The following is a 109,912-nucleotide window of genomic DNA, read 5'->3' as shown; positions in this document are numbered from 1 at the left end:
TAAAGTCTTCCTGTCACTCCATATGTCTTTGGTTCTCCTCCTCATGTTTGTGTGAGATTTTCCCTTAACAGGTTTCCATCTGTGTCCCCCAGTTCTTCACCGTCTCGGCCCACCAGACTGATTCCCCTTCATGATCTTAAACACGTCCACCAGGCCTCCTCCTAATCTCTGAACAGGCTCAGCTCCTTCAATGTCCGACCTCTAAGTCCTCAGTCAGCCTCATCGCTCTTCTCGGGACCTCCTCAGGTGCTGCTATGTCTTTATGGAGACCAAAACCGCACCCGGGACTCCAGATGAGGCCTCACCAGTGTGTTATAAAGCTTCAGCTGAACCTCCATGGACTTGTGCCCCTCATATCAAGGCGCTATATAATCTCACATTCTGTCAGCCTTCCTATTGGCTTCTGAACTCTGCCCGGATGTGGACGCTGAGCAGTCCACTACACTCTTAACATAAAGGTGCCAAGGCGGCTCTTCAGAGTGATGCCACAGGGTAATCAGCTTTGGTTCCCAAAACAATCAGCCGTTCGAAGGCTCAGAGAGAACCTTTACTTGCTGAGACCCCAAACAGGCTCCACCAATGAGGGGCATTGACTGCCAGGACTGCCAGGCCTCCCACTGGGCACTTAAAGTTCACCTTTTTATTTCTTACGTGTGGCTCTTTGCGTTTATTTACATGCAATGTTATTGTCCACAAATCTGCCCAGGCCTGTGTGTGGTTCAAGGGCCCCTGTGGGATTCACCAGGTTCCAGTCTGCCAGTCCATCCATCTTGGCATCATTTGTAGGCAGAAACTGTGGCTTTCTATTTGGTTGCTAAATGTGCGATCCATGTCAGCCAACAAATGTTACAAGTGTCTTTGTGTCTGTCTGCTTGCTATGTCTCTAGCATTCCAACAAACGGTGCATCACAAACATTAACACTGCTTTTACAAATCCCATACCAAATAGTACAGAAGAGAGACATATGCCTTGTATTTGTCATTCCAACAGGTGGCGCATCACAAACATTGGTAATGAAATAGATAAAATCCAATGTCTGTCTGTCTGTCTGTCTCTCTTCTGCCTGTTCGCTTTTCACGAGAGAACTACTTCACGGATTTAGATCGGGTTTTTTTCTATAATTTGGTTGAACATTCAGGTTGATTTTGCGACTTCTCTCTAAGTATCATAGTTCGCTTGTGGTACCGATTTATTTACACGAATCCAACAGAGAGGCTGCGGCTCGAGGGGAGGGGAAAGCGGGTGGGTCACGGCCACATGTTGTACCCCTCACAAAGGGGACGCTCTCTCAATCAGATACAGTGGCAGCGTTTGATGGAGCATACCTACCTACCTGCTACTTGTCCAGAATTACATTTTTAATAAAGTTTGTCCTGTTTCACTACTACGTGTTAGCTAGTTTGTAATTAAAGGCATTGCATTTGTCATTCCAACAGATGGCGCATCACAAACATTTGTAGCAAAGCCCTTTATTACTGCAAACGCTGGTGATGTGCCATTTGTTCACCTATAGGTTGACACCCCAGTGTTCATGTCTGGGATGCGCCACCTGTTGGAATAACAGAGACGCACAGGCACTTGCCCCTTTGATTAAGGTGGAGTGCCAACTCTGCTATTTAGGTGAACTAATAAGGGATCACCTATGGGGGGAAAAGCTTGGAAGGTGGCATTTGTGAACGTTACAGAGCCACCGCAGAAACACTTTGAAGACACCGGTTGGACATTCAAGTGTGGGGGTTGGTCCGGAGAGAGGTTAGGAGTGGGCACTGGTACACTGCATTGGCAACCACCACAAACCAACTCAGGATTCAGATTAGGACCCGAGTGCAGCCATGCAATGGGCGACACCTCAGCACCACACCTGTTCAGGTGGACTAACTAAAAAAACAAACTTGATGGAATTGGGAACAAAATAAACTCCTGCGCGCTTAAAGCCACGACAGCGAAAAGAATCTTTTAGAACGCGAAGTGGCAGACCGAGCAGCGCAGGGCAGCACAGCCGAGCCGTCTGATTAAACGGGAGGACCGACAGCAGCGGCTCTCCTCGGTCTGCGTGCCGACCCGCCCTTCGGCTCTTGGTGCCCCTCTAAGCTCAGCGGCGATCAACGAACCAAAACACACGCAGAGAAGGTGAGGGATGACGGCCACCGGGCACTCAGGTGGGCTGCTCACTCGCACCCTCCACTGGTGTCCAGTCATGTGGCACAAACGTGCAGAACGACGCCTTCGGAATCCCTGAGCCCACGCTTGGCAACTGTCAGCTAAAGCCAATGACGTCAGTCGGGACAAATGAGCTTCGACCAAAATGAACCGCCGTGGAAGTCGAAATGCGTTCGTGCAGAGTGTGCGTGGGCACCGGCGGCTTAGGGGGCTTTGGGCTTCATCTGTCATGTTGTGTCGTTCACATCCACAGCACACAACTCCACTCAGGCTCCATTACCTAGGCCAGTTGGAGCTCGACGAACATGGGTGGGCACTGCATGGGGGTCCTTCAGGTGTGCTCGGCATCTGCCTCTGTAGTTCATAAGAAATGGAGGAAGAAAGAAAAGATAGATAAGGGGGCACACAGATATGGAGAGAACGGGCAGATAGCACAAGCCCCTCAGCTAAGGAATGAACTGGTGTCTAGGTGCCAGCAGAGGGCAGCGCTGCCTGCTATGCCACCATGCATCCCACCCAGGAGAAATCCTAAAGAGAGATAGACATGAAAGGCGCTATATACTGCATAGATAGGGAGATGGATATTTATATATATATATAAAAGGTGCTATATAATAGACACACAGATGGGTAGAGAAACATGAAACAGGCTATGTAGTATCTGAAAGGCGCTATATAATAGATAGATAGATAGATAGATAGATAGATAGATAGATAGATAGATAGAGTCACTATATAAAAGATAGATAGATAGATAGATAGATAGATAGATAGATAGAGTGAAAGGCACTATATAATAGATAGATAGATAGATAGATAGATAGATAGATAGATGAAAGGCACTATATAATAGATAGATAGATAGATAGATAGATAGATAGATAGATAGATAGATAGATAGATGTGAAAGACGCTATATAACAGTAAGCTAGACAGTTAATGTGAAAGGCACTATATGATACCAGGGGTGGGTGACGTCGCTCCTGCAGGTTTTCATTCCCACCCAATTCCGTCATTAGAAGCCCACCCTCGTCCATCTCAGACTTGATTTCGTTTCCCGTCTTGTTAGTCTGCAGTGCTGGGCTCTCATGTCGTAGATTTTCTCCTTTCCCAGGATGCCGTCCTCGTGATGTGAGGCCCAAAGCAGATCAGTTTGAGTCTCACGTTCTTCTCTTTCGTGTTTTATTAAAGCAGACGGTGCAGGAAGTCAAGTCCTGAAGTCTTGTGGCAGTGTGAAAACTTTCACCTCAAGATGTCTGTCTGTTGTCTGTGGAAGATGGCCACTGATGTCCCCGTCCTCCTGTCATGTGTCACAACGTCATCGCTGCTGCTCATTAAGCTCTCGGTGGTCTCCCCCATATCTGCCCGTTAAAACCTTTAAAATTCACCATTCGTCCTTTGGGCTTTAACTGGCTGGCTGACCCCGAGTGCCCCCCATGGTTTATTTAATTTAATTATAGGAGGTGGCACAGTGTTGGGTTTTGGTGCCAGCCAGCTCCAGAGTCCATTGTGAGTTTAAATTCTGACCTGGACCCCATTTGGGATTGAGTTTGCGTGCTCTGCTCATCAGTTGGGGTCCACAGATATTCCCTTTTGATAGACTGGTGTCCAAATCAGGGTGGGCTTCTGCCTGCCACCTTATTCTGCCAGGGTAGGCTGCGGCCCCGTGACTGATATGGAGTGTGTGGTGCTTCATAATGGACGGCGAGCGGGCGAGTTACTGTTGAATCACTTTGTAAGCCCCCTGCGCTGTGACCCCCTTGTAGGGCGCTATATAACAGTCAGAGCTCTCAGTCTGCAGGTAGAAATCAGCAATCATGAAGTCCAAATGGCCAAACAGTTCAAGAAAACCGCGCAAGTAAACGATTGAAGGGGCTGGCTGGCCATTCTGCTCTTCCGTGGCCTTGCAGTAGCACTTGGCTTTGGCTGGGGCTGGAAACGCCATAACGTCAGTTAGAACACCGGGAGCCGCGAACGCCTTTAAAGCAAAACCCCCGCAGTGAGCAAAAGCGCAGCAGCTGTAAAGGACCCTCCAAGGCGGCGGGTGCGCGATTTTAGGGGCTTCTCTCAACACCAAGCCTGCCTGCTCGCCTCGACCATTAGAGAAGCGCCGATAGGGGGGCTAATCGGAGCGCAGCGGGCTTTGTGTAGACACGTCCGGCCGTTAAACATTAATCGCGCTGCAGGACTTTCTGCTCGCTCGGCTGGACGAAGTGAAGGCCGTTCGTTTATGAATGCACGAAATTAGAAAATTACACCCCATCTTGTGAAGTCGGGAGGGAGCGGGACAAAAAGCTGACCGTGGAGGCGGGAGGAACAGGTGTACTAACGAAACATCCTACCCATCGAAATGATCTACTCACTGATACTACGCATGCGCAGTTTACTGCATAGGTATTTACTGTCAACATTTTATAAGTTGTGTATTTTTCATGTGTGACTTTGTATCCATGCACTAGTAATGACTGTCTTGTGAAATCTTTGCTGTGTCTCTTTCGGGCATTAAATGATGCATATACAATAAATTGAGAAATGTTAACATCTCCATAAATTTGATAGACGACTTCTAAATACAACATGTTAAATGATAACATGGTATAACGTTATAAGTTTAATGTTACGACTTACAACCAACGGATGAGTGTAACATATACAGTGTATATACCGTATCTGCCATTTAAATAAACTACAGTAGGATACTTCGACAAAGTAGGACAAATCGTCAGAACACCGGCCCTGGACTGGCCAGTTTTGGATGCTCGTCCTTAGCACGCGAGGGACCACCAAAGTCCTGGACCTGAACACGCAATTTGAACCCTAACCCTCAGAAGTTACCCAAAACTTTACAAACCCTCCGCGTGCGCGTGCGCGGAGGTAAGGCGGCGCTCTAATGAGGTGATTGGCAGCTGACGTCCTCCTCATTTTGATGTAGTCACCGCCCCATCATATCACTAATGCCCCGCCCACCACCGCCCCATTATAAATCCTCAGCTCCCGCAGTTCCCAGTCAGGCGTTTTCCATCCGCAGGTAAGACCCCTCGTACCTGACTGAAGCCTCACCTTTTTATTTTTCAGATATAAGGGGGCACAGCCGGTGCGCTCACAGCTCGAGCGGGCTCAGCTTCCAGCCGTCCGTTTGCTTGTACCAGGCGCCCGTTTCCATGCTGTCGCCTCGTTTCTGCCTTGCGTCCGATGTTCTTCTGTACCCTCCTGGCTCGTCCCGAATGGGGGACCTCAGGGTCCTGTAGAGAAGATGCCAGCGGGTGAAGAACTTCAGCAAGAAACGTCGAGCCGAAAGTTCTGCTGCCAAGGCGCAGCTTTAAATGACGGAGGTTTGGAGACGAACGTTCGGCATCCTCATTGGTGTCCCCGGATCGTCCAGGGGTCTTAACGTACCCGTCCATCTCTGTAAGGTGACACTTAGACCGTCTCCATGTTTTACTTAGATGAGCCTGTCCGTCCGCTGCATCTTTAATTAATGAGTTAAACCGGCAACATCAACGTTTATATGTGAAGCCTATTTAAATACATGAAAGGAGGACGAGGCGCTTCACCGTAAATAAACAATAATAAATAAATAAACAAATAAATAAATAAAAAAAATATGCATCAGAACGGGTGATCGATTTATTATTCAAGTCCTTCCTCTAAAAGGCGCTTTATTAACGAGTGCTAATTTAAAACGATCTCTCGTGACTTAGCAAGTGGTTAGTCAGATAACATTCAGTCTGGAACGGGTTAAAATGAAGACTGCCTGACGGTACTTATTTAGTAAAAGGCGCTATATAAATCACATTGTTAAGAACTCTTTCATGATTGCACTTACTGGAGGACGTCATTGTACGACTGGCCAGCGAATCTCTTTGCGAACAGGGCACGGTGGTGGCACACGGCCAAGTCCCCAGGGGACACTGCCAGTTTACCGGTCGCCCCCCCATCCCATCCTCAACTGCTGGTCCAAACGATGCGATTGTGGACAATATGAGGCTCCTTCGTGTGGATGACGTGCTGCTTCTCCGCACAGAAACGAGCCGATGGAGCAGGAAAGCAGGCTGGACCCCCGTGGTGGGTGCACCGGGCACTGCCGCCCGGACAAAATGGAAGGACTGCATTTCTCGTTGGACTTGCTAGCCTCAGATATTAGGAGAGCGGGGGGTCTTGTCAGGTTAGATCGGTGTGTTGTGACCCTCACCGGGACGAGCACAATGACGGTGACATCAACTAGAGATGTCCCATTATGTTATTATAAAGAAAGCTGATTGGTTGACAGGAGACCCCCTGTTAAGTGTTCTTATTCAGAAACTGTGAATTCATTGCGATGGACTGAAGCCCCCTGTGCGCCTGAACTGAGTCTCTTTGCGGTGCTCAGAGTGACAGCTGTAGGTAAACAAATGAACTGCGACCCCGAAACTAAAAGCAGGACTGCTGAAGCCCACAATTCCAGGCTCAGCCTGAACTTCATGGAGAAGACGGGGGTCTTTATTACACCACTCATGCGCCATAGAGAGCTAAACATTATCAAATTATGGAGGTCCATCTCTATAATCTGTCCATCCATCCATTCAGAGCGAATATTGCGGGTGTGCAGAGTATGCGTTAGATCGGGACCCCCGAGCACCAACAATGCGCATACACACAGTTTTGAGTCCTATGAATAATGTGCTGCATGAATAATGGGGGCTCAAAACCAAATCCTTCACACCCCCTGTCAGATAGCCGGTTGCTTAATTTGGGGCAGCACAAGGTGGGCAGTGAAAGTAACTGAACAAACCCCAAACCTTTATAGGCTGATGTGCACGATGGTAACTTGAAGATCAAGCAGTCGCTTGAAGCCCAGTCTTAAAGGCGCTATATACACTGTGCTCGGCCCACCGCCCCTTTATGGGCGCACGACCCGCCATCCCCTTCTGAGTTTCCTCTGTCTTTAAGCCCCGTGCTTGGGCTCCCCAACATGTCTGGTGTCCCTGGTACGTCTTAGGTGACATTTGATGTCTAATTTTCAGACCTGAACTTGAAGTTCATTTCCCGGCCTCTCGAAGTTTTTAACTTGGAGCCTCAGGTCGCCGTCTGGGTTAGGGTTGGGGTGTTCGCTTTCTCCTTTTATGGCGTTTGTGGCAAATCCAGAAAGGGATCAGAAAAGTGACAAAAAATAAATGAGTGACTTGCAGGGGCTGGGAAAAGCAGTGTCAGTGACGTCACAGAGTCAGCGGGCGGCGACCCCAGTGGAGAGACCGGGCGACTTCTCTGGGCATCCTCTCCTCATGTAAAGTCTGCCCATCAGTCACACGGGTGCTGTGGGGGTCAAGTCCTCTGAAACTGTCACTGAAACCTGCCTGTGTCCCATGACAGAGACGAGCCAAGCAAGAGGATGAAGAAGGGGACGCCGGCATTCCCGCCCTTCATCAGTTGGATTGAACCGAGCGAAAGGCACCCGTGGGATGGCAGCTTCACCCGGCATCACCCCCAGCCGCAGAGGGTGCGCCACATTAAAGGCAAGTCATTGTGCAGAATGAAAGACCCCCTCAACTGTCACTCTATAGAGGTGACCACCTCACTGTTATTCAGAGTTGGGCTCATCTACCTCTTATATAGCGCCTTTCATTCCCATCTAGCATGCAGTGCCTTTTGTGTTATCATCTATCTACCTATCGGTTATATAGTGCCTTTCTCTCCGAGCCCTTTACAGTACGACATCATAACATCGTTTTCTTTTTTAATTTCATTTTATTATTTTTGTTTGTTTGTTTGTTTGTTTGTTGTTGCTGAATTTTTGATTTCTGCCGAGTGGATGTGCAGCTCAGCCCTTAGGAGTGAAGTCCAGGCCGAGGTCTGCATAGCAATTCTTAAACTTTTAACACTAAACTACTCAATTGTAAGACATTCTTGGGTTATTATTATTATTAATATTAGACTTTGTTACTCAGTGCCAGCTCATTCTGCCTGTCACCTCCAATCCACTGGCAGCCAACAGGGGGCGTGAGGGTGGGATCAGAGGTGGCATGGGAGCTACAGGAAGTGACCCTGCAGTCAGAGCGGCTCCCAGCCGTGCCGGAGACCCTCATGCCCTCGGCTGCTGCCCATTATTATCAGACATTACCTTCTGAAAGTCTTGCTTTGTGAGGAGCTGCTTGTCCACACCGGTCACTAGAGGGGTCCTAGCTTATTATTCTATTAAGCAGATGGCAGGGCACCTCCTCCTGGTGTGCTCACATCCAGGGTCAGACGGGGTCCTAACACTGGGGCTGAGGGTCCTGCTGTCGAGTTGCTCTCTGTTGCCCCAGCTGGTGGCATGTGGGTTGTGTTGGCCACTCCATTTCTGCTCAGGCCTGTCATTTACTACTCGCTTTACCCCAGTGGACACCATTTAGAGGGCCGGACCCCCATATGTGCTTTCTCTTTCTGTCAGAGTCACTCTGAACAAGGACTGGAGTGTAAGACGTGATCCAAACTGTCTCGGGTGCCCACTCCTGTACAGTCATCAGGACAGCACCCCCAAGTGGCCCACCTGAAGACCCTCAGATTCCTTATAGGTGTTGCTGTGTGTGTTGCAGGTGTCAATGATGCCCCTGTCTGCTCGGTGAACGACGACTGCTTGTTTCTGACCATGCCATGCCACCTCGAGAAGTCCGGACTGGCCAGGAGTTACCTCATGATGATGTCCCCTTCCACAGCCCTGGGCAGCGAGTACGCCTGCTGCTCCTGGAAGCCTGCGATGGCATCGGGCCCTGCAGCGGTGACAGCCACTGGCCTCCCGGTGTTACACGTGGGTGAGTCTGAGGAGATGGCACTGGGACAGAAGTCTGGGGAGCCCAGCAGCCCTTTAAAGCCCTGCTGCCATGCCAATGTCACCAGCCCATGGGCCTCCTTAATGCAAATGAAGGTAGTGGGCAAGTGGCTGGGCATCTAAAAGCCGAGGCTCTCCATCTTCTATTCCAAATCTGTGCCAGCCGGCCAGTGACTGTTCAGGCTGTGAGAAGAAAGCCCAGTGTGATGGCACCTGCTGTGAAAGACACTTTATAAAACACAGACTGGCCTGTGGTCAGCCCTTATATCGAGTACCCACCATGCCAACAGGTGCCATTGGCTCTTAAGGAAAACCCTGGCCATCGTCCTCTTTCTTTGTGTCACTCAGGGCTGCAGTTGTGGAGAGAAGAACTGAGAAATCTGACAGCGAGAGCGGGGCTGGGGACAGCGGCAGAGAAGAGGAAGGTGACGCTGCTGGAGGTGAGCAGGACAAAAGACAACCTCGGGGTCCACCAGAGGGGGGCGCTGCTGTGTTATGCATCTGTTCAGGCAGAGAGCATGGAAGGGCAGTGCATGAGACATGAAAGGCACTATATAATAGAGAGATGTATGGATAGATGGGAAAGGCGCTATATAATGGATACAAGTGAGAAGCTAAACATAATAAATACACATTGAAAAACACCACACCGTGGCCAGCGAGAAAGGAAAGACGCTATATAATAGAAGACGTTATATAATATACGTATTGACGTAATCTTTACAGAACAGATAAATAGGAAACACTGACCATACAATATCTAGCTAGAAATGAAAGGCACTGTATGCGATAGGCCGACAGACTGATGAAAGGCGCCATATTATACACATACTGTAATATAAGTAACAAACACGGACAGGCATGAAGGGGACTGAATGTTAAAGGCAGGGAGACCAGTAGATGAAAGGCGCTATATAATAGATAAATAAAGAGGATAAACCCTGTGCAGGAGGGAAGAGAAGAAAAGCACAATACCATCGATATGAAAGAAGGTGGACAGGCATGAAAGGCGCTATAATGGGCCCATCTGAGAGCCACGTCATAGTAAGAGAGATGTGAAGGCCTTGTATAATCGGCATGAAAGGCGCTATATGGCAAGATGTATACTTGTGAAGGTTGCTGGACGCTGGCCTTGGCTCTTTGCTCATTTTGTGTCTTTCCTGTCCCACAGCAGGGCGGTCAGCAGCTGGCCGGGCGAGTGACCTCCACAGGCAGGCTTCGTGAAGACCAGCGCCGCCGGAGTGAGGAGCTGCTGGTAAGTCGCTGGCTCTTTTAGGTGGCGCTCAGCGCAGAGCGAGTGCCCGGCTCTGTTTATATAGCGCCCCTCATATCCGGCTAGCACTATTTTCAGTTTCAGAAAGCACATTTTTTTGTCTTTTTTGGTGAATTTATGCTTTAATTTCTGTATATTTTACTGTATATAGTGCCTTTCATATTCATTTCTCTTAAATAGGACACATCTTACATTCTTTATTATGCTCATGTCATTTATATAGCGCCTTGCAGGCAGGCAGTGTGGCCTTCTGGTTCAAATCCCACTGCGGACAACACTGTGGCACCTGAGCGAGTCACCTGTCCTGCCTGCGTGCTCTGATTGGACAAACCAAAACAAAAGGGAGCCAGCTGAGTCACGAACATTGTAAGTCGCTTTGGATAAAGACGTCAGCCTAATAAGTCAACTTAAGAACGCAGCACCTTTCAAATGAGCTCAAGTCGGATTTTTAAATGCCATTTCCCGCTGCATATTGCTGCCTTCACCTCAGTCTGCCTTAAGTATTAAAAAATTCAGATCAAAAAAACAAAAACACGGAACACAGTATTATTATTATTTAGTATTATTATTAGTATGATTCCAGAAGAGACAAAGGAGGAATGAGTAAAAGGAGACCACGACTAAATAAAAGTCAAACCTTGGTGGTCTTTCCAGGCCCAACTTTTCTTTCAGATGAGGCGACACCTCCAGGGTCCCGGCAGCCCACCCGCTCTAATCCCTGCCACACTCGGTGGGCCCCTGAAGGCCCTTTAGCCGTCTCCATGGAGCTCCCTCTGGTGGCCTCCACCCCCTTACACCGCAGGGGTGGGCAACGTCAGTCCTGGAGGGCCGCAGGTTTTTGTTCCAAGCCAGTTGCTTAATTAGGTAGCAATGCTTGCCAATAATTTCATTTCACGGCGTGTTGGTGCTTCAACTCTGCCATCTCGGCTCGTTCTCATATCCTACATTTTTTCCGCCTTTCTAAGGATATCATCCAAATGATTTGAAGGCTCAAAGGGATTTAGTAATTTGCAGTCCTTCACTTTCCTTCCAAGCAATTCATTAAACCCAATAGTGCACGATAAACACGCAGAGGTGTAAACGGCGCCCAGCTGGTTTTCTTTTGCCATTTGCAGGTTACTGCTAATAAGGAGCAGTTCAAAATCGAGACTACAGCCAGAGTCTAAACTGAAGAGCGAGTGACACAACTACAGTGAAGCACAAGTGGGGCTTCTTATTAAGCCACTGGCTTGGAACAAAAACCTGCAGCCACTGCGGCCCTCCAGGAACGACTTTGCCCACCCCTGTTGTAGCCCTTGGGGTCTGTGTCACCACATGTCCCCCTTGAAGAGAATCCGCTGCCATACCTGTGTCAGGCCAGTGAGCCACTCAGAGGCTTTGGGGGTCCCTCCCAGCCCCCAGACATCTCAGCTGCTTAGGCCTGTAGGACCCTCTGCCCCCTGCTTGCCCACACTTGGCACTTGGAAGGCGCTTCAGTTGCCAGTTGAAGATCGTCTGTCACCTCCTTCCCACACTGTCACATTTTCTAGCACCTTTCATGTCTTGGTGTCTCATGCAGAGGGCTTCAGAAGTGGCAGTCTGCCCAATATAGTGTCTGTCTTATGTAAATGGCACAGGGCACTTTTAGTGTAGAGTGGTGGCAGAGTAATAGCACCCTCCACTTGTAGTTACAGCATCACAGTTCATCACTGACTGACAAGGCCAGGACGGCGTGTTGTCACTCAGCGAGATGCGGTCAGCAACTCTGATGCCACACATCAAGTGCCATCTTCTGTGGCGCACCCATTTAACAAAGGAGAGGTGGGTGTCCTGTAGTGCAAACAGCACAGAACCGGCACAGATGTCACCGTCTGATGATCGCCTTCTACTCCATGACGGTCGGTGGCTTAGCACCGTATGGCTCTGGCGCGAGCTGCAGCCACCCAGGGACTTGCATTAGACTCTTGATCATTGAAAAAAGCGGCTCAGTGGGGGTTCACACTGGACAACTGGCAGCCTGTAGGGCGACCCTAGACGTGCCCCCGATTCTGGTTGTTTGCCTCCCTTCATGTCTTGCCAATGCTTCTTCTTGCAGGTCCTCGACTTGCTGTGCCAGATTTTACACACCGACTCCCTGACCGCGGTCCAGACGTGGCTTCTCACTGCGAGTGACACAGGTAGGTCCACAAAGAGAGATTTGCTTCACCCTGGTCACTCTGTCCCATTGCCAACTGGCACCTGGCAGACCTCTTCATACCCTCAGCAATCTAAAACAAGTAGAGTGGCCTGAATGGGCACTGGTCTCACGCCAGGAGGGTGTCAGTGGATTAAAATAAAATGCCACCTTGAGGCCAACCCATCAGACTGTGTTGAGTGTAGTGCCAAGTGAGGGGGCACAACTGGACCCGACCTCAAGTGCCCATGGTAATAAATGGCCAGCTGTGCCACCCGGTGTGCCTTAAGATGCCATTCTGCATAGGCCAGGCTTAGAGAGAGACCTGGGGGACAAAGTGGCACTTTGAAGGCCTTCAAATCAGGACACTGTGAGACACTTGGGATGGCCATCTGATCTACTGTGTGTACCATTAATGTCACCTGAAAGGCACTATATAACAGTGATAGACTGACCAATAGATGGCAAAGGTCCAGTATCATAGACAGACAGCTTACTCATCTCAGATGTAAGGCCGACTGGCACAGTCCATGCTGGACTCCAACTCCTGGCTGAGCTGCCATCTGTGTGGCATTGCCCAGCTCTGCCCATGTCCAAGTCTTTCCCAGTCACAAAGGCTGGTGTTAAGTGGAGTGAGTCGATGGGCACACTCTTGAGCCCAATTCAATCAGTGCCATTCTTGGCTGTGCCCTGATGCCACCTCATTTTCCTCTGAGATCCCAGGTTGGTGCACCTTATTGCGCTTGTGCCCTGTGATAGTCCAGGACATGGCACCTGGTTGTCTTGTTACTCATCGTCCATTTTCTGACAGGGCAGGTCCCTGGCACTGACCTGCGGTTGTCACTTTGTCCTCCCATTTTCTCTTTCAGAAAAAGACAAAGTGCTCAGTTTGATCCACCGTGTGACGAGTGGTTGCCAGCCTGAGGTTCAGCCCACCCAGAGTGAGGAGCAGAAGCTTCCGGCGATTGCAGTGCCCTGCACTTCATCTGACTTGCCAACTACACCAGTGAAAAGCCAGAAGAAAGTAAGGTGAGGTCACATGAGCTCATCTTCTGAGGTCCCCACTGCGGGTGTCACATGCTACTGTGCACCTGCTTTGTCCCTGTGATGGCCTGGCACCCCAACCAGCATCAGGTCCTGCCCGGTACCACAAGCTGCTGGCACTGGCCTCCATCACGATCAGCTGGACGAGTGAGTGTGAATGATGGAAGCGAGAGACGGAGGGAGGCCTGCAGCTCCTCAGTCCAACAGGGCTGACTTGCCACGAGATGGCGCTATACTACAGAAGAGTGATGGGTACCACAGATGAGATCTTTTAAATGTTGGACCTCAACACTGAAGCTAAACACAGCTTTTTACACATACAGGAAACAGAGATGAAAGGCGCTATATAGGCGAGTGTGAGCTGAGGTGGCTCACTCAAGTCAAATAGCACCCCGGTAGGGAAGGGGGCTTAAACCGAGACCACCCTACTATAAAGCCAAGGACAAGACCCACAGACTTACTGTGCAGTATATGCAAGAGCCACCAGGGGGCACTAGAATCTTCAGCAGTATCAGTATCAGCACCCCAAAGCTGGAAATGGGGGTCTATGAGGGTCTGAATTGAGGGGCAGTGAATGACAACTAGTGGTGGAGGAGAATAGGGGGATATAAAATTAAAAGACATGAAGGGTGTTCTAAAATATGAACTGGCAGGTGTGGGGAAAGGCGCTATAAAAATGACGACAGAGATGAAGAGTTGGGTTAAACCAACCCAATGTCTCCGTCTGTCTGCAGGTGCACAAATGCCCCCTGATGGCCTTACACCCACATCTCACCTCTGGGCACCAAGTATTGGGCATCTATAGGCTGGACAGTTCTAGAAGGCGCTATATAAGATGAATCACTCAATGTCACAGGCTTGCAAAGGCTGTATAAAGTCATGTCAGAGCGCCTCCTACTGGACATGTGCGGCGTCTCATCTTGAACTCGACTCCTCTGTCTTTGCAGGATCTCCAGTCCCGCACAGAAAAAGCCGAGAGACTTGAACCCTCCAACCTAGTAAGTGTCGGCTCCTCTACTGCCATCTGCGTGCCAGTCATGTTCTTGTCATTTTATTGTTGTCATTAAAATGTGACGTTTGTGTTCTGGGCCACCAAACTACTGAAAACGGAATGAAGTGGCGCCACCTACTGACTGATCTTAAAGCACTGCGACAGTATGAGGGTGGAGATCCTCATGAGTCTAACCGTGGAGCACTGCATGAAGTGCGCTCAGGGAGTAAGCCTGGCTTTAAACCAACAAGTGGCGCCCCCTATCGAGGTGTACGGTCATCAAACTCTTAAAATGTTATGACCACACGAGTCTTAAGAAGCTGGAGTCTGATTAGACACGCACTTCATGAGGTGCGCTCAGTGAGTAAGCCTGGCTAAAATGGACGTGTGGCGCCCCCTACTGAGGTGTACGGTCATCAGCCATCTTAAAGGACCTCGTGTGTCCCACCAGGGTGCACTGCACAAAGCGCGCTCAGTGAGCAGGCCTGGCTTAAACCAACAAGTGGCGCCCCCTATTGAGGTTTAGGACATCTTAAATTGTGGCGACCCTCACGGGTTCAACTGGGGGTATTCCACCAAGCCCACTCAGCGAGTCTCGCTTAAATCGACAAGCCGTGTGTTTTTTTTGCCAGAGTCGCACTTTATAAGTCAAGCCAACAAAGTGCCAACTGTTACCGGAGTGAAGATGAAGCTTAGCAGAGTGACAGTTCACGAGTTTCAAGAGTGATGAGAAACAAAACCTCAGAGAAAGGGTCTGAATCATTTTTAACATGTCGAATGTCGCCGAGTCCTCGTTAAAATCTCACACACACAACGGCAGTGTAGCTCTGGAAAATGAGGCAAGGCTGAGAATGTAAAGGCGCCATCTTATATATAAACGCCTGTGAGTGAGTGTGTGTGTCTGTCTGGAAGTGCGAGGCTATAGCACGACGCCCAAAGAAAGAGACTCTTCGCCAAAAGACAACCTCGCTTAGCTGCTAACGCACAACCAATGCAGCTGATTGACTAAAGTGCCACAATCTGTGGTTTTCAGGCTTACACAGCTAAATAAAATAAACGTCCAACAGCCTATACCCAATCGTCCTGCAGACCACCTACTCGACTTTAATGATCGCTGCCGAGGGCTAACGATAAATAAATGATGGACGAGCTTTATGGCCATGTATTATTTGTCATGTGAAGCGCCTGTCATGGCTGCCTTTTGTGCTCTGGCCCTGGTGACGAGTGAAGTGTCGCCCACAGGACGGTGAGGCCTTTTTAACAGAGCGAGGACATGAGGGTCAGGGAGAGGTGATCTGCAACTCGAGACACCCAAGGGGCATCACAGTAATCAAGTGCTGCAAGGTGCCAGCCTCTTGGGTCGGACCTGGCTTAAAAACTCGCGTGGCATGGCCATTGTGTCACATGTCTGGAGCGCCAGGCGGCCGCTTGGCATTGTGGCACACACTGAGAATGAGTTGCCCTTGTCAAGGGGTCCCATTAATCATCTGTGTGCTTCTCCATCCCAAGGTCCGAGTCAGCAGACCAGGCAGCTGGAAGCTGGGCACGCAGACCTGTGTGGCCGTGAGCTACGAGAGGCAAATCAAATACAGAATACAAGAGACTGGCCCTGCAGTTTGAACGACTTGGCACAAATAAAAATATCTGACACGGACGGCTCGTTGTTTTCAGTTGCTTTTGTTCAGGACCGACGGTCTGTAAGATGATCGAGTACTGGCCTAAGGGAGAGCACTATGGAGGTCGTAACCGCAGCTCTTTAAATCACTTTGGGCTGACATCACACAGTCTCACCCTTCACTCGTTCAAGTTGTTTTTTGACATCAAGTGTGACTCAATCAGTGGAGCGTCTTCACCGTTTAGAACGTTCCAACAGTGCAGGACATCAACCAACTCTCAACTCCTTCAATTTTCTTTCTGCTCCCCAAACTACCAAACCCCTCTTGACACAAATTCAGGCCAATGAACTCCCTTTTCACCTTACAGACCTCGATGATCCCACATTTTCTGTACTCATTTTCAGAAGTGGCCGCTAACACCCTTGACAGTACACGTCACTGCAGCCTGCAGAAAGGGGTGGGGCATGAAGTATGAGGCGGGGCTTAATGTTGGTGACGTACCAATGCCAGTCTAAGGAGGAAATGCAGCAGAACCCAAAGTCCAAGGGATGGGTTGGACCAGAGCCGACTCCACCCACCACCTGGAGTTTAACATGGGCATGGCTAGATGACGTCCAACTCCACCCCATGCAGGTCTTGCGCGCGCGCTCTCTCCTGGATTTTTGGTTCTGCAGAGCAAGCTGCTCAGGTCATTCTGGTGCAGCGTTCACAGGCTGTGGTTTCTAGGGTCATAACTGTCACATGTGCAGAGTACACTGCAATTCTTACCTGCATGTGCTAATCTCAAATCTTCTCTTTTTCCTTAAAACAGTTTAGAATGAGGGAACATCAAGATTTACATTCACATACTTTTATCCAAATCGCTTTACAAAGGAGGTCAACAAAATCAAGTGTCCAGCGGCCTGGGGGGCTGTTTTCAGAACAAGTGTGACTAGACGATGGTACAAAATTGACCAGCACAAGTGAAGCGGTTTAAACCGGACAGAACACCACATGAGCAGCGACTTATCTTGGCTATTAAGAACCTTGCAAATCCAACAATCAGAAAGACATTCACAGAACATGAGAGTCTTTAAAGGCTTCATAGACAAAACGAGGGGAAAGTCAGAATGGAGGTGGGCAGCTCATTCCATGAAGGGCCTGGACTGAGATTTGGTGCCACAGTGAGGTGGTGGCATCACCAGAATCCATGCATTAGCAGACCTGAATGGGTGAGAAAGAGTACAGGACCTCACGAGTGCCTCCATACACAAGGTTGCTGACCCATCGACTGCTCTGAAGGTAAGCATCAAGGAACACAACATGTCCTCCTACTAGAAGTCAGCAGTACTGTACCTTCTTCTATTGAACACCAGCTCCCCATATACAGGCTGGCTTAGGCCGGAGCCTGCAGGTGGCAGATTGGGACTGGCTGATTTGGGCTGAGCCTTGTCTGGTCTGCTTTTGGAACGTAATGTGGGAGCCTCTCAGCCGTTCTCCATGTATGTCACTCCATGTCACACCTAAGAGGACATCACGGTGAATTCTGCTGTGAAGCAGCTTGATAAAATGACCACCACACAGTCAAGCGGGCCTGGGCTCTACTCATGATGGATGACATTTGGTTTTCTCTTAGCTGATGTCACATCTAACGAATGTCACAAGCAGGGAGGACACTTAAACAGGTGTGGGTGCAGGCTGAGTGAGGCTCAATGCGGTTTCTCTTCAGCCACGTAAGGCAGGCATATCACACATCTATAGAGAAATAAATCTCTCTAATAACAGCTGCTCGACTTCAGGGTGGCCATGCAGGAGCGGGCTATTCTAACAAGCTACAAGCAGTGGATTCAGTCAATATGACCAGAGTTTTTTTAATAAAATGAGTTACAGGTACTGAAAATAAATACATTTCAAGTAAAGATGTGAATCTTTTTATGTTAAAAAACCAAAACAGCCGTCCTTTTCAGATCCTACATGTACAAAAAAAAAAAAAATGTCCTCTCCTTACGTGTCCAAGGAAAACGTCTTGATTCTTATGCAGAAACAACTTTGTGGTGGACCTCAAAATACAGTCATCAACATATCTACAGTCAGATATCCTGGTCGTCTCATCTTCCACCTAAAGGTGAATAAAGGGGGGAAAAAGACAAAAAAAAATTTGACATCTTCAGTTTCTCAAGAAGATCACCTCTGAATTCACTCGAGTCCTCTTGATTAGTCTCTCTGGGCCAGATGTGATCCTCAAATACCGGGTAGCGGACAGCGGCGAGATCCACCACTGTAAAGGCTCATTTCCTCCAGTCCGTGCACCGTAAACGTGTTTGTTGTACAATTGAGAACACAAAGGAACCAAAATCTTGACGGCCAGCAAAACATATTGGGTTTGCTAAGGCAACGTTAACAGGAATGTTTCATAGCGCAAGTGTTAGAAATGACGAATTAAAGACCTTCTGATAAGCTGATAACAGGACAGACGACTCCAGACGGATGACGTCTAACATTCTTGACTTTTAGAATTTGAAAGTTCCTGGATGTGTTCACACCACAGAGTACAGTAGATGGAGGTCTGGGTCTACTTGTAGTTGCTTGTAAAGGGTGCCCTACATCTACTGCAAAGTGGGCTCTCAATTACAGTCAACAGCTAAAAACCATGGCGATGACCCACTACACAAACTCCCCCCAAAAAAAGACCACATTTCCCCACCACACTGAAGAGTCGACCATCTTTACTGCAGTAGGTTAAACAAAATCTACTGAACAGGTTCCTACGCCCAGTGTAAGAGTTACAAATCAAATCTATCCTTCCATGCCAATCTCACTTACCTCTGAAGCCACGTCCATTTCCTCCGCCACCTCTTGATCCTCGAAAGTTTCCACCTCCACCTCGGCCACCTCTGAAACCTGGAATTACACAAAAGAGGAAATCGTGCAGAATTAACCAGGGTTGGGTTTCAAGCTCAGCCTGATCGTCTGTGTCGTCTATGCATGTCCCCCAAAGACGCTTGTGATTGGCTGACTGGCACCTCTTAACCGTCCAGCCTTTGGGGACCACCTCTCAGAAATCGATTCGAAGACACTTTCCTTTGGCAGCATATTGATAACTTGGACGTTGTCAAGGTGAAACTTTTATAATCGAATTATGCCTTTTAAAAATGACAGCAGCCTAGCAGTAAGTGGGAAGGTAAAATATCACAGAGGACTCTAAAACTCTCTTACTTCACGACATCAACGGCAATGGCGAGGCCTTTCCAAGACACAACGCACAGCCAGTTGAGAAGGTCGGTAGTTAGAATAAGGAAGCCGACGCTCACAAAGGCTCTTCAGACTCCAGCAAGATACACAGAAAAGATTTTATTTATCCGCGATACTCTGGGTGCGTTACACAAGGCAGGGGCCCAGTCTACAGTACTGTCTCGTCGCAACACGCTTGTAGCCGCCGTTGTATAAGGCGAAGTCAGGCATGGGTAAGACGTGTGTCAAAGAAATCTCAGTCCAAAAGTTCGTTTTAAAAATATTTAGTGAAAGTTAAAGGCAAATAATCCAAACAAGAATAATATAGTTACACACAAAAAAATGAGGCAAAAAAAAAAAGCAAAAATGTATCTTCTATAAACTTAGCTTTTCTTGAGAAGCTTTGGTTATTTCTGTACTTAAACGTTCTTTCTTTCTATACTTAAAGGTTCTTAATTTCTTCTTCTGTATGCCTTAAACATACGGTTCAACTCTTAAATCTTTTATTTTACGAGTTACTTCACACTCAAAAGGCCCGTAGGCCCATAGACATGTGCCCAGACACAGTCACGTGCACAAGCACGAACACAAACAAGGACACGGTTAAAAAACCATATGCCTCTGTACCTTACACAAGGCGAGGCTAATCACTAACTGAAGAACATTGTTAACTCATAACTGTTAAGAAACGGCAGGAAAATATCAACTCAATTCAATTCACGGGGGTTTTAGGAATATTTTATGCATTATCATCTAATAAATATTCATACATTTTATAGAACCAGGAAAATGGCTCTTACAACGTTGTTATGCCAAAGTTTACCAATAAAAGTATGCGATTATTCATATTACAGAGAGGCTGCCTTTACATTTAACTGATAACATACGAATCTCATGCTACGTTTTCACTCAACAGTGGCATTCTTAAACAAAAACGATCGCTGTCCATACTAGCGTTTCACACCGTTTACACCGTTTTGTCATCAGCAACACTAAAACAAATGAAACTACACAAAACGTAGACGTTTGACCACTCGTGCTGTGCACACATCAGGTGGAAAATCCCTGAAGGGACAGTACAGTGACAAAGTCCAGAGCCCCATGAAAATCTGATTCTCGTGTGTTTTACGCTTTCTCAAGACTATCACGACTCCAATGGTGCATTCACAGCACAGAAAAAGACAGAAATTCGTACGGCAACAGTAAAGTGCAGATTACAGCTCACGGTAACAGCGGTTAGAACTGGCGACGGTTGCCTTAACATTAAACGAAAACGCAGCAAACGGTCAAGTGACACATTAATAAAGAAAGGATAAAAGGGTCTGATAAAACGCAGACTACAGCAACTGAAGCACATCTTGTACCAAACAACGTTAACTAACTATAGAAAATGAATGAATGTGTGTGTGTGTGTGTGTGTGTGTGTGAGTATCGGCATCTTCGCTTTGCTGAATTTCGCACCCGTCCACTTTAGTAAATGCCTTGCTATTAAACTGTGCTGCTCTTTATTGAACTAATAAACTTAAGTTAGTTACAATTTGATTAGCAGGCCTCTCAATTTTTCACTATGACAGTAACACTGCTGGCCGCAGGATTTATTGCAAAACCGTAGCAATTGGAAGATAATTTGCCTTTCGTGTGTGCATACAGCATTCAAAACGTCCAAAATGCAATTGAGATGCACACTGGTAATAATTGGCACAACAAGCACCATGGAAAACAAATCTTCTATTCCTGCCTTGTTGGTTTTTTTCTTCCACGAAGGGTTACCATCAATGCCTTTGTAATGAGCAGAATCCAATCAGGGAAGAGCCACAAGACGAGCAGGGGCCAATCAGAGCACAGCGCGTATCGTTTTCAGAAAATTCTGTTTTCGCTTGTCTCTACCACAACGCCGACGCTGCATTTATGAATGTACCTAACACTGGAGAGCAATTCAGAAATCTTTGTTTTTAGGGGAAAAACATGGCAGAGTACTGTGGATGAAAGGTGAAAATGGAGACAAATGTCTGTGTTTTTAAAACATAGTAGTGTGGACTTCGAGGAATATGTGCTCTAAAATAGAGGAGAATGGCCTAAATCTTTAGTTATATGCGAGATTCACAATGCCAACCCAAAGTCAGAAGCATCAGAAGCGTCGGCTTTAAGGCAGGCAGGCAGACAGACAGGCAGACAAAGGCCAATCTGCAGCACCGCTGTTCATATGGCGGTCTTTCAAAGCACAGCTGAACGTTTAGAACAATAGCAGCTCATTTAAGAAAAGTAAAAGATTTATCTGACACCATCAGGTTTACTTTACCAATAATTCAAACACACTTAGTCAGCATGAGACACGTTCACTTTTTTATTTTGTTTTCCGCCTTGTGCCCAGCACCCCTAGGAAAAGATCGCTACTCTAATAAACCAGTAACGGTGCACTGCACGTTGTACACTTGACTGAGCGCGTCCTAGCGATTCTCACACGATCAGCGTCTCTGTCGTCGCTGGATGGTGTTTTGTTCTGTCTCATTTGCCTTTGCACTCCTGACCACTGATTGCCTCTTCCTCTTTTCCTCATTTACTCTTGCGATTCTCTTTCGCTCTGCGTCAGCCTGTCATAAATGCCGAGTGCGCTCGTTATGCTTTTCCTGCTCTTTCTCCGTCCGTTTAGCATTCGTTTGCTCAGAGGCTGATGAGCTTCCTGAGCAGCTCCACACTAGGGGCCTGCTTCTTCTCTTCTTTCGTCGGCATCTTTTCACGTTACAACCGATTAAGTCAGTATTTGTGTTACAATTACTTAGTGTGTTTTCCTTAATGTTTCACTTAAGTCTTCAATTTAACTCAAGAATGATTATAAATTATAAATCAGGCCATTCAGCCCAACAAAGCTCGCCAGTCCTATCCACTTACTTCCTCCAAGAAAACATCAATTTGATTATTGATTTAAAATGAAAAGGTAGGGGAAGTGACGGCAAAGGTGGTAGGGAATGAGAATGGTGCCCGTATGCATGTGCCGCCCTGCTGGCTGCTGCTGACAGTTGATTCTACACTAAAATAAAAAGAGGAATAATTCCAAAACTCCTTGCTTTTAACATAAAGCTCTGTGTATGTGTACCAGATTTCAGGCTACAGGTTATTTGATTGTTGGCCTTGGCAGTCGATCATCACCCCAAAAGTGGACAGTAGACGTCACGTAGTACATGTGTACCTCATTTCAGGTCGTGATTTAAAATCCTGGACAGACAAACGGACAGCCACAGTGGCGTATTATAGAAGAAGATAAAGGGCTCTGAATGTTGGATGGAAGTAAAAATCTAGGTTTCTCTTTTCTTTTATGGTCGAGATATTTTTTTTAAAGAATTTCAACAAACCAGAGTGTCAGTTCTGAGCTGAATTCAGCACTTGTGCCGCTAGCACTGCCAGGTTACTGGTAAGACCCTCCTATCTTCATACTGCCTCTGTATTCCAAAATACTGCAGAATGAAAAGGAAATTCCTAACACAGCATCTCTGCTTCCACAAAGGTTAGGCGTTATAATTACGCATTTATATTTTTCTTGGTTTAAATCTATTAATGTTAAAAGGTTTGTTTAGATATCGTCAATTCAGTTTGACATTCACTGGGCGTTTTGGAAGACTGATTTATTTTGACGTCTTGCTAGTTTTATTTTTATGTAACGTTAATTCAGATGGATCACGAATGTCACAGCTCTGATGTCTGCGATCTTCCAGCATGAACACAGCAGCATTCAGCTTATTCAGTGCCCCCTGGTGGATACCAGTTTGTTTAAGGTAATTGTTATTGTCAGTTAGTTTTTGTTCTTATTATCCAATCAGGTTGAGAATTGGGCGCTGCTCTGGTTTTGACCCTCCTCCTCCTCTTTTCAACTCACGAGTTTGTCGTCTGCCCCTTAAACAGGACGCTTCAGCTCTGAAACGCATTTTCAGTCTTTGCTCTTTGGCTAATCTTTTACTATTCTGTGCTCTCGATTTCATCTTCTGGTTATTTTTACCTTCTGTCAGATGACAATGATTTCTCGAATTTTGTCACATCATTAGGCAGTAAGAAAAATGAATTCCATTACAGGATTTTGTTACATCTGAATTATTAAACACTAAATTACAAAAAGAGGAGAATGAAATGTTATACAGCAAGTAAGACTGACCTCCACCTCCACCTCCTCCTCCTCGGCCAAAGCCTCCCCGGCCACCGCCAAAGCCTCCCCGGCCACCGCCACCTCCTCCACGCCCAAAGCCTCCTCTTCCTCCTCGTCCTCCACCACGGCCTCCACCTCCCCTAGGGGGTCCTTTTTCTCCTGGTGGTCTTGGCAGGAAACGCTGTAAAGGAAGGAGCTTGGCTGGATCTATATAAAACTAAAAGAAAAGCAGCAGGTAAAATAAATTAAACCTCACAGAAAAAAAAAAAAAGACACTTCACTCCACCATCACAGACATTTCAGGCATTAAAAACTGCAATAAATTCACACCATAGCCCCTCAAAGACGACCTTTCAGCAACAGGACTGAACACAAATGCTCAAGAAAATCAACATGGAGAAAGTGAAGAATACGCCAACACCAAAGACTGGATGACGACATTTGTTTGGTATTCAGAATTCCTTACCGAAGCCCCGATATTCAACGATTGCGTTGGTCTTGTTTCCACTCGTTTTTTTTTTTATTTTTTATACAGGATCAGAGGGGACTTGGTCTCAAAACACAAACGATTGTAAAAATATTCACAGTGCCAAAAAGCATGAAACACTGAACCATGGCTGACTATTTTCAGTAATCACTTGCAGACATGGGCAGCACAGTGGCACAGTGGTAGAGCTGCTGCCTTGCAGTTAGGAGCCCCGGGTTCGCTTTCTGGGTCCTCCCTGCTTGTGTGGAGTTTGCATGTTCTCCCCGTTTCTGTGTGGGTTTCCTCCCAAAATCCAAAGACATTGTCCCTAGTGTGTGCCCTGTCTGGGATTTGTTCCTGCCTTGTGTCCTGTGTTGGCTGGGATTGGCTCCAGCAGACCCGTGACCCTGTGTTAGGATATAGCGAGTTGGAAAATAACCGACTGTGTCAGGGACGCCTTGAGGGACTGGAAGAGGGTCTATACCCACCCTAGATCACGTGGTGGCCGCCATCCTGGTTGCTTTGGGGGCCACGGGTAGGGGGCTTGGAAGCCCAACCCTGTAGGGACCCGTGGTCACCACCAGGGGGCGCCCCAATGCCTTGGGGACCCTGGACCTCAGCACTTCCACCATACCAGGAAGTGCTGGGGGAAGAGGAGCAGGGACACCCGGAGAGCTTCCGGGAGAACAGTCGGCACTTCCGCCACACTGGGGCGTGTCCAGGGAGGAGTGCTGGGATACACCTGGAGCCCATCCGGGATGAAATAAAAGGGGCCGTCTCCCTTCATTCGAGGCTGGAGTTGGGAGGAAGCAGGACAAAGCAGGAGAGAGTGGAGGCGGCCCGAAGAGGAAGGCATTGTGTGGCCAGGACTCTGTGGGGGTCTGTGTGTGCGCACGGACTTTAGTATTGTAAATAAACGTGTGGTGGTGTTTAACAACATGTCTGCTTGTCCGGGCCGCGTCCACAACTGACTGGCAGACATTTTTAAAGATCCTTCTTTAGGTAAATGCTGGATTGAAAGTCAAAATTCTGGACGGCCCCTCACACAAACTGCTATGCCCTCCTCTTTTATCGTCAGATTGAGCTCTCAGCAATAAATGAAAGCAGTACATGGGCACATAGCTACACGCGAGTATCCATACACTTGTGAAGTGATCAGCGTCAAAGTCACACTGCAGGAGACTAGAGAGACAGGTGGGCTGAGCAGACCGGAAAAACACCCAAAGTGTGGTCAATGGAACAGAAATCCAAAAAGGGAGAAAATCTTCTGAGAGCAGGAAATGCCAAGTCAAAGCAAGCAATATGCCAGCGTTACACCCATGAATGTCAGCCGTAGCCTTCACTTACACAGTCTTAAAGTTGTGGACAGTGGCAGCGACTAGCTGTGTTGTGTGACATACCCAATGACCCAAAGAGCTCTGCCATTCGTCACAGCAAAAATCAGACGGGCCAAAGGGATAGAAACTGGTGTGTGTGAGAGTTGACAACCAAGTAGCACTAAGCCAGCCATCAAATATGGCAGCGTGGAAAGAACAACAGAAACGGAGGAGAGGTTTGTCTGTCCAATGCCTCCCGTTTGCTGTGCCACTACAGTATGGTAAAAGGCGGGCTGAGGCTGCGGCTCAAATGGCCATGCACACTTTAATATTCTGTCAAAATTGGCCGATGGTGCGACATTTGGAAAATGTGAATAAAGTTGAGGGAGTTGTGTCATTTGTCACCTCCTAGAACAGCCCGTTGTGTAATGGGATATGGTGAGGGTGATAAGTCTTTAAGTGTGACGTGCTTTCTGACCTGAACAGCGACAACGGGAAACGGATGGACTGTATGCCACAAATGACGAGCCAAATTATTAAAAACAATGATTGGTGAAAATGATATAAAACAGGATTCTGTGTGGACTAACCTTTTGAAGTTTTTTGAATGAGGACGCCTTCATATTTTCTGAGAGCTTGACAGAGAAATACTGCAATAACATCAGTTAAGGGCAAGAAAAGAAAAACTCAAACCGAAAATTGTTACAATCAAAACAACAAATAACTGACATTTCATCAGAGAGGCAGTGAATGTGGCAACACATCTTCTTAATACGGAGCACTGATGGGGGTGTTTGAGTAGAAATCATACTGTAATGCAGCTGGAAGATTTAGAGAGAGACACCACTGAGGCATTAACATCTACAATTCCACAGCGTTCACTTGTCAAAAACGACTTTTAATTCTCATTAAGCAGGCAGAAGCAAGCACTAGAATGCAGACGTCTGAAAAAGAAAAAAAAAAAAAAACACACCAAATCACGACGCCCGTCTGTGTGGCTCACCTTTAGGTGTCCTCGCACTTCCCAACGGCTGGCACGTTAGGTTAAGCACCGACTCTAAATGAGCCTTTTGTGAGAGCCAGGAAGCCCAGCATACCATCCTGGAATGCTTCGTACCCTACACTCTTGTTTTGGTGCTGCCAGAGTCGTCTCTCTTTATTGGTTTAGTCAATTACGCTGTTAATTCTGTTTTTGGTTATTATATTTGTGCAATATGACTTTAATCATTTTGTTTTATCGCTGTTCTCATTTGTCCCTTGTGTTTGGACCCTCACGAGGCGGGGCCACCAAGCCAGCCGGCCGATCTTCTGCTGTATCGACTCCAGCAATCACTTCAGCCGCAGTTTCTGTTTGTCTCCAAACATTCTGTGACAGTCCTGTTTTCTGCAGCTTGAGTACTTGCTACTGTGTAATTATTATATAAAGTTCAGAGCTTACAGCTGAAGTGTGCTTTATACAGCAAACCAAACTGAATTTTAGAAAACACGTACTGTAAATATTAGGAATAATCCTGTGTGCTGATTGGCGTCTCACCCGCTCCACGAGGGAAACTGAAGGAACGGACGGATGCTGCACGTGCCATTTGCAGGTTTTGTTTTTCCTAACATGAAAGTTACTATACTGAAAAAAATATGAATCCCAGTTATCTTAATATTTTCCTGAATTAATCATTTTTGAAAAGTAAGACATTCTCTGTAGATGAACTGTTGAGTTATTTTTAGTTCGATTTTGAACAATTTAACAAGAGATATACGCCAGGCTAAATCTGTTGAACATTTCAAAAAACTTCCAAAATTCCATTTCTTTTTTACATGCCTTTCCAGTAATTAAAACATAACGGAATGATCTGATGAGAAGTTCAGCTCTCTGATGTATAATAAGTAGCCAGCATTAATCCATTGATTTGCTTTTTTTTTTTGGTTGCTCATTATATATATATATATATATATATATGGTGGTGCCACCCACACTGGAGGACATGAGAAGACCTTGGAAAACCGTTACTGAGGACTGTACCAACTGTGCCCAGTGGAGAGTGGGTGACCAGCTGGTTGAGGACATTGTGCCTTCTATGGCGCAGACACTGATCACCGTCAGACGTAACTATTTGATTTGCTCGCCTCGCTCTTCTGCCTCTGGCCTTCCAGTGGTTTATTTTGCTCCTACTGCACCAGTCTTAGGAGTTTTTTTTTTTTTTGCTTTCCTCTCCTCCGTCAGCTGATCAACTAATCACATTCAGGAATCAAGAACTCCGCCAACACCCTTAATCAACCAAAACGGCTATGGACTCTTTAATTGGCTTCTGTGTCTTTCACTGCATTTAATAACGTCAAACGCTCTCCACTTAACGTATTTCTGTGTACACATGTCTAAGTCAAATGTAGATATACACTGTACATATATTTATACATATGTAAATTAGATCAGGTTTAGCTATAAGGCTCTTAATTAGAAAGCCATATGAACCGGTTTCTGATAGGAGTGAAGACTTGTTTTGCACTGTTGTGATGTGGGATTTAGCATATAACTTGATAAATGTTTTGTATGTCTTTATTTAGAATTTAGGCAAACCAAGTGGTGAGAAGTATTTGTGTTTTGCCTGTTTTTACGACTGTCTCTTTGTAATTTTCTGACAGGATTTGGGGGGGGTCTTAAACCAGTTTGAGTATATCTTTGCTAAAGTCTTTGTCTCATCCCCACACAAAGCCAGGTTAGCTTAACATATGGTCGGGGGGGTTCGGGTTGCAGGTATTAAGATGTCCTATTTCTCCCATTGGTCTGAGATATGGCTGAGATATGGAACTGGCTTGTCTCAGAGGCCTTTAAGTACCATGATGTCCTACTAGTCCTAGGAATTGGAGAGAACATCTATAAATGTACTTGCTCAGCCACATTCTCTCTCTCTCTAACCAACATATGATGAAGAAGCATCTCTCTTGCTAACCTGTGATGATGAAGACAACACAATGAAGAGCACAGCTCAGCAGTCATATTGAACAGACATGCGGCTGAAAGCTGAGCACCAACGATGCCTTAACTAGAGACATTTTAAGTAACTACAAGTCTGTGTGCCACCTGAGTTACACGTCACCATTTGATCAGGTTGTATGGTTGCCAATATTCAAATGTACTTTGCATTTTGTTATTATTTATGAATATTATCAGTAATACATTATTTTATGTGTAACTGAACTCCTGCTTGTCTTTTTACTACATCTAACTGCCTGAGGTTATAGATATAGAGGGGAAGGTGGGGATACGTTACATACAATACCACCTTATAGACAGTGGTAAGTCTGTGAGATTAGACATTGTGACAAAGGCTACATATTAATAATACAATAGGGGAAAGTAGAGCAAAATATATATTACTCTACCAAGATAAAACAAGCACTTTAGGGTTTACATTCTCTTTAATAACACACAGGTTGATGTTCTAATTAGTATACTTACATTTATTAGAAATGATCATATTAATTAATGAGAATATCCAGTTAACTACGGTATATTTGTATTGGTTTTGAGGATTAATCTGTGGAAATCACCTCGACTTGCATGTAAATATATGATAAGGTGTTACAGAAATAAAGTTGATATTACTACTACTATTCATTTTTCCGTTTTTTTTGTCATTTTTATGCCCAAACATCTGTAAACAACCAAATGTTCAGCAGACTAAAGCTTAAACTGGCCATCCTGTTTAATAATAATGATAATGTTTTAACTGAGCTCAAGTGTCCACCGCCACAAGGTTAAGGATACAAAATCTCTAAGTTGTCCGAATATCTCGTCCACCTTTCCAATTTGTTCTTTGTTCTCCAAGTAGACTGGAGCGTTAAAGTAGGGCACTTTGTTCTCTTCTGTGGTGCATTTGCACACAATGTCATCTTCACACGGATGCATGAATTCACCCAGAGCTTAACAAAAAAAAAAAAAAAAGAGAGACACAAAAGTTAAGTCATCTTGATTTACACAACACACGAGGAGCAACGTGCTTTACAGTAAAAACAAAAGACAAATATCCAGCAGCAGGAAGTCTCAACCCGACCCTGCAAAACTCTGAATGGGCTCCAGGCAGACAAACAAAGTTTTTTTTTAATTTTCAACACTTTTCAGACATAAGGGGAAACAGACAGATGCCCACAGATTAGTCAAGCCTTACCTGAAGAAAGTAACGCGGCCTAATGACATCCAGGATACCTACTTCAATGAAACAGAAGAGATTACTTCTTTGTTTAAGCTAAAAGCCTTTGGTTGTGAATATCTAGAGCAAAACTACACAAACCTAATAAGATGAACTCAGACACGAGGCGTACTGAATATTAAACTGCTGACCACTTACTAAATCGGACATGGACGCTCCTGCTATTCACTCCCAGTAACAGCACATTTACGCACTATTTATGCAATTCTAGGCAGGGGGGCTACATGTTAAAAACAGACGCAGGATTTTCTGGGGAGCAGATGTGCCGTTACACAGTACACGTGGTGAGCACAGAGCCGACTCAGGCCAGCGTTTTGATGTGTGCAAGCAAAAGATACAAAGAAATCACGAAAAGAAAAAAAAGGCATGTTTTATTCAAGGACCATTTAACCGTTTAAAGTTCACATGAAAATAACAAAACTTTACTCTCTTGGGGCGCTTGTGACCCGACACCTATTAGGCATTAAAAAAATAATTTTGGCATATTTTAGGTAGTAAACTGTTATACTTTGGGAAAGACGTCCACTCTATGACCTCACTATCATCAGGAAACATTTCCTGAAAAAATTTACCCATGTTGTCAGCATGACCTGTATGAAGAGTGTGTGTGCGGAGAATTCAGATGTTCACTTTCAGTCACTTAGCCAAACCAAGATGGCGGTCCAGTAGAGGATCACTGACCTGACTGGCGCTCCCCCTCGTGTTACTGCGGCTAATCCACTGGGCACTTGAACAGTCCTCCGCAGGTGCACAGGAGGGTAAAGATGTGACGACAGACCCACAAAAGGGCCAAACAAATTCTTTACCACTTGACGTTAACTCCTCACTAATAACTCGATACGCAGACTCACGGCTACTGCAGATCGACACCAGTCTGCCCTCGCACACAGAGCACAACACAGCCCGACATTAATGTCCAGGGTCATGAAATGCGATATTAAGGCGAGATGTGGGTGCTTTGTTGGCAAAATATCGGATGTTTTATCTCATGACACACAATTACAGGAATACACTTTCATATTTTCCATGACTTTTAAGTACCATTTCCATTGTTTTAAGAATTTCAAGGTCTTTTCAGTTCTTGATTTGGGCTTGTTCATTTTTTGTGACTTTTCCGGTTTTCCAGGACCCGTATGAACCACACACACACACACACACAGTACCTCACAAAAGTCAGTCCACCCCTCACATCTTTGTAAATATTTTATATCTTTTCATGGGACAACACTGAAGATATGGCACTTTGACACAATGTCCAGTAGTCCATGTACAGCTTGTATCACAGTGTCAATTTGCTGTCACCTCTAAATAACTCAACACTCAGCCATTAATGTCCAAACCGCTGGCAACAAAAGTGAGTCCACCCCTAAGTCAAAATGTCCAAATTGTGCCCAATTGGCCGTTTTCCCTCCCCGGTGTCATGTGACTCATTTGTGTTACAAGGTCTCAGGTGTGTTAAATTTGGTATTATCGCTCTCACACTGGTCACTGGAAGTTCAAGATGGCACCTCATGGCAAAGAACCTCTCTGAAGATCTGAAAAAAAAAGAATTGTTGCTCTCCATAAAGATGGCCGAGGCTATAAGAAGACTGCCAACACCCTGAAACTCAGCTGCAGCACGGTGGCCAAGACCACACAGCGACAGGTTTAACAGGACAGGCTCCACTCAGAACAGGCCTCGCCACGGGCGACCAAAGAAGTTGAGTGCACGTCCTCAGCGTCATATCCAGAGGCTGTTTTTTGAAAATTGACGTACGAGTGCTGCCAGCGTTGCTGCAGAGGACGAAGGGGTGGGGGGTCAGCCTGTCAGTGCTCAGACCATACGCTCGCCGCACACGGCATCAAATTGGTCTGCATGGCTGTCATCCCAGAAGGAAGCCTCTTCTAAAGAAGATGCACAAGAAAGACAAGCAGACTAAGGACATGGATTACTGGAACTTATCTGGTTCAGATGGGGTCAAGCATGTGTGGCAGCAACCAGGTGAGGAGTACAAAGACAAGTGTGTCTGCTTACAGTCAAGCATGGTGGTGGGAGTGTCGTGGTCTGGGGCTGTATGAGTGCTGCTGGCACTGGGGGGCTACAGTTCATTGAGGGAACCATGAATGCCAACATGTACTGTGACATAGTAAAGCAGAGCGTGATCCCCCCCTTCAGAAACTGAACATAATCACGACCCCAAACACACCTCCAAGAAGACCACTGAGGGTAAAGGTGCTGGACTGGCCAAGCATTCTTCCAGATCTAAACCCTACTGAGCATCTGTGGGGGGGGCATCGTCAAATGGAAGGTGGAGGAGCGCCAGGTCTCTAACATCAATCAGCTCCGTGATGTCGTCATGGAGGAGTGGAAGAGGATTCCAGTGGCAACCTGTGAAGCTCGTGTGAACTCCATGGCTGTGCTGTAAAATAATGGTGGGCGGCCACACAAAGTATTGACACTTTGGGTACAATTTGGACATTTTCACTTAGCGGTGGATTCACTTTTGTTGCCAGCGGTTTAGACATTAATGGCTGTGTGTTGAGTTATTTAGAGGTGACAGGAAATTGACACTGTGATACAAGCTGTACATGGACTACTGGACATTGTGTCAAAGTGTCATATCTTCAGTGTTGTCCCATGAAAAGATATAAAATATTTACAAAGATGTGAGGGGTGGACTGACTTTTGTGAGGTACTGTATGTATAAACTGCTCAAAACAATTAAAGGAACACTTTGAAAACACATCAGATCTCAATCCTCCTGGATATCTATACTGATATAGACTGGGTAATGTGTTAGGAACGAAAGGATGCCACATCGTTTGATGGAAATGAAAATGATCAACCTACAGAGCCCTGAATTCAAAGACGCCCCAAAAATCAGAGTGAAAAAATGATGTGGCAGGCTAGTCCATTTTGCCCAAATTGAATTGCAGCAACTCCAAATTGTACGCAGCACTTTGTATGGCCCCTGTGTTCTTGTATACATGCCTGACAACATCGGTGCCTGCTTCTAATGAGATGACAGATGGTGTTGTGGGGGATCTCCTCCCAGATCTGGACCAGGGCATCACTGAGCTCCTGGACAGTCTGAGGTGCAACCTGGTGGCATTGGATGGACCAAAACATAATGTCCCAGAGGTGTTCTACTGGATTTAGGTCAGGAAAGTGTGGTGGCCAGTCAATGGTATCAATTCCTTCATCCTCCAGGAACTGCCTGCATACTCTCACCACATCTCTCAACAACCCCCTGTGCTACTTAACTGACCAGATTAATATCCCAGAAGTTTCAATGACTTGATGCTATACTCTGATTAAAAAGTGTTCCTTTAATTCTTTTGAGCAGTTTAGATAGATAGATAGAGATATATCTATCTATCTATCTATATATATATATATATATATATATATATATATATACACATACAGTATATAGAATTCGGAGTGTCAGCTCATTAAAAAGGCAGCCTAGATAATTTAAACCAAGAGTGACTCAGGTTTTTGTTCCAACCCAATGGCTTAACTGGAAACCAATCTTTGTCTTACTTCATATCACGACTTGCTCTGCAATGTCCGGTCATTCTGTAATCATATGGGTGGTCCCCCCGCCCCCCTTTTCTAATCATCCTGATGATTTGAAGTCTAAAAACAGATGAGTAAGTTCCAGAAGCCTCATGTATAAACGGTGCGTACGCACAGAAATGTTGCGTAAGAACTTTTCCACGTTTAAATCGTGATGTATAAAACCTACACTTGGCGTAAAGCCATGCACTTTTCCACGGTACCTCATACCTTGTCGTACGCAAGTTCTCCACTTGGTTTTGCAGACTGGCGGCACCCAGCGTCAAAGCAATGGTACTGTTCTTGTGTGATTACACATTATTTTCATGATGCGGCTTTATAAATACACAGAAACTAACCACATATTGTTTATTAGTGTAATGCATCTGATTGTAATTAACTCGTAACAATATAATGGTCCAGGGAACAGCCATAGTATTCAAATACCATAACTGCTTTAGCGTTGTTACTCTCACTTCTTCTTCTTCTTCTTCTTTCAGCTCCTCCCGTTAGGAGTTGCCACAGCGGATCATCTTTTTCCATATTACTCTCACTGCACCACTCGGAGTATTTATATCACTGTATCTGAGTGGGAATCACAGCAGCAGCTGATCGGAAGAAATTATCGGTATACAGCTTCAAGGACACGCTGTCTCAGCCACTGCAAAACGTTTTAAAGCCTTTCCTGTACGGACCTCGCGGTTCAGAAACAGAAGCGATATCATTTTTAAGGTGAAATTCAGCAAAATATGTTTATTAAATTATACAGATAAAACTTTAACTTCATTTAAATAATCTATATTCTTCACTGGGAGTGTCGTTAAGGATAGAATAATTAAACATGTACTACGAAGATATTTCAATGTTCTTTAAACGTTTTGAAGAATCAGCTAAGCTTACAGATGGCTTAACGTCTATTACAGAGCTGATTGTGTGGCGATCGGTTACTTGGGGAAAGAAAAGCAAGGACTGCAGTGGCGGCTACGCCAACATATATTGAATATAAAACAGAAAGAGAAAATAACAACACAGCTAAAAACACAGCGACAAATTTCGGGAAAAGTTAAATGCTTGTGTCATGAGCACGAGGCGGCTATGCAGTGTCTGTAACGGACGTGGCCATCCACCGGGCATAAGCTACCTTACTGACGGGGGCGAAGGAGCCACCGATTCTTCCTCTGCCCAGTGCCACCACAAGCCTAGAGCCGCCCCTGATTGTACTGCTGCAATAAATTATTTCATCGAAGTGAAACTCATGTTTAATAACGTGCTTTAACTCCTATCATCATGAAAATGACATCACGTATACATCTCAGTATTTGAGTTATTCAGAGAGCTGTAATATCACAAATGTCATGGACTCTGTGACCAGTTGGAGGAAGAGAGCCGGTTTAAGAAGCAAGTAGTGATTCACACACACAGAGCACATAGAAGATCAAATACAAAACAAAGCATTTAACGTGCTACTTTAATTACGATGTGATTTGAGAAACTGGTTAATTAAACGAATTTAAGATGAAGTTTATAATGTTCTACTTTAATGACAAAATAAACGACGTGATTAAAGTGGAAATGTCGAGATTGAAGTTGACATTTCGTGCTTTTTCCCCACTGTGTGCCTTTTTTCTCTGTACCCTAATAATCTTTCATAAGACAGTGGGCTTACAACTCGGCTTCTCACGGCGACTTTGATATGTGACTTCTTTTTTATTTCCAGCACTGTGCGATTTTGTGAACGTGAGCTTTCAAGTTTCTCCAACACGCTACGTCACTTGATCAACTTCCTTTTGTTGATTATTCCACGGTTTATTTGAACAAATTGTATGTTTTTCCTTTGCCTCCACTTGGTATTCGCTGAAATTCTTATATTTTTCCCCCCGTGCTTTTCCCATTGTCTTTTCACAGAAGGCTGCACTTAAGGGCGATTTATATTGATTTGCATATTCAAAGAGGTGCAATTCTGGGAGGATTTGGGGCGTTACATAAAGTGCGTGTACGAGCGTTAGTTTTCACGCTGATTGGGATTTATGTAACGGAAGAACGTGGAAGTAGGAGTACGCACAGATTCTTGCATCTGGATTTTTCTGTGCGTAAACACATTTCAGCCTTTGTGCTTACGCCATGTTATAGTGCGAGTTCTACGCACGGCGTTATACATGAGGCCCCACGTCTTCATTTTCCTTCTACGTATTTTATTAAACCCAACAATGCATGATGGACACACACCGGTGCAAATGGAAACAAGCTTGACGGAGAACTGCTGCTTCCTTGGTCATTTGGATCTTACTGTTAAAGAGGATCAATTTTAAAAAAGAGTGAATGTGGCTGTTTAAACATAAAATAAGCAATTAAGGGTTCAAAATCTTAGCAAGTGAAACAACTAAAATGAAGCAGAAACACGCCACTGGAGCAATATGCGCTTCATCAGCAATAAACAACTTCTCATGAAGCAACTGGGTCGGAACAAAAACTGCAACCACTGCGGCCCTCTGGGACTGACGATCATTTAAAGGGTCAGAGTCTTAAACAGCAAATCAATTACATGAAGTTAATTAGCATCAGAAACTGATCACTGATGAAGACACGGCAACTGTGGCCACGGTGACCCTTCAGGATGGAGATGGGCACCTCGGATTTAAGTTAACATCCTGCTCTCGACAATGTCATTTGGAGGTGATATGTAAAGAGCGTGTTCCACTATCACCAGTACCAATGGTAGTCGTACAATAAGAACCAGCAAGAGACGACAAAACACTAACAGCTGTAATGAATTCCTGTGAACTACGGCTCAAAGTGTTACTCTGGTCCAGCCACCTAAATCCCTTAAATAGATTTGTGTTTTCAGAAAGTCAAGTGAATTGACCCCCTTTATTGGCAAACTAAAAAGATTACAATATGCAGGCTTTCGAGGCAACTCAGGCCCCTTCTTCAGTTGAGACGTAATCATTACACGTCGCCTCGAAAGCCTGCATCTTTTTAGTTCGCCAATAAAGGGGGTCATTTTGCTTGACTTTTCACTACATTCATAACGGCTAATGCGGTACAACACTACAGTACTATAGAAAGTCAAGTAAATTAAAAGAACAGCCGACAGAACCAATAACAGAGGAGCCTGGCGTCTGAAATGAACCACACATATGCCACCCTGTTTACAAGACAAAATATTACTAAAAGGAACGGTAAAATAACAAAATACCTGCAGCCAGGCAACTCTTTACTTACCTACGACATATTCGGGGGGTCCAAAGTCCTGTCGATGGAAACCTCCACCTCCACCACGGCCGCGTCCCCCACCTCTACCTCCAAATCCACCTCGGCCCCCTCCACGGTTAAAGCCACCACCTCTTCCACCTCTACCACCTCCTCCTCGGAAAGACATTACGCCTATGAAACAAGAACAAAAGCAGTCAGTAAGCAGCGCGACTATGAAGAATATTGTTATTTCTGTATTGTTTTCTATATCAGCGGTGGGCAATGTTGGTCCTGGAGAGCCAAAGTGGCTGCAGGTTTTTTATGCCAGCCCAGTTTCTTAATGAGAAAACAATTATTGCTGATGAATGACGTCTTGCTTAAGTGACATTTTGGTGCTTCATTTTAGTGGTCTCGCTTGTTAAGGAAATCTGCTTATTTCAAACTTAAACAGCTGCATTATCTGTTTTAATGGCTCCTTATTTGCAATACAATGTAAAAGACAAAGCAGCCAGCAGGTCTCCATCTTGCGTGTTTCCTTTTACATCTCTGTGTGCTCATCATGCACGGTTTGATTTAATAAAACACTTAAGAGAAAACATGACAGACTGAAAATGATCTCTTTAAGGCTTCAAATCATTTGGATGATATCCTTGGAAAGGTAAAAATCTACGATAAGAACCCTGCATTACAGACTAACAAGCCATAAAATGAAATAAGGTGCAAGACTGGCAAGGGCTGTTTTCTAATTAAGTAGTTGGGTTAGAATGAAAACTCTCCAGGACCGACATTGCCCACCCCAGTTCTATATCATTACATATAGAATGACAATTACACATCTGTATGCTCATAATACTATTAAAGAGCAAAAGATGATCTTAAAAAGATGGAAAAGGGTGGCATGGCACAGCTTGGATAAAGTGAGAAGTTGTGCACTTTCACTTTCGAGCTCTTTCTGCAGCCGACAGGATGATTTTCTACTTTTGACTGCCCTGCCGTGAGCACAGCACGAGTCCACCATTTGTAAATTGAGCTCCTCAACCACACACAAGGCGTGCTTATGGGCACAAGTTCTGAGTATTTGACCATCTCCTTGTTTGTTGGCACACAATTGTCTGTCAGTGTTGCTTTTCCATTCTGTACCATGGAGCATGTGTGGCATGTCAGACGATGTGCCAGCTGCTCAAGTATTGTCAGACTTGCTGATCATAGGATGGTGCCACTGAAGTTCTTTACAGCGCCATCACAGTCCATGGCTCCCTGTATTTTACAGTCCCAGTGAAGACTTTGGTGCAAGGACGGTCTGCCATTGCTGTGTGTGCATTGTGTACCCCGTACTCGACACTTTGCAGATGGCCCTCCAGTTCTTTGTCATATGACTGGCCTCAGCAATGTGCTTCACACTCAGCATATGTCGCTGCTGTTCTTTTCCTTTCCACCACGTCACCCTCTTGTGTGGTTTCTTATAAGAAAGAAGAGAACCTTGATAACTTTGTGCCGCTAACTACATTTTTGGCTACACCAGCACGTATCATAACCATTTGATTAAAGCCAAGATTGAGTAGTCGTGTCGCGGATGGACACAATTCACAGTAATTTTATATAAATACTCTACATGCATAGAGATACACACTGAACACTTTGTAGAGTGACTTCAGAGCTCTTACTTACAACAAATCCACGATACAGCAAAAGGTAAAGCGAAATGTTTTAGCATCCAAACCGATCAGCGGATGACAGGGCTGAATATCGGTCTTTTAGGGTGTCTCACTGGGACTGTCTGCCTGTTCTCCCTGGACACTCCTGTTTTCTTGCACATCCCAAGATTTGTGTGTTCTGTTAATTGTTGAGGAGTAGGAGAGTGTGCTTGTGCCGGCCAGCGTATGCCATGCAGTAAACTGCCAGCCGGCTGAATTTGCTTCATGCTTTGTGAGTGATTTGCTTCTTCCCCATGACACCGAGCTGGATTAGGCAAGTTTGAGAAGGGACAGACTGATGGACATGTCACCACATCCTCAAAGGTCACAGAGAGTTACCACAGACAAACAATACCACTTAGACAAAGTGCAGAAGTCAACCATCCAAGAGAGGCTGTGTGCATTTGACGTACATGTCTGGTCAAGAAGGAAGAGGCCAAAGAAAACAGAAGCACAACTGATGCTTGATGAGCAAACCCTGGGAGAACAACAGGACTACTACTTGTCGTGGTTGGCAACAAATAAAAACTGGCGTCGACCAAAAGTATCACATAGCAACTGTGATGCTGGGCCTACGATACACGAGACACTGCACAACAGAGTCGCCACTCGAACACGCACTCAAACCGGAGCAGCACGTTCGGTCCGACTGACATGCCACTAGGAGACAGCGAACTACAACATCTGACATGACAGAAAGTGTTCTGATCATAAGATGCAATCTGCCACTGCAAACACTCTCATAATGCACGGGAAACATTGGCCAATGAAGCGGAAATTCAAGCTAAAATCATGCCAGGATCACTCAGTGTATGCCCTGGCATTAGAATTGATGATGGAAGCATTACAGTTTGGGGCAGTTCTTCTTCAGGCCCCGGTCAGCTTGTCATTTATGAACTCCACACTGGACCAGAGGGGACTTGAAGAGAATGTAAGGTCATCTGATAAAAAGGCAAAGCTAAACTGGAAGTGGAGTGTGCAACAAGCCAGCTAGTGTGTTTACATGCGCTTTAATAACCTGGTAAGGAAACCAGTTACAAACATGCCATGTAAACCCTTATTCCGGTGACAGAAGCTAAGTTATTGGTCTCTGAGAAACCAGGTTAACAGGCACAGATTTCTCGGTGATTAACTCGGTTATTTGGCCATGTAAACCCTTAACTGGGTAACATTTAAAGATTGTGTAGTCGGTTTGATTTGCAAGTGTGCGCTTTCCACAGACACATTTAGAAGACGGTGGAAGGATCCACAAGATCAATGTCCTCAGGCTGATTGCATTATTCCTCCTACTGGTTGAAATAATCTGTCTCAGTATCAGAAATGACTACAATTAAGTCGCAGAGCTGAAAGTACAGTGCTAAACTCAGCAGTAAAATCTCGGGAGCAGTTTTGGGGGCAATATGTTAAAAGCAACGTGCGTACTTTTTAAAGTGATGAGCAACCTAACACAATAGTTACTTTACTGAAGCTGCCGCTCCTCGCCTGTGGAACTCTTTACCTCCTTAATCTAAATGTGCTGATAAAGAGAAGCCGGCTATTCCATCCCCCACCAATTTAGAACGTGCACGAACTTCTCTCAGCTCATGCCTTGATTGAGTATCTGGGAGTGAAGTGGAGTTTTAGAGTGAAATAATAGATCGTTGTTTGGAACACACGCATTTCATGTCTGTTCCGTTTCTACAGTAATCTGTGTCAACACATTGTTAAAACAGAAACTTTTTTATATTCTAGTAGTAGATGACAAAATGTAGGCATAAACTATATAATGTATGAAGCCTGAAGTCCAAATAGCAAAGAAACATTTTCACAAGAATAACACAATTGCACTTTTATTCAAACATATAACTGCAGAAAGAAAAAGCCGCCTTAACATGCGACATTGACACCAGTTTACTATAACTGACTCCGTGGTTCAATAGATACAGCCCCGCTTGGAATCAAGGGGTCACGGGTTCGATCCTGCCCTCCCTTTTGAGAAGTAAACTGTTCTTAGTCTTACTGTTTTAGAATAAAACATACATTTGATTTCAGTCTGTAACAGCCGGTGCAATTTATGATCTTTGTAAAGGTTAGCTTTTTTTTTTATTCACTTTTCACTCTCAGTCGCGTTCAGAATCAATCCATACAACCCCATCTGACACGGCTGTTTTCACTAAAGACGCTATAGCTCTGCAGTGTACCACGATGCATACTAACGCCCCCCGGTTCTGACACACAACGCTGGCGAAGCTGCCTTCTTCGTATCTCACCGTCACTTGCTTTTCTTTTTATTCAGTTTTATTGAGTGTTCCTGCCAGTCCCGCATGTTGCTGTATGCTTTTCTTTTGCACCCAGGACATGCAGAAGAAAGAATGGTAAAGACCAACTTCGCGCTATATGCAATCATCAGACACTCCCCATCTGCCCGTGTCGCTCAAACACAGGAACATATATTGGTGTAAAAGTATAACAAAAGTGCACTTTTATTCAAGTGCACTTTTTCCATCCTTTTCCTGTAAGAAGCAGTGTACACACTTCTCTATGCTGTGGTTTCTATTACACACCTGAAAGAAAGAGACAATATATGTGAAAATATCCAGCATACAGCAACATGCGGGGACTGGCAGGAACACTCAATAAAACTGAATAAAAAGAAAATCAAGTGACGGTGAGATACGAAGACAGCTTCGCCAGCGTCTGTGTGTCAGAACCGGTGGGGGCGTTAGTATGCATCGTGGTACAGCACAGAGCTATAGCGCCTGTATTCTGTTTCTTTTGTACTCCAGGGCACGCAGAGGAGAGAATAGTAAAGAGCAGTAAGTTCGGCGCTATATGCAATCATCAGACACTCCCCATCTGCCCGTTGTTTTGTTATACTTTTCATACTTTTATACTGCTCAAACGGGCATGCTCAAAAATACACGTGTAATGCCACGAAAAGTGCACGCAGACACTTCATTTCGCAAACAAAACAAGTGCACTTTTATTCAAAACTACCTGTATAACCAAGAAAAAGAAAGCAAGATACAGTAGGCGATTGATACGACATCTTGCATGGTGCAATGCTAAGAAGTGAAGATTTTCATTCCGTGCTATATAAAATCATCACATTCAAATATTAACAGTTCCCACACACCCAAGGACCGTCCTTCCTACATTTACGACACGTGTACTTGTTGCCGTGTACACACCTCTCTGTGCTATGGTTTCTATTACACTGAATGAGCACCTGACACTGTACTTTCTTCCCTGGGGGAAGGTCCCGCATCAGAGAATTTCCAGTTCCTGCATAAATTCACACCCGATCTGACGCTGTTCGTTTTCAAATAATATTGCATTAGTGCGATTATATTTTCACATATATTGTCTTTCTTTCAGGTGTGTAATAGAAACCACAGCATAGAGAGAAGTGTGTACACTGCTTCTTACAGGAAAAGCGATGGAAAAAGTGCACTTGAATAAAAGTGCACTTTTGTTATACTTTTACACCAATATATGTTCCTGTGTTTGAGCGACACGGGCAGATGGGGAGTGTCTGATGATTGCATATAGCGCGAAGTTACTGGTCTTTACCATTCTTTCTTCTGCATGTCCTGGGTGCAAAAGAAAAGCATACAGCAACATGCGGGACTGGCAGGAACACTCAATAAAACTGAATAAAAAGAAAAGCAAGTGACGGTGAGATACGAAGAAGGCAGCTTCGCCAGCGTTTGTGTGTCAGAACCGGGGGGGGCGTTAGTATGCATCGTGGTACACTGCAGAGCTATAAGCGCGTCTTTAGTGAAAACAGCCGTGTCAGATGGGGTTGTATGGATTGATTCTGAACGCGACTGAGAGTGAAAAGTGAATAAAAAAAAAAAAGCTAACCTTTACAAAGATCATAAATTGCACCGGCTGTTACAGACTGAAATGAAATGTATGTTTTATTCTAAAACAGTAAGACTAAGAACAGTTTACTTCTCAAAAGGGAGGCGCAGGATCGAACCCGTGACCCCTTGATTCCCAAGCGGGGCTGTATCTATTGAACCACAGAGTCAGTTATAGTAAAGTGGTGTCAATGTCGCATGTTAAGGCGCTTTTTTCTGCAGTTATATGTTTGAATAAAAGTGCAATTGTGTTGTTCTTGTGAAAATGTTTCTTTGCTATTTGGACTTCAGGCTTCATACATTATATAGTTTATGCCTACATTTTGTCATCTACTACTAGAATATAAAAAAAGTTTCTGTTTTAACAATGTGTTGACACAGATTACTGTAGAAACGGAACAGACATGAAATGCGTGTGTTCCAAACAACGATCTATTATTTCACTCTAAAACTCCACTTCACTCCCAGATACTCAATCAAGGCATGAGCTGAGAGAAGTTCGTGCACGTTCTAAATTGGTGGGGGGATGGAATAGCCGGCTTCTCTTTATCAGCACATTTAGAGAACAAAGGACGCTGGTGGAGAGGTGTGAAGGGATTTAAGAAGCAGTTTAAGGTGGGACGGAATTACGAGTTTTTTCGTAGGCTCTGGTAATTCTAGTGTTAAAGGAGTCGTCTACAATTCAGAACGAGATTAAAGACTCGTTTCTATTCACTTGCTTTCTGTGACCTTCAGTAATACTGATGATTTCCTCGCTGTGATTATGTAATCTTACTTCTATTTATTATTTACAGTATTTTTTATTTATGTTCATTGTATGTTTTTCTTCTTCTTTTATTGTAAAGCACTTTGGCCACAGCATTCCCATGTTGTTTTAAATGTGCTATAGAAATTAAATGACATTGAAGTAAAAATACCTGCGTTATGATTGTTGCAGCAGCACTGGTGTAAGGCATTTACGACCATACACTTACCAGTATGCTGCTCCTCTGGGGATCAATCAGAGAGCCAAGCAGAAAAGGAGGTGCTGCATGAAGTCCGCAAAATGAAAATCTATTAATAAATTGTGTCAGTTTAGTTTTGATGCACTCCTGATGCGTCCTTGCGCATGGAAACGGAGGTTTGTAAGAAACCAGGTGTCTCACCTTATTCCAGTGTGTGTGTGTGCGCATCTATGCGGTGAATGATGACCCCGACTCCGAAACAAAATCAAAAAGAAAGGGTGGATGGTTGGACCAAGTTAAAGTCTTGACCGCGAGGGCATGATAGGCAAGAAACACCCCGACATCACACAGCTGAGGGGCTGCCAAACTGAATTCCAAACCTTGTTGTTGACCGATAAACAATTACTGGAAGTTATTTCTGGAAACGTGTGCAGCAACAGCTGTACTTTTCCCCCCACAAAAACAATTACATATCTGATTTTTTATTGAATAAATGACAGCGAATGACATTTGTCAATAATACTTGTTAAATTGTGACTCTTATTTACTAGTACTGTTAAAATGATGACTATATAGCCGCACAAGACAACACGACGAAGAGCATACACCTCATCACGGGGTGCACTTACTTCTTCACAGCTCAGTTCATACACACACGCGCACTCCCACGAATTCGGGATGGGATGCCACTCGTACTTGTGCTCTTTTTGTGGTGCTGCGAACAGCTAAAAGGCATCCAAAAAGTGAAACCCCCAACTACAAGCTCTGGGCCTTTGACTGGCCGCCACATGCCGTCCATTGGAGACCCGCAGCGCTCACCGCACAGCCCGTGTGTACAGCAGAGGCGTATTAGTTTACTGCGAACAGTAAACTGACTACTCCAAAGTTCCCAATGATGAAGAATGTGCAATAAAAATAAATCTAGAGTTATGGAAGAGATTCAGCATTAAAAAAACTTACCTTTATCGAAAAGAGCACCTGCTCCAAAACACGTGCGCTCTTCGGCAGCGAAGCGCACTATCGAAAGGCGATGACGTACATACAGCGCGACTGAACGACTGCCGTAAAGCGAAGCGCAAGTGGGTTACTATGGCAATTACAATACGCGCACAAAGGGTTTCCTGTCACGTGAATGAGGCGGACCACTGGAATCATATGACTAGAATGACGTCCTTTTTCTAGGATCAGTCACGTGATTGAAGATTTCAGTCTGAACAGGAACGCCTGTGGTTTGCAGATGCAGTTTGCATCCAATAAGTTCTTCACTTGAACAGGACGACAGTTGAGTAAGTAAAACATTGTGGTATTTTATTCGTTTAGCTTCTTCTTGTTATTAGTGGCTTGCGACCTTTTACTTACCGTCTAGGCAGGACATAAACTGGAAGACTCGGCCTTGACGTCCATGGGGGCTCGCTGGCTTTGGGCATCTCCAGACAAACGCGACTTTTAAAAACGAATTACTGTGTCATTAAATCTCTCCTGTAATCACATCTGTCTGCTAGAGAAAATTGATTTGCAAAGCAGTCCCACTGCCAGAACACGGGGCCAACTGGGGTGTCTAAATGGCGGTGGGTATGATTATTTTCAAACGTTTTACAACAAGAATTAGATACGAGGGGTGTTGTAAGTGTCCTTAGCCTTTCACGAGAGGAATAAAAATTAAGGCAAAAACCTTTTCGCCAATGGCAGCTCATTTATTGGCGACTTCACCACGGAAGTGACGCTTTTTTTCCACATAGCATTACTTTCTGTTTGTTCAAGCAAGTAGCCTCGAGTTCGGCTCTAAAGTTGCTCTTTCACCGCATCATTTAAGTCATCACGCGTCTAAACAGTTCGCTACGTAAAGGTTCTTTAATTTCGGGAACATCCAGAAATCATAAGGCTCTAAACCGGGTGAATAAGGAAGGGTTCCGACCAGTCGGATTCGTTCCGAGTTTTAACGGTCCGCTTTGCAGTGTCCGCCGGCGCATCGTCATGGTGGAAAAACGACGTGTTCAGAGTCGGACAACGGCGACCTCTCAGGCTCCCCCACCGGACCGCTCGTCATAACTTCCTATGAGTAAGAAAGTTTATTTATAAACCGAGGAAGGAATAAACTTGATCTCCAATCTGTGTGAACAGTGGCAGCGCACCAGAACTAAAGGCGAAGAACGTTTGCGACGCCCGTCGGAGGTAGTTAGAACTTTATTTACCCTCAGAGGGATATTTGGCATTTTCTAGGCGCGGAATAAGTAAACGGATAAAGAAGTACATTGGTGATGGCCTAGTTTTATTAGTTGGTTCCAATGTAGTATCGGGTAATGTAGGTTATAGTATGTGCTACATGAGGTAACATACGAATAACAGCATAGCAAGTCTGTGTTGAGGTATAAGGCATCGAGTGATTCCACCCAGCGTCATCAACTCATTAGCCGCTCGGACATGTGTGGCACCATCACCGTGCTGTTTCAGGTCCGATATCCTTCAATGACAAATGACTTCATACCCAGGGACATGGCTGACCCACTGACACCATGTCTCGCTCTCAGACCTGTACCTGGACAGCTTCTTTAGTTTTAAGGGCAGACATCACTGTGTGTTGTGTCTTGTTCTGGATGTTCACTTATACTGTGTGATGTGACTTTTTTTTTATTTTTTTAACCATCAATATCTAATGTACTGTAATGGCAAAAATGACACTGACGCGTAATGTCACTTGGCACACAGTACTTGGGGTATGTCACTTCCAACATTAAAGGAGCACAATCTCCTATTATTCAGGACAGATATCTGCCTGTTCTTCTATGGTATCAGTTCAGCTTTTTATTGATGTGCACCACCTCCACATTCACTCCTTGAGTAGTGACCGTGTCTAGAGGCTCTTCGGTGTGGTAAAAGTCAGTCTTTGGTTTTGCTGATGCTAAGCTGCAGTCATTTCGTTCTCCTCCCAACTCGTGTCTCGTTCTCCTCCCAACTCGTGTCTCGTCCTCTGATTTGATAGCAGCTGCTCTGTTACAGGCAGTTGTCCATTTCACCCCGCTGTTGGGCACTTGTTGTTATGACATGCAATGGTTGTCCTCAGAGGTTGCAACTGTACGACGATAGACAGGAGGTTTTCCAGGGCAGTCTTTCCGTTGCATAAACAACAACATTTATTTCTATAGCACATTTTCATACAAACAGTAGCTCAGAGTGCTTTACATAATAAAGAATAGAAAAATAAAAGACACAGTAAGAAAACAAAATAAATCAACATTAATTAACATAGTATAAGAGTAAGGTGGTCCAATGGCCAGGGGGGACAGAAAAAACAAACAAAAAAAAAAACTCCAGACGGCTGGGGAAAAAAATAAAATCTGTAGGGATTCCAGACCACAAGACCACCCAGTCCCCTCTGGACATTCTACCTAATATCAATGAAACAGTCCTCTTTGGATTTAGGGTCCTCACAGAAGGACTTGATGAAGATGGTCATGTAGACTTCTGCCTTTTAATCCTTCCATCATTGTTGGAGCATCATGAAGCTTTGAGTAGGTGGAGGTGGCGCAGGCCACCACCACAAAGAAACCGGAAAAAGAAACAGAAGAGAAGTTGGGGTCAGTACGGATTTTAGAGCCACCATGAATAGTTATTATGATGAATTGAACATATAGAGTATCAGGATTAAGTTAAAGTGAAGTTATGAGAAGGCCATGTTACAGTAATGTGTTCTCAGCAGTGTTTTAAAGTGCTCTGCTGTACCAGCCTGGTGAATTCCTATCAGCAGGCTATTCCAGATTTTAGGTGCATAACAGCAGAAGGCCGCCTGCCCGCCTCACCACTTCTTTTAAGTTTTGTTCTTGGAATTCTAAGGAGACACTCATTTGAGGATCTGAGATTACGATTTGGAATATAAGGTGTCAGACATTCTGATATATAAGATGGGGCAGATTATTTAAGGCTTTATAAACCATAAGCAGAATTTTAAAGTCAATCCTGAATGACACAGGTGATCAGTGTAGTGACATCAAAACTGGAGAAATGTGTTCGGATTTTCTTTTCCTAGTTAGGATTCTACTTCTACTGTGACTTCAAAGTCAGACTTTTTTTTTCCGTTTTGTGATTCTAGTGTTTAATTAATTAATTTATGCATTTATTGAACTTCTGTAGAAAGCTAAATATCCTTCATGGGACAGATACATTTTATTGGTCCATCTAAATAATGAGGAGGACGAGGGCTAATAGTAATGCAGAAGGCTTGGGTTGGTGGGATGAGATCCCTGGGTGGGCTTAGATTGAATGAATGATAGTCCATTAATATTCTTACCTGCTTGTGCCAATCAACATGCTACACCCTGGCAGTCACCAGCACTATGATTTAATTAATGAAACTAACTTACCTTGAAACTTCTACCTTCATTAAGTCGATGTCACATTTTGTGACGTTGTCTGTCGTGGGGCATGTGAGACTTGTCGCCTGCTGATCTCGTCACTGCGCCGTGTTAAATTACATGACTGAAAACCTCTGGGCATGTCTGCTTTACCGACTGGGTTAAGACAGTTTCCGACAGCCAGTAGCGTGCTGCCTGACAGACCCTGCGCTATACTGGCATTGTGTGATGGGGTTAACAGCTGTGGCCAGTTCTGCTGCAGTCACTGCCCTTTTTTCTTTTTCCTTTTTGTCGTGAAATGTAAAACACGAGACATCAGACAGACAAGCCTCTCTTCTGTTTGTGAGGGTCAAAGCCCCCGTTGCTGCCTGACAGAGCTGGCACTGTACGTGTGCCAGGGTGGGCTGGGCATTTGGGCCATGGATTCTGGTCTGGTCATGTGCCGGCCGTTTCATGAAATACATTTTATGTACTGGTTACTGTTTGACATTAAAATGAATTTTCTAAACTACTAAACATTATCTGTCCGGTACTGTGGTTTATGTAGTCCTATATAATATACCGTATTACGTCAGCAAGTTGTTCTAGTTGTCCATACACGACGTTGCCACAAACAATTTGGTCAAGACTGCCTTTTGCTGATTTCTGTTTCGATATCTGCTACATTTCGGTTAGCACATTATTGCAATTTATTTTATCTCGTATCTATAAATTCTTCAGTACTAATTAGTTTATGTATTATGCATTCTGTGATCGTCGGCGTGAGTGATAATTGGTGGTTTTCAGCTGCGATTATTAGTATGATGAAATAAAGTTATAAAGCACAGGACAGGAATTTTTCATATTAGGACGGAACATTTCTAGTTTATTGTTCAGTTAATGGACCATTTCAGTCACGTGAGGTTTTCATTCTAACCTGCTACTGGCCTAGTAGGGTACTGGCACTTGGACATTGACATGTACTCTAATAACGTGTAAGCTGTGGTATTAAATTTTATTTCTTAGCATGTCTTCAAATTTGAAGTTGTACAGTATTTAAACAACTGTGTGCAGATCAAGTTTGCCAACAGTTTAGATAGGGTTCATATCATAGGCTCATAGCAAGTAGCTAATCACATCGTTTACGAAAATGACAATGAATAACGGGCGTAGTGGGTCGACCTCGTCACCTCACTCGTTGAAGGATACCCAGTCCACTCCTGACCTGTGCTATGTGAAGAGTTAACAGCTGTAGCGAGCTGAGCTGAGCTGCGCTCCCGGCCCTTTGTCCTTTTCTATTCTGTTTAGGAATGTAAAACACAAGACATGAGAGTGACGAGCCCCTCTCCTGTGTGCGAAGTTGAAGACATGCGTATTCCTTATTCCTCGTCACTACGTCACGAATATGAAGCTGCAAACTTCTAGATGAGCTTTCCCTGGTTGTTGGCTCTCCAGATATTGAGAAAAATTCAAAATGTCGTCGCCAGTCACAGACTAGTTGGTCTGAGTTGTTGGGTATGTCACATTATGGTGACCGGCTTGACGGGAGTGTGCTGCCGACTGGCCTGGACTGGCTCAGATTAAGTAAATGAAGGAAGTCACTGGAAGCGTCGCGCGATGTGACATGGGCTTCACCTGAAACTTGTCCGCGCGCAGTTCACAGCACTTCATATCCACTCCATGCACGTTTTTGGTTGTTCTCATTTGACCTTTTCTCTTTTTTGGGTGCAGATTGGCTTCACCTAAAGCAGTATGGCAGATGTAAGTATTTCATTCATCAGTCTTGTAAAATTGAAGTGGACATGTCTTTTCTCAACCTTTTAATTGATTTGTCATTGTTGCTTTAAAATTGTCACCTGTGTAGAAAAAGATAAATTGTTTTGTTTTATTTCTTTTGACAGAAAGATTTCGTTTTGCCTTTAAGGTCCTTTGCATTTTCAATTCATGTTTAGCATTTGTTTGTGCTTTTGGTTTTATTAAAGGTGACTTTTATATTCTATTTCTGTATTAATTCAATGTTTATTTCCAGAGAAACACTACATTTGACCCTTTTTTCTTTTTGTAAAAAACAATTTAACTTAAACATATTTTTATCTTTCTTTTTTAACAGCAGGACCTTAAAAGGTATCTTTATAAACAGCTTCCTAGGTAGGTGCTTTTCATTTTGTTTCAGTTTGGTGTAGCGTGTGACAACTCGGCTGAAATCAAACTAAAAAAGTGTCAGTTCAGGGTGTGATGTGTCGATGGGTACAGAATTGGCTCAGACACAGGAAGTAGAGGATGATGATGGTGAGAGGAACCTCATCAGAATTGAGTGAAGTTAGGAGTGGTGACCAGCAGGGGGCAGTGCAGGGGCTGCTGCTATTTTTAATATCCATAAATGATTTAGATAGGAATAGACGGAACAAGCTGGTGAAGTCTGCAGATGATACCAAGAGAGGTGGATTAGCAGATAATGTGGAATCCGTTATATCATCACAGAAGGACGTGGACAGCAGACAGGTTTGGGCAGACTTGTGGCAGATGAAATTTTATGTCGGAAAATGTAAAGAATTACACATAGGAAGTAAAAATGTGAGGTTTGAATACACAATGGGTGGTCGGAAAATCGAGAGTCCACCTTATGAGAAGATTTAGGAGTCACAGTGGAGTCTAAGATATCAACTTCCTGGCCGTGTTCAGAAGCCATTAAGATGGCTAACAGAATGTCAGGTTATATAGCGCCTTGATGTGTGGAGTACAAGTCACAGGAGGTTCTGCTCAACCTTTATAACACACTGGTGAGGCCTCATCTGGAGTCCTGTGTGCAGTTTGGGTCTCCAGGCTACAAAAAGGACATCACAGCACAAGAGAAGGTCCAGAGAAGAGCGACTAGGCTGATTATGGGGGGCTACAGGGGGTGAGTTATGAGGAAAGATTTAAAGAGCTGAGCCTTTACAGTGATGAAGAGGAGACCTGACTGGAGTGTTTAAAATGACGAAGGTTATTAGTCCAGTGGATCGAGACGGTGACTTTAAAATGAGTTCATCAAGAACACGGGGACACAGTAAGACACTTGTGAAGGGGAAATGTCACACAAACATTAGGAAGTTTTATTTTACACAAAGAACGACAGACACTTGGAATAAGCGACCAAGTCGTGTGGTGGACAGCAAGATGTTAGGGACTTGAAATAAGTGGAGAGGACTGGCGAGCTTTTTTGGGGCCGAATGGCCTGTTCTTGTCTCAATTGTTCTAATGTTCTAAAAAAAACTAAGATGTCTTTTGTGAATGAGCATCAGTCCTGCGTGATACGTGTATGAGCCGACCTAAGTGTCCACCTGGCCGACTGCTGACAGGTTTGATGCCCTTCAGTCTGATTCGCCATCTGATTCTTGCTGACTCTGCCAAACGTTTTGTCCTGATGCACACCACTAGCACTACTGTGTCTGTCTTAGATGGTATTAGCTGTCTGAGGATTGTTATGAGAAAAATAACCAGGAACTGGAAAACGCTGGACAGGACGTAGTCAACAGGCAGGCAGAAGTGAAAAACCAAGAAGTCTAACACAAAACCAGGCAGGCAATAATCAAAGGCCTGACCAGAAGAAGCTATATCAAATATGAAGTGAAGAGGAAAACCAAAAAGTCAATTCTGATGCTATGGCTTATGTAGAATTCAACTAACTACATTACTGTAGACTCCACTGAGGGATGAAAACGAAGTGAGCTGCAGCCCAATTTATACGTCATGCCTGATGAGGCTGTGGTCACATGACAATAGGAACCAAAATGTCTTTCAATTCGTATTGAATCCAAAAATAAACTACAGGAAGTGATTCCTCGGAATTCCAAACCTAACATGAACCCAAAACACGTGTAAACAAGTACAATAAATTATAAAAATGTCAAAGTGATTGGGCTGTTTCACATTTTCATATGTTGTTTGTGCCGTGCCTGCCAGCTGTAAGGTTTCATTTTCTTCTTTTTAAGTAAAGTAAGCAAAGAGTTTGGCTTTTAGAGGAATATTCCACTCAAAAGTTAATGTTTTACATGTTTACTTACCCCATGTAGTTTATAGTGGTCAAGAAGGGAAATTTTAATCTCCTGGTTTTGTGGAGAAAGGACATCGTAACGTTTTTCCTAGAGCAGGACTCTATTGTGGCTAACGCTGGACAACTTTAAACGACATGGAAAAAAGAGAGAGGATCTCGCATTACGTGTGTCTAACGTTGAAACTTTGTTCTTCTCCTCCTAGTGTTGAAGGACTTCATGCCATTGTAGTGTCAGACCGAGATGGCGTTCCCGTTATTAAAGGTAACCTTGACTCTGGGTGCACTGTGGTGACTTGTCTCCTGTTAAATATCGTTCAGGTTCTTTATAAACCGTTTCAGAGTTTAATCAGAGTGCGTGTCTCGTGTTGTAAGAATCACTTCACGCTTTAAAATGGTTCTGGGGGGTATTCCAGAAAGCAGGTTATGTGACATACCCGGGTAAGTTTAAGGGTAAGTTAGTGGATAACTTCAACTTTCGGTTCCAAAAACGGAGGTAACTTTCTGGGTATGTATGTAACCATAGCAGCTTACTCTCTGAAGATAACCTGCAACCGAGCAGGTTATGTTCCAGGGTAAGTTTGTTTCAGAAGGTTACTGAGCATGGCGTGCCCTTTTGATGACGATCCTGTGGACGTGGAAGCACAAATTATCCGAGGTTTTTCCGCGGGGAGAGAGTAATAAGACCGCGTATTGATGTCTTTTCATTTCCAAATGATTTTTTAAAAGAGCGTTATCGGTTTTCAAAAGAATGGTTAATTTACTTGACCCATCTCTTGGCACCGCATATTGCACATGTCACAAACCGCGGGTCTGCGCTTAGCACAGAAAACATTCTGTGCATAGCACTTCGGTTTTTGCCTCAGGGCATTTTTTGTGTGGGCGATGCAGAGCATGTTGGAATGGCAACTGTGTGTAGAGCCGTTCGCCCAGTATGTCTGGCACTGAAACACTTCTTACACATGTTTGTACAGTTCCCTGGCCATAAACCTCTAATTAACCTCTAACCTGTAATTAAAGAGGAATTCCATAGAGTGGCAGGTTTGTCCTTTGTAGTAAAATTCATGACGCATATTTAATATGTAGTCATACTATTTATATCTATAGATGTATTCATCCTGCACACACACTTGATACTTCCCTATATGACCTTCTATTTCAGGGTTTCCAAATGTAATCGGGTGCATTGACGGCACCCACATTCCTATTAAAGCTCCTTCAATGAATGAGGGAGACTATGTTAATAGGAAATCTATTCATAGTATCAATGTGCAGGTAAGAACTGGATTTTGTGTTCAATAAAGTCAGCCTGCATAAAAACATTAAGCATGTTGAAGAAGCCTTTAAGTGACAGAGATAGTAATTTATTAAGTCATATAATGAAAACAAATCATAGTGGTAACTTACATTTCATCATGCTACTTGTGGTGCATGGTGTGTGTGACGAGTGCCCCTGGAATGCCAGCAACCACTGGTCGCCCTTTATTAAGGGACAGAGCCAGCTCCTGAGATGGGGTGAGGGAGGTGGTGGTGGGCCCCCCGCCAGTTAGACGGGCTTCAGCTTGCTTTCTATTAGCTACATGACAGACAGAATATACTAAATCGTGTTTAATCAATAGTTCAGTGATCGTGTAATCAACTATTACCTTTTTGCAGTATGTTTTTATGTTTCATTTTGACTTGGCTCAAAGTTCTTCTGCATCCAGACGGATTACACCTTATTAAATAAGAAACCATATATTCCTAGTCAATACACATTGTTATTTTAACCTAAAGAAATGAATGGCAGGAAAAGTGAATGCATTCAAAGTGATTTAACAGTGAAAAGGGTGCGGAAGGGGTGTTTCATTATTTTACAGTATAATAAAAGGAAGGCGATGTCAATTTTGCAATTTAATACGCTCACGCATTTACTCTGTCCGTTATTTTTTGCCAAGCCAACTCTCTTTCTTTAGCCGATGCAGCCGTATTACTTTTTTTCATTATGATAGGCTTGAATTCTTCAAACGCCTGCATTAACACCTCCAACTCCACCTCTGTGAAATATGCCGCTCGTTTTTTCTCCTTGATCTTCCGTTTTGACTCGTGAAATCGGCGATCCATTGAAAACGTCTTTATGTATGCACGGTGCACGCGCATTGACTCTGGGTAACCAGTAGGAGGTTGATTGAACTTACTCTTCTCAGGTGTTTTGGAACAGACATACTCATGGTATGCGGGTTTGGGGTAAATCAACCCAGAGGTTATGATTTACCAAATGGTAAGTTAACCAAGCTTTCTGGAATACCCCCCAGGTGCCTCCTGACTTGGCCGTATAACAAAGCCCCCCACATATGTTGGATTCGTCTTGATGTCTGGTTATACAAGACCTCCAGATTTTTGGGTTTCCACCCCACTTTTTGATTAATGACCAGTTTTGGCTGCAAGTTAACTTCTTTTGCCTTAATTTTAATTCACTTGACTCAGGGCCCCTTTGTTGTTTCCTTTTCCTTAATTAGCAGTCGGACAAGAAGGAGACACGAAACGAGCTGCCACATGACCAGCTCACCTGTGCCCGTCACACAATATCTGTAAATCGAGAACCGTGAAGGTCTCAGTAAGGCTGATCTGCTGAGGTCACCAAAACACTTTAATGGTGGTCTTAGAAAAAATAGAAAATCAACAGTTTTGGAAATGTCTGTTGTGGCAGAAGGAGAGCAGGAACAGGCTGTGGATTTGAATAACGAGTGTAATTAACAGCGAGAATCTGGCTGGAGTTTGATGTTCTGGGTTAGCTGGTCGTCTGTTGGCTTCCTTTCACGTCTCATTTCTGTTTGGCTGCCAGTTAATGAAGAAAAGAATCCACTCGGCGCACTGAATCCTTAAAAACCGGGGGCTATGAAAATGAAGGGAAAAAGAATTGAATTAGCAGTGAAAACTGATTAGGAAAAAGGGCCAGTGCAGCCCCCCAGTTCGACACCCCTGCCCTAATGGAGTTTCTCCTTTCACAAAACTTCAAAGTAATGTGCAGGTGGAGTTTGTTTTATGTTCTTTCACAAATGTCTGTATACAGTCGACCCTCTTGTGTTCCTAGAGCACCCACAAATTGTGCAAAACCACAAATTTTGGATGTGGTCAAAAATGCCTATTTTTATAGTTTAAACCCTAAATATGCTGCCAAAACACTTTAATTTCATTTCAAACTCAGCTTAATACATTATTCTAAAAAAGGAATGTAAAGGTAAACCCTGTCCTGCTGTGTCTCCCGCAGCGCTTAGCCCTTTATGTACTGTAATTCACACAAGCATGTTTTCTTTGGTATGCACAGGGTAAGTAGGGTAAATACGTAATAATTTAATAAAATTACAGTAAAATGTACGGGTACTCACTCGCCAATAATGAATGATCTTGATTGAAGATGATGATGATGATGAGTTAGCTGTGCAGTACGATGAAGGTATGTAATGACGATAACGAACGACTGCACAGCAAAGCAGAGGATTTACAGCTCCTCGGGTGGCGCCTCTTCTTCAGGTGCTTGGGCGGCATTTTAGGGCTTTAAGAAGAACAAAACGAAAAACACGAGAACACTCGGTGAAACATTCGAGAGAGCTACACGCAATAAACTGTTATGATGCGGGAATGCCGGGCTGCATCTGCCGGAGAAGTGTCACAGGGCAGCAGCCAATCAGCAGCAAGGAGAAATGAATAGCGCTCTCGGATTGGCTACTTTCAAACCTCCTGCCTCTGAGTACAGGGTATTTCACCATCCCAAGCCACGTTTTCCTCTACCATTGCTTTGTGTTCTCTCTACAGTACAGTATTACCATAAAAAAGGCAGAAAAAAATTGCGGAGGATATTTGTAGTCTCGGCGGACAATTATTAGTTAGGTTCCAAGGAAAAATCTGCGAATGACTGAGGCAATGAACTCTGAACCACGACTTCGTGGGGGTCAACTGTATATAAAATCCGATGTCTGTCTGTCTGTCTGTTTGCTTTTCACCAGAGAACTACATCACAGATTTAGATTGGGATTTTCTCTAGAATTTGCTTGAACGTTCCTGTTGATTTTGTGACTTCTCTCGTCGCTCTAAAAATCGCAGTTCATTTGCAGGAATGATATATTCGCACTAATACGAGAGAGAGGCTGCTGGCCGGCGGGTAGGGGCAAGCGTGACGTCAGGAGTGGGCAGCTGGGCCGGCCCCTCCTCAGTGTCCTGTTTCACTTCCACGCGGCGGAGCCACGGGGCACGGCTAGTATGATCATATTTTTGATTATTGATTCTTTACTGGTGGTCCTAGCCCTCCCAAAGGGCTGTAAATGACAAATTTCAAACCTAAGTGCGCGGGGTGTCATTTGAAGACTATTCCAGGGTCACTGGTTATGAATATATGACTTTTGATCCTTTACTAGTCCTCTATGGACTTCCATCAGAAGGTGAAAAATGCTACATTTGTGTTACAAACATTTAAACTGAGGCACACATTTGAGTACTTTAAATATCGTTTAGTGTGGACTTCTACCTCATAAAAAACTTCTTATTAAGACCCCGGTTTACGGCGGCTCATGCTAATGTGAACTTCTCATCCAGGTGGGTGCTGCACATTGGCGCTGGTTGAAGTGGCTCCCCACTCCCTGTGTATGTACATGTAAAGCCTGACAGGTGGCTGATGAGAACGGAGTCATTTGAGATTTTATTAATCCATGTTTAGAGTTTGTTTGCTGCTCTTCAGCACTGCGCCCCATTGTCGTCAATTGTATCGGACATTTTGTTGCGTCTGTTCAACAGACAACAACAGACTAATGGTTCTCCTCTGATAGGACTACATACAAGAAGAAGTACATAGTGTTAAAAAAAATGGCAGAATATTTCTTTAAAAGAAATTTGTCAGGATTTCCTTGTGATATCTAAGAGTGTGCTGCACACATTTTTGAAAACTGAGAAGCTTCCATTTACAAGCCTTGGCATATTTCCAAATCGGCGTGTCTCAATGCAGGAGCACAGAGTGTTTGGCCGCAGCCACTGAACGATTGGCGGAGTCTCGCCCGCTCACCTTCAGAGAGCTCGTGGTGTTTGTATTCCTGCCATCGTCGCTCTTCACAGTCCAACAGATCCGCAGATCAGCACCTTGATATGGCAGCAGTGAAGGTGCCAGGCGTTTGAGTCCTTCCGGGTAACACGGCAGGTTGGAGCGTCGCCTTAGCCGCTGCTCCTGCATTACCCATAATGCATTAGCCCCTCACACCGACCTCCGCTCATATTTTGTGTATTCATCCTTAAAGACCCTCCTCATGCCGCTGCTCCCTGTTAGTTGGCCATTTTCAGGTCTTGCCTCATCACTTCTTGTGGGTTGACGTTTAACGCGGCCATTTCCAGATCTCAGGTTGATTCCCATATTTCCATTACTCCACCTGTACAACAGTCTTCTTATGTTGAGAATCCTTCCTCTCCTAAGTAGCCTGTCTGCCCAGATACCCTTCATAACATCATGACTTCACACTGGTGTTGTATTTTCAGCGTCTTCTGCTCTTCCAGTCACCTTACATCAGGTGTATCCAAACCCCCCTTGAGATGTTAGTAAGTTCCATCTTGAGTACCCCTAGGACCTCAAGAGGCAGAGCAGTTTTATTGAATTCAAAGCAGCGCAGGACCCCCTGTGGGCACCCGCCAGGCTCCATTCACTTGCCTGCCAGGGATGCCATACTGGAGGGAGGGAGTGGATTCTTCTGGACAAACTGCTCCTCTCATGCTGTCCTCTCTCTTCTGCAGTGGCCAACGATAACGCTCCAGAATATGCGCTGAGGCCCGGCTTCCTTTCCACTTTCGCACTAGCAACAGACCAGGGCAGTAAACTTGGGCTTTCAAAGAATAAAAGCATCATCTGCTACTACAACACCTACCAGGTATTCATTTATTGGTTTATTTTATTTGTATTTAAGTAATCGTGTAGCTTTAGTTCTGATTTACCGTATTAAATAATAATGGAATTGAATGGAAAGCTGCAGTCGCACTTGATTGGAGGGCCTTGTGTGAGCTTCGTGCTGAAGGGCTGCCTGTGGCGTATCTGAACACGGCTCTTGTATTGTCTTGATATGTTTAAGTGTCTGTGATATCAGTCTTCTATGCAGTGTATACTTTAAGGACATTTAACTTATTTGGCTGATAATTGTATCATTTGGGTACAGTTGGCTACGTTGCTTTGTTCTTTCCAGTTGGAGCTCAGGCAGGTGAAGTGACTCCCGTGGTCACACAGTGTCAGTAACAGAATTTGAACCTGCATCCTAAGGGCCCAAAGTCACTATGCTACACAGGCTGCCATACCTCGACCATCTTGGACCCAGATGTGACAGGAACTCCAAGAAGCGGGTGCAAGTGGGCATGTCTAAAGCCAGGCTGTCCATTTTTAAGGCCTGCTGGTGCTGCAGCCTGTCACAGCAGCATTGGCTGTAAGGCAGGAACCAACCCTGGATGAGAGGCCGATTCATTGCAGGTGGGACACACACACACACATGTACTGGGCTGACTTAGGGTCACCGAGTAACTTGTCCTTCTGTCATCTCCGGGAATTTGACATGAGACTGGCCTAGCCAGGGAATATTAATGAAAACTACACACGGACCCTGAACAGTCCGTATCGGGACAGTGGATACGAGTGTCATTTCATACAGTCAGTGACCCATAATGACAAAGTCATGTCGAGTTTTCTGAGAGGTTTGGAAATGTAATGAAGATCAGGCGGCCGCCAGCTCAGATTAGCTGAATTACCAGCACGTGTCAGATCATCCGCTTTGGACCAAAACTGTACCCTCAAAAAACTTAACTCGACTTGATGTGGGACTAATCAGGGATATCTGCAGAAACGCAGACCTCTAGATTGGACCAGTGACCTCGGGGGTCCAGCCTGCATAGGACCAAAGTGCTTTAGTAAAATAAAACCGGCGACCTGACACAGCAGGTGTGATGAACTGAAATCCTCGTTCTGTGTTTGTTTGGAGTTTGCGTGTTCTCCCCGAGTCTCAAACGTGTGCGTTTGGTTAGTGAGCGGCTCATGTTGGCGTCCCATCCAGAGCTACTGCTGCTAAGGTGGGCTGCGGCCCCAGTGAGCCCACCTTACGTGACTTTGTTTTTTGTCTTGTAGATTGTGCAGTTTAACCGCCTGCCTCTTGTCATAAGTTTCATAGCCAGCAGCACCGCCAACACAGGTAATTTGACCCCATTGCTTTTTGTTCTGTTTTCTTTCTTCTTCTTCTTCCTTTTTTTTTTTTTTATTACCTTTAGCTTACCAAGCACTTTCATTTTTATTATTTTTATTTTTTTTAACCCCCTTCTAGGATTGATTATAAACCTGGAAAAAGATCTCGTTCCTCTAATTGAGAAGTTGCGACAAGTGGTGGAGGTTTCCTAAAGGCGGCTTTCGTCACTGCGCCCCTGGACGTTGTGGTTGGTCAATGGCTGTCTCTTCCATTTTTGTGTGCACTTCTTGTTGCTCAACCAGATTTTGAAAATCGCCAGCCGAGCCGCATGGCATGAAGCTGCTAGAAGCCGGAGGAAGAGAAACTTGAAGCAACTTCCCCTCTCGGCACCAAATTAATAACTCGTCCATCTGCTTTGAGGATGCGCTGAACCGCAGGCCCCTCGCTGTGTCAGGCTTTTCTTGTCATTTCTGTCGGCCGGAGGCACCACTGAGGGACACGTGGGGTTAGGGGCGCCGGTCAGCTCGATTCACTCGGACACGTCACACGTCACAAAGTCTCTCCTGCTGTCCACTCGGTCCTTTTTATGTATTCTGTTAAAATAAACCTTTCCTCGCTCCCCATGGCTGCAGGTTTTCATTACAAGCGCTTACCTTTCATTCTTGTGCATTGAGCTTCGCTTTATGGTGTGTTGTGAAAAAGTATTTGCCCCCTCGCCATACCCTCTCTTTCTGCATACCTGTCCCAATAAATGACTCCAGATCTTTAGCTAAAATGTAACATGACATGACGTGAACCAGAGGACATATGCAGCACCATTTCTAAATGGCTACCCATTACATTAAAAGCACTGAAATGGTCACCTCTGTTGCCTGTATCGAAATACACAGGGCCGTGTAAAAGGATTTGCCCCTTTCCTCTAGTTTTACTTATTCATAACACTTGATCTCCAAATAGATTTGGTATAAAAAAGACCACCCGAGTAAACCCAATCCGCAGTTTTTAAAGGAGCAGTTGGTCGATTGAAGGGGGAAACAAAACACCCATGTGAAAAAATAATCCGCTTAACACAGTACATGGTTGTGCCCCCGCGCTTTGGAGAAAGTTTGGCCCACTTTTTTTCCCCCCACAGCGGTTGAGAGTATGCGCTGCACCCACCACACAACGGACCACCTGGATACAGAATTGCTCGAGTTCCTGCCACATTGCAGGGTTTTTGACTGTCGCTGCCCTGCTGCACTGGAGCTTCAGATCCCAGCCGTGTGAATTTATGCTGCTTCACCCAGCATCCCCACACCATCACACCATCAGACTACCAGCGCCATGTCTGACTGTGCGCTCGAGTGGTTTGCTAACGGTGGAATCTCGAACTGAGCGGAGAGAGGCCTGCACTCCCTTAGATGTTCTTCTGCTAGGCCAGATTTACCACTCGTCATAGCTTCTCCTTTTCCGAGATGATGGCTCTCACGGTGGTCTGCTGGGGTCTCCGTTTTAGTGATGTTTTTAAGGGGTGGGGTGCCACTTATTGAGACCTTTTAGCCAACTCTACCTTGCTGAGACGGTGCCGTTGAAGTGCCGTTTAGATGCAGTAGGGCTGGCAGCCATCAAGCTGGGGTGTCATTTAGCCTGCTGACTGAGTGACTAAGGGGACTGTTACGTTTTCAGATGGATGATAGAGGTAGTGGTGAGTGAAATGATCATTTAAAGACCGTGGATTGTGTTTACTCGGTTGTCGAGATGAATAAGCAAACAGAGGAAATCGGGATGGGGGCAAATACTTTTTTTTCCAGGCCCTGTATTATGACAGTTATGGCTCCTGGTGCTTCTCACGTGCTAGTAAGTGTTGGCTGCACTCCTGATTTGACCCTCTGCCTCAGCATTGCAGCGAGGAAGACAATTTGGGAACCAAAGGTGGATGGGGTGCCAGCCAGTCCCTCACTCACTGGGCACAGGAGTCAAAGACAGCCCTGGTGCTGACTGCTGTGCCATCTCTGTGTGACCTGAAACCCAACACGAGCCAAGTGTGCAGTTCAGCGTTTTATTGGTCAGTCACTGTAAACAGTAAAAAGAGGTAAAGCACGAAGAGCAGCTTAGTCGAGGTGTGCGCCAGGGTGGTCTTCCATCAGCACGAGGACTCAAACGCAGATTTGTAAAATGATCCTGTGCCATTGCGTGGCTGCGGGGAACCACCTGAATGCTTGAAGCTTTAATTATCGGCAGGGGATCGGAAATAAAAAAACAAAAAACCTCGGGCGGGTGTTGAGAAGCCCTCGGTACCCTGCGCCGTTCCATTCTCCAGGTCCAGTGACGGAGGCCATCGAGCAGACGCGAGTACATCTGGAAGTCGCCACCTGTGACGTCGCGTGTCGTGTCCGGTGACGTCGTTGGCCGCAGAGTCGTCCTGTTCAGGTTCCTTCAAGTGGGGTCTCAGTTATTCTTCTCCCGCGTCTTGATGACAAAAATCACAGTGTCGTCTTCAGATGCCTTTTTTGATTTGTGACTGTAAAACAGAAAAGGCACTCATTTAATTAACGTCATGTTGTTGTCAAAAGGTATTAAACAGTGTGGTGGGCACGTGGACCACAGGCTGTGCCACTTGTTAACACCTGGCATCCCACTTTATTCCCATGATGAGATTTGGGAAACTCTGAGGTCCTCCACTGGATACGCGACCTCGTCAGCTGGCCGTGTGAATGGTGACGCGCCACAGATGACCTAAAACCTCCTACAGAGTCACTCGTGTGGTGCAAGCGCTCCTCATACGGAGAGAGTATCCGCGACCAAATTGTAAAAGTGGGATGGTGCCACACTGACCCACATTAATCATTCGGAGGGCGCAGCACACTGGGATGACCCTTGGAAAGGTCAGTTTAAAAACCAGTAGGGGGGCTCCTGAGGGCCAAGGAGGACGGGGGATTCAGATGACACCGTTGTGAGGCCCTCCATCCCTTAGTGATGGTGATGATGATCAACCCCAAATCTGGGCCCCCAATCCATGCCTCGCAGTTAACGGTCCCAACGTGGAGAGGACATTTCTGAATTCTTCATCCACCACAGTGCTGTAAAATTAAAGAAAGTAAAATGAAACATCACTGACCAGCTTCCAGCGCAGGATCTTGATCCACTCGTCCGTCTCGACGCTCGTCTTGGCACACAAATAGAAGGTCCTTTCGGGAAACACCAGGCTGAGAGCAGAAATGAGAAAGCCCGCCGTCCATTACTAACCCCGCGACACTGGCCATTCCACACTTGTACCCCTATGCCACCATCACCCTGGCTGGAGAAACGCTACACTGGCACAGCAGCCTGTTACATTAACTCTGACAAAACGCTCGTGCCATCCTGCCCTGCCCTGCCCTGCCCACAAGCTGCTGCAGCAGCACACATCGTATACGAACGCGGCCAGCGCAGGACCCGTTGTCCTCGTCACAGTAAACTTAACTGGAGGAGCAGTTCCATTGACTATTCTTTAACCCTGGAAGACATCACCAATGTGTCCTTCCTCGATGCCACAAAATCGAGCCCACCTGCTGAAAGTTAATGAAGGATAGATGGCACCACGGCCCTCAGCTAGAAATCGATTACTAAAACCTGGGACGTCTGGAAAGCAAACCTTTGATGCTGAAGTGACGCACGTGGCCAATGAGCCTCGGATCAAAAACAAAAAACGAAGGATCGGGGAGAGTTAAAAAAAAAAAAAGAAGTGGACAACGAGAAAAAGTTCAAGAACAACATCAAGAAAACGAGAACTCACTGAAGACGCAAGAATATCTAGAAATGGCGTCCCAGTCCAGTTTAGGGACACAGTGGAGAAAGGGGACCAAATTGGTTTATGGTGTAGGGTGTCCACAAGCTGTCAGACACTCCAAATCGATAATGGAGGGCACATCGATGCCCTCCTGCCTGCCCGCTGAAGCTCCACGTCATCACAGCTTTAATAACGAGATGGCATCGGACTTGGCATTTTATTTTTCAGCTTTGCTCACACGTCCAGCTGTCGACAGCCATCCTTCAGCCACATGCCCCCCTCGGCTCAAAGCTGCTGGCGGCTCTCCAGTTTCGTTTTGATCTCCTCCTGCACTGTAAAGCGCCAGGGACCCCGATCACAGCAGAAAGAGCAGCTGTGTACAGTAAGACCACCTCTGGTGGGCCGAGGCCGTGGCCACCTTAGGTGTACTGCTTGTTTTTATGGTGTTGGTTACCGGCCATGCCATGTCCTGTCCTGGTAGTGTTCCTGCCTTGCGCCCTCTGCTGGCTGGGATTGGCTCCAGCTACCACTTGACCCAACTCAAGGTGGGGTGGGTTTAGAAGATGGATGGACAGATGGAGGGGTTTAGGCGCTGACTTGACTGTGACAGGCGCTATACACAGCCTGGCCAGTGCCTCACCTGTGACGCACATGTGGTCATCGCTCTGCTGGACATTTCATTCATGAATGCTATGCCATCTACTCATCTCGTGGGTAAGCTGTTCAGATCGGCGTGGCATTTGCTACCGAGTATGACTGGCACTTTGAAGGCAGGAGGAAGTGAAGCCATAGAGGGGCTAAATATAACTGCAGCATCTCAGTCGACGGCCCCCCTGGCTCTCCCACCCAGAACACATCTGATTCCTGTGATTGGCTGGTGCTTGCTGTGACAAAATGCAGCTCTAAAAGGGATGTGAGGATGTCGAGCCACCCCCTCCAACGCCCAGGTGCCACACAGTGTACCAGGCCCACCCTCCCACATGACTGTATATAATAATAGGAGAGATATGGTGGGCCTGCTAGGGGAGGTCTTGTCTTATCACCAGAGGGGGCAGCGAATGGCTGCTTGTTTTGGTGCAGGGAGACGATTCTGGGGCATCACGAGGGCTGGCATGAAATGCAACACTGAAGTGGCCCACATCATCAAATGGTCACCCGCCACATTTTACACCACTCTGCACTCATTGACCGGCGTGTTGTTTTTATATGAAGTGACCAAATGGGACCCCCACAATGAGGAAATGGAAAAACAAACAATGACTAGGAGGGCACAAGATGGCAAGGGTGCAGCACAGCCACCCTTGACAAGCAGATGTGCCTGTGATGTCACTCAGCAGGTGGGCAGATGACACAAATTCAAATCAGTAACAAGAAACAGCAGGCTGCCAGTATTAAAACAAACCTCTTTTATATAGCGCCTTTAGGTGGGTATAAACATCCATCCCTCCTTTTGCTTAGTCAGCGAGAAACACTGGGCACAAGCGGGCACAAGTCCATCACAGAGCACAGTTGGCACCAATGGGCATCACAACAACAAGTGAGACCACCATCATGGGTGACAGACTGGGAAGAGGAACTCTGGATGGGATTTCAGACCACTTGCTCATCTGGGGGGCCGATTAACACACACGTCTGAGATAAAGAAATAGAAAACGAGCACAGAGAGAACACGCCGACTCCACACCGAGCGCTTACTGTCATGGCGGGGGTCTCTCACGAAGCCCACAGTGGCACTGGAGTCTGTGGATGTTGGTAGGAGGTCACCAGAGTGCCACCGGCAGACGCAAGACCAGCAAGTCCAAGCCCCCCCACCCCAACCCCCCAATAAGTGAAGACAATGAAGCCGAGAGGCGACTCACCAGAAGCAGTTGGTTTTGTCCTGAGAATAATCGAACTGGACGGCCGTGCATTCGGTCAAATCCAACGTGCGGATCGGCTCAGTGAACTGCAAGGACAAAGGCGTGTCACACAGGCAGGCTGGCATCTCGGTGGCACTCCAAGTGCAGTGGTCTCAGGACCAGTTAGGTTATAGAAGGGCCTTAGTGGTCAAAATGTCACACAATGTTTCCATGGCAACAGTGTATGACTCCCCACCCCCCTCACAATCCTTTTTAGGCCACCTTTTCCTTTCTCTGGGTGATTGGGAATCAGCTGCCCACCTTGTAGGGACCACCTGTCAGCCCAACTGGGATCCAGTGGAAAGCATGCTGGGATTGACCATGAGAGGTAGGACATTCTTAATGGAAGCCAATCTGGGGCCATCAGACAACAGGCACAGGAAAACAGCCCACCCCGGTGCCAGGCATTTACTGTATGTGCCCAGTCTTCACACACTCCTCAGTGGCACAGCCCCAAGACACTTGCTCAGCTCACCATCTTGTCCTTGTAGTACTTCAGCTCATTCCTGTTCAGAGTGAACCAGCGGGTCTTCCAGCTCTGCAAACGGAAAGAGCAGACATGAGAGCCGACCGAGCCTGGAGACATGCGGGCAGACATCCTGCCATACAGCAAAGGCGTACTGGGAGGGCAACTCCTCAGAACTTAATATAGAAATATGGAGAGGCGCTATAACACACATAGGCAGCCTCCCTCTGCCATCCCAGAGGGCCAAGTGTTGCGATTGGCATGAAAATATGGACGCCCAGAGGAGTCATGTGCCACCTGGCGAGTTTACCTGGCAACCCCAGGACCAGCTGAGTGTTTCGGGCTGAAGGTTTGTAAAGTGACAGGGACGTCACTAGAGGGAATGAACTGGCAACTTCCAGTCTGCCCCTGACCTATTGGGGAGCGTGCTGGGAATGTGGCGAGTCACAAAGGCCGGGCACCCCATTAAAACACAAGCAACTGCCAGGTTAGTACCACCTGAGTCCTCGCCAATTGCAACCACACTGATTGGCTGGCATGGAGACGTTTTGTAGTCTTTACATCTCTAAGAGGAGAAAAATCTACAGACTGGCACTATAAGGGGCACATCGGCATATCTGGTTACCTGGGGGCACTTTACTACTTAACAGTTTCATTCGGAAGAAATTTTAATTTCACAGTTTTTACACAATTGGGGGTCTCTTCCGTGGTATGTCACTATCGTGCCCATGGTGGCATTGCTGTTTCTCTCCATCTGGGAGCTCCTTTAAAGAGTTGTGCTGTGGACCTTAAGGGGCCAGGGTGCAATAAGGGGGCGGCACTTAATAGAAAACTGTGGTGGTGGGCCGACAGCCTCTTGCCAATCACATCTATGGGTCCGCAGTACTGGGTGGGACCATGGCCTGAAACAGGAGGTCCCCTTTTGACCCCAGCGCTTGTTGTCCTCGTGTCCAGATGCCACACCACCCTACCCTATGTGCCGCTTCTGCTCCAACGTGTTGTACACCCCAATCCCAACACTTCAGACCTGCCCAAAAGGGGCACAGCCCTCAAGGGTCAAGGCAGAAGTGAGAAGCCGAAGCTAGACCCTCACACACCTGAGCAAAGGTGAACAAGCACATGGACTCCCTGTGGCTGAAATGAGCTGGCGTCCTCATAACAAAATATCAGTGCCCGCCTCGGGATGCCAGGTGCCCCTCCTTGCAATTCCTACATATGGCAGACTCCTCATCAGCAGGGCTTCGACCCCCTTGTTAGTTTTTGAAGTTCTTCCTTCACTTGAGGAGCTCATTTCCCAATTTGTCACTTTGTCAATGTCACAGAGAGCCAGGATCGACTTTGTGCCCACCTTTTCAGGCTCCATCAGTTTTTTTTTAATCGGATTATTAGCAGGCATTGGTGTCAGAAAGAGGGTCCAACTGAAAAACCAGGCAATGAGCTCTGGGGTCTTACCTTCACGATGGCTCCTTGTTTGATGAGGTATCCTTCCTTTGTCCCCAACTATGAGACAGAAGAGAAGAGGGACATCATGAGCTCCCCAACAAGTAATGTCACGGTGGCCTAATGTGGCCCAGTGACGCAGCATAGAGACACCATGGTGCCACTGCTCGTGAAGACTGAAGACTCGGTACCTTTGTGGCCAAGACAGAGAACATCGAGACCTACCCCTACAGCAGACTGGCACATTAGCACTGGTGCCCATTTCACCCACTTTAGGGGCTCAGGGGCAGGAGGCTCATGTCACGTACCTTTACTTATCAGGATGAGGCTGTGGGTTCTGGTAATGGAAGGTGATAAATGGACCAAACTTGGCATCCACCGAGACACATGCCAGGAGAACTACTAGGCACAAGGCTGCCCTGGGTATGGACCACTCAACATAACATGACGGGGTAACAATGAACAATTCATTACATTTATATAAAGCGCTCGCCACCGTCTATGTGAAGCCCCTTCAATCACCTGGGCAGCCATTTGATGCCAGTGTGCTCACCCCACAGTAGGTATCTGCTGGAGACAATTAGGTGATTAGGGGTCCAGAATGGTAGACAGTTTAGTCAGGACATCAGAGGACATTCCATTCCTGATGACCTCACAGAATGTGGTGGCCTGAGGGGGACATCAAAATGACACAAATGACGCGACCTCAATGCATTTCAAAGGACAGGCCGCTTATTTTTTGTATTCTGTAAGTATGGTGGGTTCAGGCACGCAGCCCGAATGCCCCCCAGATGATTACAGATGAGTGGCACACATGTTAAGACCCAAAGCATTCGTCCAGTCCACCTGTGTGACAGAAGCACTTGATGGGTGGCCAGTCAGTAGTGTGGCACGAGACAAAAGCAGAGAGGTCAGTGTTTGTGTGGTCAGTGTGGTCCAGAGACAAGAACAGGAGGGCAAAGCTTAGCCCTTGGGGTCACCAAGACAGTAAGGTCACTGGGACTGGACGACAAGTCATGACTGCCCACTGTACCATTTTTAACATTTGTCAGATGACCCAAATCTTCAGTCGAGGGTCCCTTACAACGAAGCAGCAGTGCAACAAGCCAGTCTTGAGAAGCCAGCTGGTGGCGCCACACACACACACACACACACACACACACACACGCGCGCACGGTTCAAGTCACAGGGTGAAAGATGGCTGATGGCCCACTGGAGGTCCAGTGGAGTCCAAGGTTTAAGACTGAGAATGGACACCTCAAGGGCACACCAGGGCAGGGCACCATGAAAGGCCTGCCACCCTGGGCTCAGCTTACCAGCTTTAACCAGACACCCTTCACTTCCCACCTGGCGACTTACCGAGGGAGCGCTGGGAATGAGGTCATCCTCCGTGCGGCCGGTCTGCATGGCGGTGTGGACGCGGACCGACTCGTAAATGGACGGCTCCTCCACCTCTCGAGGGTACGGGTTTTTTAAAACAATGAGGGTGCCTAAAAGAAAGAGGAGGACATGTGAGACCCGCCGCAGGTCAGCATGAGGGGCACTTCTACTTGTCCAAGTGTCCACTCCTGTGTAGGACAAAGGGGAGGAACATCAATAAATACAGAATTAAAGAGATCTCCCCCTACCTGCCACTGTCGACCAGTCACTCACGTTTAGTGGGGAGGAGCTACAGTGGATAGGACGCTGGACGCCCCAGGTCTCCAGCAGGGGTCAGCACTGGGGCGGCCGATCTTTATAATATGCATTAATGAACTGGACGACTCTGCCAGTAACTGGTGGACGATGACACCAAACCAGGAGAAAACCACCTTAATAAAAGGACAAGTGTCTGTAGGGTCGCCATGTCTCGGTCATTCCAACAGACGGCGCTTCACAAACGTTAGCACTGCTGTTATGAATCCCATGGCAGAGACGTGTGCACCGAGTGGTGGTCTGCAAGTGTTAACGCCGAGGTCTGCGTCGATTACTTCAGTGGCACAGCCAGAAGTGAATTAGGTGAAGAAATGGGGGGTCACAGTGGGCCGGCCACGCTATTTACGTCCAGGCTGTGGACAGAAGCCAGTAAGAAAGCAAAATGGGACATTAGGTTATATAGCGCCTTGATGTGAGCAGCACACGCTCATCTGGAGTCCTGCAGACAGCTGGGGTCTCCATATTAGCAGCGTTCAGGAGAGCAAGTGGGACGAGTCAGGACTACGGAGAGCAACCAGTGAGGAGGAGGAGGAGGAAGAGGAACGATCAAAGGAGTCAACAGGAATGAAGTGTTTGAAACAACTGAGGGAGTCAGCAAGGTGGCTCCCAGCTGGTGTCCATCCGCTTCTCTCACCCGAGCAGGGCCCATCGCTGAAATAGCCCCCTGGACCGGGCACCAGTCCACCACAGGGTCACCACACATACATCTGAGGAGAGCAACTAGGCTGCCTCAGGGCATGAAGGAGAGCAACCCGGGAGGAAGACTGAAGAAGTCGACTGTCCTCGAGTTAAGCGATGACAACTGGACATCTGGTGACATTTGAGGTCCTCCTCACTGGAATGTCAACAGCACAATGGGTTGTAAAGGCAGCATCCGGTGAGCACACCAGGACGGACCCTGCCCACCAGCGTTAAGCGGTCATGTGGCTTGGCGTCGAGTCCGCACTTTAAGTGGCATTATGTCAACAGCAGCGGGCATGTGGTGTGTCATGTGGCGCATACCAGTAGGACACTGTGCACATGTGACAATCAAGACCCCCTAAATCTCTCACACAGAGGTGGGCAGAGTCGGTGCTGGAGGGCCGCTGTGGCTGCAGGTTTTTGTTCCAAGCCAATTGCCAAGTGCTTATTGCTCAAGTGGCCCTTCTGCCTCATTTTGGTGGTCTCGCTCGTTAAGGTTTGGAACCCCTGTTGCTTTTTTTCAGTCGGTTTTTAAAAGCTCCTTATTAGCGATAAGATACAAATGACAAAGGAAAGCAGCAGCCCTCCATTGACACCCGTGTGTGTTTATCGCGCACTATTGGGTTTAATTAAATGCCTGAAGGAAAGTGAAGGACTGAGAAGTGCTCCTCCATTTTAGGGCGACATCCTTAGAAAGGAAAACAGGAAATCCGGGATACGAGAGCAACCAAACCTGCAGCCACTGCGGCCCTCCAGGACCAGCATAAGCCCACCGCGGGTCTAACAGCATGTGTGGTGCCACCTGCTGGTGACAGAAAGACGTACAGAGGAATGACAAACGTGCCTCACCTGTTTCGCTGCCGATAAGCGGCTGGTTGGCAAAATGGCCGACAAAATCCTTGAGGGAGGAGAACTCGTTGAACCCAAACGTGTAGGCAGAGCCCGAGCGGGTGACGTGGAAGTGCTTCACCGAGTCCTTTGCTCTGCAGAAACAAACATCTTGATATAGATAGGGGGGGCTTCAGTCTTTCTGAATAGAGCCCCCTTTCCCAATGAGCCCCCCACAAGGTGATGAAGAACACAACAGGTAGAGAACGAGGGCACACCGGAGGGCTGACCTGAAGACAAGTTAAAAGCTAATCAGGGTCCTAGTAAAGCCCACGAAGGAATGGGGGTCCCAGTTAATGTGGAGGAGCCCAAGCATGCTGCTCTGTGAGCAGAGCCCCCCATACCCATGAATACGAGCAGCTGCCCACCCTGCATGAGGGTCCGACTACGCTGGCTGAACCCAGTGGTGTAAATGAGGACGCACCTCACCGACAAGGCGTAGCTGTGTGGGCCTTCATTGCTTTTTCTCAGCAGGTAACTGCCATCCTTCCCGTTGGTGAGCAGCAGGGCCTCAGTGGCGTGTCTGGTCAGGTCATGGTGGTACCAACTAGGAGAAAATAAACTGAAATTAAATGGCAGCAAGCTGGGTGGCACCTGGTGGGCAAAAGAAACTTCGGGGTTGAGAGAAGGTCCAGAGACGGGCCGATTCAGGACCACGGAGAGCCACCGAGGAGGAACGGCACCTTTCAGATGAAGACCACCAGGTGGCCCGGCTGTCACTGTGAAGAAGGCTCTTCAAAAAAAAAAAAACTTCACCCAAAACGTTAGAAACGATCTCTTCACACGGACAACCACAAACCCAGGAATATGCGACCAAGAAGTGACAAAACCCTGAGCAGATGACAAGGGACAGCCACCGTAGTCTAAAGATTCTCTCTCTGTCATTGTCATCTGGAGTACGAGGGGTGCCAGGCAGACCCCATTTACTTTTCTTGTCGTGACTGTTATGATCTGCCCAGCTCTCTACCCTCAAAATGAGCCTCAAGCTTCCCCGAGGTCTGCCATCAAGGTGAGCCGTGCCCAAACTCAAGTAGCAGGCAACAAAAAGGGGGTAACTGGGGTGCTGAAAAAGAAAAAAAAAAAATGTAAAAATTCAACCCAGTCCAAAAACATCAAACCATCCGCCTTCTAAATCCACCTCCACAGGGGCAGAGCCGCAGGGAGTTCACTGTTCCCATAAAATAAGTTTCAATCAAAAGGCAAAGAAAAGCGGAGCAAAGCCCCCATAACCTTACTGTGTAACAAAGTCAAGAGAAAGAACAAACACAACAAGTCAAAGGAGAGCCAATGAGGAGATGCCAGCACTGGGGGGGCGTGGCCATGCAGCTCTAAACCCCACCCCCAGTGCTCTCGAGGACAGCCAATGAGCAGAAGCCATTCTTGATGCCACGGCAGCCATCTTGTTGGCTGTTAAACAGCACTGGGGCGGGGCCTACAGCTGCACTGCTTGGTGGCTCCACCCCCCAAGGCTCAACGTATGCCTCTAAATGAATCTTATTAGCAAAATACAGAAACATGAAATAAACAAACACACAAAAAACAATATAAATATATAAATAAATATAAACAACAAAAATAAAAACAAACAAACAAACAACAGCCAAGCATGGAATGAGAGCCTAATGCTGCCCACCACGCAGGCATGAAGCACAAAACCAGATGCTGAGAATTCAGGTGCCCACCCGACCAACCGATGGGTCCCTTCAGCTGAACTGGTACATCAGCCTGATGGACAGACTGGATGGCACAAATTACAGCACATCGGTTTTACCAGGGTGGTCCTCTCTTCAGTGCGTCTTCTCCCAGCCACCTCCGCCCCCGCATCTTCAGTCCGTCTACTTTACCCTTCGAAGCCCACCAAAGTCAGCCATTTGCTGCCCACAAGCCTCGACTCACTTTAGCGCCTGCTCTGACACGCGACAGACGCTTTCAAAAAGGAACTTGGTCGTCACTCGCACTTCTTCATCATGGCGCTTTTTTTGGTACCCGCCAACAAGACAAAGTGCCCGATGAAAGCAGAACGGCGCCAACTTCTCTTTTTTGCTTTTTTTCTCCTGCTTTGCATTTCACAAACAGCGGAGCACTCAGCGTGAAAGGTGCTGAAGAAATAAACGAGCTGGGCAATGCCTCCTCTGCCAACCAGGGGCAGCTCCGGTTCGAGAGCCGCCAAGCGTGTTACACTAAAATGAAAGCCCCCCACTAAGCTGACCCTCGTGCCGCGTCGCTCACAGATTTCATTTCAGTTTCGGTTCAAGTGCACTGAGTGACACGTCCATTTGTCTGGACACACGTGTGACATACAGCACAAGGGGGGGCATGATGGCTTGGGGACTCATCATGTGATGGCCCCGCATAACACCGTGGGTTACTGGAGGGTGGCGGGCTTGACTGGAGTGGTGAATGGGACCAAGCAGATCAGCAGAGATCACTTCAGAATGTCACTCCACACCACACTCGGCACTCCCCAGCCCCGTTCCTGCACGTCTATGGTGGGCAGAGGGTGGCAGGACTCCCAACAGCTTCTGGAGCTTTGAGCCCAGTGGCGCCCCCTCCAGATCAGACACTCGGGTGCCCCTGCCCTGGTACTTCACCCCTCCTTTGTTTCTCAATATTTTAGTAGGATAGATGACAACTAAGTGGCGCATCTCGTGGACAATGAACTTCAGGTGGCACTCATGCTAAATTAGAATTGTGTAACCAAGTCTGTGCCCTGTGCCAACACAGTCCAGTTTGGACACTGCATTCTGCCATCTGATGCAAACTGCAATCCTGGTTTACTGAGGCTGAGGAGGGCAATTGAACTGGGAGGGCAGGGGGTCAAGCTTCTGTTAGATTTCACCATGCCAAGGGACATCACTGAACATTCACAAATCTAACGGGTGACTCTGAAGGTGACATTAGGGGTCAGTGTACTCCGTTACCAACTGCCTGGTATGCAAGCAAAAACCTGGATAGTTTGGTGGTCCCCCCCCATCCGATGACCGTGGCTCCATGTGATCCTTGGGTGCACAGTTGGATGGGTCGCCCATGTGGTGCCCACATTAAACACACATGGAGCCCCTATGGACTCTCTGTCTGGGGAAGACCTGGGGACTTTGGCATGCAGTAAACAGTTTATAGGGGCTTTTAGAGGTGGGCTGAAACAACACCCACGCGTCCACCATTTCTGTTACTGGGCTGGTGCTGACAGTGCCACATGGCAATGGGTGGAATGCCCAGCTACAGCGGGAGGCTCTCAGGTCCACTTATCACCAAGCAGGTTAGCCGCCTGTTAACCTCCATCCATAATCAGGCTGAGGAGCAAACTCAGGGTTCAGGAGCTGTGTGGCAGGAGTCAAGACCACCACGCCATGCCACACTACGTCCCTGCGACCCACCCTGGTCGAGTAAAAGGGGTGACGTCTGCTAAACAGGGTCGTGGAGGAGCTGGAGTGTACCCCAGAAAGCAAGGGGTTAAGGCCGGAACACAACCCACAGGGGGCGCCAGTTCATCGCAGGGTAAACACACTGACAACGGGGGGGGGCCATCTTAGAGTCGTCAGTCCGCCTAACCGCCATGCCTTTGAACTGTGGGAGGAAACTCACAAGGAGACGAGGAGAACATGCAGACTCCACACTGGGGGACCTGAACCCTGGTCTTCTTATTACGAGGTACCAGTGCTACCACCCCCAGTTTTGGACGTTTCAGGGTCTTCAACCCACTTTACAGCCATCTTGGAGTTTTGAGGATGTGAGCTTGGGGTCCCCTTTGGAGTTTTGAGTGCGTGGAAATACTTCTAAAAATCAGAGACAGGAATGGGTACACAATAAAAGGAGCTTGGCACAACAGACCAGGGGTTTGAGCCCCCCGTGACAAATATCAGGCTGTCGGGGTCAATCGTAACCCTGGCGGAGCCCACCGCAGTCACGTCAGAAACCTGAGGAACCTGCAAACTCCACGCAGACGTCGACAATCAGCACAACAATGACTCACTGGTCAGGCACTGCGAGGGTCCCTTTGTGTTAACTGGTTTCAAACTGGTTTGTCTGTCTGTGTGTTCAGTGCCTCTGCGTCTTTTACCTTTCGGCAAATACAAACAGCCGTGGGCTTTTACTCGCCGTGTAAAGTCTGCTTTTTATTTGTGAAGTTGTCGCGGTGCCCGAATGTGACAAACGGGAGGAGGGCAGCGCCGTGAGTGACGAGCTTCACAAACGTAAACCTGATCTACCGACTAACCGACAGCCAACTTGCCGTCTTTAACCCTTTGTTCCATTTCACCCTGCATTAATTATCGAGCTTGCATCGGCGTTTTCAAAGAAAAGGAAGTGCAGCCCAACGCTTCGCTGCATGCGTCGCCATCTGCTGCGGTTGTTTGTGAGCCGCGTTTACTCTCAAATCTGTGGACGTTTCTCCTCACTAATGCCCGTTTCCCAATGACGGGGTGCAGAACAGCGCAGTAGCCTGCCACCTTCACTCTTGGCAGTACTGGCACTTTACTGGGCCCTCTGCCTGATAAAGAAGCCGTTCATCCCATTTAAGACGGACTCTCTGGGCACCAGACAGACATCTTCGGTGTTATATGACATCAGGTGAACACAATCTGACAGCAAGAGCCCAGAAAACCAGGCATCGCTCCGAGGTGCCACTCTGGCCCTTCATTCTTGAAGGGTGTTGTTGCGACAGACGTGTCTCGCTGACGAAATGCGCCGAGAGTTGGAGCTTTTTAACTAAGAACCTCTGGCGGGTTGGCTTCACTCTCTGAACACGTCGTGCTGTGCGTGTGGCGGTCGAGTCGGGAAGTCCGTGTGTCGCAAGCCATTTTGCAATGAGCCCGGCTGACCGGAGAAGAATTAAGCTCACCAAAAAGGCCCACAACTGCAGACTTTCCTTCCCTTCCAGTCTGCCAGAGGCGGAGCGGACTTTCCAGTTTGACGACTCGGTTACACCTGATGATCTGCCTGACTCTTTACGGAGAAAGCCACTGGGCTGCCATTACAGAATTTTAGTCATGCTGGTTAGGTGAAGTGGCGCCTGGACGGACTCCAATGAAATGGGCTGCTGAGGGTCAGGCTTTTCTATCCATCCATCCATCCAACCCGCTATATCCCAACTAAAGGGTCACGGGGTTCTGCTGGAGCCAATCCCAGCCAACACAGGGCGCAAGGAAACAAATCCCGGGCAGGGCGCCAGCCCACCGCAGGGCACACACATAACACACACTAGGGACAACAACTTTTATTATTTTATTACAGCGACACTCCTTACTAAATCTGCCCAATTGTGCCGCACACCATCCGTTAGGGATACTCAATAATTCAATGATATCTCAATTAGCGCATGCTGTCCTCCGAGCACGTGACAATAAGGACATTGCAGAAAGCTGTGCACTCGATCTGCGACATTACAAGACGACATACGGAGGGCATACGACGTGCCAATGCCCAGGCATGCAGCACATCACAATCAAAGTAAAGATGGCAGGAGGAGAAACAATTTGGGGCTTAAACGTGAGGGTCCTGACGGGGGGTTTGGGGTGGATTATGTTTTTTTTTATGCCCACCATACCCCCCAAGAGAGCTCCTCGATCGCGTTGTAAACTGCCCACCAAGCCTAACCTTTCTAAGACCGTGCACGCTGCCTGAACTGACGACACAAAGGGGGTTTCAAGCCAGGAGGTTGAAGGACGTCTCCTTTCGTGATATTCGTCTGCTGAACATTGAAAACACCGCATTCAAAGATAACCCGATACCGGCCACGCGCAGTGACCACCGAGGAGGTCTGGCCATTCAAACATTCTCTCTATTCGCTCGTCTGTTTCGTCCGGGAACGCGACTGGACGGGACGCCCGGCTATGGCGAGACGCGCTCACGTGCATTCACAGCCGCCTGCTAAGCTCTCGATGTACAAACGGTTTCCGTAGGAAGCGAACTCCGGTTTCGTGTGCAGCGACGAGGCCAGACATGAAACCCCTGCGCCATCTCTAAAAGCAGACGAGGCCCCGGAGTTTCATCCATCCATTATCCAACCCGCTATATCCTAACTACAGGGTCATCTTCCGTTAATTCATCTTTTGAATGCGCTTTCTCCGTTATTCGATCCCATGTCGGGTAACGGAAGCTGCAATTACAGCCACGCCAGATGGAGAAGCTCGCAGACACTGCCAGCCATTCGTCCACCTCCAGGAGAGGGTCGCGGGGCAGCTGGAGAAGACCCCGGTAAGGCAGGACCAATTCCTGGTCGGGCCGCCTGTCCACCAGCGTGAACGCACGCGCACACACACGCTTTCGCATTCCCTATTGTTTCAGAAGTCCTGTGGGTAAGCAGCCCCCTGTCTGGTCAGGATGCCAGTCTTTGCAAGTCGCTTTACTCTTACGGATCTCCCTTAGACTTGGAGCGCCAGCGCAGATTTTGCAAAATTAACCAAAAAAAAAAAAACAAAAACCGTGTGACATTTTGAGGCACACTTGTGCGGGTGTCACCGCATATTAGACTGTCGCAGTGAATAGTGGCAATCGAGTCCACGTCAGGGATCCTTCTGGCCCATTAATTCGGCGATTGCACGTTTTATCCTTTGAAGAAGTTAAAGTCGGGGTGCCGACGGAGCGCGCAGGTCCTCGCGTTCACGCCTCTTACCTTAAAGACTCCAAGCCGTCCTCCAGCTCGTCCTCGGTGCAGTCGCTGCGGACGGAGTCGCCCATTTCCTTGGAATTTTTGCCTCAAATCGAAACCAACAACAAGTGAAAAGGCAAGTCCCGACCGAGAGGGTCTCAGGTAGGCGCGCGCCCCGCAACCAGAAGCGCAGCGTTCTGTGAAATGAGGAAGTTTGGCGCCCCGCCTCTCGAGAGAACGCGGCGCGCGTGGCCTCATGGGAGATGGAGTTTTGCGTTCGCTCGCAGGCTTTCACGTTTCAGTTTCATCGCCGCGTCCGTTCATTCAATTCCCAAACTCGCTTACCCTGGTCAGTGTCTTAAGGGGGGAGAGCCGCGCCCACGGACACGGTACGGGGGTACAGTTTCTGCTTTCCAGTTGATGTGTTCCACTTTCCGGCGTGGCGGTGCCCATCCATGCAGCTTTGGGCACAAGGCAGGAAATAACCACACTAGGCCAGTCAGGCGTGTCTTTGGAGTGTGGAGGGAGAAACAACATGGAACGAGGAGCTCGATGAGCTGCTGAGTGGCGTCTGACGTAACTTGGAAACTTGATTTCCCAAATTCCTTCAAAGGGTGAGAAGAGCAGAGCTCATCTAATCGAGTTCAAATACAAAATTTGACTTGAATAGGAGATGTGCATTGCAAAAAGCCTCCATTTTAATATAGCGCCTTTCAAAATGAAGATGCCAACTCGTTAGAAGTCAATGAACATGATGTCCAGGGACTGAAAGACGCAAAGAGCATTAAAATGCAGAAGAAACGAGTGAGAAAGAGGAGTGTGATGGCGATGGCGTGTACCGGGGTCTCCAACTCCGATCCTGGAGGGCCGCACTGGCAGCAGGTTTTTCTTCCTGCCGCTTTCTTCATTCTCTGCTGTCCACTGACTTCTTTTCTCCTCCATTTTAATTGCTGCTGTGTTTTTTAAGACAAACCTCTTTGAATTGCCTCGCTTTCCCTAAAATGTCAGCCAAACAAGACTGAGATGTGATGTTAGTGAGCCAACAGGTGACCAGTAGGTTGGGGTCTCAAACTCCTTTCATTCCAAGCAGTTTCTTAATCAGAAGTGGCTCTTGCTGTTAAATAAAACCCGTTATTTCAGTGCGTGGTTTGTGGCTGCTCTTGTTCTGCCACAGCAGGTGTTTCCAAAGCTAAGACCACCATCAAAAGAATTTGTGGACCTGAGCAGATTGACGTTACCGAGACCTCCACTTCTATTTATTGTAGGATGGACGTCCGTCGGCTCATTTTGTATCTCATTTATCGTTTGATATGTTAATAAGAAATGGAGGGGTCTCGGTCTTAAACAGCACACCGTCCATTTATTAACACTCAGGCAGGGGGTGAAAGCCTCGTGAGGAAGACGTCAGCTTCTTCGTGAAATGCCTTGTGATGGCACTTGCTGTGAAAAGAACGACATCCAGGGAAACTCGCCTTGGCCTTTGCTGTGAATGCGTTCTGAGACTTTTAGGTCACAAAGTCGACATTTCAGGGGTCTGGCATCACAGTCACATGCTGATCAGCACTGCGTTCTGTACAGGGGACAGTCAGGCCGTATATAGCGCCTGTCACATCAGGGTGACGAGGAGTTACACGTTGATAAGGACGTGCATGGGAGATGTGGGAGCCAAGGCCTGTAGTAACATTTTTATGTTCTGTGTGTTGTGTTACATTTAGTTCAGAGTTCAACAGTAGTTTATGAGTTAAATACCCGGGTCAATAATGATGAAGGGGTTAATGGGAACTAGGAAGTATTGTGAGTGTGTGCGTGGATTGATAAGGCCCTGGAAACACACGGCTTCATTTAATAACTGTGGAAAATAAACGTTTGAGTTACAAAGGAAACACCAAGGACTGGACATGAGTGAAAGTTACACCTTGGTGTGCACCTCCAGGAGAATTTCACTACACACGTGACAATAAGGACCCTGTCAACATACCGAGCTAGCTAGCCAGCCCCACCCAGTCGGCTGCCACTCAGACATATAACTCCACTCACTCTGCCTCCAACACCAACAGCTTGCCCCACCCACCCAATCTCACCCGCCCAGTTGGCTGCCACTCAGACTTTTTTCCCCACCCATCCTCCTGTATCACTATCTGTTATATAGTGCCTTTCTCATCTATCTATCTATCTATCTATCTATCTATCTATCTATCTATCTATCTATCTATCTATTATATAGTGCCTTTCACTCTATCTATCTATCTATCTATCTATCTATCTATCTATCTATCTATCTATTATATAGTGCCTTTCTATCTATCTATCTATCTATCTATCTATCCTTTCATCTATCTATCTATCTATCTATCTATCTATCTATCTTATCTATTATATAGTGCCTTTCAATCTATCTATCTATCTATCTATCTATCTATCTATCTATCTATCTATCTATCTATCTATTATATAGTGCCTTTCACTCTATCTATCTATCTATCTATCTATCTATCTATCTATCTATCTATCTATCTATCTATCTATCTATCTATAGTGCCTTTCATCTATCTATCTATCTATCTATCTATCTATTATATATGCCTTTCAATATATCTATCTATCTATCTATCTATCTATCTATCTATCTATCTATCTATCTATCTATATAGTGCCTTTCATCTATCTATCTATCTATCTATCTATCTATCTATCTATCTATCTATCTATCTATCTATTATATAGTGCCTTTCACTCTATCTATCTATCTATCTATTATATAGTGCCTTTCACTCTATCTATCTCTATCTATCTATCTATCTATCTATTATCTATCTATCTATCTATTATATAATGCCTTTCATCTATCTATCTATCTATCTATCTATCTATTATATAGTGCCTTTCATCTATCTATCTATCTATCTATTATATAGTGCCTTTCACTCTATCTATCTATCTATCTATCTATCTATCTATCTATCTATCTATCTATCTATCTATCTATTATATAGTGCCTTTCACATCTATCTATCTATCTTTCTATCTATCTATCTATCTATCTCTATCTCTCTATGCTGTTTCGCTGTCGGTCTGTGGTTTGATTGCGTAGGTCTTTCGTGGGCGTGTCTGTGGGTTGCTGGCGGGAGGTGGAGGAGGTGGTGGCGTGCCGGGTGGGCTCGTGAGTATTTCTTATTCTTTTTTCCTAATCTTTATATTTTTTGTTTTTTGTTTTTCTCTAATGTGTAGGGGTTCATTTTGCTGTCTACATATTGTTTTTCTTATTGACCCCAGTATTGTATTTGCGGCGTGGCCGCAATGGCCGCGCCGAGACAAACACCGCCTGGCTTGATGCCGCGCAATTTTGAAAACTTAACACGCCGGCATGGCGTGAAGTTGCTGGTTGATCCGATGGTCTCTGTTGAGGCGTGTGTAGTGGAAGTCGGCAAGTTAATCGGCTGTAAAAATGTACGTTCAGCGTCTCGGATGAATAAAAGTGTTGTCCTGTTTCTAAATGATGAGAGTTTGGTGCATACTCTTGTTCAGAATGGTGTGATTATTAACGGTACCTTAATTTCAGTTTTACCTCTTTCTACTCCTGCACGGAGAGTGATTATTTCAAATGTTCCTCCGTTTCTAAAGAATGATATTCTCATCAAAGAACTTGAAAGATATGGGCAGATCATATCAAAAGTTTCAATGATTCCCTTGGGCTGTCGATCACCCGACTTAAAACATGTCGTTTCTTTCAGGAGACAAGTTCACATGATTTTAAACGATTTACAAGGTGAACTTGATGTGGCTCTCAAATTCAGAGTAGATGGATTTGATTATGTGGTTTTATATCATCCGAGTCCATGAAATGTTTTAAGTGCGGTCAAGTGGGGCACAAGGCTAGCCAGTGTAAGCGTTCTGAGGAAACTACAGACTCCGCAGTACCTGGTGTTTCTAAAAGTAGCCGAGAGGACTACTCGATATTATTTGACGATGAAGGCAGTGAGTCTTCCGTCAGTTTTTCTGATGTGGAGGAGGACTTAATGGAGGGCCCTGGTCAGAGTGTGCAGGATCAGGGCAGTTCTTTACCTGCTATGATGGCGCAACTGGCACCTGAACGTGCAGCTGAGCCGGCGGATGCGGCTGAGTCCGCGCCCGCAACTAAAGTCGTGCAGAGTGGTGAGAGCGCCCCAGAGAAGGACGCTGCGGCTGAGGCCGGATCACTGCCTACGGACGGTGTTACTGTTCATTCTGCACATACGAGTGATGGTGCTGAGCAGCCTGTGAGTGTGGCTGCCGTTCATGATGATGGGGCTCTGCCCAGCGCCGAGCTCATTGAAACAGAAGCTGTACAACAGATACGAGAGGTTGAGGAGAATGTTAGGGCTGAGGTGCGATCAATAAGATGAGCACCTCAGCAGACAACAGCGAGCAATGTTCAAGAAATGGAGGATGACACAGAGTGGGTAAAGCCTGTGACAAGAAAAAGGAAAGACGGGTCCGCATGTAGCAGTGTTGCACTTAAACACAATAAAGTTGAGAGCTCAGTCTCCGCAGCTGACGACTCAGAGAATGTTCAAGATGAGCCTGAGGTGCCTGCAGACGTCGGTATTGTGAGTCAGGATGAAGGCGGTGGCTCGGGGACATCAGTGAGGTCCAATCTGTCACCTCAGCTGAGCTTCCGTGGTGGCTACAGTAACGACAACATAATCCGTTTTGTAAAATTTATTGAGGGCAAGAGGGGTGTGAATGTGAGTCACCATTCCCCGATCTCCAACTGTTTTTGAGCTCAGCTAAGGGGGTCCTACGCCAGGCTACAGCTTTAGGCCTTAAGAGAACTGAAGCTGTGCGGCTGAAAAATGTGATGAGCAGGGTGAAAAGATCCTTAAATCCCAAGCCAGTATGATGTACTGCTGGACACGTCCTTCCATGTCTTTTTTAAAGTTGTTCTTGGTGACCGCTTTTCTTTTTTGCCTTTTCATGCCTTTGTGTAATTTTGGCACAATTAACATCAATGGAAGTCGACATGACAACAAGCGGGTCGCGGTGTTTGATTATCTACTTAATAAGGAGCTTAGTGTTATTTTTTTACAAGAAACTCACACAGACCCTGCTAACCAGGCAGACTGGCACAGAGGCTGGCAGGGACAGATGTTTTTGAGCCACGGGTCGAGTGTTAGTGCCGGGGTCGCCATTCTCTTTTCTACTTCTTTCTCACCCGACTCGACTAGCGTGACAGAGGTAGTTAAAGGCAGACTGCTGAAAGTGGAAGCCTGCTTAGGGGGCACAACGTGGGTCTTCATAAATGTTTATGCACCCAATGAAGGAAGGGAGCGTTTGCTGTTTTCTCTTTGCTCCATGACTTACTTGTGCAGTGCAAAGATGAAGATCTTGTTTTTGTGGGGGGGGATTTTAACTGCACAGATGACGCCTCCTTAGATAGAAATGGCCTGGAGCCTCACCCCAGCTCCGCTCACTTGAAGTCAGTCCTCAGCAAGGCCGACCTTTTGATGTCTGGAGGGCATTACACCCAGGAATTCGCCAGTACACGTGGGTGAAGTGTTCGGGGCTCGATCTCCATGGCGAGACTAGATAGAGTGTATTGCTTGAATCACCACAGCAATCTTATAGCGAACTGCTCCATTCATCCTTCTGGCTTCTCTGATCACAGTCTTGTCCTTCTCAAAGTTTCACTTCCATTTCGATCTTCCTTTCCGTCATACTGGCACTTCAACAACAGCCTACTGAAAGATCTCCGTTTCATTGAAGTTTTGAATTCTTCTGGAAGAGGTGGAGGTTGACGACAAGTTCCTTTTCATCTCTGCGGCAGTGGTGGGGCTGTTCAAAAACTCAGATCAAAGTGCTGTGTCAGCAATACACGCAGAATGCAACTCAGAATATGAGGAAGGCAATGGCAGAGTTGGAGGAGGACATCTTAGAGCTTCTCTTCGTCTTTAGACAGCTCTTTTAACGATGGCGTCTTTGAAAATCTAAAACAAAAACAAGATCTCATGGACTTATTGGACAGACGGGTGCATGGTGCTCTTGTGCGCTCAAGAATTCAGGAGTTGGTCGAAATGGATTCTCCTTCTCAATTTTTTTTTGGACTTGAAAAGAAAAGATCACAGAGTAAAGTGATTCACGCTCTGAAAAATGAGGATGGGCGCATCATCGAGGAGCCTGAGGCCATCAGAGCTATTGCTCATGATTTTTATAAAAAGCTGTTCTGTGCCGAAACAACAGAAGATTCTTCTGAGACCAGGAGCCTCCTAGACAACCTGCCACAAATCCCCAAAACGGAAAAAGAGCTTCTGGATACAACCCTCAGCTTACAGGACTTGACTACGGCCCTCAGCGAACTAAATACAGGAAAGTCACCTGGCATAGACGGCCTGACGGTCGAGTTTTTTAAGACATTCTGGAATTTATTAGGTGTGGATTTATTGGCAGTCTTCGGAGAGAGCATAATGAACAATGAACTGCCATTATCCTGTCGGCGGGCTGTTATTGCTCTGCTCCCAAAAAAAGGAGATTTGTCCGACCTCAAGAACTGGCGTCCTGTTAGCCTTTTATGTACGGATTATAAGATTCTGTCCAGGGCTCTGGCTACTCGCCTGCGTAGAGTAATGGGGTGTGTCATCAGGTCAGATCAGACCTACTGTGTGCCAGACCGCTCCATCTTTGACAATATATTTCTGGTGCGAGACCTGATTACGACTTCAAAGCTTCTCGGTTTAAAGGCAGGAATGATCTCATTGGATCAAGAAAAAGCTTTTGACAGAGTGGATCACCAATATCTGTTCAGAGTCCTACAAGCTTTTGGGTTTGGGTCCTCCTTCTCCAAATACATTGGAATGCTTTACTCAAATATATATGGCGTTCTGAAGATTAACGGTGCCACAACAGCCCCTTTCTCTGTCACCAGGGTATTCGCCAGGGCTGCCCACTCTCAGGGATGCTCTACTCTCTGTCAATTGAGCCCCTCCTAGAGCAGCTCAGGCGTCGTCTTTCTGGTCTCAGCATCCCAGTTTGCCCCACTGCTTGTTTTAAGGTCTTGCCTACGCAGATGATGTTACTGTCTTTGTGTCTTCTACATCTGAGGTAAACACTTTAGTCAACTGCTTAGATGTTTTTCAAAGACTGATGACAGCGAAAGTCAATTGGCTCAAGAGCAATGCTTTCTTGCTGGGTGACTGGGGACTCGCATCTCCTCCAGCTCTTCCTGAGACCCTCCAATGGAATAGAAACGTGTTTAAGTACCTGGGGGTGTATTTAGGCACAGATGGCACTGCTGTAGACAATTGGGTGGGGTGGACAGATCTGATCCAAGCAAGGCTGAACCGTTGGAAGTGGCTTCTGAGGGACATTTCATGTAGAGGCAGGGTGTTAATCCTGAATAACTTGATTGCCTCCATGTTTTGGCACAAGCTCAGGTGTGCTGATCCACCAGTAGCTCTGATCAAATCTGTACAGACGATCATCCTTGACTTTTTTTGGGACAGTCTACACTGGGTCCAGAGAGGTGTGCTGCACCTACCAGTGGCAGAAGGAGGGCAGGGACTGATTGACGTCAGAAGTAAAATCGAGGCCTTCAGGCTCCAGACGCTGCAGAGGCTGTTCTATGGTCCAGACGGCCTGCCTTGGAGAGACCTGGCGTTTGTAATTTTACACAAAGTGAGCGAGTTAAAATTTGACAAACAGCTACTCCTCTTAGACGTCTCCAAACTAACTTTATCAGTTTTGCCAAAATTCTATCAGTCAATGTTGCTTACTTGGCATAGTAAACTTATGAGATCTCGTTTTGTTTTTGGCAATCTTCATTGTTTTTTAGAGGAACCTCTGATTAGGAATAATGTGTTGAAATCTCCTCTGCTTTTCTCTTGTCACTTCACCTCAATCCTTATTAAAAGTGGAATCACGAAGATTGGCCATCTTTTAAATAACCACACTAGCACATGGCACACCGCAGCACACCTCACATCGGTCCTGGGCGTGAGGTCTGAACGTCTTGTACACCACTTTCTGTGCCAGTTTAAGGAGGCCTTGGTGAACTTAGGGCAGGGTCACTGTGCCAGAGCGTCTCTCCGGACAATCCGATCTTCAACTCAGATGTCACAGAACTCGTCATCCAAGTCAAACCCAACGTCACAGACTGCACTGACCGGCCAGGCTCCATTCTGAAAGTTGGCAACTTAATAGACAAGCAGTTTGACACGATGGGAAAAATGAGCTCTACCAGGTGTGTGTTAAGGTGACTTTTTATAAATTTCTTAGAGACTTGCCAGACACACGCTGGAGACAAGAACTGCATGTTGGAGTGAATGAAACTCCAGCGTGGAGAACTTTTATAAACAACCACTGCAAAAAAGAATTGGCGACCTGCAATGGAGGATTCTTCATGGGGCTCTCGCCACCAACTCCTTTTTATCGGTTATTTCACCAGGAACATCAGATTGTTGTCCGTTTGTCAACAGCGAGAGACTGTCTTTCATCTTTTTGTTAACTGCAAACGGCTCGAACCATTTTTTATATTTCTCAAGATACTTTTGGATAGAATAGGACTGTCATTGTCAACTGTTGGATTTATTTTTGGTATTAAGTATACTCAGAGACAGAGAAACAAGTGTGTGCTGGGAAATTATCTACTGGGCCAAGCAAAACTGTCAATCCTCAAAACCAGGAGGAACAGAGAAAAAAACTCAAAGACCACCGATGTGCTCCTGATGTTTAAAGTGCTGGTGAAGTGCCGGTTGAAGCTGGAGTTCACTTACCATCAACTCATTGGAGACATGCAGACCTTCTGTGATTTATGGGGGCTTGGGGGGGCTTTGTGTTCTGTTGAGAAGGGCAAGCTGGTGACTGGGTGGTGACTTCTTTAAATGTCCTTCAAAATATTTAAATACTGGATGATTGAAAGCTCAGAATAGGAGACTCCTGGGGAATACAATGCTGTGTGTATAATGGAGAGCGATGTACGGAGTAGGAGACGAGTACAGGGGGAGTGATGGTGGAGTAAACTGATTATGAATTGTGTGTTTATTATGGACAATTATTTATTATTTATGGATCAGGAGGCATTTATAAGGGAATAGTGGGTTAATGAACAAATTATGAATTACTTATTTAATATGGAAATTCTGTACTTTATGTGTGGAGTAAGAAGTGTGCACGGGGCAATAGTAGTGGAGTAATGCAACATATTTATTAACTGCATACGACTGCTGTGTTCAATTTTTTTTTTTTTGTTGTTGCACGAAGTAAAGTTTAATTTTTAATATTAAAATAATCTATTAATATGCAGAGTGGGAGGAGTGTAAAGGGGAGTAGTGGTGGTCTTTGTATTATAATGAATTGTCATCTTTTTGATTATATTTATGAGAGGAGCAGGAAGAGTGTAAAGGGGGAGTAGTGGTGGTTGTGTGATACAGACTTTTTTGTTAATATCCTGAATATTGGGATTGTTTGTCTTATGACTGTATTTTTTGTTATTGTTCATAATAAAGGTCATTTTAAAAATAAAAAAATAAATATCTATCTATCTATCTATCTATCTATCTATCTATCTATCTATCTATCTATCTATCTATCTACTGTATCTATCTATCGCACTTGTCCTGTGAATTGGAGTTGTATACTCGGACAGAGTCCAGTTAGGGGTTTAAGCTGCTCACCACTGTGCCACCTCTCCACCCAATGTTAATTATAGTAATTCATTATTTAATTACTTTCTCAAGCACTACATTATTAGTATTATGAAAAATTATTAAATGATTCATTTCTTTCTTGATATGTGCTTGGTATGGAAACTATAAAAGTGTTATTGTTAATGACTTCATTTTCAGCTATTTCTCTTTCATTACTTTCTAATGCCTAATAATAAATAATATTCTCTATCTATCTATCTATCTATCTATCTATCTATCTATCTATCTATCTATCTATTATATAGTGCCTTTCACTCTATCTATCTATCTATCTATCTATCTATCTATCTATCTATCTATCTATCTATCTATCTATCTATTTATCTATCTATCTATCTATCTATTATATTATATAGTGCCTTTCACTCTATCTATCTATCTATTATATAGTGCCTTTCACTCTATCTATCTATCTATCTATCTATCTATCTATTATATAGTGCCTTTCACTCTATCTATCTATCTATCTATCTATCTATCTATCTATCTATCTATCTATCTATTATATAGTGCCTTTCACTCTATCTATCTATCTATCTATCTATCTATATATAGTGCCTTTCACTCTATCTATCTCTATCTATCTATCTATCTATCTATCTATCTATCTATCTATCTATTATATAGTGCCTTTCACTCTATCTATCTATCTATCTATCTATCTATTATATAGTGCCTTTCACTCTATCTATCTATCTATCTATCTATCTATCTATCTATCTATCTATTATATAGTGCCTTTCACTCTATCTATCTATCTATCTATCTATCTATCTATCTATCTATCTATCTATATTATATAGTGCCTTTCACTCTATCTATCTATCTATCTATCTATCTATTATATAGCGCCTTTCACTCTATCTATCTATCTGTCTATCTATCTATTATATAGCGCCTTTCACTCTATCTATCTATCTATCTATCTATCTATCTATCTATCTATCTATCTATCTATCTGTGGGTGGTCCCCCTAGAGACAGGAGGGTCCCCCACAGTTCCTACTGGTTCATTGTGTTTATTGCTCTTCTGTGTTTGTTGGAGTGCTGGATGTTCGGCTTTGTGTTCTGACGTTGCTGTGCCAGGCAGTTCCATTTTGCTTTTGTGCCCCACGCAGCCTCAGTGTGATTGGCAGGTGGTTTTGTTATAATAGCCATTACATTATAAATCTTTTCTATCTTATGAAGAGTCCATGAGGCCGTTTTCTGTGTAGTTGAGGTTTTTGACAGGATTTCCCCCTCTAGTGGACATTTTTGGAAGTGCTTCAGGGCTTACGTGCTCAGCAGTTCCCAAATCATCGCTTTGCATTTCCACAATTCAAGCACTTGTACATAATCGGTGTGTGCCTCACAGCCACTGAAACGCACTGCCACTCCAACACTGCGGCGGCGCTGCCCCCACTGACAGTTGACCAGACTGACATCACTTGCTTCTCCCAGGCAGTTGCTCCGCCCCTTCCGCTATGTCCCGTATGTCAGATCCCCCCAATATCATCGACTGCGCAAGTCAACTTTGCTTTTCTTTTTCTTCTTTTTGGTTTATTTTTGGCCACACAGCCAAGTGGGGTTTGCCATGCGGTGCCCCAGTCTTTCTGTGCTCTGCGATCTTCCGTTACAATGTCTATATTCCAATTTTGGTTCATAATGTATAACTGGTTTGAAAATGTGGCGTAGTCAGAAGGAATAAGCGGCTTGTGGAGCTCAGATCTGCTCCTGGTGGTCCCGGTGCTCTGGAAATGAGTGCCCCCTCTGAGAACAGCACAGGCTCCAGCAGCTGGTGGTGCAGAGATGTTTGGCCAGTTTCACTCATTCAGATGAACAAAGAAGATGAACTTCATAGTAGGGGACCAGGGGGCACAGGCGCCTTAACGAGGGGGCTAACTTAACAGTGCCAGGTAAGCCAACATGTAAAGCTTGGGGATGTCAACATAGCAAATTGAACCCTGGTCCCTCACTAACCAGTCTGCCATCTTGCCAGCCTTGGTGGAAGCACTTTACTCGCTGGAGTCACTCAGAGAACTCGCATGGGTGCCTGGAAAGCTGACCAGTCCAGCTGTCAGTCAGCGGGCACACAGTGCAGCCTGGCAAGGAAGACCACAGAATGCCACGGAGAATGTAGGGGTCGTCGACATCAGGTAGCTCTGGCAGACCTGACATTAAACAATAAGCCAGTGCTGCTACCAGGCTGGCACAAGAACAGTGGATGTCATTCTCTACAATAAGTTAAAGAGGCTGGCATCAGCAGTGACAGCCAAATGTTATAATGAATCCTCAAAGCCTTCGTCACCAGGCAGAGAAGGGCAACTGAGGGGCAGCAGACCCAGATGCGGACTGTTTAAAATATTTGGCAGAAGGGCATCTACCCGTTATGGAATTTATTTAGTCAGGTTTAGGTTGGCACAGACAGAAAGGGCAGCACTAACCCTGGATGGAGTGAGTGGGCACTTTGTCTGGTGTCTCAATTGGCATCTCCAGGTTACTCAATGTGCCAATGTATCACTTGGCATGCTACACTTGTAATGTTGGCATGTCAGGATCTTGTGTTCTGCCCACTGTGATTGGCTCCACAGCACCTGCACATAGTGGCATGCTTGGTGCTCACCGTGTGCCTACTCACTAGTCATACCACACTAGTCATCTTTCAGTCTTTTGTGCCCCCTTCCTGCTATGGTGTGGCACAGATTGTGCTACTTTGTGTGTGTGCGGTAGTGCCAACCTGCTCCTTTGGCCCGGTGGTACCAACAACACAATGGGAACCCCCTGCTGCTCGCACTCTTCATTTTGGGTCAGACCACCGACACGAGCGCCCCCATTAAGGACGGGCCACCTTAAGAAGCCCCTCCACACTTCGCTTGGCTCTTTGTCACCGGCAGGCTGGCATGGCGGCTCGTGTTTCTCATAGACGTGTGAAATCGAAGCTGTGGGACCAGCGGGCAGGAATGACAAATGCCGGACATTTCTGAAAACCCGATGACAGCCTCATAGATCACCGGCGGCTCCGCTCCGCCAGTCCACGCCATCCGCGAAGGGGCAGCGCAGCCAGCTTGTTTGGTGACATTCGTGGACTGCGACGGCGTCATCGGCCATCGCGGCGAGCGGGATCCGCAAAACGAACGATCGCATCCCCGGAGTGCCTGGCACGTCATCTCGGCGCCCCGCAGCTTCTGCCGTAGCGAGGGGTCCACGAATGCGGAGCTAAAGAGAGAGAAGGAGAGAGAGAAGGAGAGAGAGAAGTAATGAAGACGCGCCCGGCCGACACGTCACTCCGACTGACAGCTCGCTTGAAGCGTGGGGGGCGCCAGGCGGTCAGCGCACTCGTAAAGGGGGCACGGAAATGAGAAAAAAAAAGACCCCAAAGGCAGAGGGGCACAAGAGACCGACATCTGGACAAACAGCCAGCCAGCCCGACCGACCGACCCCTCCTGGACAGATAGCCTGTCTGACACCACGGAGCCCCGGAGCAGCGCCAGCGGCCCGCCTCACTGGACCGGTGGAAAATTGAGGGGACAGAAAAAAAAAAAAAGGAAATCGTAAAAAAATAAAATTCACGGAAAGCGAGAGCTTGGAAACAGACTCGTGTAAACAGAGAGGTGTGAAAGGCGCTATATAACAGATGGCAAAGAAAGGCACCATATAATGGATAGATAATATGAAAGGCGCTATATAACAGACAAATAGACATGAAAGGCAATAGGCACCTAGACAGTTAGGCAGGTGACACTATAAAACAGAGAGTGAAAGGCACTATATGACAGATAGATTATAGATGGACATGTTGAATGGGAATGTGGCGCCCTCCTGTGGCTATTAGTGTAACTGCTAGAAGAAATGGGACGGCACACCGAGCAGGCCACTGGAACAGATATCACATCTTTTAATGACTGTCACCTGTTGTCACCTTGTTTCCCCCTAGTGGCTGAGGTGTTGGACTGCACATGACAAGATCACAGGTTACCAATCTGCTTAATTCGTCTTAACGGAGTCAGAAGAACAGCTGCACAGCATCAGGAAATCAGCTTGGCATGGTGGTCTCCTTGGCAAGGCACTATATAAGATGAGCTAGTGTGATTGCCAGTTTAACTCTTTGCGTCACCTGAGGGAGTCGTGGAATGGTGTAGGAACATGGAAAAAATAACATGGCATGAACACGGTGTCTTGACACGGACCTCATCCTGGTAAAGGGGTTTATGAAGCATGGCACCTTGGAACCCCTGTGCCTCAGTGACTGGACTGTGCAGGCTTTGTGCTGCCACCCCCCAAATGACACACTAAGAGAGTCACGATGCCTGCTGGTGCTCAAATTCAAGAAATATTTCAACGGCTGTGTTGTGTGCCTCTGATTTGGTGCCACTCCAAAGGCACAATGAGATGGGCACTTGTGAGGGCACTCATACAACAGTGGGCAAATGCTAATTTGCATTAAGCCACACCCCAATCCCCCACCCACATTCACACAGGTGCCACCCTTGCCGGTTCCAGTGAGGCTTAGTGATGCCCTGGGTGCCACCTGTTGGTAGCCAGGACTGCTCCTGCTTCTATTAAAGCACTGCCAGCAGTGCAGGGCACCATTTGCCCCGTACTCAATCTTACATTCACCTTTTCTTTTCCAGAGGCACAGAGGAAGTTGCCATTGGAGATGTCTGGAGTTCAGCAGCAAAAATGGCAAAATGGGCACCTGGGACACCCTTCATTTGTGTTGCCTAGAAACGCATTGCCCATCTGTCCTCTCTGCTACTGGGTGCCCTTATACCTGTTGGCACTTCATTTCATCCATCCAGCCTGCTTATTCCAGTGGTGTATGGCGGGCATCTGCCATGTTCATTTTAGGCACCTGGGCTCTCCTTCTTCTGTGAGCTCTTCAAGGCGCTATATAAAACTGAAGCTGAATGATCAAGTGGGCTCAGCCAGGCCGAGTACTGACCTGAGTGCCAGTCTTGATGCACACTGTTTGTCCCATGCCAGTCTTGCTCAGACCAGTCACTCATTGCCCTCGTTGTTGTGCCCCATCAGCCCTCGCCCGCCATCACCATGATTAATGGCCTCAGTGATTTAGCACCTGCTGTTTTAATGCGGCAACGCCAAGTAAACGATATGGCCGTACGGGCACAGGCGAGCCCACGTTTCAAATAGCCGGCTAAATTTAACCTGCTGGAGGAGGCGTTTAAAAGGAGCTTCCACGGGAAGGAAAACACAAAGGCGAGGGGGCATCCTGACGGGCTGCGTCTAAAGTAGAAGCTGTGGCACAATGCCCGTTTCACATCCTGGGCGAGCATGGCACACTTTCACCCAGGGTGCCACTTGCTGTCTCACTTGCACCATTTAAATGCAGGGCAAGGCCAACTGTCCCAGTGGCCCCTGTGGCTTGCTGCCAGTGTTGCTGTTTGCTACCTTGTGAGTCACATGGCAGGACCCACCCTAGACTGGGCACTGTGCCATCCCAGAGTACCAGTTGGCCTGTCCTGCACATGTCTGGGGCAGCTAAGACAGACAGGCACAGGGAGAAGATGCCAGTTATAGACTGGCACCAGGAGTGAACCCGAGACACTGTGACAAGTGATGCTACACCACCCTGTACAGCTGGAGCACATCCCTGTAGCACGGGGCACAAAGCAGGAATCAGCCTTAGAGGAGGTGCCAGTCCATCACAAAGACCTCCTCAAAATGGCCACTTTGGGACCACCAGTTACCCAAACCAGTAAGCCACTGGGAAGAAAACCCAACAGGGAGCAGATGCCAAGTCCACCCGGGCACGGGACTCAAACCCTGGGCAGCACTGCCTCATCTTATATAGCGCCTTTCCATAGTAAGATGCTTTACAGGCCTGCACAGGGACACAAGGTGGGGGGTTTGGTGCCTGAGAAAGCCCTCGGCCACAAACGTCACTTGGTCTCCATTTGACCTGATGCCACGTGACATGTCCCCTTGGCTTGCTGAACCCACTGTGCCCGCTGCCCCTGTATTGGGGTATCATCTGGGTGTTTGTGTCTATTTGGGTCCACTTTTTAAGGGGTCTACCCATCCTCCACATCAGCTGGCTCACTTTCATCTTTTTTGGCAGTGGTGACCCCAGGAGTGCCACCATAAAAGTCACCTTGAACCCCATGTGGCCAAAAAGTAAGTGAAGCACTGAGGGCCTTAATGGTCTCCAGATGAGTGAGGAGCTCACCCAAAGGGTCAGGGGACTGGTCAAGCCCAAGGTGGACTTTCACAAACAGTCCGCAGGTCAAGAGGTTTGGGATTTCTCCACATGGGCTCTCCATTCGTTTCTGAGGTTCTCCTTTCACGCTTCGCTTGTTCGTGAAGTCTGAGACCCTCCTGATTAAAACACAGCCGGGGACTTTGAAGTTCTGCCAACTGTTAGGCCGCCTATAACCTGCGTGATGACAGACGGGCACGACCTTCATGTGTCAGCTCAAAGAGGACAGCGGGGCCCATCCACCGAGCCTCCTCAGTCACGCAGGCGGCAGTACCGGTGGTTCCGACCGCTCGAAAGCCTCGACATGAAATAAACTTGAAACACGTGCTGGGGGTTGGAGTGCCACGTCATTGGCTCGCGACTGAGCCGCCTGACAGAAGTGTCTGCGCTAGCAGCAAGGTGATTGGGTGAAATGGACTTTGATTGTCAGTCATCCCGCCCACTAGTGCGCTGGTCCGCGGCCTCTCGCTGGCTGGGCGTGGCCTCCTGCTGAGTGGCAGCTGCCTGTGCGGCGGACTGTCGAATATGCGCTATGGACATGGCCGGCGAAAGTTCTGAACAAATCGTTTTTGGGAGCTCGGATATAAATGGATGACTTGACTTGAGTGCCGTTGTGTTATAACACTGAGGAGGTTATTTAACGAAAATGAAAGCAATCCGTTTATAAAGCGCTTCGCTTCCAGCTCAGTCGAAGTCCAAGTCCTCAAGGGAATATCTGACAATTAATAACAAGAACATAAAGTATAACGTAAGGGAGTGTTAGAAAATGAGGACAATTCTTAACTGCAGTGTTGCTGTTTAGTGAGGGGAGCAGGCAAAGAACTGGAAAGCCCGAGACACGTGATGAACGGGAGTCCAGCCCGGTAACGGCGAGGCGAGCTCATTGAATGGCGGATCGCTCACAAGCTCACTTCTAAGAGAGCCGGCAGCTGTCGTTTCTAGCCCGACTATTCTGTGCTTTCATTGTCACCAACCCGTCGATCAGGGTCGTGTGCTGCGAGACTCTGGATGCCCACCCGCCCTCTCGAACCCAGGCGAGCGAATATTCCAGGGGGTCCGTGGAGTGCTGAGTTTAGCGCACCTGTGGACATTTTGCTGCCAGTCACCCGTCCAGCCCCGCTCACCTGCTACAAGTATCTTCAAGTCACTTCTTCAAAGGATCACGAGAGGTCGCCAAGTGAAGCAAGGGCAGCTGGGCAGGGCCCGGGCAAAGCAGTGCACCTACACAACATACATAGATTAGCATGGGGCCCACGGGCAAGTGCCCAGCGTGCCCATGCCTTAAGACGACCCTGCAGCTGGGAACTGGTGCTAAACACACGGACACAGACAAACAGGGTCCACCTGCATGCCCTCGAGATGGCATCACGTAATCAGGAGCCCACTGGGATTTCCCAGATCTGTCGTCGTCTATTCGTGGCTGCTCATGGAGTCTGTCACACATCCAGCGAAGGTTCTTTCTGGAATCTTCACTCAGGAACCAGAAATGGTTGAATTTCGGCATCGCTCTGAAGGACCTCTTTGGTTAGCACAGCAGTCATACCTCAGGTGACTGGCGATCGTGACGTCACGTTTAGAGCTCTCATTCGGTCACATGACGCGGTGCGGACGCAGCCCCCCAGGTCCGCCCCATTCATCTGTGACAGTTTAGTACTCAGTGGCGTGTGGGGTCACAAGCGACCCTGACTGCGGTGAAGTGTCTGTGTTTGCCAACTGACTGCGCTTGTCCGGGATTTCTTTGTTCTTTCCAGATGCATTTCCATCCCGTTTCTTTTTATGCTGGCCTTTATGAGTTCAGGGGAGTGAGAGATAAGAAAGGCAATGCCATGACGCTTGTCAGCCTGGCAAGCCCGACGACGTGGCAAACGCTGAACGACAGGTTAAGGTGGCGCAGAGCTCAGAGGACGAGGCTGAGGGTGACGGGGACAGGCAGGTGACGCAGCTGCACAGAGCGAAACAGCACAAGTCACAACACCTGAAACAGAAAAGTGGGCAAAAAAACACGGCGGGCACCAGTACCACCGGACTGCAAACAGCTGAGTGCTGCAGAGTGTGCCAGGAGAGCCACCTGACAATGGCCACAAAACGGTGAGCCAGTTTGAAAAGAAGTGAAATGTCGAGGCAGTTTGGACAGTTGTGGTCATTGGTGGCTTCATATTTATTTAAACACTTTTACAGCCGAGGGGTCTTTGGAGTCCCGGCATACGCATTGTATGTAATGTTGTAAAAAGGAAACGCAAGACGAGTATTAAGGGCCTGGCACTCGGTCCCCGTATCCTGTCGTTTGATTGGGAATTCAAAGCTATGGTCAGACATGGGGACACGGCGACGTCCTCACTGGTGGACCGCAGGAAGCGCAGGAACCTGGAAGTGACCCGGACGTCTGGCGAAGAATTCAAGGGGCTGTCAAAACGAAGAGAGATCGGTTAGGACATCGTCGTGGTCCGCTGCCATGCGGTTACTCGTGTTGCTCGTCGGGCCCGTCAGCTGCTCCCTAATCGCTCGTGTGTGCCACTTGTAAGAATGGACGCTGTATGGCGCCCGACCCGACACAGATTGGACACGGAAAATAAAGAAACTTTTATTGTTCTTCGTCTGTGGGCTACGCCTTCGCCGTACCCACAGGCACAACACAGTCAAGTCGAGTTGGGGAGCCCGCACTGGTACACTGCGTTGCCGTACCCACCACACGACGAAACAGCTCAGGATCCCGGTTGGCGACCCCCCAGGCAGACAAGCGGTCCTGTCCCACCCTCCAGAAATGACCCTCTTATCTGCCACAGCCAGGTGTTACGTGGGCGACCCCTTGGCCTGGTCCAGCCACTCGGGTCCCCAACAACGAGGATCTTACGAGCTGATCACCCTCGGGTAATGGCGCCACATGGCCGTAGTGCTGTAACTGGCACGCCCTCACAATGCAGGTCACGTGACTCATTCGAGACTCCATGAGCAACACAAAGTCACACCAGCAGGACCCACGGATTCAGAGACACAGCACCACTCGGGTCACTGGATGGCGTCCATGTCTCACAAACAGGGGCACCAGGACTCTACAGACTTGAACCTTCGTCCTTTTGCAGAGCGCCACACACCCCTCTACAGTGACCTCATGACCCCCCATGCTGTCCCAATCCGTCTGCTGACTTCACAGGAAGAGTCACCAGAGTCACATGAATGTCACTGCCAAGGTGAGTAAACCTCTCAATGACGAGGTCACCACTCTCTCCGCAGACAGACACACCGCTGATGGCCGTGCCCAGGAGCTCATTTAAGGCCTGGCTCTTTGGTTTTTATCAGGACCCTCGCAAGCCCAGACACTCAGACCCCTCACTCAGTCTCTCGAGACCCCCGATCAGAGCCTCCATTGACTCCGTGAAGATGACAGCATCGTCAGCAAAGTCGAGATCCGTGAATCTTTCTTTACCAACAGACGCCCCACAGCCGCTGGACCCCTCGACCTGCCCAACGCCCAGTCCATGCCAGCATTGAACAGAATAGGAGCAGAGCACACTGCTGGCGAACCACAGAATCAACTGGGAAAAACGCTGAGGTCCTGCCTCCACTCTGCACAGCACTCCCAGTACCAGTGGACAGGCCGGCCATGATATCCAGCAACCTCGAGGGGATCCCGCCAACCCTCAGGATGTCCCACCGGGCAACTCGATCAACTGAGTCAAGCGCTTTACGAAAATCGACAAAGGCTGCAAAGAAACTCTGCCGATATTCGCGTTTGCGCTCCATGAGAACCCTCAGTGCCAGGATGTGGTCGATGGTAGACTTCTTAGGCGTAAAACCAGTCTGCTCCGGTCACTGGTAGGTGGGCAGGTGATCACAGATCCTATTGAGGACGACCCTAGTGAGGACCTTACCTGGCACCCAGAGCGGTGTTAGCCCCTGTAGTGGCTGCAATCCAGGCAGTCAGCCTTCCCTTTCCAGATAGGGACGACAGTTCCAGTCAGTTGGGATGATGCCAGTCTCCCAAATGGAAGCAAAGTCCCAAGCACTTAACAAAGCACTCTTCTCTCTCTGGCACCAGCACTCCTCCTCCTCCTCACCTGACTCTGCCCGCTGAGTGGTGGTTGCTGGTTACGGGTGTAATGCATATGCTGCCCACATGGGCTCAGGACTCTCAAACACAGCACCCCCTGGCGGTGCCTGCAAGACCCAACAGGGCTGCCCCCAAATCCAATTCCCAGGGAGCTCTGTGGGAAGCCGAGGCACTGCGCCACCCCAGGGGGTGGCCATCTAGCGTCCAGGGGGAGGTATTGCAGTGTCCAGGGCTGCTCCCCCTGGGTATAGTATGCAGGGGCGTCCCGGCTGGGCATGGATGCCAGCTGCCTGCCACACACTATATATATATACTGTATATATGCCAGCACTCTAAAGACCCTTAGTATGTAAAAGTGTTTGTTGCATATGAGGGTCAAGAGTGGGCAGCTGAACCAGTTGAACCAGTTGAACGATTCATCCGCTTTACTCCTACCTACTGAGCAGGGTGTTGTGTTGTAGTGGCTAAGGCTTTGGAGTCCACAGGTTGCGGCTTTAAATCCCACTATGGACGAGTCACCTCACCTGCCTGTGCTCCATTTGGGAGAAACACAAGAAATGTAACCAATTGTACGTCACCTGTGTGAAGTGTCGGACGTCACCTCGGATAAGGACATCAGCAGAATAATCCTCACCGCGGTGACACCTCATCTGAGATCCTCAAACGAGTTTCAGAATGCCGAGTCAGATGTCAGCAGTTGTCCAACGTGTGAGACCACCGTATCAAACGTCTTAACGCTGATTTTGAAAAGCTGACGTCCAGTTGTGAAGTTCTGACTCCCAACACCTCATCATAAAGAGACAGAGCAGCACCTGAGGTGTCCATGTGTGACATGATGTGACTTAAGGAGACGAGTTCTTCGGCCCACCTTGTCTGCAGTGCTGATGTGCATTAGGGGCGCTTCTTCAGAAACTATAAGGGGGGTCTTTATGGCCACGTCACACAACACAAGCTCTCCAGTGATTTTCATTTGCACAATCTTGGTGGGTCAGAGGGTGCAGCAGTCGTGCAGTCTCATCTCCCCTGGCATGCGCCATTCAAACAGGTTTAGATAGATAGATAGATACTTTAGTTTTATGTTCAGTCATAGGGTGGGCTCTGCGTATGGGAGAGCCGACAGCCAATGGGCACTGAGAATCACAAGGTGACCTCTCATCCACCACATCTGTCACATCTGTGACACTGAGGAACGTAAAGTGGGGCATATTCGGGATTCCTGTACTCAGGACTGAGACTAGGTGGCATCACCTGATGCCATTCATCAGCGGACCTGAGTGGGCATAAAGTATCTCCGTAAATGTGGGTGCTCTGTAGGCGAGCATCAAGGATTTGAACTTAATATGAGCCGCTGCAGGTGGCCAGAGGAGAGGAGTGACATGTGCCCACCTCAGCTGGTCAAACACCAGGCGTGCCACCATAGTTTGAATCATCCGCAGCATGTTGGTGACACGTGCCAGTGCTCCTGCCAGCAGAGGATTGCAGCAGACCGGATGTGACAGGACCAAAGTTTGGAGTAGGAGTTGGGCTGCGTACTCAGTCAGATGTGCGCTGGTCTTGTGTAGCGCCAATGTGTAAGACTGGCAGACCGTAGTCACATGGTCAGTGAAGGACAGCTGGTCATTGGTCACCACCACAAGTGGTGATGGGGTGCTGCATAGACAGATGTGCTGGCAAAACAAGAAGGTCCATCTTTGCCAGGCTGAGCTGGAGGTGGGACTCCTTCCTTCAGGTGGCAGTTCTGGGGGTGACTGCCAACAGAGGGCTGTGGAGAGTTGGAGACGTGCACAGCAAGGACAGACCTACAGGGGGCGCCAGCAAATCAGAGGGCAAACTCTGGGGACCTGACGACATTGTGCAGAGTTTATAATCCCACAGTCGCTGGAAAAGTGGAAATCTCACCCAGCCGCCCACCCACCCACCCACAGCACCAGCTGTCCCACAGTCAGCTGGCAGTGACAGGGCTGCGCACGTCCAGAAGCCCCATAAAAAGCCAAAACAGCTGTGGGGGAAAAAATAAAAGCACGGGATTCCCCTCAAAGTCCAAGCAGGATGAACACATGTGAGCTGCCCGCCTCGGAGCCACTTGGGCGGGCACCGCATCGACGTCATCAGAGAGCAATGAAGAAAGAGCCAAATGAGCAGACGGCCCACAATGCACCTCTCCAAGAAACACCAGTGTGGCATTCAAAGGCATGACGTGGGTTTTGTCTTCAAATAGACAATCGCAGAACCAGCAGTCCTGGGGCCGGACCCCACCATAATAAAGAAGCCCCCTACACACCTCAGCTGACACTCGCCCTCATTCTCTCCTCGACAGGTGGGAGGCCAGCAGCTGTCACGGGCCGCCGTGCTGTACGACGCAGAAAAGATCATAAAAATAGAGTGGCACACGAAAAACAAAGAGGGGGTCATCAATCTGCTAAAAATACAAAAACACAAGTCAGCGTCACCAGTCCAGCCACTGCCAGGTGACGAGAACACCACGGATTACCTCATGACAATGGTGCCTGGCGAGCGGTGACAAAGTGAACCATCAGTCCCCGAAAGTGACATGTTGGGCAAGCAGGAGGATCTGAATAACTTTGACGAGGGACAAATTGTGGTGGCATCTCTTGAGCAGTGGTCAGTGCCTACCAAAAGTGGGCCAAGAGGGACAACCGGTGAAGTGGTGAGAGGGTCATTGGTGTGCATGAGGAGTGAAGGCCAGCCTGTCCAATCTGATCACCCAGAAGAGCCACTGGGGCACCAAATGCTAACAAAGGTCCTGCTGGCCATGAGAGGACGGTGGATCACAGACTGGTCAGTGTGCCCATGATGACCCCTGTCCACTGCTGTAAGCCCCCTCAATAGAGCAATGGAAGGAGGCGGCTCCGTGCGTTTGTGACGTTTGATGGCAGCAGGATGCACTATGGGAAGAAGACAAGCTGGCAGAGACTCTGGGGTGTTCCTTGGGTCCTGGCATTCATGTGGACGTTACTTTGACTCGTACCCCCTACCTAAAGATTGCTGAAGACCACCTACAAATGTCACAGACATCACCAAAAAGAGGACACTCATCAAGGAGGACATAAGAACAAAATCAACGCTCCACGGGTGGGCAGGAGACGTTTTCCTGCACACAGAGAGCTACCGACACTTGGAATGAGTGACAGGAGGACTCGATGCGATGTCATTTTGGGCTGGGTGGCCTCTTCACGTCCAGATTGTTCTGATGTTCTAAACTTTACTGGGTTTGGCTCTCTGACAAGGTTGGCATTGGCTCTGAACCCGTTGTCTCCTTCATCGGCCACCCTGATGTCCTGTGGCTCAGCTGGCGTCACCATCTACCACACTTTTGCCAGCTCCATGAGTCAGGATCTGAGCAGGCTGATGGATCCTCCTCAGTATTTCATCTGCACACCAAGCCCCACCACCTTTCGTGATTTGTGAAAGTCTGTGACCTCCTGAGGTTCATCACTGCTTTGACATGTGACATCCGGCCCTGACTAGAGAGTGGCTGTCTGTCCAATTAAAACAAGACTCTGGATGGCAGTGGCAACGTTGCCAACCTGATGTGTCCAGATGGTTAATGGGTGCCGCCGTGACCACAGCAGGATGTTTTTACCGTTTCTGTACCACTTTGCTGTAAAGCTTGAGGTTCAAACTCCACTTCTGGGCACCTGCCTGTGCCTTACAGCCCTGGCATGACGTCTCATTATAGAACCTGCTTGGAGTTTGATTGGCCTGCTGCCTGTGTGGCCTGTTTGTGGGTGTCTGGTGCTCACAGCCCGCCGACCAATCAGAACTTGTTACACACGGACAGCTGAGGCCACCAGAATTCTAGAGAAGGGTCCGGCGGCAGACCTCGAGTGGCAGACCCCCAGCATGATGTCTTATGGCTCAGAGGTCTGCACACAGGTTCGAATTCTTTAATTCCTGGCAAAGCGTCATGTGCCAGTCCCACCCTCCTCCGTGACCCTCTCCTTCAGTTGCCCCTCATTCACACCAAACAGGATGGGGGGATTTCAGCACAGCGTTTATAAGGGATGGCCCTGCGTTGCACTTCAACCTCCTGATGTTCTCATGACACGTGTGGCTGACGTGTGCCTGGCATGTAAATGTGTCTAAAGTGACCAGTGGGTACACGTCAGTGGCCTGCGATGAGCTGGTGCCTCATCCAGGACTGGTTCTGCCCTCTGCCCCATCATGCAGGTGGTACAAATGGATGGTTTTTAAATGAAGCTCTTTGCAGGACCCTTGGACAGGACCACCACCACCATCTGCACCACCTGCACCACGCTACCCAGACCTTTCTTCAGCATTCTTCTGAATGCCAAGATGGGAGGTGCACAGGACATTGCCCCCCAGCTTCACGTCACATGCCCTGGCAGCTATCAGTGTCAGAGGAGGGTGTGACCAGCTGGAGGTGACTTCATTTACTCGAAGACCCCGATTGTCCACATGTCCTGGCTCTGCACGTTTGGTGTCTTCAGCAGCAGCAGTTTACACTTTAATGGCAAATCCGGATTAAGATACTTAAGATACAGGGGGACGCCAGCAGGCTAGGTAGCCTCAGTCACTCGTCCCTCCCTGCTGATTCATCTCATCACATGGAGGAATGAAGTCCCCAGGATGTCACTGTCAGTGTCAGGCTAGAGAAATGCACCAGTGGCGCCCCCTGTGTCCACAGTGAAGAACGCGTCCTTCAGAACTTCTGCTGTGTCAGCTACAACCTGGATGTGTGGCGCCTTATATAGCGCCTTTCGCTGCGTCACCCATCACTCAGAACATGGAGGTGACAAACTGAACCAGTGGCCTCCTCGGCCTCACAGCAGCCTTACCTTCAGATGCACCATCTTGCCATGAAAAATAAAAAAAAAATACACTAACAATAAAACCTGATGTATAAGCCACAGCCACGGGGGCAAAACACCACAATTACAGCCCCCCGTTATGACCAGCGGCCTCCCAGTGGCCAGAGGTGTCCTTTGGTGTTCACTTCAACTTCTACATCAGTGCAAGGGAGGAGACTGGCGACCCTAATAGGTGGACCCCTGCCTTGTGCTCGGAGAATGGGTGGGTGAAGGGGGGGGGGCTGAAAACACAGAGCGGGGTATGAGCTGGGTGAACACATGAATAACCACGTGAAGAAATGGGCAGACTGGTGAGCGGAGGAATGAACTGGAACACGGATGGGGAGGTGACAGGAGGAATACGCACAAATAGGGATGAAAGGGTTAACAAATTCATAGCTCGATAGATGAGTGGATGAACAGACACATTAGAAATACATGAATGGAGGGATACAGTAGGTGGGACAACGAGTGAGTGGACAAGGAGTGGACAAGGAGTGGATGGGAGGGAGGAATATGAAGAGGATGAAGAGAGAAATGGATGGATACCTGAAAGGACAAATGGGGGCTTCGACAAGCTGATCGCTGAATGAATGAATGAATACGTGAACACTGAACAAGTGGCTCTACAAATGAGTGAATGAGTGAATGAATGAATGAATGAATGGTTGGCTCTAATTTTCGCCCGTCTGGCACACTCATTGGCCCCATTCCCCATTTTTATTCTTCCCGATCGCCCTCAGGTGGGGGTCACAGTGGAGTTGAGGGCTGGCCATGGCGGTTTGGGCCCTCAGAGCAGCTGGTTGCCTGCCATGTTGACTTGGAGTGCCCCCCGTGATGGCAGCGTGGCTCTGTGCCTGTCTGCATCTGAGCAACTTAAAAATGGTGCCCAATAAATAAGGCATGCAGGGGTTTGTCGCCAGAGTTCTGCCTGAGGCTGGGAGCCGTGCCAGGGACGGCTTCACCCAAAATAAAAACACGCCGCCCTCCTTCCCCTGAGCCTTCCCCTGTTAGGACGGCCCTGGATTCCTAATTTATTTCGCCCCCCCGTACTTCCTGTCTGTGATCTGCTGTTTGCTTTTTTTAGGACAAACCCAACCCGATCACCAAGATGCCAGTGGGAGGGGAGGCGCTGTGAGCGTGTCGTCCTGCGGGTGGCGCTGCACTCAAGCCCTCCATCGTCTTCAGAGTGGCCAGGCGCCTATGGGACTGTGCAGGAGTCTGTTTGACGTCCGTTTGGCTTAATTTTTGTCTTCTGCACTCGTGTGTCAGTAGAAATCGTCACTTTTCTCTTTTCCAAACTTTCACTTTCCAAAAAAAATTCAATGTTACCGAAAATTGTTGTATTTTGTTAAAGCAGGAAACGGTCAAGTACCTGAGCATCAGTTGACCCTAGACGGGACGGCTTTGTGCAGCTTTAGGTCGGTGAAGGACTGAACCAGCAGCACGGCTGGCTCTGAGCCCAGGACCCCCCACCCCGACTTTGTATATTTAAATATTCTTTTTGCTTAATAATATCACAATGAATAAATTACTAGTTCATGTTAGTTCTGTACTTCAGTGGTCTCAATGTAGAACCTAAGGGGGCGGGGCAGCTGAATGACCACCCACAGTTCTTTATATTGGGGCTGGGCAGCCAAGGGACAACCCCCAGGCCTCTATGTAGGGGTGGGGCAACTTAATAACCAGCCTTAGGCTTTCATATTGGGGCGTGGCAGCAGAGGGACCGCCCACATACCTTTCAATTGGGGCGGGGCAACTGAACTGCCTCAGGCCCGTGTGTTGCATTCAGTGGACTCATTTCCTCGCTGTGTGCCATGAACTGGAGTCAAAGAAAAGGGGCGGAGGCCATGAAAGAACCCATCAAAGTGAAGGGGGCGGGCTCAAGCCGCTACTGTGTTTTGATTGGTAAACTGGCCGGGCACGTGACACTGCCGACCTATTCAGAGAGCTGCACAGGAGTTTCATGTCACATTCAGTTTTACATCATAAGTCAGAAATGACTTAAAGTTGTGCATGTGATGTTAACAGACCCCCTAATAGGGCTCAGGTGGGGGGCACAAATCTTCAAGAGATTGCGGATCAGTCATTTCGGCATTCAGAGTTTCGTTTTATGCTGTTTTCAGGTTGCTGATTACCAACACAATCATAGTTTTGATATTTGAATCTTTACTGGTGGTCCGAATCCCCTAAGGGTCTCTCTCAGAAGGTCAAACCTAAGCACGTGGGCTGTCATTTTTGATGATTTCAAGGTCAGTGATATGAATGTGAGGTGATTTTTGATCCTTTACTAGCCCCCATGGACCTTCATCAGAGGGTGACAATATTCAGACTTTAAACACTGAAGCCCACTTCTTAATATTTTGAAATATTTCACATCCTTACCTTTCTTATGAATGCCAAACATGCGGGTGCCTTTCACTCATTTTTCATGTAAACGCCGCACTGCATCACATTGAAATCTCAAGCCCATTTAGCTCAATTCACAGTCACAGACGCTGAAGCCCACCCTAACAGCAGTGGGCACAAGGCAGGAATGAGCCCTGCACAGAATGCCAGGCCGCTCAGGGGCTAATGGAACAGGGCACAGCCGCTGCTGCTGAAGACTTTTTTATTTTTTTTTTGTGTCCTCCAGCACTGACCCCACCAGCCGTCACCTGCTGCATACCGGAAGCCCCCCCAGTTGTTCTTTTGTGCTCGTGTCAGTTTGCTTTCCCTGAGTGGCACAGCCCCTCTCGTTTATTACTGTATGTCCTTCTGCGTCATGCAGTAAATCCTTACATTTGTTATGAGGACCCCGCATTCGGGCACCTCACCCTAAATAAGACTGGTTTAGGCTCTGATGCCAATGCAGGGTTGCGATCTGCAGCTGTTTTTAAATCACCGTTGGACGAATCGTCTTCATAACATTACTGGTGCTGCCAACTGGGGTGACATGGAGAAGCTTCGACCCCCAAACTTTCTGGGTTCCCTTGATCTGTCTGCTCTTTGTTAACACTGAGGGATGGCAGAATGCCCATCTCCGCTGCCTGCTGGTCTACTAAGACCCTGATTAAATGAATGTGAAGAGGGGCACAATGGAGAGCAGTGGCTTTGTATTCCTAGAAAGTGGCACCGATTCAGGCGAGTGAACAGCACAAGTGTTCTCGGGTCTTATCAGGGCGTCTAATTTTAGATTTTCCTGATGGGTAATCATTTTCTCAACAGATGAGAGCTCGGTAGATCAAATTCTGGATGGCAGCCCCTGGTGCGGGATCGAGGGAGCAGATGGCATCACCAAAAGCGGAGCCAAAGCTCATTCCAGAAGTACAAAAAGCTGGCAGATGGGAGCCATCGATCACGTCTCGTGTCTCTCCACTCAGCAACTACATGACAATGACAAGCGAGTGCAGAAGCCTTTGATGAACTGAGGGGGGCACTTTGTGCCCGTTTGGTGGGTCCTTAGTAAACAGCAGCTTGATATGTGTGTGTAGATTATTGGTGACTGGCACCCCATCCAGGGTTGGACCCCATTTTGCACTCAGCTCTGCATGACCCCCAACTGGGTAAATGGGTTATAAAACTGATAGAAGGATTAAAGGGCAAAGAAAGTGCCAGCTTAGCATTTGTGTTCATTGGCACATGGCACACTGCAAAGAAATGACAAAGTGGTGGCCTTAGAATTTGGGCACTGGGAGGTCACTGGGCAAATAAGGTTAGAATGGCTTGGGGGGAAGCCAAAGCTGAGAGAGGTGGCATCATGATGTCAGCACTGGGGAAAATACCCAGTAAATCCTGCCACCTTCACAAACTGGCATAGGGACCACAGCTATAAAAGACTCTGATGGTCTCACGTCAGATGGCAGTTTGATGGCAGACTGCTGATGTATGTTTGTCCTACAACTTGCATGTGCTGTGGCCAAACTATAGAGGTTAGCAGCACCACTTGGCACATCTGGCATGAAGCCTCTGAGCCAAAGTGGCACATCTCCAATACCCGTGCATATCAGCCAGCCCTACTGTGTCCAACCAGGCAGCTAAGGCACAGTTTAAGTTCACCTGGAAAAACAGCAGACCTTCAAAGAGCTTTGTGCCTCCATCTTGATGTCCAAGTTCATCATCATCATCATCATCATCATCATTGTAACTACAGAGCAGAGAAACACACAGCACAGGACTTGAGTGGAAATCATCAGAAACTGGGAAACGCTTTGTCACACCATGGGACATCAGAGTCAGCATCACTCTGTGGGCCTTTAAAGAGCAACTGCAGGACACGTCACGTCAGGAGATGACCACCATGGACACTGAAGGACCACCTTGGTGCAATAAGAGCAGAAGTGTAGATGGAGAGCAACATCCGCCCTTCATTCACAGGCTCTTCAAATCGCGGTCACATAACTCCAGTCCTCGAGTCACTGCACTGGCAGTCAGTTAACGTTTGGCGTGGATTTCAAACTCCTCCTCCTTACATTTAAATTTAAAATGACTGGCACCCTACTTACTTACGGTATCTGAACTTACCAAATATACTGCACATGCCACAGCCTACATTAAGATGGCAGTCTATTGAGGAGTCAAAAGATTAAGAAGACGACAGTGTGAGGTCGAGCCTTCAGCTACGTGGCCTGAAGTGACCTGCCCGCTTGTCTAAGAGGAGCCCCGGTGGTCTCAATCCACGGTGAAGACTCCCAACTTAATGTAGGCTCGCCCATTACAGCTGCTCATGGGAGCTTCAGCTTGGCACGAACAACAAGCACTGCCAGCATTAAGAATGGTCATCACTCACCCTCCACTCTTTCATTTCTCTTCTCTGTATCCTGTTGTGGCACTTGGTGGCACTGACCTCCTGCCAAGCTGCTCCTCCGGCCCAGACACAGGGGGAGCCGTTATATTTATGGATGTGAGGAGTGAAATTTCTTACTAGGATGACAGCATGAGTTCCCAGTGTAGGGGATGCCCAGGATGGGGTGGGCATCCTGTAGGCTGAGGGCAACAGAACTGTGACTTGGTGTGGCATTGGCAGTTAACGCTGAGATCAGAGGTCAGCTTTCTCCATGGATGGCACTGGAGGGGCAGAGTGTTACATGTTGACCAACACATGTAAGAATTTCATATCATCTATCTATCTATCTATCTATCTATCTATCTATCTATCATATAGTGCCTTTCACTCTATCTATCTATCTATCATATAGTGCCTTTTATCTATCTATCTATCTATCTATCTATCTATCTATCTATCTATCTATCTATCTATCTATCATATAGTGCCTTTTATCTATCTATCTATCTATCTATCTATCTATCTATCTATCTATCTATCATATAGTGCCTTTCACTCTATCTATCTATCTATCTATCTATCTATCTATCTATCTATCTATCTATTATATAGTTTCCTTTCTATCTATCTATCTATCTATCTATCTATCTATCTATCTATCTATATAGTGCCTTTCACTCCATCTATCTATCTATCTATCTATCTATCTATCTATCTATCTATCTATCTATCTATCTATTATATAGTGCCTTTCACTCACTCTATCTATCTATCTATCTATCTATCTATCTATTATATAGTGCCTTTCACTCCATCTATCTATCTATCTATCTATCTATCTATATAGTGCCTTTCATATCTATCTATCTATCTATCTATCTATCTATCTATCTATCTATCTATCATATAGTGCCTTTCTATCTCTATCTATCTATCTATCTATCTATCTATCTATCTATCTATCTATCTATCTATCTATCTATCTATTATATAGTGCCTTTCACTCCATCTATCTATCTATCTATCTATCATACAGCACGTTTCATTTCTGTCACAGTTCATCTGGCATGTTGATTAGCATATGGAAGTCAAAGTGTCACTGTCCCCTGCACATGTGACAGGAAATCTCTTATTCTGTTACCCTCCGTTTTTTGTTCCCCCCTCATCTGCCCAGATGTCATTTCCAGTGTCGGTGGACCTGCACGCTCATCATTAGACGTTAATCAGACTGACGTGTTTCTCGGCCTCACTCACGTCTGTCTGTCTGCCTTTTTTTCTTTTAATTGTTGTTAGCTTCACAGTTTATTTCTGTAGCTTTCTGCTTGGCAGTTGTCAAGTTGTACTGAGTGACGATGACGAGAGCGCTGGGGACCACTGGGCACTTTGTGAAGGAGGCTAGCGGGTCCCTTAAATGTGCTCTTCGGCACTTTGACAGTGTGGTGCTTATTTGTGCGTGTGTACGTTGAACGAGATATCAACATGCAACTTCTTGTTCACATCACCATTATTATGATGATGATGATGATGATGATTATACTACCGGTAGTAGCAGTGACATTCGCCGCCTTGTTACTGAAACAAAGCAATTTCAAACCCTCAGCCTGTTTCCTCTCCACGTTATTTTGCGCGGACTGCGGATGAGTCCGAGAGCTCCGAGGGTCTTGGCTTGTTCGCCCCTCCCCCTTACGCCCACTCTGTCTAGGGCTCATTAGTCCCCATTGAACTCGTACCTGCTGCTCGAAGCCCGTTTCCGTTTTAACATGTGTGCTGATGAGAAAAGAAAATGGGCCGATAAATATCAGAAAAGCATTAAAACGACGAGCGGCTCGGTGTAAACTAACAGCCCGGGGCACCCCGTAGTGCTTTGGTCCGCTGATGCCAGCAGTTGGGCCTTCTTTGTCGCCCACACGCCTGCCCTTTCCTGAGCCACACGAACAGCTCGTCACTGTCATGGCCGGGTCATTCCTCGCCGTCACCCTTACATCTTGATCTCAGTCTTCCTTTTTTCCTCACCTTTCCATCCCATCAAGCCTCGCTGTCTTTATCATCTTAATGCAATCACAAAATTCTATGAAACTCAAGTATAAATGATTATTTTTAAGCAGGAATCTTTACACACGATTCCTCTTTACTGTATTCTCGTGTATGCAAATATGGCAATCAAACTATCCAATCACCGAGTTTTGTTTTTCCCGTGAGAGGCGGACCCCGGAGAGCCCCTTTAACGTGCAGAGAGCGAATCTCATATTGGGGCTGAACGGCACACAACGACATTCGCCAACTTTTAACTCAAAATGTTTTATGTCAGCCCTTTCGAGATTGAATGTCATGAACCTCATGAAATGCGTTCAAGCGCTGCTGCAGTCCTTTTTCAACGTTTCATTTTAATTGGTCGTGCTGTGTCAGGATTATTATTATTATTATTATTATTATTATTGTTGTTGTTGTTCTTGTTGTTTGTGCTGTTGTTGGATTTCGTAAATCTTCAAATGTTAAGACCAAACATTGCTAGTTTGCTGAAATAATAGAAAACAATATAATCGGAGAGTCGCATTGTAATGAACTTGTTGCTGTGGCCGATCGATTGATTGACAGACTGACTGACTGATTGATTACATTGCAGATGACGCTCCTTGTCGAAGTTGAACATTTAAGTCGGGCGTTTCGTGCCTCTGAGGCGCATGTCGGTGATGTGGCTGACTTGTGGCTGACTTGCGGTTGCCTTGAGGCTCGAGATGGTTGAAGATTTTGGCCCTGAATGTTTGTTTGTTTGTTTGTTTGTTAAGCGCGGCTGTTCGGCGGGTCTTTCTAAATTATTCTGAAGTAAGTCGGTCACAGAGAAGACAGCAGCCCGGGTCGCCGACGTTTCTTCAAGTGAAGATGAACGTTTAAGGACGGACGGACGGACGGATGGAGAGCACGGAGGGAGTCCCAGGTTCCATTAAAGAAGGGAAGTTTGGTTTTAATTGTGCGTATGGGGGAGTGCGGTGTGTTTCTTTTACTTTGTGAGGGGTTCATTACAAGGTGGGGGGTTTTTAAGTATGTCTGGGGTGTCTACGGAGGTGTGTTCTTTTTTCGCGCAGGTGAAGCTCCCGGTCATTTTCTTTATTCACGATTGTCAAGGTGATGATTTGATTGGTCCTCCCTGTGTGGTGTTTGCATGTTCTCCCCGTGTCTGCGTGGGTTTCCTCCCACAGTCCAAAGACATGCCGGTGAGGTGGACTGGCGATCCTAAATTGTCCCGTGTGTGTGTGTGTGCCCTGCGGTGGACTGGTGCCCTGCCCGGGGTCTGTTTCCTGCCTTGTGCCCTGTGTTGGCTGGGATTGGCTCCAGCAGACCCCCGTGACCCTGTAGTTAGGATACAGCGGGTCGGATACTGGATGGATGGATGATTTGATTGTAATGAATTCTTCTTATTGAGTTGGAATTCATTTGTCGTGTGTTCACTAAGTTGATTCGGTTTTTGTATTTTTTCTTCTGGTATAAATGAAGCCCACTTCCTATGAATAAAAGGGTCTTTTAAAGGGATTTTGATTGTATTTGCGTGTTGAGATGCACAAATTGTTTAGACTCAGAGCGGACTCAACTGGTGGAAAAAAGGTGGTGGCATCAAATTCTACTGTGAGACGGTGGGCATCTGCGCCTGTTGGAGAATTCCAGTTATTCCAGCAATGGGCTGTGTTCCTATAAAATAAAAAGAGAGGGAAGGCGACAGAGTGGCAGGAGCGTCGTTCGTGTCGTCAAATCTGATGTTCTTCGTAGAAGAAGATGGCAGACTCGTCCCATTAAATCTAACGAAGCTTGAGAAGGTCAGAATGGGATCAACTGCCCAAATCCAGGCGTGCAAAGCTTACGGAAACTGTCCTGAATTAAGAGTCCGAATTCTTCTAGGAATGAGAGCTTTCGGTTTTTGACTTTCTGAACACAGGCTGTCGCTTTGTCATTATGGGTTAATAAGTGTAGACAGGTGGTAAGAAATGACAAGTTTGTCTGTTTAAAAATAAATCTCCAACACGATACAGTGAAGTGGTTTGAATATTTCTGAATCTTAGGGACAGATCAAATAACTGAAAAGTAACTAATGACAATAACAAGAATAATACAAATGAGCATAAATGTGTCCTGTTTCCTAAACCACATGTAATAACGCAAGAAAGTGAAGAATGGAAGCTTCCAACAGCAGGAGTCACCTCGGGACGAAACACTCGAGCAGAGCCAGCGAGCTGCGGTGGGAGAAAATCCACAAAACATGCAAACAGAACGGGCAGAGCCAAACCCAGCACTGCGCCACCCGGCCGCCCACAAACAGTCCATCGCAGCTCAATCACTCCGACAGGAAACTGTTAAAAGGTAGAGAAATATGAAAGGCACTATAGAAGAGATAGCGTGTAAGGCACTATATAATGGGCGGACAGATAGATAGATAGATAGAAAGTTGAAAGGCACTATATGATAGATAGATAGATAGATAGATAGATAGATAGATAGATAGATAGATAGATAGATAGATGGCAATGGCACCATATAATGGATACAAAGAGTGAGTGACATCATGAGGTAGATAGCGTGTAAGGCACTATATAATGGGCGGATAGATAGATAGATAGATAGATAGATAGATAGATAGCTAGATAGATAGATAGATAGATAGATAGATAGATAGATAGATAGATGTGAAAGGCACTATATAATAGATAGATAGATAGATAGATAGATAGATAGATAGATAGATAGATAGATAGATAGATAGATAGATAGATGGCAATGGCACCATATAATGGATACAAAGAGTGAGTGACATCATGAGGTAGATAGCGTTTAAGGCACTATATAATAGGTAGGTAGGACGGACTCTATATAATAAATGGTAGTTGTTCGAATTATTTCG

General features: G+C 46.8%; 4 protein-coding genes across 6 annotated transcripts; 2 read left to right on the top strand and 2 right to left on the bottom strand.

The window, feature by feature from the left end:
* The first annotated feature begins 7,112 nt into the window (after positions 1-7,112).
* Positions 7,113-16,052, top strand: LOC120532099 (protein TBATA-like). The gene is made up of 8 exons (XM_039758001.1): positions 7,113-7,128; positions 8,713-8,928; positions 9,294-9,385; positions 10,117-10,200; positions 12,293-12,374; positions 13,240-13,399; positions 14,362-14,412; positions 15,915-16,052. Coding segments are annotated over exons 1-8 (702 nt in total). The 3' UTR covers positions 15,916-16,052.
* Positions 16,053-17,915: 1,863 nt separating this feature from the next.
* On the bottom strand, positions 17,916-43,635 carry gar1 (GAR1 homolog, ribonucleoprotein). The gene is made up of 7 exons (XM_039759815.1): positions 43,530-43,635; positions 36,117-36,278; positions 28,912-29,066; positions 25,739-25,798; positions 23,376-23,583; positions 18,824-18,901; positions 17,916-18,119 (listed from the first exon to the last, which is right to left on the bottom strand). The coding sequence occupies exons 2-7, from the start codon at positions 36,271-36,273 to the stop codon at positions 18,109-18,111; spliced, it is 669 nt and encodes a 222-aa protein (XP_039615749.1). The 5' UTR covers positions 36,274-36,278; positions 43,530-43,635; the 3' UTR covers positions 17,916-18,108.
* Positions 43,636-43,724: 89 nt separating this feature from the next.
* lamtor3 (late endosomal/lysosomal adaptor, MAPK and MTOR activator 3) lies at positions 43,725-58,727 on the top strand. Of its 2 annotated transcripts, none has more exons than XM_039759817.1 (7): positions 43,725-43,855; positions 48,629-48,658; positions 49,011-49,045; positions 51,134-51,192; positions 56,679-56,812; positions 58,048-58,111; positions 58,241-58,727. In XM_039759817.1, the coding sequence occupies exons 2-7, from the start codon at positions 48,650-48,652 to the stop codon at positions 58,312-58,314; spliced, it is 375 nt and encodes a 124-aa protein (XP_039615751.1). In that variant the 5' UTR covers positions 43,725-43,855; positions 48,629-48,649; the 3' UTR covers positions 58,315-58,727. The 2 variants fall into 2 exon arrangements, with proteins under 2 accessions (XP_039615751.1, XP_039615750.1); XM_039759816.1 differs by having other exon boundaries at positions 43,726-43,855; positions 49,008-49,045.
* A 1,399-nt stretch (positions 58,728-60,126) lies between these two features.
* Positions 60,127-75,722, bottom strand: dapp1 (dual adaptor of phosphotyrosine and 3-phosphoinositides). 2 transcript variants are annotated; one of them, XM_039759813.1, is made up of 9 exons: positions 75,532-75,722; positions 69,343-69,465; positions 68,880-69,013; positions 67,014-67,144; positions 65,667-65,714; positions 64,224-64,286; positions 63,710-63,795; positions 61,200-61,287; positions 60,127-60,602 (listed from the first exon to the last, which is right to left on the bottom strand). In XM_039759813.1, the coding sequence occupies exons 1-9, from the start codon at positions 75,594-75,596 to the stop codon at positions 60,579-60,581; spliced, it is 762 nt and encodes a 253-aa protein (XP_039615747.1). In that variant the 5' UTR covers positions 75,597-75,722; the 3' UTR covers positions 60,127-60,578. The 2 variants fall into 2 exon arrangements, with proteins under 2 accessions (XP_039615747.1, XP_039615748.1); XM_039759814.1 differs by lacking the exon at positions 75,532-75,722 and adding an exon at positions 70,690-71,130.
* Between the last annotated feature and the right edge of the window lie 34,190 nt (positions 75,723-109,912).

Source organism: Polypterus senegalus, chromosome 7 (genome assembly GCF_016835505.1).
Source record: "Polypterus senegalus isolate Bchr_013 chromosome 7, ASM1683550v1, whole genome shotgun sequence".
NCBI classification, from domain to species: Eukaryota; Metazoa; Chordata; class Cladistia; order Polypteriformes; family Polypteridae; genus Polypterus; species Polypterus senegalus.
The sequence above is the reverse complement of the archived record's forward strand: the minus strand, read 5'-3'. Positions and strand labels throughout refer to the sequence as shown.

What these genes read in the sequence shown, in the direction of transcription:
- LOC120532099 (XM_039758001.1), top strand. An exon ending in TCTCACTGCGAGTGACACAG is followed by an intron (nt 12,375 to 13,239) that starts GTAGGTCCACAA and finishes TTTCTCTTTCAG; the next exon opens with AAAAAGACAAAGTGCTCAGT. An exon ending in AAAAGCCAGAAGAAAGTAAG is followed by an intron (nt 13,400 to 14,361) that starts GTGAGGTCACAT and finishes CTGTCTTTGCAG; the next exon opens with GATCTCCAGTCCCGCACAGA.
- dapp1 (XM_039759813.1), bottom strand. Translation starts at nt 75,596, where the DNA reads ATGGGCGACTCCGTCCGCAGCGACTGCACCGAGGACGAGCTGGAGGAC. An exon ending in AACAAGGAGCCATCGTGAAG is followed by an intron (nt 64,287 to 65,666) that starts GTAAGACCCCAG and finishes TTCCGTTTGCAG; the next exon opens with AGCTGGAAGACCCGCTGGTT. An exon ending in GACAAAACCAACTGCTTCTG is followed by an intron (nt 61,288 to 63,709) that starts GTGAGTCGCCTC and finishes TTCTGCTCTCAG; the next exon opens with CCTGGTGTTTCCCGAAAGGA.
- lamtor3 (XM_039759816.1), top strand. An exon ending in CTTTATAAACAGCTTCCTAG is followed by an intron (nt 49,046 to 51,133) that starts GTAGGTGCTTTT and finishes TTCTCCTCCTAG; the next exon opens with TGTTGAAGGACTTCATGCCA. An exon ending in CAGCAGCACCGCCAACACAG is followed by an intron (nt 58,112 to 58,240) that starts GTAATTTGACCC and finishes ACCCCCTTCTAG; the next exon opens with GATTGATTATAAACCTGGAA.
- gar1 (XM_039759815.1), bottom strand. Translation starts at nt 36,273, where the DNA reads ATGTCTTTCCGAGGAGGAGGTGGTAGAGGTGGAAGAGGTGGTGGCTTT. An exon ending in ACCCCCCGAATATGTCGTAG is followed by an intron (nt 29,067 to 36,116) that starts GTAAGTAAAGAG and finishes TTTTTTGTTAAG; the next exon opens with CTCTGGGTGAATTCATGCAT. An exon ending in CATTCAAAAAACTTCAAAAG is followed by an intron (nt 23,584 to 25,738) that starts GTTAGTCCACAC and finishes CTTTTCTTTTAG; the next exon opens with TTTTATATAGATCCAGCCAA.